The sequence below is a fragment of the Oncorhynchus mykiss genome, chromosome 2 (genome assembly GCF_013265735.2).
Source record: "Oncorhynchus mykiss isolate Arlee chromosome 2, USDA_OmykA_1.1, whole genome shotgun sequence".
Lineage (NCBI taxonomy): Eukaryota > Metazoa > Chordata > Actinopteri > Salmoniformes > Salmonidae > Oncorhynchus > Oncorhynchus mykiss.
The window spans coordinates 103,032,597-103,160,179 of NC_048566.1; the positions used below are offsets into that span (position 1 = coordinate 103,032,597).

General features: G+C 46.5%; 3 protein-coding genes across 5 annotated transcripts; 2 read left to right on the forward strand and 1 right to left on the reverse strand.

Moving 5' to 3' along the window:
- The first annotated feature begins 37,136 nt into the window (after positions 1-37,136).
- skor1b (SKI family transcriptional corepressor 1b) lies at positions 37,137-50,687 on the forward strand. 2 transcript variants are annotated; one of them, XM_021618547.2, is made up of 7 exons: positions 37,137-37,457; positions 38,378-40,223; positions 40,514-40,592; positions 40,680-40,787; positions 41,326-41,400; positions 42,748-42,822; positions 48,999-50,687. In XM_021618547.2, the coding sequence occupies exons 2-7, from the start codon at positions 38,388-38,390 to the stop codon at positions 49,094-49,096; spliced, it is 2,271 nt and encodes a 756-aa protein (XP_021474222.2). In that variant the 5' UTR covers positions 37,137-37,457; positions 38,378-38,387; the 3' UTR covers positions 49,097-50,687. The 2 variants fall into 2 exon arrangements, with proteins under 2 accessions (XP_021474222.2, XP_036817246.1); XM_036961351.1 differs by having other exon boundaries at positions 49,002-50,687.
- Positions 50,688-54,762: 4,075 nt separating this feature from the next.
- Positions 54,763-92,439, forward strand: pias1b (protein inhibitor of activated STAT, 1b). The gene is made up of 13 exons (XM_036961353.1): positions 54,763-54,863; positions 57,563-57,980; positions 58,203-58,287; positions 59,775-59,822; positions 60,387-60,477; positions 65,632-65,766; positions 75,836-75,941; positions 76,085-76,158; positions 76,334-76,494; positions 76,679-76,809; positions 85,937-86,123; positions 86,268-86,445; positions 88,785-92,439. Exons 1-13 carry the CDS (start codon positions 54,840-54,842, stop codon positions 89,112-89,114), a joined length of 1,968 nt encoding a protein of 655 aa, XP_036817248.1. The 5' UTR covers positions 54,763-54,839; the 3' UTR covers positions 89,115-92,439.
- A 9,304-nt stretch (positions 92,440-101,743) lies between these two features.
- Positions 101,744-109,141, reverse strand: LOC110501401 (annexin A2-A). Of its 2 annotated transcripts, none has more exons than XM_036961364.1 (13): positions 109,014-109,141; positions 107,965-108,022; positions 107,668-107,761; positions 106,797-106,891; positions 106,492-106,605; positions 106,158-106,248; positions 105,890-105,969; positions 105,218-105,277; positions 104,882-104,975; positions 103,083-103,178; positions 102,869-102,927; positions 102,430-102,552; positions 101,744-102,102 (listed from the first exon to the last, which is right to left on the reverse strand). In XM_036961364.1, the coding sequence occupies exons 2-13, from the start codon at positions 108,010-108,012 to the stop codon at positions 102,043-102,045; spliced, it is 1,014 nt and encodes a 337-aa protein (XP_036817259.1). In that variant the 5' UTR covers positions 108,013-108,022; positions 109,014-109,141; the 3' UTR covers positions 101,744-102,042. The 2 variants fall into 2 exon arrangements, with proteins under 2 accessions (XP_036817259.1, XP_036817264.1); XM_036961369.1 differs by having other exon boundaries at positions 109,018-109,103.
- Between the last annotated feature and the right edge of the window lie 18,442 nt (positions 109,142-127,583).

Here is a 127,583-nt window from a genome sequence, read left to right on the forward strand (position 1 = left end):
ATGGAACCAGGCTCTGTAGTGAATCCTCTAGCCTCTAGCCGCTGTGATACAGCCTGGAATGGAACCAGGGTCTGTAGTGACTCCTCTAGCTGCTGTTATATAGCCTGGAATGGAACCAGGGTCTGTAGTGACTCCTCTAACCTCTAGCCGCTGTGATACAGCCTGGAATGGTACCAGGGTCTGTTGTGACGCCTCTAGCCGCTGTGATACAGCCTGGAATGGAACCAGGGTCTGTAGTGACGCCTCTAGCCGCTGTGATACAGCCTGGAATGGTACCAGGGTCTGTAGTGACGCCTCTAGCCGCTGTGATACAGCCTGGAATGGAACCAGGGTCTGTAGTGACTCCTCTAGCCGCTGTGATACAGCCTGGAATGGAACCAGGGTCTGTAGTGACTCCTCTAGCCGCTGTGATACAGCCTGGAATGGAACCAGGGTCTGTAGTGACTCCTCTAAACTCTAGCCGCTGTGTTACAGCCTGGAATGGAACCAGGGTCTGTAGTGACTCCTCTAGCCTCTAGCCGCTGTGATACAGCCTGGAATGGAACCAGGGTCTGTAGTGACTCCTCTAGCCGCTGTGATACAGCCTGGAATGGAACCAGGGTCTGTAGTGACTCCTCTAGCCGCTGAGATACAGCCTGGAATGGAACCAGGGTCTGTAGTGACGCCTTTAGCCTCTAGCCTCTGTGATACAGCCTGGAATGGAACCAGGGTCTGTTGTGACTGCTCTAGCCGCTGTGATACAGCCTGGAATGGAACCAGGGTCTGTAGTGACTCCTCTAAACTCTAGCCGCTGTGTTACAGCCTGGAATGGAACCAGGGTCTGTAGTGACTCCTCTAGCCTCTAGCCGCTGTGATACAGCCTGGAATGGAACCAGGGTCTGTAGTGACTCCTCTAGCCGCTGTGATACTTCCTGGATTGGAACAAGGGTCTGTAGTGACTCCTCTAGCCGCTGTTATACAGCCTGGAATGGAACCAGGCTCTGTAGTGACTCCTCTAGCCTCTACCCGCTGTGATACAGCCTGGAATGGTACCAGGGTCTGTAGTGACGCCTCTAGCCGCTGTGATACAGCCTGGAATGGGACCAGGGTCTGTAGTGACTCCTCTAGCCGCTGTGATACAGCCTGGAATGGAACCAGGGTCTGTAGTGACTCCTCTAAACTCTAGACGCTGTGTTACAGCCTGGAATGGAACCAGGGTCTGTAGTGACGCCTCTAGCCGCTGTGATACAGCCTGGAATGGAACCAGGGTCTGTAGTGACTCCTCTAGCCTCTAGTCGCTGTGATACATCCTGGATTGGAACCAGGGTCTGTAGTGACGCCTCTAGCCGCTGTGATACAGCCTGGAATGGAACCAGGGTCTGTAGTGACGCCTCTAGCCGCTGTGATACAGCCTGGAATGGAACCAGGGTCTGTAGTGACTCCTCTAGCCGCTGGGATACAGCCTAGAATGGAACCAGGGTCTGTAGTGACTCCTCTAGCCTCTGTGATACAGCCTGGAGTGGAACCAGGGTCTGTAGTGACGCCTCTAGCCTCTGTGATACAGCCTGGAATGGAATCAGGGTCTGTAGTGACTCCTCTAGCCGCTGTGATACAGCCTGGAATGGAACCAGGGTATGTTGTGACTCCTCTAGCCTCTAGCCTCTGTGATTCAGCCTGGAATGGAACCAGGCTCTGTAGTGAATCCTCTAGCCTCTAGCCGCTGTGATACAGCCTGGAATGGAACCAGGGTCTGTAGTGACTCCTCTAAACTCTAGCCACTGTGATACAGCCTGGAATGGTACCAGGGTCTGTAGTGACGCCTCTAGCCGCTGTGATACAGCTTGGAATGGTACCAGGGTCTGTAGTGACGCCTCTAGCCGCTGTGATACAGCCTGGAATGGAACCAGGGTCTGTTGTGACTGCTCTAGCCGCTGTGATACAGCCTGGAATGGAACCAAGGTCTGTAGTGACGCCTCTAGCCTCTGTGATACAGCCTGGAATGGAATAAGGGTCTGTAGTGACTCCTCTAGCCGCTGTGATACTGCCTGGAATGGAACCAGGGTCTGTAGTGACTCCTCTAAACTCTAGCCGCTGTGTTACAGCCTGGAATGGAACCAGGGTCTGTAGTGACTCCTCTAGCCTCTAGCCGCTGTGATACAGCCTGGAATGGAACCAGGGTCTGTAGTGACTCCTCTAGCCGCTGTGATACTTCCTGGATTGGAACCAGGGTCTGTAGTGACTCCTCTAGCCGCTGTTATACAGCCTGGAATGGAACCAGGCTCTGTAGTGACTCCTCTAGCCGCTGTGATACAGCCTGGAATGGTACCAGGGTCTGTAGTGACGCCTCTAGCCGCTGTGATACAGCCTGGAATGGAACCAGGGGCTTTAGTGACGCCTCTAGCCGCTGTGATACAGCCTGGAATGGAACCAGGGTCTGTAGTGACTCCTCTAGCCGCTGAGATACAGCCTAGAATGGAACCAGGGTCTGTAGTGACTCCTCTAGCCTCTGTGATACAGCCTGGAATGGAACCAGGTCTGTAGTGACTCCTCTAGCCGCTGTGATACAGCCTGGAATGGATCCAAGGTCTGTAGTGACACCTCTAGCCTCTGTGATACAGCCTGGAATGGAATCAGGGTCTGTAGTGACTCCTCTAGCCGCTGTGATACAGCCTGGAATGGAACCGGGGTCTGTAGTGACTCCTGTAGCCTCTAGCCGCTGTGATACAGCCTGGAATGGAACCAGGGTCTGTAGTGACTCCTCTAAACTCTAGCCGCTGTGATACAGCCCGGAATGGAACCAGGGTCTGTAGTGACTCCTCTAGCCTCTAGCCGCTGTGATACAGCCTGGAATGGAACCAGGGTCTGTAGTGACTCCTCTAGCTGCTGTTATATAGCCTGGAATGGAACCAGGGTCTGTAGTGACTCCTCTAACCTCTAGCCGCTGTGATACAGCCTGGAATGGTACCAGGGTCTGTAGTGACGCCTCTAGCCGCTGTGATACAGCCTGGAATGGAACCAGGGTCTGTAGTGACGCCTCTAGCCGCTGTGATACAGCCTGGAATGGTACCAGGGTCTGTAGTGACGCCTCTAGCCGCTGTGATACAGCCTGGAATGGAACCAGGGTCTGTAGTGACTCCTCTAGCCGCTGTGATACAGCCTGGAATGGAACCAGGGTCTGTAGTGACTCCTCTAGCCGCTGTGATACAGCCTGGAATGGAACCAGGGTCTGTAGTGACTCCTCTAAACTCTAGCCGCTGTGTTACAGCCTGGAATGGAACCAGGGTCTGTAGTGACTCCTCTAGCCTCTAGCCGCTGTGATACAGCCTGGAATGGAACCAGGGTCTGTAGTGACTCCTCTAGCCGCTGTGATACAGCCTGGAATGGAACCAGGGTCTGTAGTGACTCCTCTAGCCGCTGAGATACATTCTGGAATGGAACCAGGGTCTGTAGTGACGCCTTTAGCCTCTAGCCGCTGTGATACAGCCTGGAATGGAACCAGGGTCTGTTGTGACTGCTCTAGCCGCTGTGATACAGCCTGGAATGGAACCAGGGTATGTTGTGACTCCTCTAGCCTCTAGCCTCTGTGATTCAGCCTGGAATGGAACCAGGGTCTGTAGTGACTCCTCTAGCCTCTAGCCGCTGTGATACAGCCTGGAATGGAACCAGGGTCTGTAGTGACTCCTCTAGCCGCTGTGATACTTCCTGGATTGGAACAAGGGTCTGTAGTGACTCCTCTAGCCGCTGTTATACAGCCTGGAATGGAACCAGGCTCTGTAGTGACTCCTCTAGCCTCTACCCGCTGTGATACAGCCTGGAATGGTACCAGGGTCTGTAGTGACGCCTCTAGCCGCTGTGATACAGCCTGGAATGGGACCAGGGTCTGTAGTGACTCCTCTAGCCGCTGTGATACAGCCTGGAATGGAACCAGGGTCTGTAGTGACTCCTCTAAACTCTAGCCGCTGTGTTACAGCCTGGAATGGAACCAGGGTCTGTAGTGACTCCTCTAGCCTCTAGCCGCTGTGATACAGCCTGGAATGGAACCAGGGTCTGTAGTGACTCATCTAACCGCTGTGATACAGCCTGGAATGGAACCAGGGTCTGTAGTGACTCCTCTAGCCTCTAGTCGCTGTGATACATCCTGGATTGGAACCAGGGTCTGTAGTGACTCCTCTAGCCGCTGTTATACAGCCTGGAATGGAACCAGGCTCTGTAGTGACTCCTCTAATCTCTAGCCGCTGTGATACAGCCTGGAATGGAACCAGGGTCTGTAGTGACGCCTCTAGCCGCTGTGATACAGCCTGGAATGGAACCAGGGTCTGTAGTGACTCCTCTAGCCTCTGTGATACAGCCTGGAGTGGAACCAGGGTCTGTAGTGACTGCTCTAGCCGCTGTGATACAGCCTGGAATGGAACCAAGGTCTGTAGTGACGCCTCTAGCCTCTGTGATACAGCCTGGAATGGAATCAGGGTCTGTAGTGACTCCTCTAGCCGCTGTGATACAGCCTGGAATGGAACCAGGGTATGTTGTGACTCCTCTAGCCTCTAGCCTCTGTGATTCAGCCTGGAATGGAACCAGGCTCTGTAGTGAATCCTCTAGCCTCTAGCCGCTGTGATACAGCCTGGAATGGAACCAGGGTCTGTAGTGACTCTAACCTCTAGCCACTGTGATACAGCCTGGAATGGTACCAGGGTCTGTAGTGACGCCTCTAGCCACTGTGATACAGCCTGGAATGGTACCAGGGTCTGTAGTGACGCCTCTAGCCGCTGTGATACAGCCTGGAATGGAACCAGGGTCTGTTGTGACTGCTCTAGCCGCTGTGATACAGCCTGGAATGGAACCAAGGTCTGTAGTGACGCCTCTAGCCTCTGTGATACAGCCTGGAATGGAATAAGGGTCTGTAGTGACTCCTCTAGCCGCTGTGATACTGCCTGGAATGGAACCAGGGTCTGTAGTGACTCCTCTAAACTCTAGCCGCTGTGTTACAGCCTGGAATGGAACCAGGGTCTGTAGTGACTCCTCTAGCCTCTAGCCGCTGTGATACAGCCTGGAATGGAACCAGGGTCTGTAGTGACTCCTCTAGCCGCTGTGATACTTCCTGGATTGGAACCAGGGTCTGTAGTGACTCCTCTAGCCGCTGTTATACAGCCTGGAATGGAACCAGGCTCTGTAGTGACTCCTCTAGCCTCTAGCCGCTGTGATACAGCCTGGAATGGTACCAGGGTCTGTAGTGACGCCTCTAGCCGCTGTGATACAGCCTGGAATGGAACCAGGGTCTTTAGTGACGCCTCTAGCCGCTGTGATATAGCCTGGAATGGAACCAGGGTCTGTAGTGACTCCTCTAGCCGCTGAGATACAGCCTAGAATGGAACCAGGGTCTGTAGTGACTCCTCTAGCCTCTGTGATACAGCCTGGAATGGAACCAGGTCTGTAGTGACTCCTCTAGCCGCTGTGATACAGCCTGGAATGGAACCAAGGTCTGTAGTGACACCTCTAGCCTCTGTGATACAGCCTGGAATGGAATCAGGGTCTGTAGTGACTCCTCTAGCCGCTGTGATACAGCCTGGAATGGAGCCGGGGTCTGTAGTGACTCCTGTAGCCTCTAGCCGCTGTGATACAGCCTGGAATGGAACCAGGGTCTGTAGTGACTCCTCTAAACTCTAGCCGCTGTGATACAGCCCGGAATGGAACCAGGGTCTGTAGTGACTCCTCTAGCCTCTAGCCGCTGTGATACAGCCTGGAATGGAACCAGGGTCTGTAGTGACTCCTCTAACCACTGTGATACAGCCTGGAATGGAACCAGGGTCTGTAGTGACTCCTCTAGCCGCTGTGATACAGCCTTGAATGGAACCAGGGTCTGTAGTGACTCCTCTAGCCTCTAGCCGCTGTGATACAGCCTGGAATGGAATCAGGGTCTGTAGTGACTCCTCTAGCCTCTAGCCTCTGTGATACAGCCTGGAATGGAACCAGGGTCTGTAGTGACTCCTCTAGCTTCTAGCCTCTGTGATAGAGCCTGGAATGGAACCAGGGTCTGTAGTGACTCCTCTAGCCTCTGTGATACAGCCTGGAATGGAACCAGGGTCTGTAGTGACGCCTCTAACCTCTGTGATACAGCCTGGAATGGAACCAGGGTATGTAGTGACTCCTTTAGCCTCTGTGATACAGCCTGGAATGGAACCAGGGTCTGTAGTGACGCCTCTAGCCTCATTGATACAGCCTGGAATGGAACCAGGGTCTGTAGTGACGCCTCTAGCCTCTAAATTCTGTGATACAGCCTGGAATGGAACCAGGGTCTGTAGTGACTCCTCTAGCCTCTAGCCGCTGTGATACAGCCTGGAATGGAACCAGAGTCTGTAGTGACTCCTCTAGCCGCTGTGATACAGCCTGGAATGGAACCAGGGTCTGTAGTGACTCTGTAGCCGCTGTGATACAGCCTGGAATGGAACCAGGGTCTGTAGTGACTCCTCTAGCCGCTGTGATACAGCCTGGAATGGAACCAGGGTCTGTAGTGACTCTGTAGCCGCTGTGATACAGCCTGGAATGGAACCAGGGTCTGTAGTGACTCCTCTAGCCGCTGTGATACAGCCTGGAATGGAACCAGGGTCTGTAGTGACTCCTCTAGCCGCTGTGATACAGCCTGGAATGGAACCAGGCTCTGTAGTGACTCCTCTAGCCTCTAGCCGCTGTGATACAGCCTGGAATGGGAACCAGGGTCTGTAGTGACGCCTCTAGCCGCTGTGATACAGCCTGGAATGGAACCAGGGTCTGTAGTGACTCCTCTAGCCGCTGTGATACAGCCTGGAATGGAACCAGGGTCTGTAGTGACTCCTCTAGCCGCTGAGATACAGCCTGGAATGGAACCAGGGTCTGTAGTGACGCCTTTAGCCTCTAGCCTCTGTGATACAGCCTGGAATGGAACCAGGGTCTGTAGTGACTGCTCTAGCCGCTGTGATACAGCCTGGAATGGAACCAAGGTCTGTAGTGACGCCTCTAGACTCTGTGATACAGCCTGGAATGGAATCAGGGTCTGTAGTGACTCCTCTAGCCGCTGTGAGAAAGCCTGGAATGGAACCAGGGTCTGTAGTGACGCCTCTAGCCGCTGTGATACAGCCTGGAATGGAACCAGGGTCTGTAGTGACTCCTCTAGCCTCTGTGATACAGCCTGGAGTGGAACCAGGGTCTGTAGTGACTGCTCTAGCCGCTGTGATACAGCCTGGAATGGAACCAAGGTCTGTAGTGACGCCTCTAGCCTCTGTGATACAGCCTGGAATGGAATCAGGGTCTGTAGTGACTCCTCTAGCCGCTGTGATACAGCCTGGAATGGAACCAGGGTATGTTGTGACTCCTCTAGCCTCTAGCCTGTGTGATTCAGCCTGGAATGGAACCAGGCTCTGTAGTGAATCCTCTAGCCTCTAGCCGCTGTGATACAGCCTGGAATGGAACCAGGGTCTGTAGTGACTCAAACCTCTAGCCACTGTGATACAGCCTGGAATGGTACCAGGGTCTGTAGTGACGCCTCTAGCCGCTGTGATACAGCCTGGAATGGTACCAGGGTCTGTAGTGACGCCTCTAGCCGCTGTGATACAGCCTGGAATGGAACCAGGGTCTGTTGTGACTGCTCTAGCCGCTGTGATACAGCCTGGAATGGAACCAAGGTCTGTAGTGACGCCTCTAGCCTCTGTGATACAGCCTGGAATGGAATAAGGGTCTGTAGTGACTCCTCTAGCCGCTGTGATACTGCCTGGAATGGAACCAGGGTCTGTAGTGACTCCTCTAAACTCTAGCAGCTGTGTTACAGCCTGGAATGGAACCAGGGTCTGTAGTGACTCCTCTAGCCTCTAGCCGCTGTGATACAGCCTGGAATGGAACCAGGGTCTGTAGTGACTCCTCTAGCCGCTGTGATACTTCCTGGATTGGAACCAGGGTCTGTAGTGACTCCTCTAGCCGCTGTTATACAGCCTGGAATGGAACCAGGCTCTGTAGTGACTCCTCTAGCCGCTGTGATACAGCCTGGAATGGTACCAGGGTCTGTAGTGACGCCTCTAGCCGCTGTGATACAGCCTGGAATGGAACCAGGGTCTTTAGTGACGCCTCTAGCCGCTGTGATATAGCCTGGAATGGAACCAGGGTCTGTAGTGACTCCTCTAGCCGCTGAGATACAGCCTAGAATGGAACCAGGGTCTGTAGTGACTCCTCTAGCCTCTGTGATACAGCCTGGAATGGAACCAGGTCTGTAGTGACTCCTCTAGCCGCTGTGATACAGCCTGGAATGGAACCAAGGTCTGTAGTGACACCTCTAGCCTCTGTGATACAGCCTGGAATGGAATCAGGGTCTGTAGTGACTCCTCTAGCCGCTGTGATACAGCCTGGAATGGAACCGGGGTCTGTAGTGACTCCTGTAGCCTCTAGCCGCTGTGATACAGCCTGGAATGGAACCAGGGTCTGTAGTGACTCCTCTAAACTCTAGCCGCTGTGATACAGCCCGGAATGGAACCAGGGTCTGTAGTGACTCCTCTAGCCTCTAGCCGCTGTGATACAGCCTGGAATGGAACCAGGGTCTGTAGTGACTCCTCTAACCACTGTGATACAGCCTGGAATGGAACCAGGGTCTGTAGTGACTCCTCTAGCCGCTGTGATACAGCCTTGAATGGAACCAGGGTCTGTAGTGACTCCTCTAGCCTCTAGCCGCTGTGATACAGCCTGGAATGGAATCAGGGTCTGTAGTGACTCCTCTAGCCTCTAGCCTCTGTGATACAGCCTGGAATGGAACCAGGGTCTGTAGTGACTCCTCTAGCTTCTAGCCTCTGTGATAGAGCCTGGAATGGAACCAGGGTCTGTAGTGACTCCTCTAGCCTCTGTGATACAGCCTGGAATGGAACCAGGGTCTGTAGTGACGCCTCTAACCTCTGTGATACAGCCTGGAATGGAACCAGGGTATGTAGTGACTCCTTTAGCCTCTGTGATACAGCCTGGAATGGAACCAGGGTCTGTAGTGACGCCTCTAGCCTCATTGATACAGCCTGGAATGGAACCAGGGTCTGTAGTGACGCCTCTAGCCTCTAAATTCTGTGATACAGCCTGGAATGGAACCAGGGTCTGTAGTGACTCCTCTAGCCTCTAGCCGCTGTGATACAGCCTGGAATGGAACCAGAGTCTGTAGTGACTCCTCTAGCCGCTGTGATACAGCCTGGAATGGAACCAGGGTCTGTAGTGACTCTGTAGCCGCTGTGATACAGCCTGGAATGGAACCAGGGTCTGTAGTGACTCCTCTAGCCGCTGTGATACAGCCTGGAATGGAACCAGGGTCTGTAGTGACTCCTCTAGCCGCTGTGATACAGCCTGGAATGGAACCAGGCTCTGTAGTGACTCCTCTAGCCTCTAGCCGCTGTGATACAGCCTGGAATGGAACCAGGGTCTGTAGTGACTCCTCTAGCCGTTGTGATACAGCCTGGAATGGAACAAGGCTCTGTAGTGACTCCTCTAGCCTCTAGCCGCTGTGATACAGCCTGGAATGGAACCAGGGTCTGTAGTGACGCCTCTAGCCGCTGTGATACAGCCTGGAATGGAACCAGGGTCTGTAGTGACTCCTCTAGCTGCTGTGATACAGCCTGGAATGGAACTAGGGTCTGTAGTGACTCCTCTAGCCGCTGAGATACAGCCTGGAATGGAACCAGGGTCTGTAGTGACGCCTTTAGCCTCTAGCCTCTGTGATACAGCCTGGAATGGAACCAGGGTCTGTAGTGACTGCTCTAGCCGCTGTTATACAGCCTGGAATGGAACCAAGGTCTGTAGTGACGCCTCTAGACTCTGTGATACAGCCTGGAATGGAATCAGGGTCTGTAGTGACTCCTCTAGCCGCTGTGAGAAAGCCTGGAATGGAACCGGGGTCTGTAGTTACTCCTCTAGCCTCTAGCCGCTGTGATACAGCCTGGAATGGAACCAGGGTCTGTAGTGACTCCTCTAGCCTCTAGCCGCTGTGATACAGCCTGGAATGGAACCAGGGTTTGTAGTGACTCCTCTAACCGCTGTGATACAGCCTGGAATGGAACCAGGGTCTGTAGTGACTCCTCTAGCCTCTAGCCGCTGTGATACAGCCTGGAATGGAACCATGGTCTGTAGTGACGCCTCTATGATACAGCCTGGAATGGAACCAGGGTCTGTAGTGACTCCTCTAGCCTCTAGCCACTGTGATATAGCCTGGAATGGAACCAGGGTCTGTAGTGAATCCTCTATTCTCTAGCCGCTGTGATACAGCCTGGAATGGAACCAGGGTCTGTAGTGACTCCTCTATTCTCTAGCCGCTGTGATACAGCCTGGAATGGATTCAGGGTCTAGCCGCTGTGATACAGCCTGAAATCGAACCAGGGTCTGTAGTGACTCCTCTAGCCTTTAGCCTCTTTGATACAGCCTGGAATGGAACCAAGGTCTGTAGTGACGCCTCTAGACTCTGTGATACAGCCTGGAATGGAATCAGGGTCTGTAGTGACTCCTCTAGCCGCTGTGATACAGCCTGGAATGGAACCGGGGTCTGTAGTGACTCCTCTAGCCTCTAGCCGCTGTGATACAGCCTGGAATGGAACCAGGGTCTGTAGTGACTCCTCTAAACTCTAGCCGCTGTGATACAGCCTGGAATGGAACCAGGGTCTGTAGTGACCCCTCTAGCCTCTAGCCGCTGTGATACAGCCTGGAATGGAACCAGGGTTTGTAGTGACTCCTCTAACCGCTGTGATACAGCCTGGAATGGAACCAGGGTCTGTAGTGACTCCTCTAGCCTCTAGCCGCTGTGATACAGCCTGGAATGGAACCATGGTCTGTAGTGACGCCTCTATGATACAGCCTGGAATGGAACCAGGGTCTGTAGTGACTCCTCTAGCCTCTAGCCACTGTGATATAGCCTGGAATGGAACCAGGGTCTGTAGTGAATCCTCTATTCTCTAGCCGCTGTGATACAGCCTGGAATGGAATCAGGGTCTGTAGTGACTCCTCTATTCTCTAGCCGCTGTGATTCAGCCCGGAATGGATTCAGGGTCTAGCCGCTGTGATACAGCCTGGAATCGAACCAGGGTCTGTAGTGACTCCTCTAGCCTTTAGCCTCTTTGATACAGCCTGGAATGGAACCAAGGTCTGTAGTGACGCCTCTAGACTCTGTGATACAGCCTGGAATGGAATCAGGGTCTGTAGTGACTCCTCTAGCCGCTGTGATACAGCCTGGAATGGAACCAGGGTCTGTAGTGACTCCTCTAAACTCTAGCCGCTGTGATACAGCCTGGAATGGAACCAGGGTCTGTAGTGACTCCTCTAGCCTCTAGCCGCTGTGATACAGCCTGGAATGGAACAAGAGTTTCTAGTGACTCCTCTAACCGCTGTGATACAGCCTGGAATGGAACCAGGGTCTGTAGTGAATCCTCTAGCCTCTAGCCGCTGTGATACAGCCTGGAATGGAACCATGGTCTGTAGTGACGCCTCTATGATACAGCCTGGAATGGAACCAGGGTCTGTAGTGACTCCTCTAGCCTCTAGCCACTGTGATATAGCCTGGAATGGAACCAGGGTCTGTAGTGACTCCTCTATTCTCTAGCCGCTGTGATACAGCCTGGAATGGAACCAGGGTCTGTAGTGACTCCTCTATTCTCTAGCCGCTGTGATACAGCCTGGAATGGAACCAGGGTCTGTAGTGACTCCTCTATTCTCTAGCCGCTGTGATACAGCCTGGAATGGAATCAGGGTCTAGCCGCTGTGATACAGCCTGGAATCGAACCAGGGTCTGTAGTGACTCCTCTAGCCTTTAGCCTCTGTTATACAGCCTGGAATGGAACCAGGGTCTGTAGTGACGCCTCTAGCCTCTAGCCGCTGTGATACAGCCTGGAATGGAACCAGGGTCTGTAGTGACGCCTCTAGCCTCTGTGATACAGCCTGGAATGGAACCAAGGTCTGTAGTGACGCCTCTAGCCGCTGTGATACAGCCTGGAATGGAACCAGGCTCTGTAGTGACTCCTCTACCCTCTAGCCGCTGTGATACAGCCTGGAATGGTACCAGGGTCTGTAGTGACGTCTCTAGCCGCTGTGATACAGCCTGGAATGGAACCAGTGTCTGTAGTGACTCCTCTAGCCGCTGTGATACAGCCTGGAATGGAACCAGGGTCTGTAGTGACTCCTCTAACCGCTGTGATTTACACCGGAATGGAATCAGGGTCTGTAGTGACTCCTCTAGCCGCTGTGATACAGCCTGGAATGGAATCAGGGTCTGTAGTGACTCCTCTAGCCTCTAGCCTCTGTTATACAGCCTGGAATGGAACCAGGGTCTGTAGTGACTCCTCTAGCTTCTAGCCTCTGTGAAGAGCCTGGAATGGAACCAGCGTCTGTAGTGACTCCTCAAGCCTCTGTGATACAGCCAGAAATGGAACCAGGGTCTGTAGTGACGCCTTTAGCCTCTAGCCTCTGTGATACAGTCTGGAATGGAACCAGGGTCTGTAGTGACTGCTCTAGCCGCTGTGATACAGCCTGGAATGGAACCAAGGTCTGTAGTGACGCCTCTAGCCTCTGTGATACAGCCTGGAATGGAATCAGGGTCTGTAGTGACTGCTCTAGCCGCTGTGATACAGCCTGGAATGGAACCAGGGTCTGTAGTGACTCCTCTAAACTCTAGCCGCTGTGATACAGCCTGGAATGGAACCAGGGTCTGTAGTGACCCCTCTAGCCTCTAGCCGCTGTGATACAGCCTGGAATGGAACCAGGGTTTGTAGTGACTCCTCTAACCGCTGTGATACAGCCTGGAATGGAACCAGGGTCTGTAGTGACTCCTCTAGCCTCTAGCCGCTGTGATACAGCCTGGAATGGAACCATGGTCTGTAGTGACGCCTCTATGATACAGCCTGGAATGGAACCAGGGTCTGTAGTGACTCCTCTAGCCTCTAGCCACTGTGATATAGCCTGGAATGGAACCAGGGTCTGTAGTGAATCCTCTATTCTCTAGCCGCTGTGATACAGCCTGGAATGGAATCAGGGTCTGTAGTGACTCCTCTATTCTCTAGCCGCTGTGATTCAGCCCGGAATGGATTCAGGGTCTAGCCGCTGTGATACAGCCTGGAATCGAACCAGGGTCTGTAGTGACTCCTCTAGCCTTTAGCCTCTTTGATACAGCCTGGAATGGAACCAAGGTCTGTAGTGACGCCTCTAGACTCTGTGATACAGCCTGGAATGGAATCAGGGTCTGTAGTGACTCCTCTAGCCGCTGTGATACAGCCTGCAATGGAACCAGGGTCTGTAGTGACTCCTCTAAACTCTAGCCGCTGTGATACAGCCTGGAATGGAACCAGGGTCTGTAGTGACTCCTCTAGCCTCTAGCCGCTGTGATACAGCCTGGAATGGAACAAGAGTTTCTAGTGACTCCTCTAACCGCTGTGATACAGCCTGGAATGGAACCAGGGTCTGTAGTGAATCCTCTAGCCTCTAGCCGCTGTGATACAGCCTGGAATGGAACCATGGTCTGTAGTGACGCCTCTATGATACAGCCTGGAATGGAACCAGGGTCTGTAGTGACTCCTCTAGCCTCTAGCCACTGTGATATAGCCTGGAATGGAACCAGGGTCTGTAGTGACTCCTCTATTCTCTAGCCGCTGTGATACAGCCTGGAATGGAACCAGGGTCTGTAGTGACTCCTCTATTCTCTAGCCGCTGTGATACAGCCTGGAATGGAACCAGGGTCTGTAGTGACTCCTCTATTCTCTAGCCGCTGTGATACAGCCTGGAATGGAATCAGGGTCTAGCCGCTGTGATACAGCCTGGAATCGAACCAGGGTCTGTAGTGACTCCTCTAGCCTTTAGCCTCTGTTATACAGCCTGGAATGGAACCAGGGTCTGTAGTGACGCCTCTAGCCTCTAGCCGCTGTGATACAGCCTGGAATGGAACCAGGGTCTGTAGTGACGCCTCTAGCCTCTGTGATACAGCCTGGAATGGAACCAAGGTCTGTAGTGACGCCTCTAGCCGCTGTGATACAGCCTGGAATGGAACCAGGCTCTGTAGTGACTCCTCTACCCTCTAGCCGCTGTGATACAGCCTGGAATGGTACCAGGGTCTGTAGTGACGTCTCTAGCCGCTGTGATACAGCCTGGAATGGAACCAGTGTCTGTAGTGACTCCTCTAGCCGCTGTGATACAGCCTGGAATGGAACCAGGGTCTGTAGTGACTCCTCTAACCGCTGTGATTTACACCGGAATGGAATCAGGGTCTGTAGTGACTCCTCTAGCCGCTGTGATACAGCCTGGAATGGAATCAGGGTCTGTAGTGACTCCTCTAGCCTCTAGCCTCTGTTATACAGCCTGGAATGGAACCAGGGTCTGTAGTGACTCCTCTAGCTTCTAGCCTCTGTGAAGAGCCTGGAATGGAACCAGCGTCTGTAGTGACTCCTCAAGCCTCTGTGATACAGCCAGAAATGGAACCAGGGTCTGTAGTGACGCCTTTAGCCTCTAGCCTCTGTGATACAGTCTGGAATGGAACCAGGGTCTGTAGTGACTGCTCTAGCCGCTGTGATACAGCCTGGAATGGAACCAAGGTCTGTAGTGACGCCTCTAGCCTCTGTGATACAGCCTGGAATGGAATCAGGGTCTGTAGTGACTGCTCTAGCCGCTGTGATACAGCCTGGAATGGAACCAGGGTCTGTAGTGACTCCTCTAAACTCTAGCCGCTGTGATACAGCCTGGAATGGAACCAGGGTCTGTAGTGACTCCTCTAGCCTCTAGCCGCTGTGATACAGCCTGGAATGGAACCAGGGTCTGTAGTGACTCCTCTAGCCTCTAGCCGCTGTGATACAGCCTGGAATGGAACCAGGGTCTGTAGTGACTCCTCTAGCCGTTGTGATACAGCCTGGAATGGAACAAGGCTCTGTAGTGACTCCTCTAGCCTCTAGCCGCTGTGATACAGCCTGGAATGGAACCAGGGTCTGTAGTGACGCCTCTAGGCGCTGTGATACAGCCTGGAATGGAACCAGGGTCTGTAGTGACTCCTCTAGCCGCTGTGATACAGCCTGGAATGGAACCAGGGTCTGTAGTGACTCCTCTAGCCGCTGAGATACAGCCTGGAATGGAACCAGGGTCTGTAGTGACGCCTTTAGCCTCTAGCCTCTGTGATACAGCCTGGAATGGAACCAGGGTCTGTAGTGACTGCTCTAGCCGCTGTGATACAGCCTGGAATGGAACCAAGGTCTGTAGTGACGCCTCTAGACTCTGTGATACAGCCTGGAATGGAATCAGGGTCTGTAGTGACTCCTCTAGCCGCTGTGAGAAAGCCTGGAATGGAACCGGGGTCTGTAGTTACTCCTCTAGCCTCTAGCCGCTGTGATACAGCCTGGAATGGAACCAGGGTCTGTAGTGACTCCTCTAGCCTCTAGCCGCTGTGATACAGCCTGGAATGGAACCAGGGTTTGTAGTGACTCCTCTAACCGCTGTGATACAGCCTGGAATGGAACCAGGGTCTGTAGTGACTCCTCTAGCCTCTAGCCGCTGTGATACAGCCTGGAATGGAACCATGGTCTGTAGTGACGCCTCTATGATACAGCCTGGAATGGAACCAGGGTCTGTAGTGACTCCTCTAGCCTCTAGCCACTGTGATATAGCCTGGAATGGAACCAGGGTCTGTAGTGAATCCTCTATTCTCTAGCCGCTGTGATACAGCCTGGAATGGAACCAGGGTCTGTAGTGACTCCTCTATTCTCTAGCCGCTGTGATACAGCCTGGAATGGATTCAGGGTCTAGCCGCTGTGATACAGCCTGGAATCGAACCAGGGTCTGTAGTGACTCCTCTAGCCTTTAGCCTCTGTTATACAGCCTGGAATGGAACCAGGGTCTGTAGTGACGCCTCTAGCCTCTAGCCGCTGTGATACAGCCTGGAATGGAACCAGGGTCTGTAGTGACGCCTCTAGCCTCTGTGATACAGCCTGGAATGGAACCAAGGTCTGTAGTGACGCCTCTAGCCGCTGTGATACAGCCTGGAATGGAACCAGGCTCTGTAGTGACTCCTCTACCCTCTAGCCGCTGTGATACAGCCTGGAATGGTACCAGGGTCTGTAGTGACGTCTCTAGCCGCTGTGATACAGCCTGGAATGGAACCAGTGTCTGTAGTGACTCCTCTAGCCGCTGTGATACAGCCTGGAATGGAACCAGGGTCTGTAGTGACTCCTCTAACCGCTGTGATTTACACCGGAATGGAATCAGGCTCTGTAGTGACTCCTCTAGCCGCTGTGATACAGCCTGGAATGGAATCAGGGTCTGTAGTGACTCCTCTAGCCTCTAGCCTCTGTTATACAGCCTGGAATGGAACCAGGGTCTGTAGTGACTCCTCTAGCTTCTAGCCTCTGTGAAGAGCCTGGAATGGAACCAGCGTCTGTAGTGACTCCTCAAGCCTCTGTGATACAGCCAGAAATGGAAACAGGGTCTGTAGTGACGCCTTTAGCCTCTAGCCTCTGTGATACAGTCTGGAATGGAACCAGGGTCTGTAGTGACTGCTCTAGCCGCTGTGATACAGCCTGGAATGGAACCAAGGTCTGTAGTGACGCCTCTAGCCTCTGTGATACAGCCTGGAATGGAATCAGGGTCTGTAGTGACTGCTCTAGCCGCTGTGATACAGCCTGGAATGGAACCAGGGTCTGTAGTGACTCCTCTAAACTCTAGCCGCTGTGATACAGCCTGGAATGGAACCAGGGTCTGTAGTGACTCCTCTAGCCTCTAGCCGCTGTGATACAGCCTGGAATGGAATCAGGGTCTATAGTGACACCTCTAGCCGCTGTGATACAGCCTGGAATGGAACCAGGGTCTGTAGTGACTCCTCTAGCCTCTAGCAGCTGTCATACAGCCTGGAATGCAACCAGGGTCTGTAGTGACGCCTCTAACCTCTGTGAAACAGCCTGGAATGGAACCAGGGTCTGTAGTGACTCCTCTAACCTCTAGCCGCTGTGATACAGCCTGGAATGGAACCAGAGTCTGTAGTGACTCCTCTAGCCGCTGTGATACAGCCTGGAATGGAACCAGGGTCTGTAGTGACTCTGTAGCCGCTGTGATACAGCCTGGAATGGAACCAGGGTCTGTAGTGACTCCTCTAGCCGCTGTGATACAGCCTGGAATGGAACCAGGGTCTGTAGTGACTCCTCTAGCCGCTGTGATACAGCCTGGAATGGAACCAGGCTCTGTAGTGACTCCTCTAGCCTCTAGCCGCTGTGATACAGCCTGGAATGGAACCAGGGTCTGTAGTGACTCCTCTAGCCGTTGTGATACAGCCTGGAATGGAACAAGGCTCTGTAGTGACTCCTCTAGCCTCTAGCCGCTGTGATACAGCCTGGAATGGAACCAGGGTCTGTAGTGACGCCTCTAGCCGCTGTGATACAGCCTGGAATGGAACCAGGGTCTGTAGTGACTCCTCTAGCCGCTGTGATACAGCCTGGAATGGAACCAGGGTCTGTAGTGACTCCTCTAGCCGCTGAGATACAGCCTGGAATGGAACCAGGGTCTGTAGTGACGCCTTTAGCCTCTAGCCTCTGTGATACAGCCTGGAATGGAACCAGGGTCTGTAGTGACTGCTCTAGCCGCTGTGATACAGCCTGGAATGGAACCAAGGTCTGTAGTGACGCCTCTAGACTCTGTGATACAGCCTGGAATGGAATCAGGGTCTGTAGTGACTCCTCTAGCCGCTGTGAGAAAGCCTGGAATGGAACCGGGGTCTGTAGTGACTCCTCTAGCCTCTAGCCGCTGTGATACAGCCTGGAATGGAACCAGGGTCTGTAGTGACTCCTCTAGCCTCTAGCCGCTGTGATACAGCCTGGAATGGAACCAGGGTCTGTAGTGACTCCTCTAGCCGTTGTGATACAGCCTGGAATGGAACAAGGCTCTGTAGTGACTCCTCTAGCCTCTAGCCGCTGTGATACAGCCTGGAATGGAACCAGGGTCTGTAGTGACGCCTCTAGCCGCTGTGATACAGCCTGGAATGGAACCAGGGTCTGTAGTGACTCCTCTAGCCGCTGTGATACAGCCTGGAATGGAACCAGGGTCTGTAGTGACTCCTCTAGCCGCTGAGATACAGCCTGGAATGGAACCAGGGTCTGTAGTGACGCCTTTAGCCTCTAGCCTCTGTGATACAGCCTGGAATGGAACCAGGGTCTGTAGTGACTGCTCTAGCCGCTGTGATACAGCCTGGAATGGAACCAAGGTCTGTAGTGACGCCTCTAGACTCTGTGATACAGCCTGGAATGGAATCAGGGTCTGTAGTGACTCCTCTAGCCGCTGTGAGAAAGCCTGGAATGGAACCGGGGTCTGTAGTTACTCCTCTAGCCTCTAGCCGCTGTGATACAGCCTGGAATGGAACCAGGGTCTGTAGTGACTCCTCTAGCCTCTAGCCGCTGTGATACAGCCTGGAATGGAACCAGGGTTTGTAGTGACTCCTCTAACCGCTGTGATACAGCCTGGAATGGAACCAGGGTTTGTAGTGACTCCTCTAGCCTCTAGCCGCTGTGATACAGCCTGGAATGGAACCATGGTCTGTAGTGACGCCTCTATGATACAGCCTGGAATGGAACCAGGGTCTGTAGTGACTCCTCTAGCCTCTAGCCACTGTGATATAGCCTGGAATGGAACCAGGGTCTGTAGTGAATCCTCTATTCTCTAGCCGCTGTGATACAGCCTGGAATGGAACCAGGGTCTGTAGTGACTCCTCTATTCTCTAGCCGCTGTGATACAGCCTGGAATGGATTCAGGGTCTAGCCGCTGTGATACAGCCTGAAATCGAACCAGGGTCTGTAGTGACTCCTCTAGCCTTTAGCCTCTTTGATACAGCCTGGAATGGAACCAAGGTCTGTAGTGACGCCTCTAGACTCTGTGATACAGCCTGGAATGGAATCAGGGTCTGTAGTGACTCCTCTAGCCGCTGTGATACAGCCTGGAATGGAACCGGGGTCTGTAGTGACTCCTCTAGCCTCTAGCCGCTGTGATACAGCCTGGAATGGAACCAGGGTCTGTAGTGACTCCTCTAAACTCTAGCCGCTGTGATACAGCCTGGAATGGAACCAGGGTCTGTAGTGACCCCTCTAGCCTCTAGCCGCTGTGATACAGCCTGGAATGGAACCAGGGTTTGTAGTGACTCCTCTAACCGCTGTGATACAGCCTGGAATGGAACCAGGGTCTGTAGTGACTCCTCTAGCCTCTAGCCGCTGTGATACAGCCTGGAATGGAACCATGGTCTGTAGTGACGCCTCTATGATACAGCCTGGAATGGAACCAGGGTCTGTAGTGACTCCTCTAGCCTCTAGCCACTGTGATATAGCCTGGAATGGAACCAGGGTCTGTAGTGAATCCTCTATTCTCTAGCCGCTGTGATACAGCCTGGAATGGAATCAGGGTCTGTAGTGACTCCTCTATTCTCTAGCCGCTGTGATACAGCCTGGAATGGATTCAGGGTCTAGCCGCTGTGATACAGCCTGGAATCGAACCAGGGTCTGTAGTGACTCCTCTAGCCTTTAGCCTCTTTGATACAGCCTGGAATGGAACCAAGGTCTGTAGTGACGCCTCTAGACTCTGTGATACAGCCTGGAATGGAATCAGGGTCTGTAGTGACTCCTCTAGCCGCTGTGATACAGCCTGGAATGGAACCAGGGTCTGTAGTGACTCCTCTAAACTCTAGCCGCTGTGATACAGCCTGGAATGGAACCAGGGTCTGTAGTGACTCCTCTAGCCTCTAGCCGCTGTGATACAGCCTGGAATGGAACAAGAGTTTCTAGTGACTCCTCTAACCGCTGTGATACAGCCTGGAATGGAACCAGGGTCTGTAGTGAATCCTCTAGCCTCTAGCCGCTGTGATACAGCCTGGAATGGAACCATGGTCTGTAGTGACGCCTCTATGATACAGCCTGGAATGGAACCAGGGTCTGTAGTGACTCCTCTAGCCTCTAGCCACTGTGATATAGCCTGGAATGGAACCAGGGTCTGTAGTGACTCCTCTATTCTCTAGCCGCTGTGATACAGCCTGGAATGGAACCAGGGTCTGTAGTGACTCCTCTATTCTCTAGCCGCTGTGATACAGCCTGGAATGGAACCAGGGTCTGTAGTGACTCCTCTATTCTCTAGCCGCTGTGATACAGCCTGGAATGGAATCAGGGTCTAGCCGCTGTGATACAGCCTGGAATCGAACCAGGGTCTGTAGTGACTCCTCTAGCCTTTAGCCTCTGTTATACAGCCTGGAATGGAACCAGGGTCTGTAGTGACGCCTCTAGCCTCTAGCCGCTGTGATACAGCCTGGAATGGAACCAGGGTCTGTAGTGACGCCTCTAGCCTCTGTGATACAGCCTGGAATGGAACCAGGGTCTGTAGTGACTCCTCTAGCCTCTAGCCGCTGTGATACAGCCTGGAATGGAACCATGGTCTGTAGTGACGCCTCTATGATACAGCCTGGAATGGAACCAGGGTCTGTAGTGACTCCTCTAGCCTCTAGCCACTGTGATATAGCCTGGAATGGAACCAGGGTCTGTAGTGAATCCTCTATTCTCTAGCCGCTGTGATACAGCCTGGAATGGAACCAGGGTCTGTAGTGACTCCTCTATTCTCTAGCCGCTGTGATACAGCCTGGAATGGATTCAGGGTCTAGCCGCTGTGATACAGCCTGAAATCGAACCAGGGTCTGTAGTGACTCCTCTAGCCTTTAGCCTCTTTGATACAGCCTGGAATGGAACCAAGGTCTGTAGTGACGCCTCTAGACTCTGTGATACAGCCTGGAATGGAATCAGGGTCTGTAGTGACTCCTCTAGCCGCTGTGATACAGCCTGGAATGGAACCGGGGTCTGTAGTGACTCCTCTAGCCTCTAGCCGCTGTGATACAGCCTGGAATGGAACCAGGGTCTGTAGTGACTCCTCTAAACTCTAGCCGCTGTGATACAGCCTGGAATGGAACCAGGGTCTGTAGTGACCCCTCTAGCCTCTAGCCGCTGTGATACAGCCTGGAATGGAACCAGGGTTTGTAGTGACTCCTCTAACCGCTGTGATACAGCCTTGAATGGAACCAGGGTCTGTAGTGACTCCTCTAGCCTCTAGCCGCTGTGATACAGCCTGGAATGGAACCATGGTCTGTAGTGACGCCTCTATGATACAGCCTGGAATGGAACCAGGGTCTGTAGTGACTCCTCTAGCCTCTAGCCACTGTGATATAGCCTGGAATGGAACCAGGGTCTGTAGTGAATCCTCTATTCTCTAGCCGCTGTGATACAGCCTGGAATGGATTCAGGGTCTAGCCGCTGTGATACAGCCTGGAATCGAACCAGGGTCTGTAGTGACTCCTCTAGCCTTTAGCCTCTTTGATACAGCCTGGAATGGAACCAAGGTCTGTAGTGACGCCTCTAGACTCTGTGATACAGCCTGGAATGGAATCAGGGTCTGTAGTGACTCCTCTAGCCGCTGTGATACAGCCTGGAATGGAACCAGGGTCTGTAGTGACTCCTCTAAACTCTAGCCGCTGTGATACAGCCTGGAATGGAACCAGGGTCTGTAGTGACTCCTCTAGCCTCTAGCCGCTGTGATACAGCCTGGAATGGAACAAGAGTTTCTAGTGACTCCTCTAACCGCTGTGATACAGCCTGGAATGGAACCAGGGTCTGTAGTGAATCCTCTAGCCTCTAGCCGCTGTGATACAGCCTGGAATGGAACCATGGTCTGTAGTGACGCCTCTATGATACAGCCTGGAATGGAACCAGGGTCTGTAGTGACTCCTCTAGCCTCTAGCCACTGTGATATAGCCTGGAATGGAACCAGGGTCTGTAGTGACTCCTCTATTCTCTAGCCGCTGTGATACAGCCTGGAATGGAATCAGGGTCTAGCCGCTGTGATACAGCCTGGAATCGAACCAGGGTCTGTAGTGACTCCTCTAGCCTTTAGCCTCTGTTATACAGCCTGGAATGGAACCAGGGTCTGTAGTGACGCCTCTAGCCTCTAGCCGCTGTGATACAGCCTGGAATGGAACCAGGGTCTGTAGTGACGCCTCTAGCCTCTGTGATACAGCCTGGAATGGAACCAAGGTCTGTAGTGACGCCTCTAGCCGCTGTGATACAGCCTGGAATGGAACCAGGCTCTGTAGTGACTCCTCTACCCTCTAGCCGCTGTGATACAGCCTGGAATGGTACCAGGGTCTGTAGTGACGTCTCTAGCCGCTGTGATACAGCCTGGAATGGAACCAGTGTCTGTAGTGACTCCTCTAGCCGCTGTGATACAGCCTGGAATGGAACCAGGGTCTGTAGTGACTCCTCTAACCGCTGTGATTTACACCGGAATGGAATCAGGGTCTGTAGTGACTCCTCTAGCCGCTGTGATACAGCCTGGAATGGAATCAGGGTCTGTAGTGACTCCTCTAGCCTCTAGCCTCTGTTATACAGCCTGGAATGGAACCAGGGTCTGTAGTGACTCCTCTAGCTTCTAGCCTCTGTGAAGAGCCTGGAATGGAACCAGCGTCTGTAGTGACTCCTCAAGCCTCTGTGATACAGCCAGAAATGGAACCAGGGTCTGTAGTGACGCCTTTAGCCTCTAGCCTCTGTGATACAGTCTGGAATGGAACCAGGGTCTGTAGTGACTGCTCTAGCCGCTGTGATACAGCCTGGAATGGAACCAAGGTCTGTAGTGACGCCTCTAGCCTCTGTGATACAGCCTGGAATGGAATCAGGGTCTGTAGTGACTGCTCTAGCCGCTGTGATACAGCCTGGAATGGAACCAGGGTCTGTAGTGACTCCTCTAAACTCTAGCCGCTGTGATACAGCCTGGAATGGAACCAGGGTCTGTAGTGACTCCTCTAGCCTCTAGCCGCTGTGATACAGCCTGGAATGGAATCAGGGTCTATAGTGACACCTCTAGCCGCTGTGATACAGCCTGGAATGGAACCAGGGTCTGTAGTGACTCCTCTAGCCTCTAGCAGCTGTCATACAGCCTGGAATGCAACCAGGGTCTGTAGTGACGCCTCTAACCTCTGTGAAACAGCCTGGAATGGAACCAGGGTCTGTAGTGACTCCTCTAACCTCTAGCCGCTGTGATACAGCCTGGAATGGAACCAGAGTCTGTAGTGACTCCTCTAGCCGCTGTGATACAGCCTGGAATGGAACCAGGGTCTGTAGTGACTCTGTAGCCGCTGTGATACAGCCTGGAATGGAACCAGGGTCTGTAGTGACTCCTCTAGCCGCTGTGATACAGCCTGGAATGGAACCAGGGTCTGTAGTGACTCCTCTAGCCGCTGTGATACAGCCTGGAATGGAACCAGGCTCTGTAGTGACTCCTCTAGCCTCTAGCCGCTGTGATACAGCCTGGAATGGAACCAGGGTCTGTAGTGACTCCTCTAGCCGTTGTGATACAGCCTGGAATGGAACAAGGCTCTGTAGTGACTCCTCTAGCCTCTAGCCGCTGTGATACAGCCTGGAATGGAACCAGGGTCTGTAGTGACGCCTCTAGCCGCTGTGATACAGCCTGGAATGGAACCAGGGTCTGTAGTGACTCCTCTAGCCGCTGTGATACAGCCTGGAATGGAACCAGGGTCTGTAGTGACTCCTCTAGCCGCTGAGATACAGCCTGGAATGGAACCAGGGTCTGTAGTGACGCCTTTAGCCTCTAGCCTCTGTGATACAGCCTGGAATGGAACCAGGGTCTGTAGTGACTGCTCTAGCCGCTGTGATACAGCCTGGAATGGAACCAAGGTCTGTAGTGACGCCTCTAGACTCTGTGATACAGCCTGGAATGGAATCAGGGTCTGTAGTGACTCCTCTAGCCGCTGTGATACAGCCTGGAATGGAACCGGGGTCTGTAGTGACTCCTCTAGCCTCTAGCCGCTGTGATACAGCCTGGAATGGAACCAGGGTCTGTAGTGACTCCTCTAAACTCTAGCCGCTGTGATACAGCCTGGAATGGAACCAGGGTCTGTAGTGACCCCTCTAGCCTCTAGCCGCTGTGATACAGCCTGGAATGGAACCAGGGTTTGTAGTGACTCCTCTAACCGCTGTGATACAGCCTGGAATGGAACCAGGGTCTGTAGTGACTCCTCTAGCCTCTAGCCGCTGTGATACAGCCTGGAATGGAACCATGGTCTGTAGTGACGCCTCTATGATACAGCCTGGAATGGAACCAGGGTCTGTAGTGACTCCTCTAGCCTCTAGCCACTGTGATATAGCCTGGAATGGAACCAGGGTCTGTAGTGAATCCTCTATTCTCTAGCCGCTGTGATACAGCCTGGAATGGAATCAGGGTCTGTAGTGACTCCTCTATTCTCTAGCCGCTGTGATACAGCCTGGAATGGATTCAGGGTCTAGCCGCTGTGATACAGCCTGGAATCGAACCAGGGTCTGTAGTGACTCCTCTAGCCTTTAGCCTCTTTGATACAGCCTGGAATGGAACCAAGGTCTGTAGTGACGCCTCTAGACTCTGTGATACAGCCTGGAATGGAATCAGGGTCTGTAGTGACTCCTCTAGCCGCTGTGATACAGCCTGGAATGGAACCAGGGTCTGTAGTGACTCCTCTAAACTCTAGCCGCTGTGATACAGCCTGGAATGGAACCAGGGTCTGTAGTGACTCCTCTAGCCTCTAGCCGCTGTGATACAGCCTGGAATGGAACAAGAGTTTCTAGTGACTCCTCTAACCGCTGTGATACAGCCTGGAATGGAACCAGGGTCTGTAGTGAATCCTCTAGCCTCTAGCCGCTGTGATACAGCCTGGAATGGAACCATGGTCTGTAGTGACGCCTCTATGATACAGCCTGGAATGGAACCAGGGTCTGTAGTGACTCCTCTAGCCTCTAGCCACTGTGATATAGCCTGGAATGGAACCAGGGTCTGTAGTGACTCCTCTATTCTCTAGCCGCTGTGATACAGCCTGGAATGGAACCAGGGTCTGTAGTGACTCCTCTATTCTCTAGCCGCTGTGATACAGCCTGGAATGGAACCAGGGTCTGTAGTGACTCCTCTATTCTCTAGCCGCTGTGATACAGCCTGGAATGGAATCAGGGTCTAGCCGCTGTGATACAGCCTGGAATCGAACCAGGGTCTGTAGTGACTCCTCTAGCCTTTAGCCTCTGTTATACAGCCTGGAATGGAACCAGGGTCTGTAGTGACGCCTCTAGCCTCTAGCCGCTGTGATACAGCCTGGAATGGAACCAGGGTCTGTAGTGACGCCTCTAGCCTCTGTGATACAGCCTGGAATGGAACCAAGGTCTGTAGTGACGCCTCTAGCCGCTGTGATACAGCCTGGAATGGAACCAGGCTCTGTAGTGACTCCTCTAGCCGCTGTGATACAGCCTGGAATGGTACCAGGGTCTGTAGTGACGTCTCTAGCCGCTGTGATACAGCCTGGAATGGAACCAGTGTCTGTAGTGACTCCTCTAGCCGCTGTGATACAGCCTGGAATGGAACCAGGGTCTGTAGTGACTCCTCTAACCGCTGTGATTTACACCGGAATGGAATCAGGGTCTGTAGTGACTCCTCTAGCCGCTGTGATACAGCCTGGAATGGAATCAGGGTCTGTAGTGACTCCTCTAGCCTCTAGCCTCTGTTATACAGCCTGGAATGGAACCAGGGTCTGTAGTGACTCCTCTAGCTTCTAGCCTCTGTGAAGAGCCTGGAATGGAACCAGCGTCTGTAGTGACTCCTCAAGCCTCTGTGATACAGCCAGAAATGGAACCAGGGTCTGTAGTGACGCCTTTAGCCTTTAGCCTCTAGCCTCTGTGATACAGTCTGGAATGGAACCAGGGTCTGTAGTGACTGCTCTAGCCGCTGTGATACAGCCTGGAATGGAACCAAGGTCTGTAGTGACGCCTCTAGCCTCTGTGATACAGCCTGGAATGGAATCAGGGTCTGTAGTGACTCCTCTAAACTCTAGCCGCTGTGATACAGCCTGGAATGGAACCAGGGTCTGTAGTGACTCCTCTAGCCTCTAGCCGCTGTGATACAGCCTGGAATGGAATCAGGGTCTATAGTGACACCTCTAGCCGCTGTGATACAGCCTGGAATGGAACCAGGGTCTGTAGTGACTCCTCTAGCCTCTAGCAGCTGTCATACAGCCTGGAATGCAACCAGGGTCTGTAGTGACGCCTCTAACCTCTGTGAAACAGCCTGGAATGGAACCAGGGTCTGTAGTGACTCCTCTAACCTCTAGCCGCTGTGATACAGCTTGGAATGGAACCAGGGTCTGTAGTGACTCCTCTAGCCTCTGTGATACAGCCTGGAATGGAATCAGGGTCTGTAGTCACTCCTCTAGCCGCTGTGATACAGCCTGGAAAGGAACCAGGGTCTGTAGTGACGCCTCTAGCCACTGTGATACAGCCTGGAATGGAACCAGGGTCTGTAGTGACTCGTCTATTATCTAGCCGCTGTGATACAGCCTGGAATGGAACCAGGGTCGGTAGTGACTCCTCTAGCCTCTGTGATACAGCCTGGAATGGAACTAGGGTCTGTAGTGACTCCTCTAGCCTCTAGCCGGTGTGATACAGCCTGGAATGGAACCAGGGTCTGTAGTGACTCCTCTAACCGCTGTGATTTACACCGGAATGGAACCAGGGTCTGTAGTGACTCCTCTAGCCTCTGTGATACAACCTGGAATGGAACCAGGGTCTGTAGTGACTCTGTAGCCGCTGTGATACAGCCTGGAATGGAACCAGGGTCTGTAGTGACTCCTCTAGCCGCTGTGATACAGCCTGGAATGGAACCAGGGTCTGTAGTGACTCCTCTAGCCGCTGTGATACAGCCTGGAATGGAACCAGGCTCTGTAGTGACTCCTCTAGCCTCTAGCCGCTGTGATACAGCCTGGAATGGAACCAGGGTCTGTAGTGACTCCTCTAGCCGTTGTGATACAGCCTGGAATGGAACAAGGCTCTGTAGTGACTCCTCTAGCCTCTAGCCGCTGTGATACAGCCTGGAATGGAACCAGGGTCTGTAGTGACGCCTCTAGCCGCTGTGATACAGCCTGGAATGGAACCAGGGTCTGTAGTGACTCCTCTAGCCGCTGTGATACAGCCTGGAATGGAACCAGGGTCTGTAGTGACTCCTCTAGCCGCTGAGATACAGCCTGGAATGGAACCAGGGTCTGTAGTGACGCCTTTAGCCTCTAGCCTCTGTGATACAGCCTGGAATGGAACCAGGGTCTGTAGTGACTGCTCTAGCCGCTGTGATACAGCCTGGAATGGAACCAAGGTCTGTAGTGACGCCTCTAGACTCTGTGATACAGCCTGGAATGGAATCAGGGTCTGTAGTGACTCCTCTAGCCGCTGTGATACAGCCTGGAATGGAACCGGGGTCTGTAGTGACTCCTCTAGCCTCTAGCCGCTGTGATACAGCCTGGAATGGAACCAGGGTCTGTAGTGACTCCTCTAAACTCTAGCCGCTGTGATACAGCCTGGAATGGAACCAGGGTCTGTAGTGACCCCTCTAGCCTCTAGCCGCTGTGATACAGCCTGGAATGGAACCAGGGTTTGTAGTGACTCCTCTAACCGCTGTGATACAGCCTGGAATGGAACCAGGGTCTGTAGTGACTCCTCTAGCCTCTAGCCGCTGTGATACAGCCTGGAATGGAACCATGGTCTGTAGTGACGCCTCTATGATACAGCCTGGAATGGAACCAGGGTCTGTAGTGACTCCTCTAGCCTCTAGCCACTGTGATATAGCCTGGAATGGAACCAGGGTCTGTAGTGAATCCTCTATTCTCTAGCCGCTGTGATACAGCCTGGAATGGAATCAGGGTCTGTAGTGACTCCTCTATTCTCTAGCCGCTGTGATACAGCCTGGAATGGATTCAGGGTCTAGCCGCTGTGATACAGCCTGGAATCGAACCAGGGTCTGTAGTGACTCCTCTAGCCTTTAGCCTCTTTGATACAGCCTGGAATGGAACCAAGGTCTGTAGTGACGCCTCTAGACTCTGTGATACAGCCTGGAATGGAATCAGGGTCTGTAGTGACTCCTCTAGCCGCTGTGATACAGCCTGGAATGGAACCAGGGTCTGTAGTGACTCCTCTAAACTCTAGCCGCTGTGATACAGCCTGGAATGGAACCAGGGTCTGTAGTGACTCCTCTAGCCTCTAGCCGCTGTGATACAGCCTGGAATGGAACAAGAGTTTCTAGTGACTCCTCTAACCGCTGTGATACAGCCTGGAATGGAACCAGGGTCTGTAGTGAATCCTCTAGCCTCTAGCCGCTGTGATACAGCCTGGAATGGAACCATGGTCTGTAGTGACGCCTCTATGATACAGCCTGGAATGGAACCAGGGTCTGTAGTGACTCCTCTAGCCTCTAGCCACTGTGATATAGCCTGGAATGGAACCAGGGTCTGTAGTGACTCCTCTATTCTCTAGCCGCTGTGATACAGCCTGGAATGGAACCAGGGTCTGTAGTGACTCCTCTATTCTCTAGCCGCTGTGATACAGCCTGGAATGGAACCAGGGTCTGTAGTGACTCCTCTATTCTCTAGCCGCTGTGATACAGCCTGGAATGGAATCAGGGTCTAGCCGCTGTGATACAGCCTGGAATCGAACCAGGGTCTGTAGTGACTCCTCTAGCCTTTAGCCTCTGTTATACAGCCTGGAATGGAACCAGGGTCTGTAGTGACGCCTCTAGCCTCTAGCCGCTGTGATACAGCCTGGAATGGAACCAGGGTCTGTAGTGACGCCTCTAGCCTCTGTGATACAGCCTGGAATGGAACCAAGGTCTGTAGTGACGCCTCTAGCCGCTGTGATACAGCCTGGAATGGAACCAGGCTCTGTAGTGACTCCTCTAGCCGCTGTGATACAGCCTGGAATGGTACCAGGGTCTGTAGTGACGTCTCTAGCCGCTGTGATACAGCCTGGAATGGAACCAGTGTCTGTAGTGACTCCTCTAGCCGCTGTGATACAGCCTGGAATGGAACCAGGGTCTGTAGTGACTCCTCTAACCGCTGTGATTTACACCGGAATGGAATCAGGGTCTGTAGTGACTCCTCTAGCCGCTGTGATACAGCCTGGAATGGAATCAGGGTCTGTAGTGACTCCTCTAGCCTCTAGCCTCTGTTATACAGCCTGGAATGGAACCAGGGTCTGTAGTGACTCCTCTAGCTTCTAGCCTCTGTGAAGAGCCTGGAATGGAACCAGCGTCTGTAGTGACTCCTCAAGCCTCTGTGATACAGCCAGAAATGGAACCAGGGTCTGTAGTGACGCCTTTAGCCTTTAGCCTCTAGCCTCTGTGATACAGTCTGGAATGGAACCAGGGTCTGTAGTGACTGCTCTAGCCGCTGTGATACAGCCTGGAATGGAACCAAGGTCTGTAGTGACGCCTCTAGCCTCTGTGATACAGCCTGGAATGGAATCAGGGTCTGTAGTGACTCCTCTAAACTCTAGCCGCTGTGATACAGCCTGGAATGGAACCAGGGTCTGTAGTGACTCCTCTAGCCTCTAGCCGCTGTGATACAGCCTGGAATGGAATCAGGGTCTATAGTGACACCTCTAGCCGCTGTGATACAGCCTGGAATGGAACCAGGGTCTGTAGTGACTCCTCTAGCCTCTAGCAGCTGTCATACAGCCTGGAATGCAACCAGGGTCTGTAGTGACGCCTCTAACCTCTGTGAAACAGCCTGGAATGGAACCAGGGTCTGTAGTGACTCCTCTAACCTCTAGCCGCTGTGATACAGCTTGGAATGGAACCAGGGTCTGTAGTGACTCCTCTAGCCTCTGTGATACAGCCTGGAATGGAATCAGGGTCTGTAGTCACTCCTCTAGCCGCTGTGATACAGCCTGGAAAGGAACCAGGGTCTGTAGTGACGCCTCTAGCCACTGTGATACAGCCTGGAATGGAACCAGGGTCTGTAGTGACTCGTCTATTATCTAGCCGCTGTGATACAGCCTGGAATGGAACCAGGGTCGGTAGTGACTCCTCTAGCCTCTGTGATACAGCCTGGAATGGAACTAGGGTCTGTAGTGACTCCTCTAGCCTCTAGCCGGTGTGATACAGCCTGGAATGGAACCAGGGTCTGTAGTGACTCCTCTAACCGCTGTGATTTACACCGGAATGGAACCAGGGTCTGTAGTGACTCCTCTAGCCTCTGTGATACAACCTGGAATGGAACCAGGGTCTGTAGTGACGCCTTTAGCCTCTAGCCTCTGTGATAGAGCCTGGAATTGAACCAGCGTCTGTAGTGACTCCTCAAGCCTCTGTGATACAGCCTGAAATGGAACCAGGGTCTGCAGTGACTCCTCTAGCCGCTGTGATACAGCCTGGAATGGAACTGGGGTCTGTAGTGACTTCTCTAGCCTCTAGCCGCTGTGATACAGCCTGGAATGGAATCAGGGTCTGTAGTGACTCCTCTAGCCTCTAGCCTCTGTGATACAGCCTGGAATGGAACCAGGGTCTGTAGTGACTCCTCTAGCCTCTAGCCACTGTAAAACAGCCTGGAATGGAACCAGGGTCTGTAGTGACTCCTCTGTTCTCTAGCCGCTGTGATACAGCCTGGAATGGAACCAGGGTCTGTAGTGACTCCTCTAGCCTCTGTGATACAGCCTGGAATGGAACCAGGGTCTGTAGTGACTCCTCTAGCCTCTAGTCGCTGTGATACAGCCTGGAATGGAACCAGGGTCTATTGTGACTCCTCTAACCTCTAGCCGCTGTGATACAGCCTGCAATGGAACCAGGGTCTATAGTGACTCCTCTAACCTCTAGCCGCTGTGATACAGCCTGGAATGGAACCAGGGTCTGTAGTGAATCCTCTAGCCTCTAGCCGCTGTGATACAGCCTGGAATGGAACCAGGGTCTGTAGTGACACCTCTAGCCTCTGTGATACAGCCTGGAATGGAACCAGGGTCTGTAGTGACTCCTCTAACCTCTAGCCGCTGTGATACAGCCTGGAATGGAACCAGGGTCTGTAGTGACTCCTCTAGCCTCTGTGATACAGCCTGGAATGGAATCAGGGTCTGTAGTCACTCCTCTAGCCGCTGTGATACAGCCTGGAATGGAACCAGGGTCTGTAGTGACTCCTCTAGCCTCTAGCCACTGTGATACAGCCTGGAATGGAACCAAGGTCTGTAGTGACTCCTCTAGCCTCTAGCCGATGTGATACAGCCTGGAATGGAATCAAGGTCTAGCCGCTGTGATACAGGCTGGAATGGAACCAGGGTCTGTAGTGACTCCTCTAGCCTTTAGCCTCTGTGATACAGCCTGGAATGGAACTAGGGTCTGTAGTGACTCCTCTAGCCTCTGTGATACAGCCTGGAATGGAACCAAGGTCTGTAGTGACGCCTCTAGCCTCTGTGATACAGCCTGGTATGGAATCAGGGTCTGTAGTGACTCCTCTAAACTCTAGCCTCTGTGATACAGCCTGGAATGGAACCAGGGTCTGTAGTGACTGCTCTAGCCTCTGTGATACAGCCTGGAATGGAACCAAGGTCTGTAGTGACGCCTCTAGCCTCTGTGAAACAGCCTGGAATGGAATCAGGGTCTGTAGTGACTCCTCTAGCCGCTGTGATACAGCCTGGAATGGAACCGGGGTCTGTAGTGACTTCTCTAGCCTCTAGCCGCTGTGATACAGCCTGGAATGGAACCAGGGTCTGTAGTGACTCCTCTAAACTCTAGCCGCTGTGATACAGCCTGGAATGGAAGCAGGGTCTGTAGTGACTCCTCTAGCCTCTAATCGCTGTGATACAGCCTGGAAGGGAACCAGGGTCTGTAGTGACTCCTCTAACCTCTAGCCGCTGTGATACAGCCTGGAATGGAACCAGGGTCTGTAGTGACTCCTCTAAACGCTGTGATGCAGCCTGGAATGGAACCAGGGTCTGCAGTGACTCCTCTAGCCTCTAGCCGCTGTGATATAGCCTGGAATGGAACCAGGGTCTGTAGTGACGCCTCTAGCCTCTGTGATACAGCCTGGAATGGAACCAGGGTCTGTAGTGACTCCTCTAGCCTCTGTGATACAGCCTGGAATGGAATCAGGGTCTGTAGTCACTCCTCTAGCCGCTGTGATACAGCCTGGAATGGAACCAGGGTCTCAAGTGACTCCTCTAGCCTCTAGCCACTGTGATACAGCCTGGAATGGAACCAGGGTCTGTAGTGACTCCTCTATTCTCTAGCCGCTGTGATACAGCCTGGAATGGAACCAGGGTCTGTAGTGACTCCTCTAGCCTCTGTGATACAGCCTGGAATGGAACTAGGGTCTGTAGTGACTCCTCTAGCCGCTGTGATACAGCCTGGAATGGAACCAGGGTCTGTAGTGACTCCTCTAGCCTCTAGCCGCTGTGATACAGGCTGGAATGGAATCAGGGTCTAGCCGCTGTGATACAGCCTGGAATGGAACCAGGGTCTGTAGTGACTCCTCTAGCCTTTAGCCTCTGTGATACAGCCGGGAATGGAACTAGGGTCTGTAGTGACTCCTCTAGCCGCTGTGATACAGCCTGGAATGGAACCAGGGTCTGTAGTGACGCCTCTAGCCTCTGTGATACAGCCTGGAATGGAATCAGGGTCTGTAGTGACTCCTCTAGCCGCCGTGATACAGCCTGGTATGGACCCAGGGTCTGTAGTGACTCCTCTAGCCGTTGTGATACAGCCTGGAATGGAACCAGGGTCTGTAGTGACTCCTCTAGCCGCTGTAATGCAGCCTGAAATGGAACCAGGGTCTGTAGTGACTCCTCTAGCCGCTGTGATACAGCCTGAAATGGAACCAGGGTCTGTAGTGACTCCTCTAGCCGCTGTCATACAGCCTGAAATGGAACCAGGGTCTGTAGTGACTCCTCTAGCCGCTGTCATACAGCCTAGAATGGAACCAGGGTAGGGTAGAGGCTCCTCTAGCCTCTAGGCTCTAGCCACTAGGCACTAGGCTCTCGCCTCTAGCCACTAGCCTCTAGCTTATAGCTTCTAGCCTCTAGTCTCTCGCCTCTAGGCACTAGGCTCTCGCCTCTCGCCTCTCGCCTCTCTCCACTAGCCTCTAGCTTCTAGCCTCTAGTCTCTAGGCACTAGGCTCTCGGCTCTCGCCTCTCGCCTCTCACCTCTAGCCACTAGCCTCTAGCTTATAGCTTGTAGGGTAGAGGCTCCTCTAGCCTCTCGCCTCTCGCCACTAGCCTCTAGCTTATAGCTTATAGCTTATAGCCTCTAGCCTCTAGCCTCTAGGCACTAGGCTCTCGCCTCTCGCCTCTCACCTCTAGCCACTAGCCTCTAGCTTATACCTTCTAGCTTCTAGCCTCTAGACTCTCGCCTCTAGCCTCTAGGCACTAGGCTCTTGCCTCTCGCCTCTCGCCTCTAGCCACTAGCCTCTAGCTTATAGCTTCTAGCCTCTCGCCTCCTACCTCTAGCCACTATTCTCTAGCTTATAGCTTCTAGCCTCTAGCCTCTCGCCTCTAGCCTCTAGGCACTAGGCTCTCGCCTCTCGTCTCTCGCCGCTCGTCTCTCGCCTCTAGCCACTAGCCTCTAGCCACTTGAGAGCCTGAAGAGAAGATACACTTTTAAAACAGCTTTTCTTTCTCAGAACCAGAGGGTACATTGTGGTGTGCATGTGCGTGTGTGTATGTGCGTGTGTGAATTGCAAGAAATTAGCTTTAAAACTGCAAAATGTTATCTCCACTCAGTGTCATAACTTCCCCTAACCTGCTGTGTCATAACTTCCCCTAACCTGCTGTGTCATAACATCCCCTAACCTGCTGTGTCATAACATCCCCTAACCTGCTGTGTCATAACTTCTCTTAACCTGCTGTGTCATAACTTCCCTTAACCTGCTGTGTCATAACTTCCCTTAACCTGCTGTGTCATAACATCCCCTAACCTGCTGTGGCATAAATTATGTTCTGCACGTGGATCCAGGAGAAGACTGTTATAACATATAACATTATAACATTTTAAATAAATATGTTGTTATTTTACAGTAACACAAAAATTCTGAAACACCTGAGGTTTTTCCTGATTTATTAATTAATTCTAAATATGTATTCCTAAAGCGAATATTGGTAGCCTAAGGTTTAACATTTCACAAATAGTGAGGAATGATTATGGATAAATAAATGTAATTAATGCTAATGCCATTGAAGCCAGCTTTAAGAAATGGGTCAGCATTTCATGGTTCTTATGGGCTTAATGAATATTGATGTAATTGATATGTACTATTATTAAATTGGCGGTTTAATAACATACATTGGTTAACCTTTTTTTCTCACCGCTTTCATTGTACTAAAGAGGAGAAGCATCTCTTCCAACGTGGAGGTAGGCTATTAGGCTACAATCCCTATTGACCTGAGGCGCATGCAGCCGACGACCTGACAATGCAATTTCTCCTCCATTCAGGCGGTGTGACGCCTCGCTCTGACAGATGGGACCACCACTGACTGACAAAACGGTACAACTCAATGTGTTATTAGTCACAGGCAGCCCTCTGCTTGTCTAGCAAAGGATAACTTCCGTTAGCTTTTTATCGATTTAACAGCACGAGAACATTTTGCATGATATTCTTATATGGTTATTATTTTTCAGGTTTAAAAGGGTTTAGGAGTTTATTATTTGTGTTTTTTTCCTTCTATTCTCTAAAGCAGCAATCAGCACTTGAAACAATAACAAAGCGCATCCCCGCCCATGTTTCGGTAAAAATATGAGAGATGGGGCTGGAGAAATGTAACCACTCTCAAATGCATAGACAGAGCCCTGGATTCAGGGACACATTGAGTTGTACCGTTTTGTCAGTCAGTGGTGGTCCCATCTGTCAGAGCGACATCCATGATGTCAACGTTAGTTTGAACCATATTTTGAGGTTATATACTGTTTGTTTGCATTTACTTTGTTTTTCAAAGTAAATTGACTTTGTTTACATGACCGTTGAACTCATGAGTTATATTCTTCAACAATCTATGGGTACATATTATTAATTTGTTTACAAAAAAATGGATGTAGCAACTGCGGATTGACCCTTTAATATGCATTCTACTTATTTGTGTAGCCTATCACCAGTTTAGACGTTGGGAACATGTAGCATTTGGTGCCATTTTACAAGACATCAAGATTGTGTTCATTTTAATCACAATTTCATGAACATTTAAATTATTTTATTTGACAATTTTATACTATTATCATTAAGACTATTGATTCACACTTTTTCGATGTCAAATTGTGCACGTAAATATTTTAAAAACGTAATCCGTTCCAACAATACAGGTGTTCCGGTGCAGTTGATTCTCTAGGTTACATATGGACCAAGTTAATATCAGACATATAGCTTCAAAACAAAGAGATTGTCCTGATTTAAACTGTCAAAACGTGCTGTTTCAGAACATGCAGCTGTGCTAAACTACAGCTAAACTTAAACACCCAGTTCTTCCTGATCCTACAAGATAATGGCTGACAGTACGGAATCCACCTTGCTAATCATTTAGAGAGATAAATCCTTACAGAACAAAATTGTAATTATTATCGGAAGGGAGGAGGAAAGTATCATTCTCGTGAAAGTCAATATGGACCGGTGGGTGCACGGTGACCTATCCGGTTACACACCTGCATCAACATTACAGAGGACCCGGGCTAACGGCATTCCGCGGTGACCTATCCGGTTACACACCTGCATCAACGTTACAGAGGACCCGGGCTAACGGCATTCCGCGGTGACCTATCCGGTTACACACCTGCATCAACATTCCGGTTACACAACTGCATCAACATTACAGGGGACTGCTTTGGTCAACGAAAACGTTTAGGCTACAATGGATTGTCAATGTTTAGAGGCAAACCATCCTTCACTTTACACCTTATTTTTTTTACACCTTACTAAAGCAACATGCTTCTTTAACCAATCTGTATTAAGTTTGTCTGTAAATCGTTTAACGTTATGGGGGGGGGGGGGGGGGGGGGGTGTTATATGTTGCTTATAACATTTGATAGCTGCCTAATGATTGAACGGCCTTTAAAACAGCCGGATCATTGTCAAAACGCATAGCTCTCTGGAGGCGGTGGCTGCTGGGCTGTGGGAGTCCGTGGGAACTCAACATATGGCCTGTACCCAGTGGCCTGTACCCCGTACCCCATCTTGTGAATCTACATTCAATATCAATGTGTCTTCGCTGCCAGTCCACTTTACCACATGCCAAATCCCTGTACACATGTCATTTCAATAACAATGCATGTTTTATTTAGGTGAATGATGTATTGCATAGCTGCAGCAACAGCTAGAGGCTGGTTGTGTTGTCGTCATTATCACCACCCTGATTGGGTAAAGCGCTTTCAGAAAACACTATGCTTGTTACAACATCTTGTAGCATGTCAAACATTCTGTTTCAGCGTAGCCTAGTGGTTAGAGCATTGGACTAGTGGCCGGAAAGTTGCAAGATCGAATCCCCGAGCTGACATGATAAAAGTCTGTCGTTCTGCCCCTGAACAAGGCAGTTAACCGTTCATTGAAAATAAGAATTTGTTCTTAACTGACTTGTCTAGTTAAATAAAATAAAATACTGGTTAGAACACCTTGTAGCATGTCAGAGACCGTTGATAATGTATACATAAAATATATGAATAAGCTAAACATGGACTCTGTCTATAGGTCTATGGATGTGAATCGGCCTATTTGAGAAAATCTACAAATTGGAATAGGATATATTAAATGGCAGAGGTCTTATTTATAAACTCATTTTTTTTTGATATCAAATATTTCAAGAACTTTTCAGTTTAGTTGATTTATTTATTTTGATAATGATAATAAATACATTTTAAATGCACATTTTATATGATTTTTTTTATATTGCCTTTTAATTTCTCATCACGAGACTGCGGGAGAGAAACGTCTGTGATTGATCGCAGCATAAAGAGTTTTAAATAATTAAAGGACCCAAATAGGACAGTCATTAGCTAACACATACACTTTCCATGGACTGTTGCTTAAAAATATTACACAGTTGCCTCCTGTTAATAACGAATTTCATATGTGAAGCGAGGGGATATGAGACAATCAATCATAGGTACCACTAACCTTGAAATAATATTGGAAGCCATCAAGTCAGTTATTATCATTGTTCAAACCCTGTATGTCTTTATTGTCTCTTTCTCCTAACATTTTATGGAAAAGGTTTCAGGGCCGAATGTAATTGTACTCAGGCCGATAACAGCACCGGTAGTTTTGATCGCGAAGGCAAACGGTTAATGTAAAGATGCTGGCACTAAGTGGGAGTGCCTTGCCATTATTTCAGCTGTCACTTGATCTGCGTCGCGGGCGTCGCGGGAAATGTCTTTGTAGTGGAGGTGGCTGCTCCGATCTACCTCGTGGACACTGTCTTTACACACCGCACACACACACACGCACACACACCGCACGCACACACACACAGAGCGAGTCTGTCTCGAGTGAGCGCAGTCAGAGGCAGGTACATCATTATTGGAGAAACCTTCCAGTAGAATTCAATGTATTGCTCAAACAACGGGAATATACCGAGTGAATGTTGCTCTTCGTGTAATTAGACTACCACAGTGTATAGCTGTTTTGTTGTCCCTGGCACAAAGGAGTGTTTGTTTTTCCACTGTCCAAAAAGGTAAGCTTCGCTGTAAGGAAGGATTAACGTGTTTTATCCGTTTTACCATGTTGTGTCATTGAAAATCACATTATTTCCTAATGCATTGGGGTACATTCAGAACCATACATTTAATTTCATACAACAATCAATCTATTGACGCAATCAGGAATATTAATCTGCGTGCTCATTGATGGCCTTTTGTAAAATTAGTATCAATTGCATTATATATTTCATGCAGAATTAAAAGTGAATCTTACATGTCACTTCATCGAAAAAATAAACTAATATTTTCTTGAAACATCTTAATTGTATCTCTTTTCAGTGACTGTTTTTTTCTGAACCTTGGTAATTACAAAGAAATGTGCTCACAGGTTCTATCCTCTTGGTTTAAAGCTTCTTGGCATTGCTAAATGTGTTTTCTCCTTTTGCTCTGTACCGTGTTAGCCTCTTAGCTGTCCCTGCTAAGCTATATTCATATATCTCTGGGCCCGGCTAAATTCAGCTCTCATCGGTTAATGACTTGTGCAGGCGGTTACTTGTGCATGACTTGTGCAGGCGGTTATATCCCCCAAAAAAATTACATCCGGAGGAACTACAAAACCTTTCTCGTGAAATTGTTATTATTTTGCCTATTGCATTTAAGTATAGAAGCATTTTTTCTAACCTGTTTATTATTAGTATGAACTAATTAGGTCTATTTGGTCATTATTATGATAAGGGATAGTGTTAATGTTAAAATCATTATTATTAATAATAATAATATTTGTATTATTTTCTGTTGTTTTAGGCTATTGTTATAACAATACTGTTGATGTTTTTTAATCTGGAAAGAGGATTGTTTATTAACTAGCGTTCATTGGTTAAAAAAAGGGGGGAAACGAAAATAATCAACAAACATTTGAATTATCATGATAATAACTGTTTTTTGTCTTCTGCAGACTTCCAGTAATGGAGTGTAATCCTCCTCAGTTACCTGCGACACGGGACTCCAGCTGCTCTCCACCGAGCTCCAAACAGGACCTCCCAACATTCAACCCCAACATGAAACCCAACCAGGTCAGCGAGACCGCCCTGTATGGAATACCCATAGTCTGTCTGGTGCTGGACGGTCAGGAGAGACTGTGCCTGGCGCAGATCTCCAACACTCTGCTGAAGAACTACAGCTATAACGAGATCCACAACCGGCGCGTGGCTCTGGGCATCACCTGCGTGCAGTGCACCCCGGTCCAGCTGGAGATTCTGAGGCGTGCGGGCGCCATGCCCATCTCCTCGAGGCGCTGTGGGATGATCACAAAGCGCGAAGCAGAGAGGCTTTGTAAATCGTTTATCGGAGCCCACAACCCTCCAAAACTACCGGAGAATTTCGCGTTTGATGTTTCCCACGAGTGCACGTGGGGGAGCCGTGGTAACTTTATACCAGCCAGGTACAACAGCTCCCGAGCCAAGTGCATCAAGTGCTCCTTCTGCAATATGTATTTTTCTCCCAATAAGTTCATATTCCACTCTCACCGAACATCAGAATCCAAGTATACCCAGCCAGACGCTGCTAACTTTAACTCCTGGAGGAGACACCTCAAACTGACCGACAAGGGCTCGCCTGATGATTTAGCTCATGCGTGGGAGGACGTCAAAGCCATGTTCAACGGGGGCAGCCGGAAGAGGACGCTGCCCATGCACCGCCACGGGCCCGAACGTTCCTCTCCGTTAAAACCTCACCAAGGACCTTCCAACCTGCCCCGGAGAGACTCACCGGAGATCCCCCCTAAAATCCTCCGCTGCGAGGACAACCGGGGAGGCATGGGGAGTATAGCGAGCATCACGCGCAGCTATCCCATTATCCCGGTGCCCAGCAAAAGCTACGGGATGCTGCAGAACGTGAAGATCCCTCCACCTCTCTTCCCACACCCATACGGGTTTCCGGCCTTCGGGTTGTGTCAGAAGAAGGATGACAGTGGTGTGATGGGGGAGCCGAATAAAGCCCACCTCTCTGGCGTCTTCTCCTGGCCGAGCACCAAGGACAGCGCCTACCACTCTTTCCCCATGTTCTGGCCTACTGCAGACGGCCTGCCCATACCGTCCTTCCCCCACCCCCAACCACAACACCAGGCCCAGCCACAGCACCAGGCCCAGCCCAAACAGCCATCGGAGGTCCTGTGCGCCAGACAGAGTGAGCAGGACGCATCCGAGCAGAGTGACAGAAATAGCAACACTCCAAAGGACAGTGTGGGGGATAGTGAGCGGTGCTCCAGCACTCAGTCCACCCGGAATGAGGATGACAAGTCCGGGGATGAGGCGAGGTCAATGGACGGTAAAATGCCCGTTCTACCCCGGAAGATTAGCTATGTCTCCGCATTCAGACCCGTCATCAAAGACGCGGAGAGTATAGCCAAACTATACGGTAACCGGGTGAAGTACAACAGGGCTCGAGCTGGGTATCTGACACCTGATTTCCTAAGCGAGAGCTCGAGCTACAGGTCCTTATCGCCAGGCAGCGTGGAGAGCGTTGGCGAGACAGATGTGGACGTGGAGACCAATAAGTCACAGGAGGATGAGGAGTCACTTCCGCACTCCATTGAGGACTGCAGGAGCCCCTCTGTCCCTGTTCTAAGCCTGTCGCGCGGTGCAGGTTCACCAAACGGTCTTGAATCCATACCTGAGTCAGAGCAGGCCGCTGTGGTCGAGTCACAGAGAATGAACCTACCTATACAGGTGGTGCTGTCTTCAAATAGAGATAGACAGGGCATACAGCTGCCGGTCTGCAATAAGACCACGTCTTTTGATGAAGTGAGTGATTGATATGGTCCGTCTCATTCTATTAGATGGCTATTTACATACTAAGGAATATACTATTTAATTGTGATCAATTCATTGATTCATTAAAAATTCATCATCCTCTTGTTTTTACACACATATTGGGCTTATTTTTTCACTTGTATGCGCATGTTTGTTTTGTTTGTGTGAATTGCAGAGAATAAAAGGCCGTTCAAATACACTGTCCAATAGGAGAATGTGTTCCCAATGTCACAGAGCGTTATTGTATGCAAATGACCAATTATCCTGTCTGATTTATCTAGGTGTGTTCACCGGACAGGAGCAGTCCATATGCTTTTGGTTCAGCAACGAATTACCAGACAGACAATGTGAAATCGAAAGGTTGGATGTTGTTCTGTTAATATATTTTTTAAAAATAATAAAATAGATGTTGTGAAAAGGAATGACACTTATTTGTTGTTTATTCAGATGACTGTGCCAGTAGAGAGGAGCCATCTTCGACAGTGAAGGAGGTTGAAACGAAGTCGTATAAGGGCCAAAGTCGGGAGGAGGGCCCGAGAGAAGCACTGAACGAGGGTACGTTTAAGCGCTACACTTGTCAGTTGATAATACGATAATTTTACATTTTCTGTCAGAACTTTAAATATACAAGTATTTAAGCCTATATTTTATTGCCTATTTGTATCTTTTTTTTGTACTGTTATAAATGTTGTCTCTGTGTGCATTCAGGCGAGGAAGCTACACACAATGTTAGCATAATCTCAGACAAACATAGAACACTGGCTAAATATAAGACCATTAAATAACAATTATAATTAATATTAATATTATTATTAATAATACATGTTGGTCTATTTAGTTTAAATATGTTATTGTTTATTATATACTTTCTTTAATAATTGGATTGATCCCTACAGAATAGGTTAGAAGAATTAGAACAGCTTCCCCCGAGGCCATTTACCAAATCGCTTAACATGAATCGTTTAACATAAATTAGTCTATACCATTTAACCTACAACATTTACTCTATACCATTTAGTCTAAACCCCGAAGCAATTTTCAAACCCGTATTAATATTCTATTTTTAACACGTTGTTTCGTTCCTTTTCTACAGACGAATTGCAGAAACAACTCATGGAGCAAGTGGAGCTAAGGAAGAAATTGGAACGAGAATTCCAACATTTAAAAGGTATAATTCAGCAGGCATGTTTCCATTGATCCAGGTTTATTCGACGCTGGCTGGCTGCTGGCTGGCTGGACAAAAGCAATGTCGCAAACAAAATATCTAATTGCGACATGTGTAATGGAAACGGCAGATATAGGAGACATTTTATAAAAATCAACAACATTTTTATCCGTTCGACGGTTTATTTCTCTTTTTGTCGAACTAACTTTATATCATACAAATGATGGCGGAAACGGTGTTTTCGGATAAATGATGATTGCCGAATACGGAGTGAATGGGCTCTAGATCTGTGGCGATACGTTAGACACATGACCATTATTAGAATGTGGCAAATATTAGTCAACTATTGCATTCTATCCATGCTGACTTTCACGGGCTACCTGAGACATGAAACAGATAGGTCAACACAGTCTCACAATCAATTCGTGCATATATGTGCAAACTGCATTTCAGCAAATTGGGCTGGATAGGTGGGAGGGCAAACAGGCTGTCGCCAATTTATTAATGCGCAATTTGCCTAACTAGGTAATGGAAACACTTCAACCACTAAATTTTTATTCGACATTGTATGGCTTTTGCGAAAAGGTTGTATCTTTTTGTGACGTCATTGCGCCCGCCCCGTTTTTATTGACACAATGTAGTTAAATGGTTGTAAATGCATCCTAGCAGGCAAATGTCGCATCTATTTTCAATGCGAACTTTCTAAATGTCGACAAAAAAATAAATCACTGGGCAAGTTAATGGAAACATAGCTATTGTGATCAAATGTCACAGGTTTATAGTTTTTTGATTCCAACGGGTTAGAGAGAGTTTCTCTTAATGTCATGCTTGTCGTGATCAGCATCTTGAACGCTGAACAAAAACAGTTCGAGTAGGTTTTGCACTGCGTTATATTTGACATGCTGCGTTCACATGCTAGTCGGATCTAGGAAACTCTGACATTTTGACTTGCTATCTGGTTGTAGTTATATACGTACCGTGTTCAACTAGTTAGCAAGTCGGACATTTCTGAGTTTCCTTTTTTTTACGACTAGCATGTGAACGCGGCATTAGTACATGCTAATTTTGTATTGCATGGTTCGATTATAATTGATGTTGCTGTCAAACGCATATGGCTGCAATGGTAATTTAGCTATTTATCACGTCTAAGGGCTGTATCCAGGCACTCGGCGTTGTGTCGTGCTAAGGGGGGGGGGGGGGGGGGGGGGGGGGGGGTAATTTAGGAAGCTAGATTCCATTTTGCCCGAGTAGGATGCCAGAGTGTATAGGCTGGCATATTAAAAGAATAGCCAAGTAGGCTACTTTTTTGGCTATACTAAAGATGACTAAGCTATTGTAATTTCTCCCCAGATAATTTCAATCATCAGATGAAAAGGGAGCTGTCCTACAGGGAGGAGATGGTTCAGCAGCTTCATATTGTGAGAGGTGAGAACATACCAAACATTCACACGGAGCCATACTGGTATAAAACAACTTTGTTAGTAAAGTGGGACCATTAAACAACATCAACAAGTGTTGATGTAAAAAGGGTTATATGAATACATATAATTGGTTGATTGATCAAATGTAATTGTTTGCTAAATAAATAAATTGATGAATAATCTATCCTCTAATTGTATCTCGATAAACTCAGAACATATGGAGGTGGGGCATAAAAGTATTTAGTCAGCCACCAATTGTGCAAGTTCTCCCACTTAAGAAGATGAGAGAGGCCTGTCATTTTCATCATAGGTGCACTTCAACTATGACAGACAAAATGAGAAAAAAAAATCCAGAAAATCACATTGTAGGATTTTTATGAATTTATTTGCAAATTATGGTGGAAAACTTTTGTTATTGACCAAATACTTATTTATCTCAATACTTTGTTATATACCCTTTGTTGGCAATGACAGAGGTCAAACGTTTTCTGTAAGTCTTCACAAGGTTTTCACACAATGTTGTCACACACTGTTTCACATGGACTTTCAACTCCCTCCAAAGATTTTCTATGGGGTTGAGATCTGGAGACTGGCTAGGCCACTCCAGGACCTTGAAATGCTTCTTACGAAGCCACTCCTTTTTTTGCCCGGGTGGAGTTTTGGGATCATTGTCATGCTGAAAGACCCAGCCACGTTTCATCTTCAATGCCCTTGCTGATGGAAGGAGGTTTTCACTCAAAATCTCACGATACATGGCCCCATTCATTCTTTCCTTTACACGGATCAGTCGTCTTGGTCCCTTTGCAGAAAAACAGCCCCAAAGCATGATGTTTCCACCCCATGCTTCACAGTAGGTATGGTGTTCTTTGGATGCAACTCAGCATTCTTTGTCTTCCAAACACGACGAGTTGAGTTTTTACCAAAAAGTTATATTTTGGTTTCATCAGACCATATGACATTCTCCCCACGGGGTGAGATCTTGCGTGGAGCCCCAGATCGAGGGAGATTATCAATGGTCTTGTATGTCTTCCATTTCCTAATAATTACTCCCACAGTTGATTTCTTCAAACCAAGTTGCTTACCTATTGCAGATTCAGTCTTCCCAGCCTGGTGCAGGTCTATAATTTTGTTTCTGGTGTCTTTTGACAGCTCTTTGGTCTTGGCCATAGTGGAGTTTGGAGTGTGACTGTTTGAGGTTGTGGACAGGTGTCTTTTTATACTGATAACAAGTTCAAACAGGTGCCATTAATACAGGTAATGAGTGTAGGACAAGGGAGCCTCTTAAAGAAGAAGTTACAGGTCTGTGAGAGCCAGAAATCTTGCTTATTTGTGGGTGACCAAATACTTATTTTCCACCATAATTTGCAAATCAATTCATTAAAAATCCTACAATGTGATTTTCTGGATAATTTTTTCTCATTTTGTCTGTCATAGTTGAAGTGTACCTATGATGAAAATTACAGGCCTCTCTCATCTTTATAAGTGGGAGAATTTGCACAATTGGTGGCTGACTAAATACTTTTTTTGCCCCACTGTATGTGGCCATAACTGTAAATTTACATCACTAAAAGAGTGATGTAAATCAGGGGTTCCCCAACCTCTCCTCGTGCACTCCCAGCAATTCAATACATTTGGTCTATTCCACAGCTACCCTACCTGATTCCACTTGTCAACTAATCATCAAACCCTTGACTAGGCGAATCACGTGAGTTAGTTCAGGGCTAAAACAACATGGTGAACTGTCCCCAAAGTTTGAAAGCCACTGATGTAAATCCTAGCTCTTAATATATTCTTCTGTCCCTTACATATAGACACATTATGCAGTGAGCTGGAGCGAGAGAAAAAGGCTTGCTATGCTATTCAACACAAGTTGAAAGGTAACTGATATGAAGCTTGTAGGAATATGCTAATAAATAAATATGCAGTGCATTCGGAAAGTATTCAGACCCTTTGCTATGAGACATGATAATTGATCTCAGGTGCATCCTGTTTCCATTGATCATCCATGAGATGTTTCTACAACTTGATTGGAGTCTAATTGTAGTAAATTCAATTGATTGGACATGATTTGGAAAGCCAAAAACCTGTCTATATAAGGTCACATAGTCTACAGTGTTGACAGTGTATGTCTCAGCAAATGCTAAGCCATGAGGTCGACGCAATTGTCCGTAGAGCTCTGAGACAGAGAAGTTTTATTGTCCATGGCACAAGGTGCACCTGTGTAATGATCATGCTGTTTAATCAGCTTCTTAATGTGCTATACCTGTCAGGTGGTTGGATAATCTTGGCAAAGGAAAAATGCTCACTAACAGATGTGAACACATTTGTGCAAAAAAAATTGAGAGAAATCAGCTTTTTGTGCATATTGAACATTTCTGGGATCTTTTGTTTCAGCTCATGAAACACGAGAACAACGCTTTACATGTTGTGTTATTATTTTTGTTCAGTGTGTATATATACAATACCAGTCAAAAGTTTGGACACACCTACTCATTCAAGCGTTTTTCTTTATTTGGACTATTTTCTACATTGTAGAATAATATTGAAGACATCAAAACTATGAAATTGCACATACGGAATCATGAAATAACCAAAAAAGTGTTAAACAAATCAAAATATATTTTATATTTGAGATTCTTCAAAGTAGCCACCCTTTGCCTTGATGACAGCTTTGCACACTCTTGGTATTCTCTCAACCAGCTCATGAGGTAATCACCTGGAATGCATTTAAATTAACAGGTGTGCCTATACAGAAGGTAGCCCTGTGGTAAAAGACCAAGTCCATATTATGACAAGAAGAGCTCAAAATAAGCAAAGAGAAATGACAGTCCATCATTACTTTAAGAAAGTCAGGTCAGTCAATCCGGAACATTTCAAGAACTTTAAAAGTTTCTTCAAGTGCAGTTTTAAAGACTATCAAGCGCTACGAGGAGACTGGCTCTCATGAGGACAGGATAGGAAGACACAGAGTTAACTCTGCTGCAGAGGATAAGTTCAGATTACAGGCCAAATAAATGCTTCTCACAGCTCAAGTAACAGACACATCTCAACGTCAACTTTTCAGAGGAGACTGCTTGAATCAGGCCTTCATGGTCGAATTTCTGCAAAGAAACCACTACTAAAGGACACCAATGAGAAGAAGGGACTTGCTTGGGACAAGAAACACGAGCAATGGACATTAGACCGGTGGAAATCTGTCCTTGGTTCTGATGAGTCCAAATTTGAGATTTTTGGTTCCAACCGCCGTGTCTTCGTGAGATGCAGAGCAGTTGAATGGATGATCTCCGCATGTGTGGTTCCCACCGTGAAGCATGGAGGAGGTGGTGTGATGGTTTGGGGGTGCTTTGCTGGTGACACTGTCAGTGATTTATTTAGAATTCAAGGCACACTTAACCAGCATGGCTACCACAGCATTCTGCAGCGATACTCCATCCCATCTGGTTTGTGCTTAGTGGGACTATCATTTGTTTTTCAACAGGACAATGACCAAACACACCTCCAGGCTGTTTAAGGGCTATTTGACCAATAAGAGTGATGGAGTGCTGCATCAGATGACCTGACCTCCACAATTACCTGACCTCAACCCAATTGAGATGGTTTGGGATGAGTTGGACCGCAGAGTGAAGGAAAAGCATATGTGAGAACTACTTCAAGACTGTTGGAAAAGCATTCCAGGTGAAGCTGGTTGAGAGAATGCCAAGAGTGTGCAAAGCTGTCATCAAGGCAAAGGGTGGCTATAAAATATATTTAGACTTGTTCAACCCTTTTTTGTGTTATTTCATAGTTTTGATGTCTTCACTATTATTCTACAATTTAGAAAATAGTAAAAAATTAAGAAAAACCCTTGAATGAGTAGGTGTGTCCAAATTTTTGACTGGTGCTATATATATATATATATATATATATATATATATATATATATATATATATATATATATATATATATATATATATATATATATATATATATATATATATATATATATACTGAACAAAAATGATAACGCAACATGTGAAGACATCTAACCCTTTAGCCACAGCAAAACTGCCTGTTCATAGGTAAACATTCCGAACTAGGTGTGTCCTTTTGAATGAAATCTGCAGTTTATATAAAATATAAAAAAATATATCTAAAAAAACATCTTTACCTCAGTTTTCATACACAAGGGACACACATAGGAATGTGAACCTGTGAACAGACAGTCTTGCTGTGGCTAAAGGGTTTGTATTCTTCAGACATGCAATGCATTCACACCTCTTGACCTTACCACATTTTGTGATGTTACATCCTTATTCTGAAATAGATTCAATTACATGTGTTCCTTGTCAATCGACACCCCATAATGACAACACGAAAACAGGTTTTTATTTCTTGGACATTTATAAAAAAAAATTAAAAAACGGAAGTACCTTATTTACATAAGTATTCAGACTCTTTGCTATGAGATTCGAAATTGAGCTCATGTGCATCCTGTTTCCATTGATAATTCATGAGATGTTTCTACAACTTGATTGGAGTCCACCTGTGGTAAATTCAATTGTTTGGACACGATTTTGAAAGGCACACACCTGTCTATATAAGATCACACAGTTGACAGTGCATGTCAGAGAAAACACCAAGCCATGAGGTCCGTAGAGCTCATAGACAGCATTGTGTCGAGGCACAGATTTGGGGAAGCGAACCAAAAAATGTCTGCAGCATTGAAGGTCCCCAAAAACACACGGGCCTCCATCATTCTTAAATGGATGAAGTTTGGAACCACCAAGACTCTTCCTAGAGCTGGCTGCCCAGACAACCTGAGAAATCGGGGGAGAAGGGCCTTGGTCAGGGAAGTTACCAACATCCCAAATGGTCACTCTGACAGAGCTCCAGAGTTCCTCTGTGGAGCTGGGAGAACCTTCCAGAAGGACAACCATCTCTGCAGCACTCCACCAATCAGGCCTTTTATGATAGAGTGGCCAGACGGAAGCCACTCCTCAGTAAAAGGCACATGACAGCCTGCTTTGAGTTTGCCAAATGGCACCTAAAGGACTCTCAGACCATGAGAAACAAGATTCTCTGGTCTGATGAAACCAAGATTCAACTCTTTGGCCTGAATGCCAAGCATCACGTCTGGAGGAAATCTGGCACCATCCCTACGGTGAAGCATAGTGGTGGCAGCATCATGCTGTGGGGATGTTTTTCAGCAGCAGGGACTGGGAGACTAGTGAGGATCAAGGGAAAGATGACCGGAGCAAAGTACAGAGAGATCATTGATGAAAACCTGCTCCAGAGTGCTCAGAACTCTCAGACTGGGGTGAAGGTTCACCTTCCAACAGGATAATGACCCTAAGCACACAGCCAAGACAACGCAGGAGTGGGTTTGGGACAAGTCTCTGAATGTCCTTGAGTGGCCCAGCCAGAGCCCGGACTTGAACCCGATCTAACATCTCTGGAGAGACCTGAAAATAGCTGTGCAGCGACGCTCCCCACCTGACAGAGCTTGAGAAGATCTGCGGAGAAGAATGGGAGAAACTCCCCAAATACAGGTGTGCCAAGCTTGTAGCATCATACCCAAGAAGACTCGAGGCTGTAATCGCTGCCAACGGTGCTTCAATAAAGTACTGAGTAAAGGGTCTGAATACTAATGGAAATGTGATATTTCTTCTTTTTTTATTATTTTTTTTATTTATTTTATAAATTAGCAAACATTTCAAAAAAACAGTTTTTACTTTGTCATTATGGGGTATTGTGTGTAGATTAATGAGGGGGAACAAACTATTGAATCTATTTTAGAATAAGGCTGTAACGTAACAAAATGTGTAAAGAGTCAAGGGGTCTGAATACTTCCCGAAGGCTCCTGTCCATAAACATGCAGTCTGTTAATGAAGTTGTATTACATTTTAGAGCATGGCCTTGATTCAAGTTGACCCACAACTGCCTTTAACCACTTTTGAATTCAAATAGGTTTGTCAAGTTACATTTACTGAGGAAAAAGAGAATGAACTTAAATGCGTTTTGAAAACACATCAACAGAAAGTAATTGTGCATTGTGAGGACCACACACACACACACACACACACACACACACACACACACACACACACACACACACACACACACACACACACACACACACACACACACACACACACACACATCTAGTGGATCTATTTAGTGTCTATTCCCTTTCTTCCCAGAAGCTCACGACGCGCTACACCAATTCTCCTGTAAGATGCTGACTCCTCGTCACTGCACTGGAACCTGCTCCTTCAAACCTCCTCTTCTACCACCCTAGTCCCTTCCCACAGTCCACCGTGGAGCCCCATCCGTTTGGAAAGCAGGACTACTACCACCCTAGTCCCTTCCCACAGTCCACCGTGGAGCCCCATCAGTCTGGAAAGCAGGACTACTACCACCCTAAGTCCCTTCCCACAGTCCACTGTAGAGCCCCATCAGTCTGGAAAGCAGGACTACTACCACCCTAGTCCCTTCCCACAGTCCACTGTAGAGCCCCATCAGTCTGGAAAGCAGGACTACTACCACCCTAGTCCCTTCCCACAGTCCACTGTGGAGCCCCATCAGTCTGGAAAGCAGGACTACTACCACCCTAGTCCCTTCCCACAGTCCACCGTGGAGCCCCATCAGTCTGGAAATCAGGACTACTACCACCCTGAAGACTAGGCGTACAGTATCCAAAATTCTAGGCAGGGTCTGAGTTAGGATAGACAATTTAACACGAGAGAGACAGGGTCTGAGTTAGGGTAGACAATTTAACACGAGAGACAGGGTCTGAGTTAGGGTAGACAATTTAACACGAGAGACAGGGTCTGAGTTAGGGTAGACAATTTAACACGAGAGACGGGGTCTGAGTTAGGGTAGACAATTTAACACGAGAGAGGCAGGGTCTGAGTTAGGAAAGACAATTTAACACGAGAGACAGGGTCTGAGTTAGGGTAGACAATTTAACACGAGAGACAGGGTCTGAGTTAGGGTAGACAATTTAACACGAGAGAGGCAGGGTCTGAGTTAGGGTAGACAATTTAACACGAGAGAGGCAGGGTCTGAGTTAGGGTAGACAATTTAACACGAGAGAGGCAGGGTCTGAGTTAGGGTAGACAATTTAACACGAGATACAGGGTCTGAGTTAGGGTAGGCAATTTAACACGAGAGAGGCAGGGTCTGAGTTAGGGTAGACAATTTAACACAAGAGAGGCAGGGTAGGAGTTAGGGTAGACTATTCCCAGTAACTTTCCAAAAGTTTTTCCAGAAATCCTGGTTGGAAGATTCCTAGAATCAGAAAGGAATAAGCAGGAAACCCAGGATTTCTGGGAAAGCTGGACATTTTGGGAAAGCTACCGGAATTTTGCAAACCTTGTCTGAGAAATGATGTGATCAGCATTTGAGATCATAATACATTATATTATATGGACATGGAGAACCGGATCCTAGGTCAGCACTGTTTTACTCTGAGAGGCTTTAGGAATCCGACACCTGGCCTCTATCAAATGAACACATCATTGTACCAGAGCAATGCCTTGGCGTGAAGGAAACCTAGAGCCGTCATTAGCCACTGCATAAAAAAACCCTGAGCCGTCATTAGCCACTGCATAAAAAAACCTAGAGCCGTCATTAGCCACTGCATTTAATGATATTAATTGTAACATATGAGAGAGTGTGTCTTCAGACTCTGTGTATAATTTATATAAAGTTATAAAGTACAACATGAAAAATATTATATGTTTAAATGAAAATATGACCATAACTTTTATAAATCATTAATATACAGTGCCAGTCAACAGTTTGGACACACCTACTTCTTCAAAGGTTTTTCTTTATTTTTATATTTTCTACATTGTAGAATAATAGTGAAGACATCAAAACTATGAAATAACACATGGAATCATGTAGTAACCAAAAAAGTGTTAACAAATCTAAATATATTTTATATTTGAGATTCTTCAAAGTAGCCTCCCTTTGCCTTGATGACAGCTTTGCACACTCTTGGCATTCTCAACAAGTTTCATGAGGTAGTCACCTGGAAGGCATTTCAGTAAACAGGTGTGCCTTGTTAAAAGTTAATTTGTGTAATTTATTTCCTTCTGAATGCATTTGAGCCAACAAGTTGTGTTGTGACAAGGTAGGGGTGGTATACAGAAGATAGCCCTGTTTGGTAAAAGACCAAGTCCATATTATGGCAAGAACAGCTCAAATAAGTGAAGAGAAACGACAGTCCATCATTACTTTAAGAAATTCAGGTCAGTCAGTCCGTAAAATGTCAAAACATGTGAAAGTTTCTTCAAGTGCAGTTGCAAAAACCATCAAGGGCTATGATGAAACTGGCTCTCATGAGAACAGGAAAGGAAGACTCAGAGTTAACTCTGCTGCAGAGGATAAGTTCATTAGAGTTAACAACACCTCAGATTGCAGCCCAAATAAATGCTTCACAGAGTTCAAGTAACAGACACATCTCAACAGCAACTGTTCAGAGGAGACAGCTTGAATCAGGCCTTCATGGTCGAATTGCTGCAAAGAAACCACTACTAAAGGACCCCAATAATAAGAAGAGACTTGCTTGGGCCAAGAAACACGAGCAATGGACATTAGACCGGTGGAAATATGTCCTTGGTTCTGATGAGTCCAAATTTGAGATTTTTGTTTCGAACCGCCGTGTTTTTGTGAGATGCAGAGCAGTTGAATGGATGATCTCTGCATGTGTGTTTCCCACCGTGAAGCATGGAGGAGGAGGTGTGATGGTTTGGGGGTACTTTGCTGTTGACACTGTCAGTGATTTATTTAGAATTCAAGGGACACTTAACCAGCATGGCTACCACAGCATTCTGCAGCAATACTCCATCCCATCTGGTTTGCGCTTAGTGGGACTATCATTTGTTTTTCAACAGGACAATGACCCAACACACCTCCAGGCTGTGTAAGGGCTATTTGACCAAGAAGGAGAGTGATGGAGTGCTGCATCAGATGACCTGACCTCCACAATAACCCGACCTCAACCCAATTGAGATGGTTTGGGATGAATTGGACCGCAGAGTGAGCCGACAAGTGCTCAGCATATATGGGATATACTCCTTCTAGACTGTCGGAAAAGCATTCCAGGTGAAGCTGGTTGAGAGAATGCCAAGAGTGTGCAAATCTGTCATCAAGGCAAAGGGTGGCTACATTGAAGAATCTCTAATGTAAAATAAATGTTGATTTGTTTAACACGTTTTGGTTAATACATGATTCCATATGTGTTATGTCATAGTTTTGATGTCTTCACTATTATTCTACAATGTAGAAAGTAGTAAAAAAAAATAAAGAAAATCCCTTGAAGAAGTAGGTGTTTCCAAACTTTTGACTGGTTCTGTATATATTTGGTGGCAAAAGTGCATTGAATAATATGTGTCCTGTGATAGTTTTGTTATTTCAATGTTGCTATTTAAGTGCTATAATCTTAATGTAAGTAGTTTGTTTGATTTCATTTCTCAATGTTGTCAACTAATTACCATTGTTCGCTCTCTGCTAATCAGCAACTTTGTATATGTAATTCACTTTAAAGTAGCACCCTAAATTATTTATATGTGTATTAAAATCTGTGGTTTGGGATTCATTTGTTGCTATTTTTGTAAAACAATAACATTGCACAACATCATAGACAAAGCCTACTGATGAGAATTACTCTAATGCACTGGTAATAGTGGGTATATAGAATGTCATAGTGGTGGCAGACTGTTAATAGTGGGGCTATAGCTTGTCGTAGTGGTGACAGACTGTTAATAGTGGGTATATAGAATGTCATAGTGGTGACAGACTGTTAATAGTGGGTATATAGAATGTCATAGTGGTGACAGACTGTTAATAGTGGGTATATAGAATGTCATAGTGGTGACAGACTGTTAATAGTGGGTATATAGAATGTCATAGTGGTGACAGACTGTTAATAGTGGGGCTATAGCTTGTCGTAGTGGTGACAGACTGTTAATAGTGGGTATATAGAATGTCATAGTGGTGACAGACTGTTAATAGTGGGTATATAGAATGTCATAGTGGTGACAGACTGTTAATAGTGGGTATATAGCTTGTCATAGTGGTGGCAGAATGTTAATAGTGGGTATATAGAATGTCATAGTGGTGACAGACTGTTAATAGTGGGTATATAGAATGTCATAGTGGTGACAGACTGTTAATAGTGGGTATATAGAATGTCATAGTGGTGACAGACTGTTAATAGTGGGTATATAGAATGTCATAGTGGTGACAGACTGTTAATAGTGGGTATATAAAATGTCATAGTGGTGACAGACTGTTAATAGTGGGTATATAGAATGTCATAGTGGTGACAGACTGTTAATAGTGGGTATATAGAATGTCATAGTGGTGACAAACTGTTAATAGTGGGGCTATAGCTTGTCATAGTGGTGGCAGAATGTTAATAGTGGGTATATAGAATGTCATAGTGGTGACAGACTGTTAATAGTGGGTATATAGAATGTCATAGTGGTGACAGACTGTTAATAGTGGGTATATAGAATGTCATAGTGGTGACAGACTGTTAATAGTGGGTATATAGAATGTCATAGTGGTGACAGACTGTTAATAGAGGGGCTATAGCTTGTCATAGTGGTTTTTATTTTATTTATTTTTTATTTCACCTTTATTTAACCAGGTAGGCTAGTTGAGAACAGGTTCTCATTTTCAACTGTGACCTGGCCAAGATAAAGCAAAGCAGTGCGACACATACAACAACACAGAGTTACACATGGAGTAAAACAAACATACAGTCAATAATACAGTTGAAGAAAGTCTATATACAGTGTGTGCAAATGAGGTAAGATAAGGGAGGCAATAAATAGGCCATGGTGGCGAAGTAATTACAATGTAGCAATTAAACACTAGATGGTAGATGTGCAGAAGATGAATGTGCAAGTAGAGATACTGGGGTGCAAAGGAGCAAGATAAATAAATAAATACAGTATGGGGATGAGGTAGTTGGATGGGCTATTTACAGATGGGCTATGTACAGGTGCAGTGATCTGTGAGCTGCTCTGACAGCTGGTCCTTAAAGCTAGTGAGGGAGGCAAGAGTCTCCAGCTTCAGTGATTTCTGCAGTTTGTTCCAGTCATTGGCAGCAGAGAACTGGAAGGAAAGGCAGCCAAAGGAGGAATTGGCTTTGGGGGTGACCAGTGAGATACACCTGCTGGAGCGCGTGCTACGGGTGGGTACTGCTATGGTGACCAGTGAGCTGAGATAAGGCGGGGCTTTACCTAGCAAAGGCTTGTAGATTACCTGGAGCAAGTGGGTTGGGCAACGAGTATGAAGCGAGGGCCAGCCAACGAGAGAGTACAGGTCGCAGTGATGGGTAGTACATGGGGCATTGGTGACAAACGGATGGCACTGTGATAGACTGCATCCAATTTATTGAGTAGAGTGTTGGAGGCTATTTTGTAAATGACATCGCCGAAGTCGAGGATCGATAGTAGGGTCAGTTTTACGAAGGTATGTTTGATTCTAGATTTAATTTTGGATTGGAGATGTTTAATGTGAGTCTGGAAGGAGAGTTTACAGTCTAACCAGACACCTAGGTATTGATAGTTGTCCACATATTCTAAGTCATAGTGATGCTGGATGGGCGGGCGGGTGCGGGCAGCGACAAAGCCTACTGATGAGAATTACTCTAATGCACTGGTAATAGCGGGGCTATAGCTTGTCATAGTGGTGGCAGACTGTTAATAGTGGGTATATAGACAGACAGATATAGACAGACTGGTGATTTTATCCTCAAATGTAACTTTTTACACACTTGTAACCTAATGCGTTTCTTCATCATTTGAAATTAAGTCGCAAATATTGTATAATGGTTGTAAGGGATGTATTTAAATATAAAGTCAATGGATTTATGTAGTGCGAGATTGCCATCTACAGGTCAATTGTGAGAGCAATTTAAATAGTAGAGTCAAGGTATCAAAACAACTATTGAGATTCACTCTGCGGACTAGTCTGCCTCCTAGTCTCCTCGCTTTCACGCCTGCGCTCAGAGTTACAAGATGGCGGAGAGTGCGGAACTGAAGGTAAAGCGTAGGCCAAAATTACATTTGACAAAAAAAGGCTGTATTTTGTTTTTAAGTAATACCCGTGGGTTACATGTAGTTGGAATCTTCTTTATTTGATGTATTTACTTTATTAGCCATTGGTTATGTTTTTCATTTTTGTAGAAAACTCAGTGGAAGTCGTAGGTAGCATTGTTATTGTTAGCTAGCTACGATTGAGTCTTGCCTGCCTCGCAGCTTGATGCTAGCGAATTACAGTAGTAAACTAGCTAGCTAACTAGTTGTTGTGTGGTTAGCTTACCAATTTCGCCAGTTAATATTTCATATAAATGTGTAATACATTGCCAGAACCTTGTTATACCAGCCAGAACTGCATATGTTTTTCCCGCCAGTCAGCATTTTCCAACCAAACCAAGGAGCCATTGCTCGGCCCCAATGTAAGGTTAGCTAATAAGCTAGCTCTGTAGCATTGGTCCTGGACCAGACGGCCTTAAAGCATGTGTAGTTAGCTGATAACAGTTGAACGTGTCGACTTTTTAAGCAGTTTTGATAATCAGCTGATTTAGAATGACGATAGTGACGTCAAAGATTGGTCACTACAGGTGGGTGGTGGTTACCGTAGCTATGGCTACCACGGTTAGCCGTAGCTAACTGGAGTGGCTACCACGGTTAGCCGTAACTAGCTAACTGGTGTAGCTACCACGGTTAGCCGTATCTAGCTAACTGGTGTAGCTACCACGGTTAGCCGTAGCTAACTGGAGTGGCTATCACGGTTAGCCGTAGCTAACTGCAGTGGCTACCACGGTTAGCCGTAACTAGCTAACTGGTGTAGCTACCACGGTTAGCCGTATCTAGCTAACTGGTGTAGCTACCACGGTTAGCCGTAGCTAACTGGAGTGGCTATCACGGTTAGCCGTAGCTAACTGGAGTGGCTACCACGGTTAGCCGTAGCTAACTGGAGTGGCTATCACGGTTAGCCGTAGCTAACTGGAGTGGCTATCACGGTTAGCCGTAGCTAACTGGAGTGGCTATCACGGTTAGCCGTGAAATATGAATTACGGAGTGACAATGGCAGAACTATTAGTAGGCCAGTCAATGTGTGATCAGAAGCACTCTCCATGCTTTTGCCTGTACAGTGAAACCAAATAACACAGAAGCGTCTGTACACCTGTAATGATTTGGTGTTTGTGAGTGATACTTTTTTCAAATTTGATTTAGCCTTTTATTTAACACGGATGCCGGTCAACACCAACCTATTTTAATGTAAAGCTATATACTTTGTAGGCTACCGCAGCACTTATTTTTCCATGTATTCACTTCACTTCCATGTCATTTAGAACATAATATTAGCATTCCTGAAACATTATTTTGTTGAAGTACAATTTGATCTCTGAGAAATTAAACTCATTGATTGCACCCAAATTGGCCATTTTAATTTATAGGATTCATATAATCTTCAATAAATATAGTACATAACATCTGATTTTGGACCATAATTCTTCCTAACAATGAGTAAGACATGAGGAATCAAATAAAATTATCAATAGCCACCCACAGACCCCGGCACACCCCAACCCAACCAACCAGTAGACAGTATCAGTTTTCCATGACTGACAGGCAGGTAGCCTAGTGGTAGGAGCGTTGGGCCAGTAACTGAAAGGTTGCTAGATCAAATCTGTCCTTCTGCCCCTGAACCAGGCAGTTACCCGGTAGGCTGTCATAGTAAATAAGAATTTGTTCTTAATGTTCTTAACTGACTATCCTAGTTAAATAAACTGTATTATGGAACTGTTGCTAAGAGTATTGCTCCTTCATCCTCTGTAATGTAATTCCCTTTGAGTCTGGTGATGATTTTCTTCCCCTGTTCAGAGAAATTGGCCATTTATTTCATTCTTTATGGGTAAATGACTGTGAAAGTACCATGTTTTGCCAACTACATGCCTCTGTTCCTGTTACTGTGGCAACCACACCTTTTTATCAATTTTAATGTTCTCTTTGCAACTTTGGGTAGAATAGCTCATGATAACAATAACTTGGATGTTAATTACTATATTTAATGAAGATTATCCTATAAATGAAGATGGCCAATTTGAGTGCAAATTGTCTCTCTGGAATGCTAATCTGTTTCTAACTACATAAAGGATTTCAGAACAATCTGAGATGGTCGGTGTCAAATCTCTTTCCGGTTGCTTTTTGAGTGAATGCTATTTTGTCTAGTGAAGGCTAGGTTCCGGTTGTAATTTGTGTAGAAGAGAGACCCTTGCCCTCAGATCACCACCGAATAAATCTATCCATGAAGCATCTTAGTGTAGGAGTGCTGCTTGAGACAAGACTGTAGACTCCTATGGTGTCTAGAGCCTGCCAGCCTAGAGACAAGACCATAGACTCCTGTGGTGTCTAGAGCCTGCCAGCCTTGAGACAAGACTGTAGACTCCTATGGTGTCTAGAGCCTGCCAGCCTAGAGACAAGACTGTAGACTCCTATGGTGTCTAGAGCCTGCCAGCCTAGCTGTCGCTGGTGAAATAAAACATACTTGCCACCACAACATAATTGACTATTTCAGAAGTTGTAAAATACCTGTTGATTGTCCCTTTACTCACACAAGTTGTGTTCCCCAAAATGTAGCTTTGCAGTGAGACAAAGCCAGAGTGTAATGCCAGCATGTTCTGTTGATCTGTCCTAATCCTGCAATAATACTTATCATTTCCTTCCTCCCAAAGCAAATGGTGATGAGCCTTCGTGTTTCAGAGCTACAAGTGTTACTAGGCTACGCAGGACGCAACAAACACGGCCGCAAACACGAACTGTTGACCAAAGCCCTGCACCTCCTTAAGGCCGGCTGCAGCCCCGCTGTCCAGATGAAGGTGAAGGAGCTGTACAGACGCCGCTTCCCCACCAAGATGGTGTCTCCGGTGGACATGGCCCTGCCCAGTGTCCACTCCACCCTGTCTGGAGGCCTCACGTCACTGGGGTTTGACAGCCACGGGTCCCCCTCGCCCCTCTCCCTGCTTGGGCCCAAACACGAGCTGGGCCTGCCCCACCTGCCCTCCTCCCTTCACCCCGTACACCCTGACGTCAAGCTGCAGAGACTGCCCTTTTATGACATGCTGGATGAGCTCATCAAACCCACCAGCCTGGGTGAGTAGTCTGGTGCATGTCTGTCTGTTAGGCCATCATTGGGTCGGCTTCTCATGTGATAGAATTCAACAGTGTGCAGGTATCTTTCTTTAATCAATTTACCGTTTGTACTCTGCACCTGCAATTAAGTGGATGGACTAAATGTGCTTCCATGTCATTGTCTGTCTTGGTATGGTGAGTTGGCTGAGTCTTCATCCTCTCTCTGTGTGCTTTTGTCCCCAGCCTCAGACAACAGTCAGCGGTTTCAGGAGACGTGTTATGCCTTTGCACTGACACCTCAGCAGGTCCAGCAGATCAGCAGCTCCATGTAAGACTGGGGGAGGGGAATATGGGGGAGGGGGTGATTAGAGGATGGGTGAGGGGTGATTTATTTTATTTATTTAACTAGGCATGTCAGTTAAGAACAAATTCTTATTTTCAATGACGGCCTAGGAACAGTGGGTTAACTGCCTTGTTCAGGGGCAGAACGACAGATTTTTACCTTGTCAGCTCGGGATTCTATCTAGAAACCTTTGAGTTACTAGTCCAACGCTCTAACCACTAGGCTACCTGCTGGTTACTGGTCCAACGCTCTAACCACTAGGCTACCTGCTGGTTACTGGTCCAACGCTCTAACCACTAGGCTACCTGCTGGTTACTGGTCCAACGCTCTAACCACTAGGCTACCTGCCGTTAGAGGATGTGGGGTTGTTAGAGGATGGGGAGGGGGGGGTTAGAGGATGGTTAGGGGGGGTTAGAGGATGGGGAGGGGGGGTTAGAGAATGGGGGAGAGGGTTGTTAGAGGATGGGGATGGGGGTGGTTTGGGGATGGCGGAGGGGGGTGGTTAGGGGATGGGGGGAGGTTAGAGGATAGGGGGTTAGGGGATGGGGGAGGGGTTAGGGGATGGGGGGGAGGTTAGAGGATGGGGGAGAGTTAGAGGATTGGGGGGGTTAGAGGATGGGGGGCTTAGAGGATGGGGACATGAAGGAGAGTGGAAGGGATTAGGGGAAGGTGAGGAGAGAATAGGAGAGGGGACGGGAGGGGAGGAAAGGGAAAGAGAGTTGAGTGGAAGGGGGGGGGTGCGGGAGGAGAGATAATAGGAGAGTGGAGGGTGGTGGGGAGAATAGGGGAGTGGAAGGGGGAGGGGAGTGGAGAATAGTTTGAGGATTGGGGAGGGGGGGTTAGAGGATAGGGGACAGGAAGGAGAGGGGAGGAGTGGGGACCGGGAGGAAAGGGAAAGAGAGTTGAGGGGGGGGCGGGAGGAGAGAGAATAGGAGGGGGGAAGGGAGTGGCGGGGAGAATGGGGGAGGGGGAGAGAATAAGAGAGTGGGGGAGGGGGAAAGGAGAACTAAGGACTGACCGCTGTACATGATGCCCCTATCTAAAGCAATAAAACACACAGAACCACAGAGCGTGTCTGTCTTTACAGTATCTCCCTCAGATAAGGATGTGACTGGTTTCAATTCATACTCGCACTAGGAGTTATTCTCCTTATGAAAAATAACATAGACATGGAAGAAATACAGTTTATAAACTACAAGTCGATTGGATAATGCATGTTCTATTTGGAAGTCATGTTTATTTTTCTCACTTTGCTGGACTTCTCACCTAACTCTACCTGTCTGTCTGTCTGTCTGTCTGGCTCTGCCTGTCTGTCTCTGCCTGTCTGTCTCTGTCTGTCTGTCTCTGTCTGTCTGTCTCTGTCTGCTTGTCTGTCTCTGTCTGTCTGTCTGCCTGTCTGTCTCTGTCTGTCTCTGCCTGTCTGTCTGTCTCTCTGCCTGCCTGTCTGTCTGTCTGTCTGTCTCTGTCTACAGGGATATCTCTGGGACCAAGTGTGACTTTGCGGTCCAGGTTCAGTTAAGGTAAGGCTCCTTTGGTGTTCTAGCCTGTTCTTTATTTCACCTCTGTTCACTGTAGGGCTCGTGTTCACAGTAGGCCTCGTGTTCACAGTAGGCCTCGTGTTCACAGTAGACCTCGTGTTCACAGTAGACCTCGTGTTCACTGTAGGACTCGTGTTCACTGTAGGACTCGTGTTCACTGTAGGACTCGTGTTCACAGTAGGACTCGTGTTCACAGTAGGACTCGTGTTCACAGTAGGACTCGTGTTCACAGTAGGACTCGTGTTCACAGTAGGACTCGTGTTCACTGTAGGACTCGTGTTCACTGTAGGACTCGTGTTCACTGTAGGACTCGTGTTCACTGTAGCACTCGTGTTCACTGTAGGACTCGTGTTCACAGTAGGACTCGTGTTCACTAAGTAAAATTGAGACATGCCTGCACTAATAAGCGGCTTCATGAGATGACTGACTACTGACTGACTACTGACTGACTACTGTGTATTCCTGGGTCTGTCATCTGAATTGGTTATGGGATGTGTCATATTGTTCTGTTCTATTAGTTATTGATCTCTGTATTTTCTGTCCCAGGTTTTGTTTATCAGAGACGAGTTGTACCCAGGAGGATCATTTCCCGTCCAACCTGTGTGTTAAAGTCAACAGCAAGCCCTGCAACCTCCCGGTGAGTCTGTCTGACAGCCAACCGCTAAGTACTACTCATTAAGCCGGTGTTTCCTATCCTGGTCCTGGGGACCTAAAGGGCTGCGCGTTGTTGGGTTTGATTTCACTCATCAGCTCCTCATCAAGCCGTTAGTTGAATCAACCCTTTAGGTTCCCTAGGACCAGGATAGGAAACGCTGCATTAAGAAATACTCTAGGAAAATGTACTAATATAATATACAGGGCATGTGGAAAGTTTTCAGACCTCTTCAATTTTTCCACATTTTATTACGTTACGGCCTTATTTCCCCCCCCCTCATACTTTTTAGAATAAGGCTGTAACTAGAGGTCTACCAACTATGATTTTTCAACGCCCACACCGATTATTGGAGGACCAAAAAAGACGATGCCGATTGGGTGATTGTTCCTGTCTCTGTGTTTGTTTGCACCAGATAGGCTGTTTAGGTTTTTTCACGGTTATTGTTTTTGTATACTGTTCGTGTTTTCATCTTTATTAAAGATGTATACAAGTAACCACGCTGCATTTTGGTCCGCCTCTCCTTCAACTCAAGAAAACCGTTACACTAGGACCATGCCTCAGGACTACCTGACATGATGACTCCTTGCTGTCCCCAGTCCACCTGGTCATGCTGCTGCTCCAGTTTCAACTGTTCTGCCTGCGGCTATGTAACCCTGACCTGTTCAGCGGACATTCTACTTTGTCCCGGACTTGCTGTTTTCGACTCTCTCTCTACCGCACCTGCTGTCTCTACCTCTGAATGATCGGCTATGAAAAGCCAACTGACACTACTGAGGTGCGGACCTATTGCACCCTCTACAACCATGAGCCAGAAGATGACTGGCCACCCCTCAGAGCCTGGTTCCTGCCTTTCTAGGGAGTTTTTCCTAGCCACCGTGCTTCTACATCTGCATTGCTTGCTGTTTGGGGTTTTAGGCTGGGTTTCTGTACAGCACTTTGAGATATCAGCTGATGTAAAAAGGGCTTTATAAATACATTTGATTGATTGATTAATCGGCCAATTTTTATTTGATTTATTTGTAATAACGACAATTACAACAATACTGAATGAACACTTATTTTAAAACCTGAACCTATAGGGGAGGGTCTGGGTGGGCATCTGTCCGCGGTGGCGGCTCTGGCGCTGGACGTGGACCCCACTCCATGACAGTTTTAATCCCCCTCCTAAACGTCCCTAAATAGGTTACCCACCACAATGATAACATGGGACAGAGGGACAGCTCGGGACAGAGGTAACTCGGGACAGATGGGTAGCTCAGCCCTGAGAGGAAGCTCAGCACTGAGAAGAAGCTCAGCACTGAGAGGAAGCTCAGGCAGGTGGTTGGATCCGGCAGATCCTGGCTGGCTGGCGGTTCTGGAAGATCCTGGCTGACTGGCGGATCCGGAAGATCCTGGCTGACTGGCGGATCCGGAAGATCCTGGCTGACTGGCGGATCTGGAAGAGTCTGGTCGACTGGCAGATCTAGAAGAGTCTGGTCGACTGGCAGATCTAGAAGAGTCTGGTCGACTGGCAGATCTAGAAGAGTCTGGTCGTCTGGCAGATCTGGAAGAGTCTGGTCGTCTGGCAGATCTGGAAGAGTCTGGTCGACTGGCAGATCTGGAAGAGTCTGGTCGACTGGCAGATCTGGAAGAGTCTGGTCGACTGGCAGATCTGGAAGAGTCTGGTCGACTGGCAGATCTGGAAGAGTCTGGTCGACTGGCAGATCTGGAAGAGTCTGGTCGACTGGGTCGACTGGCAGATCTGGGAGAGTCTGGTCGACTGGCAGATCTAGAAGAGTCTGGTCGACTGGCAGATCTGGAAGAGTCTGGTCGACTGGCAGATCTGGGAGAGTCTGGTCGACTGGCAGATCTGGGAGAGTCTGGTCGACTGGCAGATCTGGGAGAGTCTGGTCGACTGGCAGATCTGGGAGAGTCTGGTCGACTGGCAGCTCTGGCTGCTCCATGCTGACTGGCTGCTCCATGATGACTGGCAGCTCTGGCTGCTCCATGCTGACTGGCTGCTCCATGCTGACTGGCAGCTCTGGCTGCTCCATGCTGACTGGCTGCTCTGGCTGCTCCATGCTGACTGGCTGCTCCATGCTGACTGGCTGCTCCATGCTGACTGGCTGCTCCATGCTGACTGGCGGCCCTGGCTGCTCCATGCTGACTGGCGGCCCTGGCTGCTCCATGCTGACTGGCGGCCCTGGCTGCTCCATGCTGACTGGCGGCCCTGGCTGCTCCATGCTGACTGGCGGCCCTGGCTGCTCCATGCTAACTGGCAGCTCTGGCGGCTCCTTGCAGACTGGCAGCTCTGGCGGCTCCTTGCAGACTGGCAGCTTTGGCGGCATCCTGCAGACAGGCAGCTCTGGCGGCTCCTTGCAGACTGGCAGCTCCTTGCAGACTGGCAGCTCTATGCAGACTGGCAGCTCCTTGCAGACTGGCAGCTCCTTGCAGACTGGCAGCTCTATGCTAACTGGCAGCTCTATGCTAACTGGCAGCTCTATGCTAACTGGCAGCTCTATGCTAACTGGCAGCTCTATGCTAACTGGCAGCTCTATGCTAACTGGCAGCTCTATGCTAACTGGCAGCTCTATGCTAACTGGCAGTTCTGAACAGGCGGGAGACTCCGGCAACGCTGTAGAGGCAGAAAGCTCTGACAGCGCTAAACCGGCGGGAGACTCCAACAGCGCTGAAGAGGAGGAAGGCTCTGGCAGCGCTGAACAGGTGAGAGACTCCGACAGCGCTGGAGAGGAGGAAGGCTCCGACAGCGCTAAACAGGCGAGGCGCACTGTAGGCCTGATGCGTGGTGCTGGCACTGGTGGTACTGGGCCGAGGACACGCACAGGAAGCCTGGTGCGGGGAGCTGCTACCGGAGGGCTGGGGTGTGGAGGTGGTACTGGAAAAACCGGACCGTGCAGGCGCACTGGAGCTCTTGAGCACCGAGCCTGCCCAACCTTACCTGGTTGAATGCTCACGGTCGCCCTGCCAGTGCGGCGAGGTGGAATAGCCCGCACTGGACTATGCAGGCGAACCGGAGAAACCGAGCGCAAGGCTGGTGCCATGTAAACCGGCCCAAGGAGACGCACTGGGGACCAGCTGCGTAGAGCCGGCTTCATGGCATTAGGCTCGACGCTCAATCTAGCCCGGCCGACACGCGGAGCTGGAATATACCGCACCGGGCTATGCACCCGCACTGGAGACACCGTGCGCACCACTGCATAACACGGTGCCTGTCCGGTCTCTCTAGCCCCCCGGTAAGCACAGGGAGTCTGCCCAGGTCTCCTACCTGGCGTAGCCATACTCCCTGTTAGCCCCCCCCCAAGAAATTTTTGGGGCTGCTTCTCAGGCTTCCATCCGCTACGTCGTGCTGCCTCCTCATATCTGCGCCTCTCCGCTTTCGCCGCCTCCAGTTCTTCTTTGGGGCGGCGATATTCTCCTGGCTGAGCCCAGGGTCCTCTTCCTTCTAATTCGTCCTCCCATGTCCATACCTCCTCTTTGGGCTGCTCCTTTGGGCGGCTACACTCCCCTGGTTTAGCCCAGGGTCCTCTCCCGTCGAGGATTTCCTCCCATGTCCAGAAATCCTTATCGCGCATCTCCTCGCGCTGCTCCTGCCTGTTGACACGCTGCTTGGTCCTTTTGTGTTGGGTGATTCTGTAACGGTTTTCTATATGTGAAGGAGAGTCGGACCAAAATGCAGCGTGTCGATTGCGATTCATGTTTAATGAAAAAACGTAAAACACGAATCAGTACAAAAACAATAAACGTAACGAAAACCTAAACAGTCTATCTGGTGAAAACACATAGACAGGAACAATCACCCACAAACACACAGTGAAACCCAGGCTACCTAAATATGGTTCCCAATCAGAGACAATGACGAACACCTGCCTCTGACTGAGAACCATATCAGGCTGAACATAGAAATAGACAAACAAGACATGAAACATAGAATGCCCACTCAGATCACACCCTGACCAATCAAAACATAGAAAATACAAAGTAAACTATGGTCAGGGCGTGACACTATACCATTTGTATTTCATTAACCTTTGACTATTGGATGTTCTTATAGGCACTTTAGTATTGCCAGTGTAACACTAGCTTCCGTCTCTCTCCTCGCTCCTCCCTGGGCTCGAACAAGCAACACAACAGCCACCATCGAAGCAGCGTTAACCATGCAGAGCAAGGGAAACTACCACTCCAAGGCTCAGAGCGAGTGACGTTTGAAATGCTATTAGCGCGCGCTAACTAGCTAGCCATTTCACTTCGGTTACACCAGCCTCATCTCGGGAGTTGATAGGCTTGAAGTCATAAACAGCGCAATGCTTGACGCACGACGAAGATCTGCTGGCAAAACGCGCGGAAGTGCTGTTTGAATGAATGTTTACGCGCCTGCTTCTGCCTACCACCGCTCAGTCAGATACTTAGATACTTCTATGCTTGTATGCTCAGTAAGATTATATGCAACGCAGGACACGCGAGATAATATCTAGTAATATCATCAACCATGTGTAGTTAACTAGTGATTATGATTGATTGTTTTATATAAGATAAGTTTAATGCTAGCAACTTACCTTGGCTTACTGCATTCGCGTAACAGGCAGTCTCCTTGTGGGGTGCAACGAGAGAGAGGCAGGTCGTTATTGCGTTGGACTAGTTAACTGTAAGGTTGCAAGATTGGATCCCCCGAGCTGACAAGGTGAAAACCTGTCGTTCTGCCCCTGAACAAGGCAGTTAACCCACCCACTAGGCCGTCATTGAAAATAAGAATGTTCTTAACTGACTTGCCAAGTTAAATAAAGATTAAATAAAGGTGTAAAAAATAAATAAAAAAATGGTGTCCAAAAATACAGATTTCTGATTGTTATGAAAACTTGAAATTGGCCCTAATTAATCGGCCATTCCGATTAATCGGTCAACCTCTAGCTGTAACGTAACAAAATGTGGGACAAGTCAATGGGTCTGAATACTTTCTGAATGCTCTGTATAATATCACTGTTATAACTACAGACGCTGTTATCCAAAGGGTTTTACAGTACGTACATTTTTTTTGCATGTTTGTGATCCCTTCGCGGGAATTGAACCCACAACCTTGGAGTTGCTTGCGTCAACTTAAACCAACTGACGTTGACCCTGTTGTCTCTTCTTCCTCCTCAGGGCTACCTTCCTCCAACCAAAAACGGAGTGGAACCCAAACGGCCGAGTCGCCCCATCAACATCACGTCACTGGTCAGACTGTCCACCACAGTACCCAACACTATCGTGGTGTCGTGGACCTCAGAGATAGGCAGGGTAAGGAATCTATCATGGTGTCATGGACCTCAGAGATAGTGGTGTCATGGACCTCAGAGATAGGCAGGGTAAGGAATCTAATCGTGGTGTCATGGACCTCAGAGATAGGCAGGGTAAGGAATCTATCATGGTGTCATGGACCTCAGAGATAGTGGTGTCATGGACCTCAGAGATAGGCAGGGTAAGGAATCTAATCGTGGTGTCATGGACCTCAGAGATAGGCAGGGTAAGAAATCTATCATGGTGTCATGGACATCAGAGATAGTGGTGTCATGGACCTCAGAGATAGGCAGGGTAAGGAATCTAATCGTGGTGTCATGGACCTCAGAGATAGGCAGGGTAAGGAATCTATCGTGGTGTCATGGACCTCAGAGATAGGCAGGGTAAGGAATCTAATCGTGGTGTCATGGACCTCAGAGATAGGCAGGGTAAGGAATCTAATCGTGGTGTCATGGACCTCAGAGATAGGCAGGGTAAGGAATCTAATCGTGGTGTCATGGACCTCAGAGATAGGCAGGGTAAGGAATCTAATCGTGGTGTCATGGACCTCAGAGATAGGCAGGGTAAGGAATCTATCGTGGTGTCATGGACCTCAGAGATAGGCAGGGTATAAGGAATCTATCGTGGTGTCATGGACCTCAGAGATAGGCAGGGTATAAGGAATCTATCGTGGTGTCATGGATGGACAGGGTAATGAATGGAGGGTGATGTCATGGACATGCAGGGTAATGAATGGAGGGTGATGTCATGGATATGCAGGGTAATGAATGGAGGGTGATGTCATGGATATGCAGGGTAATGAATGGGGGGTGATGTCATGGACATGCAGGGTAATGAATGGGGGGTGATGTAATAGATAGGGGTGAGGGTGATGTAATGGAGGGTGATGTAATAGATTGACAGGGTAATGAAGGTTTTTTTGTAAAGTTCCCATAATTTTGGCTCCCTGAAGATGACTGGCTGATTGACTGACTGTTGAAGGAGAGCTGTGGCATGAGGACATGATAGGTTGTGTCGTAGGTATTTGCCACTGTGAAGGAGAGCTGTGGCATGAGAACATGATAGGTTGTGTTTTAGGTATTTGCCACTGTGAAGGAGAGCTGTGGCATGAGAACATGATAGGTTGTGTTGTAGGTATTTGCCACTGTGAAGGAGAGCTGTGGCATGAGAACATGATAGGTTGTGTTGTAGGTATTTGCCACTGTGAAGGAGAGCTGTGGCATGAGAACATGATAGGTTGTGTTGTAGGTATTTGCCACTGTGAAGGAGAGCTGTGGCATGAGAACATGATAGGTTGTGTTGTAGGTATTTGCCACTGTGAAGGAGAGCTGTGGCATGAGAACATGATAGGTTGTGTTGTAGGTATTTGCCACTGTGAAGGAGAGCTGTGGCATGAGAACATGATAGGTTGTGTTGTAGGTATTTGCCACTGTGAAGGAGAGCTGTGGCATGAGAACATGATAGGTTGTGTTGTAGGTATTTGCCACTGTGAAGGAGAGCTGTGGCATGAGAACATGATAGGTTGTGTTGTAGGTATTTGCCACTGTGAAGGAGAGCTGTGGCATGAGAACATGATAGGTTGTGTTGTAGGTATTTGCCACTGTGAATCCAAAGGCACATTTCCTGATTGCATGGATAAAAAATGTTCCATTTTATCCTATTAACCCTTCTACTACCAATATATTTTATGACCATGGAATACCAACTGTTAATTTGCAAAATATATATATATATATAAACAGTCTAGCTTTTTTCAATCCACATTAGTACTAAAACGCTGATTTACCATAATTCGATTTTTAGTATCATTTTGTTTTTAGAATTTTTAAGTAACTATAAATGATCATATTTCTGAAATAAAACCATCTGCCGTTTAAAAGGGTTGAACACCAAACTGTGAAATATACTTAGTGCTTTCAGAAAGTATTCATGACTTTTGTTGTTACAGCCTGAATTCAAAATCGCTTTTTGATCGTTTTTTTTCTCTGTCATCTACACACAATACCCTATAATGACAAACGTGTTTTTAGAGCATTTTGCAAATTTATTGAATTTACAAACATATCTAATTTACGTAAGTATTCACACCCCTGAGTCAGTACTTTGTAGAAGCACCTTTGGCAGGGATTACAGCTTTGAGTCATCTTGGGTATGTCTGTATCAGCTCTGATTCGTCTTGGGTATGTCTGGATCAGCTATGAGTCCTTTTGGGTATGTCTGGATCAGCTATGAGTCGTCTTGGGTATGTCTGTATCAGCTCTGAGTCCTCTTGGGTATGTCTGGATCAGCTATGAGTCCTTTTGGGTATGTCTGGATCAGCTATGAGTCGTCTTGGGTATGTCTGTATCAGCTTTGAGTCATCTTGGGTATGTCTGTATCATCGTTGAGTCCTTTTGGGTATGTCTGTATCAGCTCTGAGTCGTCTTGGGTATGTCTGTATCAGCTTTGAGTCATCTTGGGTATGTCTGTATCATCGTTGAGTCATCTTGGGTATGTCTATCAGCTCTGAGTCGTCTTGGGTATGTCTGTATCAGCTCTGAGTCGTCTTGGGTATGTCTGTATCAGCTCTGAGTCGTCTTGGGTATGTCTGTATCAGCTTTGAGTCGTCTTGGGTATGTCTGTATCAGCTCTGAGTCGTCTTGGGTATGTCTGTATCAGCTTTGAGTCGTCTTGGGTATGTCTGTATCAGCTCTGAGTCGTCTTGGGTATGTCTGTATCAGCTCTGAGTCGTCTTGGGTATGTCTGTATCAGCTCTGAGTCGTCTTGGGTATGTCTGTATCAGCTCTGAGTCGTCTTGGGTATATCTGTATCAGCTTTGCACATCTGGATTTGGGGATTTTCTTCCATTATTTCTTGCAGATTTTTTCAAGGTCTGTTAAGTCAGTGGTGGTGAACAGCAATCTTAGCCTTTCCACAGATTTCCAATGGGATTCAAGTCTGTGCTTTCGCTAGGCCACTCAAGGACTTTCCCATTCTTGTTTGAAGCCATTCCAGCATTGCTTTGGGTGTATGCTTGGGGTCATTGTCCTGTTGGAACGTAAATCTTCGCCCCCCAGTCTAAGGTTGTTTGCACTCTGAAGCAGGTTCTCATCAAGAATTTGCTTCTGTCTCTAATCATTGTTCCCTCTATCCTTACCAGTCTCCCAGTCCCCGCTGCTGAAAAGCATCCCCATAGCATGATGCTGCCACCACCATGCTTCACAGTAGCGAGGGTGTTAGACGAGTGATGCCTGGTTTCCTCCAGACGTAGCTCTTTGCATTCAGGCCAAAGAGTTCAATTGAATGTCTCATCAGATCACAATCATTTGCCTTGTGCTGTGAGACTTTCACCTGCCTTTTTGTAAATTCCAGGTGTGCTGTCATGTGCCTTTTTCTCGGGAGTGGCTTCCGTCTGGCCATTCTCCCATAATGCCCAGATTGGTGAAATGCTGTAGAGACTGTTGTCCTTCTGGCAGGTTCTCCCATCTCAGCCAAGGGAATCTGGAGTTCTGTCAGAGTGGTCATTGGGTTCTCGGTCACCTCCCTGACCGAGGCCCTTCTTGCCCCGTTGCCCAGTTTGGTCAGACGACCAGCTCTAGGCAAGAGTCTGGGTAGTTCCATATTTGTTCTATTTCCCTATGATGAAGAGACCACGGTGCTCTTGGAAGCTTTCAACACTCTAGGAATAGTTTTATACCCTTTCCCAGATATATGCCTCATCATAATTCTATCTCGGAGCTGCATGGACAGTTCCTTGGACTTCATGGTATATACTGTAGTTTGTGCTCTGACATGCGCTGTCAACTCTGGGACTTTATATAGACAGGTGTGTTTCTTTCTAAATAATGTCCAAACAATTGACTTGGCCACAGGTGGACTTCAATCAAGTTGTAGTGACATCTCTAGGATGATCAAAGGAAATTGGATGCACCTGAGCTCAATTTGGAGTGTCACAGCAAAGGGGTGTGACTACTTACAGTACCAGTCAAGTTTGGACGCACCTACTCATTCCAGTGTTTTTCTTTATTTTTACTATTTTCTACATTGTAGAATAATACTGATGACATCAAAACTATGAAATAACACATATGGAAACATGTAGTAACCAAATAAGTGTTGAACAAATCAAAATGTATTTTATATTTGAGATTCTTCAAAGTAGCCTCCCTTTGCCTTGATGACATCTTTGCACACACTTGGTATTCTCTCAACCAGCTTCGCCTGGAATGCGTTTGGAGTTCCCACATATACTGAGCACTTGTTGGCTGTTTTTCCTTCACTCTGCGGTCCAACTCATCCTTAACCATCTCAATTGGGTTGAGGTCGGGTGATTGTGGAGGCCAGGTCATCTGATGCAGTACTCCATCACTCTCCTTCTTGGTCAAATAGCCCTTACACAGCCTGGAGGTGTGTTGGGTCATTGTCCTGTTGAAAAACAAATGATAAGTGTAAACCAGATGGGATGGCGTATCGCTGCAGAATGCTGTGGTTGCCATGCTGGTTAAGTGTGCCTTTAATTCTAATTCCACCGGTCTAATGTCCATTGCTCGTGTTTCTTGGCCCAAGCAAGTCTCTTCTTTTTATTGGTGTCCTTTACTAGTGGTTTCTTTGCAGCAATTCGACCATGAAGGTCTGATTCAAGCAGTCTCCTCTGAACAGTTGATGTTGAGATGTGTCTGTTACTTGAACCCTGTGAAGCATTTATTTGGGCTGTAATTTCTGACACTGGTAGCTCTAATGAACTTATCCTCTGCAGCAGAGGTAACTCTGGGTCTTTCTTTCCTGTGGCGGTCCTCATGAGAGCCAGTTTCATCACAGCGCTTGATGGTTTTTGCGTCTGCACTTAAAGAAACTTTAAAAGTTCTTGAAATGTTCCATATTGACTGACCTTCATGTCTTAAAGTAATGATGGACTGTCGTTTCTCTTTGCTTATTTGAGCAGTTCTTGCCATAATATGTACTTGGTCTTTTACCAAATAGGGCGATGTTCTGTATACCACCCTTACCTTATCACAGTACAACTGATTGGCTCAAATGCATTCAGAAGGAAAGAAATTCCACAAATTGACTTTTAAAAAGGCACACCTGTTAATTAGAATGCATTCCAGGTGACTACCTCGTGAAGCTGGTTGAGAAAATGCCAAGCGTGTGCAAAGCGGTCATCCAGGCAAGGGTGGCTTTTGAAGAATCTCAAATATACAATATATTTTGATTTGTTTACACTTTTTTGGTTACTACATGATTCCATATGTGTTATTTCATAGTTTTTAACGTCTTCATCAACTATTCTACAATGTAGAAAATAGTAAAAATAAAGAAAAACCCTGAGTAGGTGTGTCCAAACTGTGGACTGGTACTGTAAATGAGTAAATGTACTGTAAATTAGATTTCATTTAACATTTTCTATACTTTTGAAAACATTTCTAAAAACATGTTTTCACTTTGTTTTTATGGGCTATTGTGTGTAGATGGGTAAGACCTTATTTTTCTTTTTTTTAAGTCTGTTTATAATTCAGGCTATAACACAACAAAATGTGGAATAAGTTAGTGTGAATACTTTCTGTAATTTTATTGACAGTGTTTCATCCATTGATCCTGAAAGACAATGACCAAACGTATGGCTTAGTGTTTTTTATTCACGCCACAGCATTATCATGGCTGCTAGTGAAACAATGACCAAAGGTATGGCTTAGTTTTCTTTATTCACGCCACAGCATTATCATGGCTGCTAGTGAAACAATGACCAAAGGTATGGCTTAGTTTTCTTTATTCACGCCACAGCATTATCATGGCTGCTAATGAAACAATGACCAAAGGTATGGCTTAGTTTTCTTTATTCACGCCACAGCATTATCATGGCTGCTAATGAAACAATGACCAAAGGTATGGCTTAGTTTTCTTTATTCACGCCACAGCATTATCATGGCTGCTAGTGAAACAATGACCAAAGGTATGGCTTAGTTTTCTTTATTCACGCCACAGCATTATCATGGCTGCTAGTGAAACAATGACCAAAGGTATGGCTTAGTTTTCTTTATTCACGCCACAGCATTATCATGGCTGCTAATTAAACAATGACCAAACGTATGGCTTAGTTTTCTTTATTCACACCACAGCATTATCATGGCTGCTAGTGAAACAATGACCAAAGGTATGGCTTAGTTTTCTTTATTCAAGCCACAGCATTATCATGGCTGCTAATGAAACAATGACCAAAGGTATGGCTTAGTTTTCTTTATTCACACCACAGCATTATCATGGCTGCTAGTGAAACAATGACCAAAGGTATGGCTTAGTTTTCTTTATTCAAGCCACAGCATTATCATGGCTGCTAATGAAACAATGACCAAAGGTATGGCTTAGTTTTCTTTATTCAAGCCACAGCATTATCATGGCTGCTAGTGAAACAATGACCAAAGGTATGGCTTAGTTTTCTTTATTCACACCACAGCATTATCATGGCTGCTAGTGAAACAATGACCAAAGGTATGGCTTAGTTTTCTTTATTCACGCTACAGCATTATCATGGCTGCTAGTGAAACAATGACCAAATGTATGGCTTAGTTTTCTTTATTCACACCACAGCATTATCATGGCTGCTAGTGAAACAATGACCAAAGGTATGGCTTAGTTTTCTTTATTCACGCCACAGCATTATCATGGCTGCTAGTGAAACAATGACCAAATGTATGGCTTAGTTTTCTTTATTCACACCACAGCATTATCATGGCTGCTAGTGAAACAATGACCAAAGGTATGGCTTAGTTTTCTTTATTCAAGCCACAGCATCATCATGGCTGCTAGTGAAACAATGACCAAACGTATGGCTTAGTTTTCTTTATTCAAGCCACAGCATTATCATGGCTGCTAGTGAAACAATGACCAAAGGTATGGCTTAGTTTTCTTTATTCAAGCCACAGCATTATCATGGCTGCTAATGAAACAATGACCAAACGTATGGCTTAGTTTTCTTTATTCACGCCACAGCATTATCATGGCTGCTAGTGAAACAATGACCAAACATATGGCTTAGTTTTCTTTATTCACACCACAGCATTATCATGGCTGCTAGTGAAACAATGGGAGTGGGAGGGCCTATGGCAGGATGCTTCTACTCACAGTGGGGAATTGTGATGTCATTATGGGGTATTGTGATGTCATTATGGGGTATTGTGATGTCATTATGGGGTATTGTGTGCAGATTGATGAGGGAAATAAACAATTTAATATATTTTTGAATAAGGCTGTAACATAACAAAATGTGGAAAAAGTCAAAGGGTCTGAATACTTTCTGAATGCGCTGTATATCTAAATGGAAAATTATACAAATCTAAAAGTAACTTCTATTGCCAATATGTAAAACATTGCATCCTGCAGGTAGAAAATATCCTGATATTAAAAAATAAATATCCTATAAATCAGAGTGGCTACGCATGGCCAGTCTGCAATGAACATGAAACATTGTATCAACTATTAACTTGGTCTGGGCCAAAACTAGTGCTCATACATTATTGTATATATTTGCCACTGCTCAAGTAAAAATATCTTGGTCGACCAACAACCTTTCAATCAAACAATGGTCCAGTCAACTAAATGGGGTCAGTCCTAATGTGGGGTGGATCTGAGTTCTATATGGGGTTAGTGCTAATATGGGGTGGATCTGAGTTCTATATGGGGTCAGTGCTAATGTGGGGTGGATCTGAGTTCTATATGGGGTCAGTGCTAATGTGGGGTGGATCTGAGTTCTATATGGGGTCAGTCCTAATGTGGGGTGGATCTGAGTTCTATATGGGGTTAGTGCTAATGTGGGGTGGATCTGAGTTCTATATGGGGTCAGTCTTAATGTGGGGTGGATCTGAGTTCTATATGGGGTCAGTACTAATGTGGGGTGGATCTGAGTTCTATATGGGGTCAGTGCTAATGTGGGGTGGATCTGAGTTCTATATGGGGTCAGTCTTAATGTGGGGTGGATCTGAGTTCTATATGGGGTCAGTCCTAATGTGGGGTGGATCTGAGTTCTATATGGGGTCAGTCTTAATGTGGGGTGGATCTGAGTTCTATATGAGGTCAGTCTTAATGTGGGGTGGATCTGAGTTCTATATGGGGTCAGTGCTAATGTGGGGTGGATCTGAGTTATATATGGGGTCAGTGCTAATGTGGGGTGGATCTGAGTTCTATATGGGGTCAGTGCTAATGTGGGGTGGATCTGAGTTCTATATGGGGTCAGTCTTAATGTGGGGTGGATCTGAGTTCTATATGGGGTCAGTCTTAATGTGGGGTGGATCTGAGTTCTATATGGGGTCAGTGCTAATGTGGGGTGGATCTGAGTTATATATGGGGTCAGTGCTAATGTGGGGTGGATCTGAGTTATATATGGGGTCAGTGCTAATGTGGGGTGGATCTGAGTTCTATATGGGGTCAGTGCTAATGTGGGGTGGATCTGAGTTCTATATGGGGTCAGTCTTAATGTGGGGTGGATCTGAGTTCTATATGGGGTCAGTGCTAATGTGGGGTGGATCTGAGTTCTATATGGGGTCAGTGCTAATGTGGGGTGGATCTGAGTTCTATATGGGGTCAGTGCTAATGTGGGGTGGATCTGAGTTCTATATGGGGTCAGTGCTAATGTGGGGTGGATCTGAGTTCTATATGGGGTCAGTGCTAATGTGGGGTGGATCTGAGTTTTATATGGGGTCAGTGCTAATGTGGGGTGGATCTGAGTTCTATATGGGGTCAGTGCTAATGTGGGGTGGATCTGAGTTCTATATGGGGTCAGTCCTAATGTGGGGTGGATCTGAGTTCTATATGGGGTCAGTGCTAATGTGGGGTGGATCTGAGTTCTATATGGGGTCAGTCCTAATGTGGGGTGGATTTGAGTTCTATATGGGGTCAGTGCTAATGTGGGGTGGATCTGAGTTCTATATGGGGTCAGTGCCAATGTGGGGTGGATCTGAGTTCTATATGGGGTCAGTGCCAATGTGGGGTGGATCTGAGTTCTATATGGGGTCAGTCCTAATGTGGGGTGGATCTGAGTTCTATATGGGGTCAGTCCTAATGTGGGGTGGATCTGAGTTCTATATGGGGTCAGTCCTAATGTGGGGTGGATCTGAGTTCTATATGGGGTCAGTGCTAATGTGGGGTGGATCTGAGTTCTATATGTGGTCAGTCTTAATGTGGGGTGGATCTGAGTTCTATATGGAGTCAGTCTTAATGTGGGGTGGATCTGAGTTCTATATGGGGTCAGTGCTAATGTGGGGTGGATCTGAGTTCTATATGGGGTCAGTGCTAATGTGGGGTGGATCTGAGTTCTATATGGGGTCAGTGCTAATGTGGGGTGGATCTGAGTTCTATATGGGGTCAGTGCTAATGTGGGGTGGATCTGAGTTCTATATGGGGTCAGTGCTAATGTGGGGTGGATCTGAGTTCTATATGGGGTCAGTGCTAATGTGGGGTGGATCTGAGTTCTATATGGGGTCAGTGCTAATGTGGGGTGGATCTGAGTTCTATATGGGGTCAGTGCTAATGTGGGGTGGATCTGAGTTCTATATGGGGTCAGTGTTAATGTGGGGTGGATCTGAGTTCTATATGGGGTCAGTGCTAATGTGGGGTGGATCTGAGTTCTATATGGGGTCAGTGCTAATGTGGGGTGGATCTGAGTTCTATATGGGGTCAGTGCTAATGTGGGGTGGATCTGAGTTCTATATTTTAGTTGAATCAAATATTTATACCATTGGCAGAGTTTGTATACCATTTGCCAATTTTTGATATGTAGAAAAATGAGGTGATTTTTGTATAGTCATACGATACGTGGTATAGAAAAGTACAATCTTGTGTGAGTTCATCTCTGCAGATGATCTATCAGATCAAAATACAGGTTTTTACCAGGGGGGTATATTTTGGCATTGTCTGGTAGAACTATATTCAAACCAGCCATTTTGGCGGGTGGTCAAGAGTATTTGGGAGCATTTATTTTTTTCTCAATTCAATGCCCAAAATGACCCCAGTCAGTAGTATGAAGGGTAAATCATGGTTTTCATGTATGGTGTTGAGTCATCATGGTTCGTTGTGACCCTCCTGTTGTCTCCTCTCTCAGAGTTTCTCCATGGCAGTCTACCTGGTCAGACAGCAGACATCCACAACCCTGCTACAGAGACTACGAGCCAAAGGCATCCGCAACCCAGACCACTCCAGAGCTCTCAGTAGGTGGCTCTCTGATATTAGATGGTGCTGCATGGTCCCATAAACCAAGTGAGATTGTGACAGTGATATTGTGTTGTCTCTCTCTACAGTCAGAGAAGTTAACAGCTGACAGTGATTTTGTGTTGTCTCTCTCTCTCCACAGTCAAAGAGAAGTTAACAGCAGACCCTGACAGTGAGATTGCGACCACCAGTCTACGAGTCTCTCTACTCTGTCCGGTACGTACACTCATTTACGTTTGAGTAATTTAGCAGACGTTCTTAATCAGAATCGATCAATCAGTGATCAACTTGGGTAAAAGTAGGTAGATTAGGTAAAACAACCACATCACAATCAGAAGTTCTGCTACAAACAGCACAATACTCATCCTTCCGTTTCCTGTTTCCTGTCTAGCTGGGGAAGATGCGTCTGATGATCCCGTGCAGAGCGCTGACGTGTTCCCACCTCCAGTGTTTCGACGCTACGCTTTACATCCAGATGAATGAGAAGAAACCCACGTGGGTGTGTCCTGTCTGTGATCAGAAGGCCCCCTACCAACACCTCATCATCGACGGGTTCGTTCTGCTTCACCTCTCTGGGGATGCTACACGTTGTATTGCATTGCAGTACAGTATCACACACTATTTCTGAACCCCCGTGTGTGTGTGTGTGTGTGTGTGTGTGTGTGTGTGTGTGTGTGTGTGTGTGTGTGTGTGTGTGTGTGTGTGTGTGTGTGTCTGCCTGTCTGTCTCTCTGCAGGTTGTTCATGGAGATCCTGAACAGCTGTGAGGACTGTGATGAGATCCAGTTTAAAGAGGACGGGAACTGGTATCCCATGAGGTCGAAGAAGGAGGTCACAGAGGTATCTGCTTCATTCAACGGGGAGGACGGTAGGTGGTGATTCCTACCGATAAATCCACTATAATTGAGAATTTCAACAAGCATTTCTCTACGGCTGGCCAAGCTTTCCTCCTGGCTACCCCAACCCCGGTCAACAGCACTGCACCCCCCGCAGCTACTTGCCCAAGCCTCCCAGCTTCTCCTTCACCCAAATCCAGATAGCAGATGTTCTGAAAGAGCTGCAAAACCTGGACCCCTGCAAATCATCTGGGCTTGACATTCTGGACCCTCTTTCTAAAATTGTCCCCCGCCGTTGTTGCAACCACTATTACCAGCCTGTTCAACCTCTCTTTCGTATCGTCTGAGATCCCCAAAGATTGGAAAGCTGCCGCGGACATCCCCCTCTTCAAAGGGGGAGACACTCTAGACCCAAACTGTTACAGACCTATATTCATCCTGCCCTGCCTTTCTAAGGTCTTCGAAAGCCAAGTTAACAAACAGATCACTGACCATTTCGAATCCCACCGTACCTTCTCCACTATACAATCTGGTTTCAGAGCTGGTCATGGGTGCACCTCAGCCATGCTCAAGGTTCTAAACGATATCATAACCGCCATCGATAAGAGACAGTACTGTGCAGCCGTCTTCATCGACCTGGCCAGGGCTTTCGACTCTCTCAATCACCTTATTCTTATCGGCAGACTCAACAGCCTTGCCTTGTCTTTTACCTGTCAAACACCTCGGGGCGACAGGGATCCTTTAACATCCACAGAGACCGAAAATTAATATCAGCTCATGTAGCTGGTATATGCTTATAGTCTCTGTTAGTCAGGTATGTCCCGTCTGTCTGGTATACCGTCATCAATAAAATACATTACTGTGTAGCAGTATTCATCGACCTGGCCAAGGCTTGCGACTCCATCAATCACCACATTCTTATCGGCAGTCTCAACAGCCTTGGTTTCTCAAATGACTGCCTCGCCTGATTCACCAACTACTTCTCTGATGAAGTTCAGTGTGTCAAATCGGAGGGCCTGTTGTCCGGGCCTCTGGCAGTCTCTATGAGCGTGCCACAGGGTTAAATTCTCGGGCTCTGTATATATCAATGATGTCGCTCTTGCTGCTGGTGATTCTCTGATCCACCTCTACGCAGACGACACAATTTTCTGTATACTTCTGGTCCTTCTTTGGACACTGTGTTAACTAACCTCCAAACGAGCTTCAATGCCATACAACTCTCCTTCTGTGGCCTCCAACAGCTTTTAAATGCAAGTAAAACTAAATGCATCGTCTTCAACCGATCGCTACCAGCACCTGCCCAGCAACATCACTACTCTGGACGGTTCTGACTTAGAATATGTGGACAACTACAAATACCTAGGTGTCTGGTTAGACTGTAAACTCTCCTTCCAGACTCACATTAAGCATCTCCAATCCAAAATTAAATCTAGAATCAGCTTCCTATTTCGCAAACAAAGCCTCCTTCACTCATGCTGCCAAACATACCCTCGTAAAACTGACCATCCTACCGATCCTTGACTTCGGCGATGTAATTTACAAAATAGCCTCCAACACTCTACTCAAAGCCCCATATACTACCCACCACTGCAACCTGTATGTTCTCGTTAGCTGGCCCTCACTACAAATCCGTCGCCAAACCCACTGGCTCCAGGTCATCTATAAATCTTTGCTAGGTAAAGCTCCGCCTTATCTCAGCTCACTGGTCACCATAGCAACACCCACCCGTACCACGCGCTCCAGCAGGTATATCCTACTGGTCATCCCCAAAGCCAACACCTCCTTTGGCTGCCTTTCCTTCCCGTTCTCTGCTTCCAGTGACTGGAACGAATTGCAAAAATTGCTCACTTTAAACATCAGCTATCTGAACAGCGAACCTATCGCTGAAGCTGTACATAGTCCATCGGTAAATAGCCCATCCAACTACCTACCTCATCCCCATACTATTTTTATTTACTTTTCTGCTCTTTTGCACACCAGTATCTCTAGTTGCACATCATCATCTGCTCATCTATCACTCCAGTGTTAATCTGCTAAATTGTAATTACTTCACTACTACGGCCTATTGCCTTACCTCCTTACTGCATTTGCACACACTGCATACAGATTTTTCTATTGTGTTATTGACTGTACGTTTGTTTATTCCATGTGTAACTCTGTGTTGTTTGTGTCACACTGCTTTGCTTTATCTTGGCCAGGTCGCAGTTATAAATGAGAACTTGTTCTCAACTAGCCTACCTGGTTAAATAAAGGTGTTCTCAACTGGCCTACCTGGTTAAATAAAGGTGTTCTCAACTAGCCTACCTGGTTAAATAAAGGTGTTCTCAACTAACCTACCTGGTTAAATAAAGGTGTTCTCAACTGGCCTACCTGGTTAAATAAAGGTGTTCTCAACTGGCCTACCTGGTTAAATAAAGGTGTTCTCAACTAGCCTACCTGGTTAAATAAAGGTGTTCTCAACTAGCCTACCTGGTTAAATAAAGGTGTTCTCAACTGGCCTACCTGGTTAAATAAAGGTGTTCTCAACTAGCCTACCTGGTTAAATAAAGGTGTTCTCAACTGGCCTACCTGGTTAAATAAAGGTGTTCTCAACTGGCCTACCTGGTTAAATAAAGGTGTTCTCAACTGGCCTACCTGGTTAAATAAAGGTGTTCTCAACTAGCCTACCTGGTTAAATAAAGGTGTTCTCAACTAGCCTACCTGGTTAAATAAAGGTGTTCTCAACTAGCCTACCTGGTTAAATAAAGGTGTTCTCAACTAGCCTACCTGGTTAAATAAAGGTGTTCTCAACTAGCCTACCTGGTTAAATAAAGGTGTTCTCAACTGGCCTACCTGGTTAAATAAAGGTGTTCTCAACTAGCCTACCTGGTTAAATAAAGGTGTTCTCAACTGGCCTACCTGGTTAAATAAAGGTGTTCTCAACTGGCCTACCTGGTTAAATAAAGGTGTTCTCAACTAGCCTACCTGGTTAAATAAAGGTGTTCTCAACTAGCCTAACCTGGTTAAATAAAGGTGTTCTCAACTGGCCTACCTGGTTAAATAAAGGTGTTCTCAACTGGCCTACCTGGTTAAATAAAGGTGTTCTCAACTAGCCTACCTGGTTAAATAAAGGTGTTCTCAACTGGCCTACCTGGTTAAATAAAGGTGTTCTCAACTGGCCTCCCTGGTTAAATAAAGGTGTTCTCAACTAGCCTACCTGGTTAAATAAAGGTGAAATAAAAATAAATAAAATGGTACATTTATTGCTATTCTTTAATGTTGGAGTTGCCGATACTGCTGGGCATATTGTTTATAGTATGTAGCATTGTGCCCGTTGCCATAGATGTCATTGTTGTATTGATTAACATAGTTTATGTGACATTAAAAAATAATAATAATAATTGACAGAGTGAAAAGAAGGAAGCCTGTACAGAATACAAATATTCCAAAAAATGTGGCAAAGCATTTCACTTTATGACCGAATACAAAGTGTTATGTTTGGGGCAAATCCTATACAACACATTACTGAGTACCACTCTACAATACAACACTTTACTGAGTACCACTCTCCAATACAACACATTACTGAGTACCACTCACCAATCCAATACAACACATTACTGAGTACCACTCTCCAATCCAATACAACACATTACTGTGTACCACTCTCCAATACAACACATTACTGAGTACCATTCTCCAATACAACACATTACTGAGTACCAGTCTACAATACAACACATTACTGAGTACCAGTCTACAATACAACACATTACTGAGTACCACTCTCCAATACAACACATGACTCAGTACCAAATGTCAAATTCAAAATGTCTAATTTATTTATATAGCCCTTCGTACATCAGCTAATATCTCAAAATGCTGTACAGAAACCCAGCCTAAAACCCCAAACAGCAAGCAATGCAGGTGTAGAAGCACGGAGGCTAGGAAAAACTCCCTAGAAAGGCCAAAACCTAGGAAGAAACCTAGAGAGGAACCAGGCTATGTGGGATGGCCAGTCCTCTTATGGCTGTGCCGGGTGGAGATTATAACAGAACATGGCCAAGATGTTCAAATGTTCATAAATGACCAGCATGATCAAATAATAATAATCACAGGCAGTTGAAACTGGAGCAGCAGCATTGCCAGGTGGACTGGGGACAGCAAGGAGTCATCATGTCAGGTAGTCCTGAGGCATGGTCCTACTCTCTCCAATACAACACATTACTGAGTACCACTCTCCAATACAACACATTACTGAGTACCACTCTCCAATACAACACATTACTGAGTACCACTCTCCAATACAACACATTACTGAGTACCACTCTCCAATACAACACATTACTGAGTACCACTCTCCAATACAACACATTACTGAGTACCACTCTCCAATACAACACATTACTGAGTACCGCTATCCAATACAACACATTACTGAGTACCACTCTCCAATACAACACATTACTGAGTACCACTCACCAATCCAATACAACACATTACTGAGTACCACTCTCCAATCCAATACAACACATTACTGTGTACCACTCTCCAATACAACACATTACTGAGTACCACTCTCCAATACAACACATTACTGAGTACCACTCTCCAATACAACACATTACTGAGTACCACTCTCCAATACAACACATTACTGAGTACCACTCACCAATACAACACATTACTGAGTACCACTCTCCAATACAACACATTACTGAGTACCACTCTCCAATACAACACATTACTGAGTACCACTCACCAATACAACACATTACTGAGTACCACTCTCCAATCCAATACATTACTGAGTACCACTCTCCAATACAACACATTACTGAGTACCACTCTCCAATACAACACATTACTGAGTACCACTCTCCAATCCAATACATTACTGAGTACCACTCTCCAATACAACACATTACTGAGTACCACTCTCCAATACAACACATTACTGAGTACCACTCACCAATACAACTCATTACTGAGTACCACTCTCCAATACAACACCTTTCTGAGTACCACTCTCCAATACAACACATTACTGAGTACCACTCTCCAATACAACACATTACTGAGTACCACTCTCCAATCCAATACAACACATTACTGAGTACCACTCTCCAATACAACACATTACTGAGTACCACTCTCTAATACAACACATTACTGAGTACCACTCTCCAATACAACACATTACTAAGTACCACTCTCCAATACAACACTTTACTGAGTACCACTCTCCAATACAACACATTACTGAGTACCACTCTCCAATCCAATACAACACATTACTGAGTACCACTCTCCAATCCAATACAACACATTACTGAGTACCACTCTCCAATACAACACATTACTGAGTACCACTCTCCAATACAACACATTACTGAGTACCACTCTCCAATACAACACATTACTGAGTACCACTCTCCAATACAACACATTACTGAGTACCACTCTCCAATACAACACATTACTGAGTACCGCTATCCAATACAACACATTACTGAGTACCACTCTCCAATACAACACATTACTGAGTACCACTCACCAATCCAATACAACACATTACTGAGTACCACTCTCCAATCCAATACAACACATTACTGTGTACCACTCTCCAATACAACACATTACTGAGTACCACTCTCCAATACAACACATTACTGAGTACCACTCTCCAATACAACACATTACTGAGTACCACTCACCAATACAACACATTACTGAGTACCACTCTCCAATACAACACATTACTGAGTACCACTCTCCAATACAACACATTACTGAGTACCACTCACCAATACAACACATTACTGAGTACCACTCTCCAATCCAATACATTACTGAGTACCACTCTCCAATACAACACATTACTGAGTACCACTCTCCAATACAACACATTACTGAGTACCACTCTCCAATCCAATACATTACTGAGTACCACTCTCCAATACAACACATTACTGAGTACCACTCACCAATACAACTCATTACTGAGTACCACTCTCCAATACAACACCTTTCTGAGTACCACTCTCCAATACAACACATTACTGAGTACCACTCTCCAATACAACACATTACTGAGTACCACTCTCCAATCCAATACAACACATTACTGAGTACCACTCTCCAATACAACACATTACTGAGTACCACTCTCTAATACAACACATTACTGAGTACCACTCTCCAATACAACACATTACTAAGTACCACTCTCCAATACAACACTTTACTGAGTACCACTCTCCAATACAACACATTACTGAGTACCACTCTCCAATACAACACATTACTGAGTACCACTCTCCAATCCAATACAACACATTACTGAGTACCACTCTCCAATACAACACATTACTGAGTACCACTCTCTAATACAACACATTACTGAGTACCACTCTCCAATACAACACATTACTAAGTACCACTCTCCAATACAACACTTTACTGAGTACCACTCTCCAATACAACACATTACTGAGTACCACTCTCCAATACAACACATTACTGAGTACCACTCTCCAATACAACACATTACTAAGTACCACTCTCCAATACAACACTTTACTGAGTACCACTCTCCAATACAACACATTACTGAGTACCACTCTCCAATACAACACATTACTAAGTACCACTCTCCAATACAACACTTTACTGAGTACCACTCTCCAATACAACACATTACTGAGTACCACTCTCCAATACAACACATTACTGAGTACCACTCTCCAACACAACACATTACTGAGTACCACTCTCCAATACAACACATTACTGAGTACCACTCTCCAATACAACACATTACTGAGTACCACTCTCCAATACAACACATTACTGAGTACCACTCTCCAATACAACACATTACTGAGTACCACTCTCCAATACAACACATTACTGAGTACCACTCTCCAATACAACACATTACTGAGTACCGCTATCCAATACAACACATTACTGAGTACCACTCTCCAATACAACACATTACTGAGTACCACTCACCAATCCAATACAACACATTACTGAGTACCACTCTCCAATCCAATACAACACATTACTGTGTACCACTCTCCAATACAACACATTACTGAGTACCACTCTCCAATACAACACATTACTGAGTACCACTCTCCAATACAACACATTACTGAGTACCACTCTCCAATACAACACATTACTGAGTACCACTCTCCAATACAACACATTACTGAGTACCACTCTCCAATCCAATACATTACTGAGTACCACTCTCCAATACAACACATTACTGAGTACCACTCACCAATACAACTCATTACTGAGTACCACTCTCCAATACAACACCTTTCTGAGTACCACTCTCCAATACAACACATTACTGAGTACCACTCTCCAATACAACACATTACTGAGTACCACTCTCCAATCCAATACAACACATTACTGAGTACCACTCTCCAATACAACACATTACTGAGTACCACTCTCTAATACAACACATTACTGAGTACCACTCTCCAATACAACACATTACTAAGTACCACTCTCCAATACAACACTTTACTGAGTACCACTCTCCAATACAACACATTACTGAGTACCACTCTCCAATACAACACATTACTGAGTACCACTCTCCAATCCAATACAACACATTACTGAGTACCACTCTCCAATACAACACATTACTGAGTACCACTCTCTAATACAACACATTACTGAGTACCACTCTCCAATACAACACATTACTAAGTACCACTCTCCAATACAACACTTTACTGAGTACCACTCTCCAATACAACACATTACTGAGTACCACTCTCCAATACAACACATTACTGAGTACCACTCTCTAATACAACACATTACTGGGTACCACTCTCCAATACAACACATTACTAAGTACCACTCTCCAATACAACACTTTACTGAGTACCACTCTCCAATACAACACATTACTGAGTACCACTCTCCAATACAACACATTACTGAGTACCACTCTCTAATACAACACATTACTGAGTACCACTCTCCAATACAACACATTACTAAGTACCACTCTCCAATACAACACTTTACTGAGTACCACTCTCCAATACAACACATTACTGAGTACCACTCTCCAATACAACACATTACTGAGTACCACTCTCCAATACAACACATTACTGAGTACCACTCTTCAATACAACACATTACTGAGTACCACTCTCTAATACAACACATTACTGAGTACCACTCTCCATATGTTCAAGCACAGTTATGGCTGCATCATGTTATGGGTATGCTTGTCATCAGCAGGGACTAGGGAGTTTTCTATGTTAAAAATAAATGGAATGGAGCTAAGCACAAGAAAAATCCTAGAGGAAAACCTGGTTCAGTCTGCTTTCCTACAGACACTGGGAGACTAATTCACCATTCAGCTGGACAATAACCTAAAACACAAGGCCAAATATACACTGGAGTTGTTTACCATGATGACATTGAATGTTGCTGGCCTAGTTACTGTTTTGACTTAAATCTGCATGAAAATCTATGTCAAGACATAACAATGGCTGTCTAGAAATTAGCAACAACCAACTTGACAGAGCTTCAATAATTGTTCAATTGAATAATGTGCAAATATTGTACAATCCAGGTGTGGAAAACTCAGAGACTTTGATTTACAGCTGGGAGTGTTTCTCTCTTAGAGACGTACCCAGAAACACTCACAGCTGTGATCACTCTAAGAGACTCACCCAGAAACACTCACAGCTGTGATCACTCTAAGAGACTTACCCAGAAACACTCACAGCTGTAAATTGGTAGGTTTCCAAACTGCATTCCTTCCATCTATAGCATTTCTTAATGTTACTCAGTTCATTTGGCTTTGATGCCTCATGATTAAGTATTGCTCTGTTCAAGTAGACTGTGATTTTGCTGTGGCCTGATAGGGGTGTCAGTGACTGAGAAACGCTCTGAGAGACTCTGTGTTGAGGTCAGTGATAAAGTAGTCTACAGTACTACTGCCAAGAGATGAGCTGTAGGTGTACCTACCATAGGAGTCCCCTCGAAGCCTACCATTGACTATGTACATACCTCTCCCTGTCTCTGTCTTTCTCTCTGTCTCTCTCTGTCCCTGTCTTTCTCTCTGTCTGTCTCGTGTCTCTCTGTCTCTGTCTCTCTCTCTCTCTCTTTCTGCTATAGACTCGTGTCGGACAGTAGAATCAGAGCACCACAGGAACAGCTCATCCCACAGCAGTACCAATAAGGTGGTGGTGATTGATCTGACTCTAGATAGCTCTTCGGATGACGATCTGGATGATGAGCCTCCTCTCAAGAGGGCCTGTCCCTCCTCCTCGCTGTCCCCTGCCTCGCCGCCTGTCAGCAAGGGGTATGTCCAATCACAAAATCCTACAAATACAATCTGTCCACTGTCTGTTTTGGGGCGACTGGACACCAGCCGGACTGTTCTGTTTTCTTGTCTCTCTTATGTCGGCCTTTTACACCCTGTTCTGACCTGGTGTTCTCCCCACAGCGTGTTGAACCTCCACAGCCAGGCGTCTCCGGTGGCCAGAGCTCCCAGCATGCCTCCTGTTGAGACCAGCTATATCCCCCCTCCACCCCCCCTCATACAGGACTACAGCCACTACTACCACACCCCCAATGACCTGGACCTCAACTTCTTCTCATTCCTCCAGGGAGACAACCATCAGGTAATGACTTCACAGGAGACAACCATCAGGTAATGACTTCACAGAATAGAATCATCAGGTAATGGCTACACAGAATAGAACCATCAGGTAATGACTTCACAGGAGACAACCATCAGGTAATGACTTCACAGAATAGAACCATCAGGTAATGACTTCACAGAATAGAATCATCAGGTAATGACTACACAGAATAGAACCATCAGGTAATGACTTCACAGAATAGAATCATCAGGTAATGACTACACAGAATAGAATCATCAGGTAATGACTATAACAGAATGGAACCATCAGGTAATGACTTCACAGAATATAATCATCAGGTAATGACTACACAGAATAGAATCATCAGGTAATGACTATAACAGAATGGAACCATCAGGTAATGACTTCACAGAATAGAATCATCAGGTAATGGCTACACAGAATAGAACCATCAGGTAATGACTTCACAGAATGGAATCATCAGGTAATGACTACACAGAATAGAACCATCAGGTAATGACTTCACAGAATGGAATCATCAGGTAATGACTACACAGAATAGAATCATCAGGTAATGACTACACAGAATAGAACCATCAGGTAATGACTACACAGAATAGAACCATTGGGTAATGACTACACAGAATAGAACCATCAGGTAATGACTTCACAGAATAGAACCATCAGGTAATGACTTCACAGGATTGACCTGATGATGATGAATATGACCTGGCAACTCCTCTTTCTCTGTCTCTCTGTCTCTCTCTCTCTCTCTCTCTGTCTCTGTAGCATTACAACATGGTGGTGACCCTCCCTCCTCTCTCTCTCTCTCTCTCTGTCTCTGTAGCATTACAACATGGTGGTGACCCTCCCTCCTCTCTCTCTCTCTCTCTCTCTCTCTCTCTCTCTCTCTCTCTCTCTCTGTCTCTGTAGCATTACAACATGGTGGTGACCCTCCCTCCTCTCTCTCTCTCTCTCTCTCTCTCTCTGTAGCATTACAACATGGTAGTGACCCACCCTCCTCTCTCTCTGTCTCTGTAGCATTACAACATGGTGGTGACCCTCCCTCCTCTCTCTCTCTGTCTCTGTAGCATTACAACATGGTGGTGACCCTCCCTCCCTCCTCTCTCTCTCTCTCTCTCTCTGTAGCATTACAACATGGTGGTGACCCTCCCTCCCTCCTCTCTCTCTCTCTCTCTGTCTCTGTAGCATTACAACATGGTGGTGACCCTCCCTCCTCTCTCTCTCTGTCTCTGTAGCATTACAACATGGTGGTGACCCTCCCTCCCTCCTCTCTCTCTCTCTCTCTCTCTCTCTCTCTCTCTCTGTAGCATTACAACATGGTGGTGACCCTCCCTCCTCTCTCTCTCTCTCTCTCTCTCTCTGTAGCATTACAACATGGTGGTGACCCTCCCTCCTCTCTCTCTCTCTCTCTCTCTCTCTCTCTCTCTCTGTAGCATTACAACATGGTAGTGACCCACCCTCCTCTCTCTCTGTCTCTGTAGCATTACAACATGGTGGTGACCCTCCCTCCTCTCTCTCGCTCTCTCTCTCTCTCTGTAGCATTACAACATGGTGGTGACCCTCCCTCCTTTCTCTCTGTAGCATTACAACATGGTGGTGACCCTCCCTCCTCTCTCTCTCTCTGTAGCATTACAACATGGTGGTGACCCTCCCTCCCCTCTCTCTCTCTGTAGCATTACAACATGGTGGTGACCCTCCCTCCTCTCTCTCTCTCTCTCTCTCTCTCTCTCTCTCTCTCTCTCTCTCTCTCTCTCTGTAGCATTACAACATGGTAGTGACCCTCCCTCCTCTCTCTCTCTCTCTCTCTCTCTCTCTCTCTCTGTAGCATTACAACATGGTAGTGACCCACCCTCCTCTCTCTCTGTCTCTGTAGCATTACAACATGGTGGTGACCCTCCCTCCTCTCTCTCGCTCTCTCTCTCTCTCTCTCTCTCTGTAGCATTACAACATGGTAGTGACCCACCCTCCTCTCTCTCTGTCTCTGTAGCATTACAACATGGTGGTGATCCTCTCTCTCTCGCTCTCTCTCTCTCTCTCTCTCTCTCTGTAGCATTACAACATGGTGGTGACCCCCTCTCTCTCTCTCTCTCTCTCTCTCTCTCTCTCTCTCTCTCTCTCTCTCTCTGTAGCATTACAACATGGTGGTGACCCTCCCTCCTCTCTCTCTCTCTCTCTCTCTCTCTCTCTCTCTCTCTGTAGCATTACAACATGGTGGTGACCCTCCCTCCTCTCTCTCTCTGTAGCATTACAACATGGTGGTGACCCTCCCTCCTCTCTCTCTCTGTAGCATTACAACATGGTGGTGACCCTCCCTCCTCTCTCTCTCTCTGTAGCATTACAACATGGTGATGGCAGCGGCGGCCTCTGCCTCAGAAGACCATGACCTTCTCCTCAACCGCTTCCTGCCGTATAGCTCCTCCCAGATGTTTCTGGACCAACCAGGGACCCCCGGGGGCGGGAGCAGCGCCCTGCCAGCAGCCAATGGGGGCAGCAACAGCGGGAGCAGCTCCAGTCTTGTTTCATCTAATAGTTTAAGAGAGAGGGATGTAGAGAGGGATGGAGAGCGGGATAGAGATGGAGACCGGGACAGCCAGTCGAGCAGGTCTGATGCAGCGGCAGCGGTCATATATGGCTCCATACCAGACGTGATCTCGTTAGACTGAAGGGAGGCGGGGGATCGTCCACACAGAACGGAAAAACAACTTGAGGGAGGAAATAGAAACGGAAGGGGACAAATAAATAATAAATAAAAAGTAGGAGAAAACAATGCTATGTACAGAGAGGAAAATTATATTTTCAATTTGACTTATTATATATAAGCTCCTGACGATGACGATGATGATGATGAGTAACTTCAGTTGATATTTTTCTGTGGATACTGAAGATTTTTTCACGGCCTCTTCCTTCACGTGCCCCTGACCCCCCCCTGACCTTTTGTACTTCGTTCCTACTGTTTTATTTCAATATTCCACGTCAACGGCATTATTTTTGTCTCAAAACATGTTTGGACTTGTGCTTCGGAGCGAGAAGAGGAATCTGTCCGTGTGCTTCGGAGCGAGAAGAGGGATCTGTCCGTGTGCTTCGGAGCGAGAAGAGGGATCTGTCCGTGTGCTTCGGAGCGAGAAGAGGGATCTGTCCGTGTGCTTCGGAGCGAGAAGAGGGATCTGTCCGTGTGCTTCGGAGCGAGAAGAGGGATCTGTCCGTGTGCTTCGGAGCGAGAAGAGGGATCTGTCCGTGTGCTTCGGAGCGAGAAGAGAGATCTGTCCGTTTGTTTCCTCATCACTGTAGAGTTATTTTTCCTTTTTTTTTAAACGTTCATTCTTACTGTGGTCAATAATATTGTATTTAATTATTTTCAAGGTATTATTTATTAATATGCTTTCAAGTTCTGTTGGATCCATGTGTGCTGTGTAAAAAGCATTCCCTATGCTCCATGTTGTTGATGTCACTAGGATCACACAGGCTAGCCTGGCTGCTGTCTGTCTGTTGTCGTGGAATGGTAGCACTGACAGACTGGTACCCAGGCTGGTTATAGATCCACTACTGTGGTTTCTCTGGTTGGTGTGCTCCCTCTCTCATCTCTTTCATTTAGCTGAGGAAACTTTACTGCAGCGTCCTTCCTTAGTTGTTTTCACATTAAAGAAATATTATTAAAATAGTATTGAAATTGGCATCATAGTTACACACAGCAAATTTTCATTATGGGGGGGGGGGGGGGGACAAAATGATTTCAATCCAGTGTATTACTACGGCACCTTGATAAATGTAAGCACTTCTATTTTCATGCGGGGTGTATCTTTGACTCACTTTTTCACCGAGTCATCCAAGGAAAACAAAACCCCAAGTATATTGAAGTTGCATTTGGAACAGAGAACAAACTGCATGGCTTTTCATGCCTGCTATCTCTGTCAGTCTCTCCTCGCTCTCCTCTCACTCACCAGAGTCCAGTAGCTCTATAATGTGTGGTCTGATTTAGAGTGGTCAGTGTGACTGTGCTAGAGTTCCTGTTGAATGCCTGACAGAGACGGTCTGTGACAGCAGCATCACGCACCGCATCCACACTAAAGGGCCGACCCGAACGGTACTGTGATGACTTGGGGGTTTTCTTTGGCTCTTTCCAGAACTTTTGTGGATGTGGAACCAGGCCAGCCCAGTACAGCTTGGCTCAGTTAGGCCCTATAGTGTGGAATGGGCCATAGTGGTTTTGATACCATTATCCTGTCCTTCGTTCTATAAGCCTTCTGTTTCCTTCCTGTGTACACAGTTAGTATTATTTATTATTTCCTCTCTTAGTTTTGGTTGATTCATGAATATGCATTGCTATTGTCCTATGATATTTCTTTAGTAATTCTATGATTCATGAATATGCATTGCTATTGTCCTATGATATTTCTTTAGTAATTATACGATTCATGCTATTTAAGAGGTCATTGTCGCTTGATCTGCATCATTGTAACAAACCAATTCTGTTTTAGTTTTTTTTTTTTCCTTCTGTCTGTTGTGCTATTGAATGATGTCAATATCACAACAGAGGCCTGGAGCATTTTGATGGTCTCTGGGCTCTACTGTGTTGTTTGATAATTGTATGAATTAAACCGATAGATACAGCAAGACGACAGACAAGTAATGGTATGCTCTGGCCTCTGCAAGAAGTAGAGCTAGTCAATAAATCACTGTGTACGAGGGGTTGAATCGAGGTGCTTTTTCAGAAGTAATTTATGTTCCTTTTCTTGAATGCAGCCTGTTCAGATGATGGTGTCGCCATGACCTTACGCTTTGCTGACCTTTACTGTTTTGAATGAAATACGAGCTTGGCGATGCCTGGATTAGAGTTTTCAGATATTTTAATAGGTTAAGTGAATGGCATCAAAACAGGACCCTTAACCTAAATGTCAAGATGGTAAGGAGCCCCTAAATGTGATATTTAGAGAGTTAAATCGCTCTGGGTCTGTTAAGGCAGTGCACGGCAGGTGGGTGCTGCTGGCTCATTGTAAACAACTACAAATATATAACTAGCCATCCTTGTTCTGTGACAACCATCCATAGCTGAGATTAGCAGAAGATACACAGCTATCTAGCACGGCTAAACGCAATAAATGTCTTGTTAACTAACTAGTTAAATCAAATCTTTGGCTGAAAGATCCCAGATTGCCCCCAAAAGATGGCTAGTAACATAGGCGAGACCGCTATTTTCTAGCTCGCCAGCTAGTGGCCAGGTCCCCGGTGTCCGATACGGAGCCTGAAGTCACGGCTCCTGCATAGCAACCTAGCCCGGTTGCATAAAACCCCCTATGTTTAATGTACCCCTTATATTTTCCCTGAAAGTTTCCTTCACTTTAAGTTAGTTGCACAAATCTTTTTTAAGGTGAATTTACCCCTTAAATTAAGTGGAAAAAAAGTTTCAGGTTGGCCATGAGGTCTCTTAACTGCTTCATTCAATATGGATAGCAATGTAAACAGCATTTTGTGGAGGTGAATGTTGCTTTCCTCTGGCCTGGTTCAGAAGGGAAACATCCACCAGCCAGCTAGATGGGTACTTAACTGAACAATGGAAGGATCTAGAATGGGACATTTTTACGGTGTGGTGCCTTTTGGACCTCATCGCTTTTGGGGGGGAAATTATATTTTATTTTAGTATTCTTTCTAAAAAAAATGAATATTGGTTAAAACTCGGGCACTTTTTTTAAGGTGCATTTTCTAACCGGTTAGGTGCATAATCCTAACAGGGTGGAACATAACAAGGTGGACATTTGGAGCCCAAATCAGCCATAGCTCTGTGAGTGAGCAAGATTGAGCTAGCATAATGGTGAACCCTTGGAACAGGATTCTCTATCAAACATATTTTAACGTTTTGGAATGTGGTTAATTTTCTCCTTTATTTTAGCCTAGCAGGGTGGACATCATCGACAAATAGATACAACTAAGGGTTTATATTTATGTACCTTTTTAAACCATTGTTTTCCCACCGAATAAATGATGATACTTCCTGAATGTGGTGTCGTTTTAGAGAGGGGGGTTTTCTTAAATGGAGAATTACAAAAAACTAACAGGGCGGAAAGTGATATCAGGGACACAGAACATTTTTGATAAAATAAAAACAATCATCATGAAAAAATGTAACTTTTGATGAGATCATTTTAACTAGGGGTGTGTTCGTAAATTCAATCTGGAGTGCCAGAGTGCGCTCTGGGCGTACGTAAATTCAATATAAAATGTATTTATATAGCCCTTCGTACATCAGCTGATGTCTCAAAGTGCTGTACAGAAACCCAGCCTAAAACCCCAAACAGCAAGCAATGCAGGTGTAGAAGCACGGTGGCTAGGAAAAACTCCCTAGAAAGGCCAAAACGAAGCAATTCAGAGTGTTGTCAGATTGTCTTTTCTAAACTCAGAGAGTTTCGGAGCGTTCAGACCACACTGGACGCTCTGTCCAGGGACTAGGGTTGATCTGAGCGTTCAGACCACACTCTGTCCAGGGACTAGGGTTGATCCGAGCGTTCAGACCACACTCTGTCCAGGGACTAGGGTTGATCTGAGCGTTCAGACCACACTGGTCGCTCTGTCCAGGGACTAGGGTTGATCTGAGCGTTCAGACCACACTCTGTCCAGGGACTAGGGTTGATCTGAGCGTTCAGACCACACTGGACGCTCTGTCCAGGGACTAGGGTTGATCTGAGCGTTCAGACCACACTCTGTCCAGGGACTAGGGTTGATCTGAGCGTTCAGACCACACTGGACGCTCTGTCCAGGGACTAGGGTTGATCTGAGCGTTCAGACCACACTGGTCGCTCTGTCCAGGGACTAGGGTTGATCTGAGCGTTCAGACCACACTCTGTCCAGGGACTAGGGTTGATCTGAGCGTTCAGACCACACTGGTCGCTCTGTCCAGGGACTAGGGTTGTTCCGAGCGTTCAGACCACACTCTGTCCAGGGACTAGGGTTGTTCCGAGCGTTCAGACCACACTCTGTCCAGGGACTAGGGTTGTTCCGAGTGTTCAGACCACACTGGTCGCTCTGTCCAGGGACTAGGGTTGATCCGAGCGTTCAGACCACACTGGTCGCTCTGTCCAGGGACTAGGGTTGATCTGAGCGTTCAGACCACACTCTGTCCAGGGACTAGGGTTGATCTGAGCGTTCAGACCACACTGGTCGCTCTGTCCAGGGACTAGGGTTGATCTGAGCGTTCAGACCACACTCTGTCCAGGGACTAGGGTTGATCTGAGCGTTCAGACCACACTGGTCGCTCTGTCCAGGGACTAGGGTTGTTCCGAGCGTTCAGACCACACTCTGTCCAGGGACTAGGGTTGTTCCGAGTGTTCAGACCACACTGGTCGCTCTGTCCAGGGACTAGGGTTGATCCGAGCGTTCAGACCACACTGGTCGCTCTGTCCAGGGACTAGTGTTGATCCGAGCGTTCAGACCACACTCTGTCCAGGGACTAGGGTTGTTCCGAGCGTTCAGACCACACTCTGTCCAGGGACTAGGGTTGTTCCGAGTGTTCAGACCACACTGGTCGCTCTGTCCAGGGACTAGGGTTGATCCGAGCGTTCAGACCACACTGGTCGCTCTGTCCAGGGACTAGTGTTGATCCGAGCGTTCAGACCACACTCTGTCCAGGGACTAGGGTTGTTCCGAGCGTTCAGACCACACTCTGTCCAGGGACTAGGGTTGTTCCGAGCGTTCAGACCACACTGGACGCTCTGTCCAGGGACTAGGGTTGTTCCGAGTGTTCAGACCACACTGGTCGTTCTGTCCAGGGACTAGGATTGTTCCGAGCGTTCAGACCACACTGGTCGCTCTGTCCAGGGACTAGGGTTGTTCCGAGCGTTCAGACCACACTCTGTCCAGGGACTAGGGTTGATCTGAGTGTTCAGACCACACTGGACACTCTGTCCAGGGACTAGGGTTGTTCCGAGTGTTCAGACCACACTGGTCGTTCTGTCCAGGGACTAGGATTGTTCCGAGCGTTCAGACCACACTGGTCGCTCTGTCCAGGGACTAGGGTTGATCCGAGCGTTCAGACTACACTGGATGCTCTGTCCAGGGACTAGGGTTGATCTGAGCGTTCAGACCACGCTCTGTCCAGGGACTAGGGTTGATCTGAGTGTTCAGACCACACTGGACACTCTGTCCAGGGACTAGGGTTGATCCGAGCGTTCAGACCACACTGGTCGCTCTGTCCAGGGACTAGGGTTGTTCCGAGCGTTCAGACCACACTGTCCAGGGACTAGGGTTGATCTGAGCGTTCAGACCACACTGGTCGCTCTGTCCAGGGACTAGGGTTGATCCGAGCGTTCAGACCACACTGGACGCTCTGTCCAGGGACTAGGGTTGATCCGAGCGTTCAGACCACACTGGACGCTCTGTCCAGGGACTAGGGTTGATCCGAGTGTTCAGACCACACTGGTCGCTCTGTCCAGGGACTAGGGTTGATCCAAGCGTTCAGACCACACTGGACGCTCTGTCCAGGGACTAGGTTTGATCCGAGTGTTCAGACCACACTGGACGCTCTGTCCTGGGACTAGGGTTGATCCGAGCGTTCAGACCACACTGGACGCTCTGTCCAGGGACTAGGGTTGATCCGAGCGTTCTGACCTCAGCTGCAGTCAAGCACCCAAGATAACGTTGGCTTGCTGGCTAGCTACTTCCAGACACAAATGAGAGAACACCCCACTTTGACCATTCTGTACAGCACTTTGATACATCAGCTGATGTAAGAAGGGCTTTATAAATACATTTGATTTGATTTTACTCTCCCTAACAGAGCTGTTTACGCTGTTTACATGTTATCCATAGCGTTGGTGACTAACTGTGTTGCTGGCAACAATTTAATTACGCATTTTTGCCAACGTTTACAGACACCGGCCATATTCAACGGGTGTCGAGGGTTTGTAAATGGACCGGTTATTGTGCACTCTGGCACACAGACGAGGGCTCTGAAATCGGAGTAGATAGCCAGAGTGAACGCACCCCTAGGAATATAAAATTATGACGTGGAAGTTAATACCCGGGTCATGGCAAGAACGTATACATCCATTGGGAAAATATTTTTTTCAATTAATACAATTCTCTTTTAAGGTCCATATTTTTGTGTTTTTAAGGTAAAGGACACCTGATCCTATATTTAAAGCCTTTTGGAATGCACATTTTTTACACTAAAATAACAAGTGACATTTCCAGGGGACAGAAATGGCACAGCATTGTAGGAATGACACAGCTGGTAAGTTAGCTACTCTGTAAATTAGCTACTCACCAAATGAGCTACTCTGTAAGTTAGCTACTCACCAAATGAGCTACTCTGTAAATTAGCTACTCAGCAAGTTAGCTACTCTGTAAATGAGCTACTCAGCAAATTAGCTCCTCTGTAAATTAGCTACTCTGTAAATTAGCTACTCAGCAAGTTAGCTACTCTGTAAATTAGCTACTCAGCAAGTTAGCTACTCTGTAAATTAGCTACTCAGCAAGTTAGCTACTCTGTAAATTAGCTACTCTGTAAATTAGCTACTCAGCAAGTTAGCTACTCTGTAAATTAGCTACTCAGCAAGTTAGCTACTCAGCAAGTTAGCTACTCTGTAAATTAGCTACTCAGCAAGTTAGGTACTCTGTAAATTAGCTACTCAGCAAGTTAGCTACTCTGTAAATTAGCTACTCAGCAAATTAGCTACTCTGTAAATTAGCTACTCTAAGTTAGCTACTCTGTAAGTTAGCTACTCTGTAAGTTAGCTTGCCTTGCTAGAAAGTAAAAGAAACGAGATGAGAAAAGTAACTACAGGAAAATGGTTTATCTTCTGAAGCTATTTGGTTATCTTGATAGAAATTATAAAATGTTGCTTTCTCACAAAATAAATGCGATCTCTTTGACGGGCTATCTCCATGGTAACCAGGTAGTCAATCTTTATGCCATACATGCCACTGTAAAAACCCTTAAGTATGCCCTTACCTAAGGAAATATTTGAGCGGCTCTATGCAACACTCCCCTAACCCGGACGACGCTGGGCTATTGTACGCCGCCCAATGGGACTCCCGATCATGGCCAGTTGTAATACAGCCCGGGTTCGAACCCGGGTCTGTAGTGATTTCTCTAGCACTGCAAATTGGACTCCAAAACACTTGATAATCTGCAAATTTCAAGATGTCTTGCCCATGTCAAGGCCCCCAGTACCAGAGGCAGCAAAGCAACACCCGCAGCAAACCATTATCAAACCTCTCCATCTTTGATTGTAGGGAGGCTGTTCTTTTCTTTGAATGCTTAATTTGGTCGTCAGTAAATTAACACAGCGGAGATCTGTATTGCCAAATAACTCTCATTTTGTTTCATTGGTCCAGAGAACATTTTCCCCAGGATTTAAGCTTGTTTAGGTTTTTGAGAAGTTCAAATCAGGCTTTCTTGTCTCCTTCAGCAGTGGGGTCTTCCTATGTTTACCAATGACCAAATGTAGTGTTGAAAGAAAGGACTAGCTCCACAATGAGATAGGGTGCAAGCCAGGCAGCAATCTGTTAGCCAGCCTGCCAGTTTAGTGGAGTCTGCCACTAGCACAGTCAGTGTAGTCAGCTCAGCTTTCCCATTGAGACCGTGTCTGTGCCTCGACCTTGGTTGGGCAAAACTAAACATGGCGGTGTTCGCCTTAGCAATCTCACTAGGATAAAGACCTCATCTATTCCTGCCATTATTGAAAGAGATCGTGATACCTCACATCTCAAAATAGGGCTACTTAATATTAGATCCCTCACTTCCAAGGCAGTTATAGTCAGTGAACTAATCACGGATCATAATCTTGATGTGATTGGCCTGATTGAAACATGGTTTAAGCCTGATGAATTTACTGTGTTAAATGAGGCCTCACCTCCTGGTTACACTAGTGACCATATCCCGCAAAGGCGGAAGTGTTGCTAACATTTACGATAGCAAATGTCAATTTACAAAAAAAACATATTTCGTCATTTTAGCTTCTAGTCATGAAATCTATGCAGCCAATCAAATCATTAACTTATAGCTACTGTTTACAGGACGTACTTTGGTGCGAAAGGTGCAAATCCCAGAACAATAGCAGAGGACTTTGTGAAGATGCTGGAGGAAACAGGTATACATTTATCTATATCCACAGTAAAACGAGTCCTATATCGACATAACCTGAAAGGCCACTCAGCAAGGAAGAAGCCACTGCTCCAAAACCACCATTAAAAAGCCAGACTACGGTTTGCAACTGCACATGGGGACAAAGATCGTACTTTTTGGAGAAATGTCCTCTGCTCTGATGAAACAAAAATAGAACTGTTTGGCCATAATGACCATCGTTATGTTTGGAGGAAAAAGGGGGAGGCTTGCAAGCCGAAGAACACCATCCCAACTGTGAAGCACGGGGGTGGCAGCATGATGTTGTGGGGGTGCTTTGCTGCAGGAGGGACTGGTGCACTTCACAAAATAGATGGCATCATGAGGGATCTGGACATATTGAAGCAACATCTCAAGACATCAGTCAGGAAGTTAAAACTTGGTCGCAAATGGGTCTTCCAAATGGACAATGACCCCAAGCATACTTCCAAAGTTGTGGCAAAATGGCTTAAGAACAATAAAGTCAAGGTATTGGAGTGGCCATCACAAAACCCTGACCTCAATCCTATAGAAAATTTGTGGGCAGAACTGAAAAAGCATGTGCGAGCAAGGAGGCCTACAACTTGACTCAGTTACACCAGCTGTCAGGAGGAATGCACCAAAATTCACCCAACTTATTGCAGGAAGCTTGTGGAAGACTACCCAAAACATTTGATGTGTACTACATCATGAAGTGAAGTGTGTGATGTGTACTACATCGTGAAGTGTGTGATGTGTACTACATTGTGAAGTGTGTGATGTGTACTACATCATGAAGTGAGGTGTGTGATGTGTACTACATCATGAAGTGTGTGATGTGTACTACATCGTGAAGTGTGTGATGTGTACTACATCGTGAAGTGTGTGATGTGTACTACATCGTGAAGTGTGTGATGTGTACTACATCATGAAGTGAGGTGTGTGATGTGTACTACATCATGAAGTGTGTGATGTGTACTACATTGTGAAGTGTGTGATGTGTACTACATCGTGAAGTGAGGTGTGTGATGTGTACTACATCATGAAGTGTGTGATGTGTACTACATCATGAAGTGTGTGATGTGTACTACATCGTGAAGTGTGTGATGTGTACTACATCGTGAAGTGTGTGATGTGTACTACATCATGAAGTGAGGTGTGTGATGTGTACTACATCGTGAAGTGTGTGATGTGTACTACATCATGAAGTGAGGTGTGTGATGTGTACTACATCGTGAAGTGTGTGATGTGTACTACATCATGAAGTGTGTGATGTGTACTACATCGTGAAGTGTGTGATGTGTACTACATCATGAAGTGAGGTGTGTGATGTGTACTACATCATGAAGTGAGGTGTGTGATGTGTACTACATCGTGAAGTGTGTGATGTGTACTACATCATGAAGTGAGGTGTGTGATGTGTACTACATCGTGAAGTGTGTGATGTGTACTACATCATGAAGTGAGGTGTGTGATGTGTACTACATTGTGAAGTGTGTGATGTGTACTACATCATGAAGTGAGGTGTGTGATGTGTACTACATCATGAAGTGAGGTGTGTGATGTGTACTACATCATGAAGTGAGGTGTGTGATGTGTACTACACCATGAGGTGAAGTGTGTGATGTGTACTACATCGTGAAGTGTGTGATGTGTACTACATCGTGAAGTGTGTGATGTGTACTACATCGTGAAGTGAGGTGTGTGATGTGTACTACATCGTGAAGTGTGTGATGTGTACTACATCGTGAAGTGTGTGATGTGTACTACATCGTGAAGTGAGGTGTGTGATGTGTACTACATCGTGAAGTGTGTGATGTGTACTACATCGTGAAGTGAGGTGTGTGATGTGTACTACATCATGAAGTGTGTGATGTGTACTACATCGTGAAGTGTGTGATGTGTACTACATCATGAAGTGAGGTGTGTGATGTGTACTACATCATGAAGTGAGGTGTGTGATGTGTACTACATCATGAGGTGAAGTGTGTGATGTGTACTACATCGTGAAGTGTGTGATGTGTACTACATCGTGAAGTGTGTGATGTGTACTACATCGTGAAGTGAGGTGTGTGATGTGTACTACATCGTGAAGTGTGTGATGTGTACTACATCGTGAAGTGTGTGATGTGTACTACATCGTGAAGTGAGGTGTGTGATGTGTACTACATCGTGAAGTGTGTGATGTGTACTACATCGTGAAGTGAGGTGTGTGATGTGTACTACATCGTGAAGTGTGTGATGTGTACTACATCATGAAGTGAGGTGTGTGATGTGTACTACATCGTGAAGTGTGTGATGTGTACTACATCGTGAAGTGTGTGATGTGTACTACATCGTGAAGTGTGTGATGTGTACTACATCATGAAGTGAGGTGTGTGATGTGTACTACATCATGAAGTGAGGTGTGTGATGTGTACTACATCGTGAAGGTTGTGATGTGTACTACATCATGAAGTGAGGTGTGTGATGTGTACTACATCGTGAAGTGTGTGATGTGTACTACATCATGAAGTGAGGTGTGTGATGTGTACTACATTGTGAAGTGTGTGATGTGTACTACATCATGAAGTGAGGTGTGTGATGTGTACTACATCATGAAGTGAGGTGTGTGATGTGTACTACATCATGAAGTGAGGTGTGTGATGTGTACTACACCATGAGGTGAAGTGTGTGATGTGTACTACATCGTGAAGTGTGTGATGTGTACTACATCGTGAAGTGTGTGATGTGTACTACATCGTGAAGTGAGGTGTGTGATGTGTACTACATCGTGAAGTGTGTGATGTGTACTACATCGTGAAGTGTGTGATGTGTACTACATCGTGAAGTGAGGTGTGTGATGTGTACTACATCGTGAAGTGTGTGATGTGTACTACATCGTGAAGTGAGGTGTGTGATGTGTACTACATCATGAAGTGTGTGATGTGTACTACATCGTGAAGTGTGTGATGTGTACTACATCATGAAGTGAGGTGTGTGATGTGTACTACATCATGAAGTGAGGTGTGTGATGTGTACTACATCATGAGGTGAAGTGTGTGATGTGTACTACATCGTGAAGTGTGTGATGTGTACTACATCGTGAAGTGTGTGATGTGTACTACATCGTGAAGTGAGGTGTGTGATGTGTACTACATCGTGAAGTGTGTGATGTGTACTACATCGTGAAGTGTGTGATGTGTACTACATCGTGAAGTGAGGTGTGTGATGTGTACTACATCGTGAAGTGTGTGATGTGTACTACATCGTGAAGTGAGGTGTGTGATGTGTACTACATCGTGAAGTGTGTGATGTGTACTACATCGTGAAGTGAGGTGTGTACTACATCATGAAGTGAAGTGTGTGATGTGTACTACATCATGAAGGGAAGTGTGTGATGTGTACTACATCATGAAGTGTGTGATGTGTACTACATCGTGAAGTGTGTGATGTGTACTACACCGTGAAGTGAGGTGTGTGATGTGTACTACATCGTGAAGTGTGTGAACTACATCAAGTGAAGTGTGTGATGTGTACTACATCATGAAGGGAAGTGTGATGTGTACTACATCATGAAGGGAAGTGTGATGTGTACTACATCATGAAGGGAAGTGTGATGTGTACTACATCATGAAGGGAAGTGTGATGTGTACTACATCATGAAGGGAAGTGTGATGTGTACTACATCATGAAGGGAAGTGTGTGAACTACATCATGAAGGGAAGTGTGTGATGTGTACTACATGAATTGAGGTGTGTGATGTGTAATACATCATGAACGGAACATTTGTTCTACAATGTTCACGTTTAGAGCTTTGATTTCCAGTAAATGTGTTGTACATTATTCCATCTGAATATAGAATATTAATTATGGAGTCAACATCTCGTCGCCGTTAACCTTCCCTCCTTTTATAAATTGGAGAATAACTAACGAAAAATGTAATTTTATTCAAAAGATAAGTGGATGAAAGCATGTCAGTTTCAGACCAGAGAAGAGGAGTAGCTACTGAACTTCCTCTACCACCCTCTAGTGGTCACCTATAGTAACTGAATATGATTACAAGCTGACTTTTTCCTTGCCCCTTGGAAAAATGAGTCACGATGTGATATTGAAAATTACTTGGTAGAGCATGACGCTTGCAATGCCAGGGTTTCGGGTTCGAGTCGCATGGGGAGAACCAGTACGAAACTACTGTCAGTCGCTCTGGATAAAAGAGTCTTTTAAAATTACAAAAATGTGTGAAGAACACTTTGCCAAAGTAACTTTATTACCAGTTAGGTTTGTTACAGGAAAACAGTGGGTTCAATATCTTCATCTAATGAAATACTTCAGTAGAATGATGCTATTAATATCCAGATGATAACGTCCAATAGTATGAGTAAACCTCTTAATGTAGGAAGTTGTAGTTCAGTGGCTACCAAACTAATGCCTGGACATTGTAGTCCAGTGGGGGTTGTAGTCTAGTAAGCAACCTTCCCAGCAGTGGACATAACGACCAGTATGCCGAAGGCTTGTAGGTAATGAAGTCCAGATGATGTTTAGTCGTCTCCTCCACACAGAGACAGCATGGCCTTCTGGTAATCCCCCTTAGTGTGCTCCTGGAGAGGAGAGAGATACAGGGTCAGGTTAGGGACTGGCGGGGGGGGCATCAGGATTAAAGGCCTAACAGACATGCGGAAAATCAATGGCACTTTCTCAAAACCCATTGGAGGAGAAGGTCAGAGGGGAGAGACCTCTGGCTTTTCTCCTCCAATGGGTTTGTAGAAGGAGAAAGAGGACGTGAGGTGTATGCAACTGAGATCTTCCCATAGAGATATGAGGAGGTGGTAGAGTAGGGTGGTGTTACTGACAGATTGTCTGGAATAGAGACTGTTAGTGTGGGGAGGTGCTAGGGTGTAGAGGTATATTATTGTAGCGTTACTCACAGAGATGGTCTGGAACAGAGACTTGCCGGTCTGACTCTTGAACTCGGTTCTGATCTTCATGAGGTCGACTTCACAACGAGACACCATGATCCTCGTCACCACCTTCTCCTTCGCACTTTTACCCTGCAGATTAGAAATATACTGATTATCAACCTGCAGATTCTAAATATACATCATATTATCACCACCTTCTCCATAGCCCCTTTACTCTGCACAGAGGAGAGACAGTAAACAGGCTAGTAGTAGGAGTACCAGTACTCTGCACAGTACACAGGCTAGTAGTAGGAGTACCAGTACTCTGCACTGTAAACAATCTGAATGTCTCAACACTACATGGTGTAAACTGACTGCAGTATTCCTTGTACTGTTTACATCTTTTGCAAGTCCCCCAAATTAAAACTAGTCAAAGAACCAGGAATTTATACGTTTATTCATTTACCTTCATGGCCTCTGCAAGTCTGCTGGCGAAGTACAGAGGTTTGTTCTCAAAACACTCAACTGTAACAGAGAGACAGAGGAACTCAGAAGCTGCTCATTAGTAAGGAACTCCTCACCTGGCTGTCCAGGTCTTAATTGAAAGGGAAACTAAACCCGTAGACACTCGGCATTCCGTAGAATGAGTTTGACCACCTTGGTTTAAAGTAATGACTTACCGAGTGTCAGGAAGGACTTCTCCAGGTCTCCTTTCACCTCCTTCCTGATGCTCTCCTGCATGTCATAGGGACTGTAGCTCTTATACCTGTCAAACACTGGAGCAGACAACACACATTCAGACTGTCTTTTACCTGTCAAACACCTCGGGGCGACAGGGATCCTTTAACATCCACAGAGACCGAACATTAATTCAGCTCATGTAGCTGGTATATGCTTATAGTCTCTGTTAGTCAGGTATGTCCCTTTCTGCAGGTGTCAGGCATGTCCCGTCTGTCTGGTATACCGTCATCAATAAAATACATTGCTGTGTAGCAGTCTTCATCGACCTGGCCAAGGCTTGCGACTCTATCAATCACCACATCGGCAGTCTCAACAGCCTTGGTTTCTCAAATGACTGCCTCGCCTGGTTCACCAACTACTTCTCTGATAGAGTTCAGTGTGTCAAAGGGCCTGTTGTCCGGGCCTCTGGCAGTCTATGGGGGTGCCACAAAGTTCAATTCTCGGGCTGACTCTTCTCTATGTATATAAATAATCTCAACGATGTCGCTCTTGCTGCTGCTGATTCTCTGATCCACCTCTACACAGACAACACCATTCATACATCTGGCTCTTCTTTGGACACCGTTAACTAACCTCCAAACGAGCTTCAATGCCATACAACACTCCATCCGTGGCCTCCAACTGCTCTTAAACACTAGTAAAGCCAAATGCATGCTTTTCAACCGTTCGCTACCCGCCCGCCCGACGAGCATCACTACCCTGGACGGTTCTGACCTAAAATATGTGGACAACTACAAATACCTAGGTGTCTGGTTAGACTGTAAACTCTCCTTCCAAACTCACATTAAGCATCTCCAATCCAAAATTAAAATTGGCTTCCTATTTCGCAACAAAGCATCCTTCACTCACGCCACCAAACATACCCTCGTAAAACTGACTATCCTACCGATCCTTGACTTCGGCGATGTCATTTACAAAATAGCTTCCAATACTCTACTCAGCAAATTGGATGCAGTCTATCAGTGCCATCCATTTAGTCACCAAAGCCCCATATACTTACTACCCACCACGGACCTGTATGCTCTCGTCGGCTGGCCCTCGCTACATATTCGTCACCAGACCCACTGGCTCCAGGTCATCTATAAGTCTCTGCTAGGTAAAGCTCCGCCTTATCTCAGCTCACGATAACACCCACCCAGAGCACGCGCTCCAGCAGGTATATCTCACTGGTCATCCCCAAAGCCAACACCTCCTTCGGCTGCCTTTCCTTCCAGTTCTCTGCTGCCAGTGACTGGAATGAATTGCAAAAATCGCTGAAGCTAGAGACTTACATCTCCCTCACTGACTTTAAACATCAGCTATCTGAACAACGAACCGATCGCTGCAGCTGTACATAGTACATCTGTAAATAGCCCATCCAACTACCTACCTCAACCCCATATTGTTTTTGTTTACTTTTCTGCTCTTTTGCACACCAGTATCACTACTTGTACATTATCATCTGCTCATCTATCACTCCAGTGTTAATCTGCTAAATTGTGATTACTTCGCTATTTTAGTGCCTTACCTCCTCACGCCATTTGCACACACTGTATATAGACTTTTTCTATTGTGTTATTGGCTGTACGCTTGTTTATTCCATGTGTAACTCTGTTGTTGTTTGTGTCGCACTGCTTTGCTTTATCTTGGCCAGGTCGCAGTTATAAATGAGAACTTGTTCAACTGGCCTACCTGGTTAAACAAAGGTGAAATAAAATAAATACTAAATTAATATGTGGTCTGTTAGTCTGTCAGGTACCTTTCTGCAGGTGGGGAACACTCCTCTCTGACATGATGGAGATCCAGGTGGCCACATCGGTTCCTTTCCTCTTCACTCCAGCATCATACAGGGCCTGAATACCATATTACACATTACTAGAACCTTAAACATACAGGCCCTGAATAACATATTATATAACACATATCTATTTCATGGCCTTAAACATACAGGGCCTGTATGGTATCACTAGACACCATCATAAAACTCTATTGTAGTGAACCTTACTCAGCTTTCAAACTGCGATTATTCATGTATAGATCTGGTTGATGTATCCATGGTGACAGATTACTAGACAGGACAATATATTGTTCTTACTCTGGCATCTTCATCGATCTTCTCATAGTCCACCACACTGGAGGGTTCTGCCCTCTTGGCCTGTCAACAGATAAGATTAGAACAGGATCAAAGATCAACTCAATAACAGACTAATTACTGCAGTCGTACCTGCACCAGGGATAGTTGGGGTTAGTTCGGGTCAGGGATGGGGTTAGTCCGGGTCAGGGATGGGGTTAGTCCGGGTCAGGGATGGAATTCAAGGTTTTTATCCACCGGCCCAGTCAACTAATTTGTTCTAGACCTGGTCCAAAACCTGTGTCATGTGACATTGTAAAAGACAGTTTCTCTAGCCAGCAGGTTACTCCAGCACATTTTCTACTCCTGGTCTAAAAAGTACTAGCCTCAGGCTATCTTAGTTTTCATCCCATGTTAGGGTCGTACCTGCACCAGGGCTACTTAGGGTCGTACCTGCACCAGGGCTACTTAGGGCCGTACCTGCACCAGGGCTACTTAGGGCCGTACCTGCACCAGGGCTACTTAGGGCCGTACCTGCACCAGGGCTACTTAGGGCCGTACCTGCACCAGGGCTACTTAGGGCCGTACCTGCACCAGGGCTACTTAGGGCCGTACCTGCACCAGGGCTACTTAGGGCCGTACCTGCACCAGGGCTACTTAGGGCCGTACCTGCACCAGGGCTACTTAGGGCCGTACCTGCACCAGGGCCAGCAGCAGCTTGGCGAAGTCTCCCGAGGTGTCTCCAGCCACATCCTTCTCCAGATCCTTCTTGAACACTGAGGAGATCGATCAGAGACATTCATACTACAAATGACAACATGATACATCCAGCCACAAGCCTAAAACTCCGTGGTCTAATGATGTAATGTTGTACTAGGTAGATAGACCTCCTGCTGACGGCAGCTTTTAGACACAGAAAGAGAATTTTAACATCTTATAAATTTAGCTCTGTGGATTCACTCACATTCCTTGTAGACCGTCTTAATCTCAGCCAGTTCTGAGGAGCTGCGAGAACAGACAATCTCTATCAGCACCTCCTCGTCCGTTCCTAGACCCTGCAGATACACAGGCGTGTTGCATTACCATAACATTGTACTATAAGGTTAGGATTATATTGTAAATGTCGGGTTAATCTCCAGTGACCTTTAACCCTCCTAACTGCACTGTAGACATACCACCAGGAGAAGGCAGTAGAGACCACTACACAGCTATCAGATTATAATAGAGTTAGTTACTGTAGACATACTACCAGGAGAGGGCAGTAGAGGTTTGGTTGATTGAAAGACACTGCCCAGTACCTTAATGGATCCTTTGATCTCGGAGGCATCATACTGAGTTGTACTCTTCATCAGACCTAAGATCACAGTCTCCAACGACCCAGATAGAGCCCCCTTCAGGGCAGTCACCAGATCCTACAGGAGAGAAACACAGAGCATGTTACTTAGATACAGGCCACGTTACAGTCAGAGTAACATAACAGATGCGACAACCCTCACAGGTGTCATGACAGTTCGCGTGACATAAGATCATCAGTGAAGGGTCATCTTATTGATTGAGCCAGTTGACCCTAGTTTATCTGATTGGTTGAGTTGTCCTCCTGTACCTTCTTGGCTCTCCTCTCATAAGCGAAAGCGATCTCTCTCCTCTGGCTGTAGGTCCTCTTGGTCAGAACATTGATGATGGTCGCTTCATCCACACCTGAGGTGACATCCCAGATAAACATAACATTCAGGAATAAGTGGACATTGTTCTATGTAACTAGACATTGTTCAATGAATTAAACTGATCAGTAAATCTGAATGACGAGGAACTCTTTAGTGGTTAGGCATTAATGATAGTGAACTGGCTATCCATTATACCAGTCTGGAGAGGGATGACTGGTAACTGGTTGTATCTGCCAGTCTAGCGGGAACTAGCTTGTCTGGATGCAACTCTGTCTGCCACTAGCTGGTATGAGGCTGCTGCTACTACTACTACTGAGGAATTGCCTTGGGAACAGTCCCAGTTCAGACAGGAAGCTGACTCACAAATACCACAGACTGTTGCCACATGGATACCTTTTACCCAGCCAGAGCCTAGCCCAGCCAGAGCCTAGCCCAGCCCATCCAGGGCCTAACCCAGCCAGAGCCTAACGCAGCCCATCCAGGGCCTAACGCAGCCCATCCAGGGCCTAACCCAGCCCATCCAGAGCCTAACCCAGCCAGAGCCTAACCCAGCCAGAGCCTAACCCAGCCAGAGCCTAACCCAGCCAGAGCCTAACCCAGCCAGAGCCTAACCCAGCCAGAGCCTAACCCAGCCAGAGCCTAACCCAGCCAGAGCCTAACCCAGCCCAGAGCCTAACCCAGCCCAGAGCCTAACCCAGCCCAGAGCCTAACCCAGCCCAGAGCCTAACCCAGCCCAGAGCCTAACCCAGCTTCTAGCCCAGGCAGAACAAAGACGTATTATTCTTCAACTTATATGTATGTCCCTCTTACCCTTCGTCTTGATAGCAGTCTCTATTCTGGCAGCATCTTTGTCTGGATCGAAGTCAATCGCAGGAACAACAGTTGGGTATTTGGACTCACAGGACTGTAATATATAATAGTTTATATTAATATAGTTTAATATTAGGGACAACAGTCAAGTATTTGGGCTCACAGAAGATTCAGAAAACAATAGAGTATTGGTCACTGTACAGTAGTGGAATACTAGTACAAATAGCAGTAGTAGCAGGAGGAGTACTGTAGTTTAATTTTCTACTGGAGTTTAACACCAACATTAATACTACTTACCCCCACATTAAGAGACAGTTGTCCTAGAAACTCAGATACCAGCGCCATGTTGACTGTCCTGTAGAGGGGGGGAGGGGGTGAGAAGTGTTTTAGAGACAGTTCTCCTGCTGAGAACCGTGTAGTTCAATGTCCTGATCACCGTCACTGGGAGTTGGGTAACTCAGACCATCCAGAGATCGTATTGGTTCTCAGGTGATGATTACATTCTTCTAACTGCAGCGTCTCTCTGAACTAATCATCTCTGTCGATATCTAAGAGGCACCAAGTCCTCTGTTTATCAAAATGACTAACTAGATATAATAGTTGACAGACTGTTACATGTGCAGCCTAGACACACCCTGATGAAACACTAGTTAGCACAGAGAACTAACCTTTACTACAACAACCTAAACGCTAATGACTTCTACACCCCAACTACTACATCTTAACCCCTACTTCCACACCCTAACCCCTATACCCTAACCCCTACTACCACACCCTAACCCCTACATCCTAACCCCTACTTCCACACCCTACACCCTAACCCCTACTTCCACACCCTACACCCTAACCCCTACACCCTAACCCCTACACCCTAACCCCTAACACCCCACCCTAACCCTTACTACCCCACCCTAACCCCTACACCCTAACCCTTACTACCACACCCTAACCCCTACACCCTAACCCTTACTACCACACCCTAACCCTTACTACCACACCCTAACCCATTTGGCAGACAACCAGCAGACACACCCTGGAGCTAGCAGCAGAGCCCTCTGTCTCAGAGAGGTAGTGCAGCTGAATCACTGCCTTCTCAGGACTGTTTATACAGAGGAAAGACTGCATTCTGAACATGCATATATTCTACTGGACATGAAGATAATAGAAACCGATACAAAACAATGCATGACAACACTGTGAATCTAACTTGGGTTTTAGTCCCCTACAAGCAAAAAAAAAAATCACAGAGCTAGTTTTGGGATGATAGAAATCCTTCCAAGAGCTAGATGAAGCCAATTGTTCGATACATTTATAGTAATGAATGTAAAAAGGAATTGTCAGTTTACCTGCCTGTGCTGAAGAGAGCTGTGGTGCTGTAGAATAGTCCTGGCTATGTGGCCTGGAATGGGTGTGGTGCTTAAATACCACAGGGAGGTTCTACATGTAGCTGTAGAACCTATAATACCGCTCTCTCCTTAGTCTCCACCCCTGAGTCAGACCCACAACACAAACACATTTGTACTAGAGATATACACATCTTAAGGTAGAACAGACAGCATTTTAACTACTTTATATGAAACAGACTAATCATAATATCAGTCAAAAATAGCAAATTCCCAGTTTATGTTACAAAATCAACTTTATAGGAAGTAAAAAAAAAAGAAGTTATATTTCACTCAAAAATAGAGTAAGGCATTGCTGGTAGAATAGATGGATGCAGTTCAATGCATGATTAATATAATTCACCAATACATTTCTTAGCAGTCCAAATATTGCTGTTAGGTTGTAAATCACAGCTGGCCTGGTACAATTTGCTGCCTCCATTCGGGATGCACTGTTTAAATTAACTCAATATTTTGGACAAAAACGGACCAAAGTAACGAAGGCTGGGAATGTCAATACAATTAAACTAACAAGGGAAATGATCGCAAGTCATCCATACCATGGCTGACAGGCTAGTTTATGTATTTATTTAGCAAGCTGAAAGCACGGAGCCTAACGTTAACGAGCTAACCGCTGGGAGGATGTCATTGGACGACTGGATCAGTGTCCGCCTTTCCGTCCATATCGGTTTCCGGTGGCTACAACTACAGATGCAGGTGCCATTTGGTTAGCAAACTAGCTATGTTGATCTTGAATATATGTCTTAGTTGTTAATTAAATGTATTTTGTATCGATTAAATGAGAGGGCAGACAAGTCCCCATTCAGATGTCAAAACGTGGGTTAGCACCGATGAGATATATAAACACGGTATTACCGACGTTATGTATTGGCCTTTGAGAGGCGTTGAACCCACCGGTCCTCAGCACTCCCTAGTAGGAGCAGTCCTCATATTAATGAATGGAATTCCAGTTCAAGTTATTGTTTCAAGGACCAAATCACATGTATTTCATTATTTTCTTGTTGTAGTGGGCTCAGTAACATTAGTACTCTACAAAAAACTACTTTCATTTAAAAGTATGTATTAACGTGTCTAATAGAATAAAGGTGTCAAAAACACAGTCCAGTTCAAAGTGAATGATGGCAGGCCCTACTGTCTGGAAACACACAGTCCAGTTCAAAGTGAATGATGGCAGGCCCTACTGTCTGGAAACACACAGTCCAGTTCATAATGAATGATGGCAGGCCCTACTGTCTGGAAACACACAGTCCAGTTCAAAGTGAATGATGGCAGGCCCTACTGTCTGGAAACACACAGTCCAGTTCATAGTGAATGATGGCAGGCCCTACTGTCTGGAAACAGTCCAGTTCAAAGTGAATGATGGCAGGCCCTACTGTCTGGAAACAGTCCAGTTCAAAGTGAATGATGGCAGGCCCTACTGTCTGGAAACAGTCCAGTTCAAAGTGAATGATGGCAGGCCCTACTGTCTGGAAACAGTCCAGTTCAAAGTGAATGATGGCAGGCCCTACTGTCTGGAAACAGTCCAGTTCAAAGTGAATGATGGCAGGCCCTACTGTCTGGAAACAGTCCTGTTCAAAGTGAATGATGGCAGGCCCTACTGTCTGGAGACAGTCCAGTTCAAAGTGAATGATGGCAGGCCCTACTGTCTGGAAACAGTCCAGTTCAAAGTGAATGATGGAAGGCCCTACTGTCTGGAAACAGTCCAGTTCAAAGTGAATGATGGCAGGCCCTACTGTCTGGAAACAGTCCAGTTCAAAGTGAATGATGGCAGGCCCTACTGTCTGGAAACAGTCCAGTTCAAAGTGAATGATGGCAGGCCCTACTGTCTGAAAACAGTCCAGTTCAAAGTGAATGATGGCAGGCTCTACTGTCAAATCAAATGAAATCAAATTTTATTTGTCACATACACATGGTTAGCAGATGTTAATGCGAGTGTAGCGAAATGCTTGTGCTTCTAGTTCCGACAATGCAGTAATAACCAACAAGTAATCTAACAATTCCAAAACTACTGTCTTATACACAGTGTAAGGGGATAAAGACATAAGGATATATGAATGAGTGATGGTACAGAGCAGCATAGGCAGGATACAGTAGATGGTATCGAGTACAGTATATACATGAGGTGAGTATGTGAACAAAGTGGCATAGTTAAAGTGGCTAGTGATACATGTATTACATAAGGATGCAGTCGATGATATAGAGTACAGTATATACGTATGCATATGAGATGAATAATGTAGGGTAAGTAACATTATATAAGGTAGCACTGTCTACTGTCTGGAGACAGTCCAGTTCAAAGTGAATGATGGCAGGCCCTACTGTCTGGAAACAGTCCAGTTCAAAGTGAATGATGGCAGGCCCTACTGTCTGGAAACAGTCCAGTTCAAAGTGAATGATGGCAGGCTCTACTGTCTGGAAACAGTCCAGTTCAAAGTGAATGATGAAAGGCCCTACTGTCTGGAGACAGGTTAGGGCTGGGGGGTAGAGGGGGTTAAGACTAGGGCTGAGAGGTGGAGGGGTTAGGGCTGAGTGGTGGAGGGGGTTAGGGCTGAGAGATGGAGGGGGTTAGGGCTGAGAGGTCGAGGGGGTAAGGACTGAGAGATGGAAGGGGTTAGGGCTGAGAGGTGGAGGGGGTTAGGGCTGAGAGGCAGAGGGGGTTAGGGCTGAGAGGTGGAGGGGGTTAGGACTAGGGCTGAGAGGTGGAGGGGGTTAGGACTTGGTGATAAGGGAATGTATATGTTTAAAGTAATGACTAAAGAATTCCACCCTGAAACGTAATTAATTGTGTGAAATGTATTAGGATTATTAAACTATAATCCAATAATATATGTTAATATTTCCACAGCTACTTATAAATATTAATATTCCTACACATACTTATCAATATGAATATTTCTACACCTACTTATTAATATTAATATTTCTACAGCTACTTATCAATATGAATATTTCTACAGCTACTTATCAATATGAATATTTCTACAGCTACTTATTAATATGAATATTTCTATAGCTACTTATTAATATGAATATTTCTACAGCTACTTATTAATATTTCTACAGCTACTTATTAATATTTCTACAGCTACTTATTAATATTTCTACAGCTACTTATCAAGATTTCTACAGCTACTTATCAATATGAATATTTCTACAGTTAATATTAATATTTCTACAGCTACTTATCAATATTAATATATCTACACCTACTTATCAATATTAATATTTATACAGCTACTTATCAATATTAATATTTATACAGCTACTTATTATATGAATATTTCTTTAGCTAGTTATTTTCTCTGTTGTCCCGGTTGTGTTGGTTGTGCTCTGGACAAAACACAGAGGTTAGAGTTAGGGTTGGAGATATTTTCTATTTGATTAGGATCCCCATTATCTGTTGCAAAAGCAGCAGCTACTCTTCCTGGGGTCCACACCAAACATGAAACATGACATAATACAGAACATTCACAGACAAGAACAGCTCAAAGACAGAACTAAATAAATAAAAAAATGGCGCGCATAGCCTACATATCAATACATACACACAGACTATCTAGGTCCAATAGGGGAGAGGCGTTGTGCCGTGATGTTTTGCTTTGTCTGTTTTTTGAAACCAGGTTTGCTGTTTATTTGAGCAATATGAGATCTCGTACAACGCTGTGTACTACTCCCTTTACAGAACAGCGCAAACTGGCTCTATAACCAGAATAGAAAGAGGAGTGGGAGGCCCCGGTGCCCAACTGAGCCAGACGACACGTACATTAGAGTGTCTAGTTTGAGAAACAGACGCCTCACAAATCCTCAACTGGCAGCTTCATTAAATAGTACCCGCAAAACACCAGTCTCAACTTCTTCAACAGTGAAGAGGCGACTCCGGGATGCTGGCCTGGAAGGCAGAGTTGCAAAGAAAAAGCCATATCTCAGACTGGCCAATAAAAATAAAAGATTAAGATGGGCAAATGAACAGAAAGAAAAACAAGGACATTTCTAAGTGACCCCACATTTTTTAACGATAGTGCATGTTTTTTCAACATCAGGTTATGGTCAATAATATCAAAGGCTGCACTGAAATCTAACAGTACAGCTCCCGCAATCTTCTTATTATCAATTTCTTCCAACCAATCATCAGTCATTTGTGTCAGTGCAGTACATGTTGAGCGCCCTTCTCTATAAGCATGCTGAAAGTCTGCTGTTCATTTGTTTGCAGGGAAATAGCATTGTATTTGGTCAACACACTTTTTCCCAACAGTTTGATAGGTCTGCTGTTAGAACCAGTAAAGGCCGCTTTACCACTCTTGGGTAGCGGAATGACTTTGGCTTCCCTCCAGGCCTGAGGACAAAGACTTCCCTCTAGGCTCAGATAAAAGATATGACAGATAGGAGTGGCTATAGAGTCAACTACCATCCTCAGTAGCTTTCCTTCTTGTCAATGCCAGGAGGTTTATTGATCGATTATTGACCGATAACAGTAATTGTTCCACCTCTACAACACTAACTTTACAAAATTCAAACTTACAATTATTTTCTTTCATAATTAGTTTTTTTATGCAGGAATATGAGGCTCACTGATCGTTGTTTGCATTTCCTGCCTAAGTTTGCCCACTTTGCCAATTAAATAATCATCAAAATCATTGGTAACATCAAATGGTTTTGTGATGAATAAGCCATCTGTCTCGATGAAAGATGGAGTGGAATTTGTCTGTCTGCCCATAATTTAATTTAAGGTTTTTTATATCATAATCTGCACATCTATCACTCCAGTATTAATGCTAAATTGTAATTATTTTCACCTCTATGGCCTATTTATTACCTTCCTCCCTGCTCTTCTACATTTCCACACACTGTACATAGATTTTTCTATAGTGTTATTGACTGTGCGTTTGTTTGTGTGTAACTCTGTGTTGTTGTTTGTGTCACACTAGTTTGCTTTATCTTGGCCAGGTCGCAGAGAGAACATGCTTCCTACAAGGCTCTCCCCGCCCTCCCTTTGGCAAATCAGATCACGCCTCCATTCTGCTCCTCCCCCCTATAGGCAGAAACTTAAACAGGAAGCCCCCATGATAAGGAGTGTTAAAACGTTGATCTGACCAATCGAAATCTTCAAGATGTTTTCATCACGCAGACTTGGAAATATTCCAGGTCGCCTCTGGGAATAGTGTCAACATATACACTGACTGTGTGACTGGGTTCGTCAGGAAGTACATAGAGGATGTTGTTCCCACTGTGACGATTACAACTTATCCCAACCAGAAACTGTGGATAGATGGCACCATTTAACCACAGCAAGATAACTGGGGACATGGACGAGAACAAATAGTCTAGCCATGCCCTCCGTAAAGCAATCAAACACACTCCTTCCGGCCCAGACGGCATCCCAAGCCGTGTCCTCAGAACATGTGCAGACCAGCTGGCTGGAGTGTTTTATGGACATATTCAATCTCTCCTTATCGCAGTCTGTTGTTCCCACTTGCTTCAAAATGTCAACCATTGTTCTTGTACCAAAGCAAGCGAAGGTAACGGAACGAAAAGACTATCGCAACGTGGCACTCACTCCTGTCATCATGAAGTACTTTGAGAGGCTAGTTAAGGATCATATCACCTCCACCTTACCGAACAGATCCACAGACGATGCAATCACCATTGCACTGCACACTGCTGAATCCCACCTGGACAAGAGGAATACCTGTGTAAGAATGCTGTTCATTAACAACCCTGGGTCTGAACCCCTCCCTGTGCAACTGGGTCCTAGACCTTCTGGCTGCCGACCCCAGGTGGGGAAGGTAGGTAACAACACCGCCAACGCGGGGGTGCTCAGCCCGTTCCTGTATTCCCTATTCACCCATGACTGCGTGGCCACTCAGGTCTCAAACTCAATCAACAAGTTTGCTGACGACACAACAGTGGTAGGCCTGATTACCAACAACGACGTGACAGCCTACAGGGAGGAGGTGAGAGCCCTGGCAGAGTAGCAGCAGGACAGTAACCTCTCCCTCAATGTTAACAAAACAAAGGAGCTGGTCGTGGACTACATGAGATAGCAGAGAGAGCACGCCCCCATCCACATTAACAGGGAGCGGGTCAAAAGCATGGTGAAGAAGGCGCAAAAGCAGGCTGAAGAAATTTGGCTTGGCCCCTAAGACCCTCACAAACTTTTACAGATGCATCATCGAGGGCATCCTGTCGGGCTGTATTACCGCCTGGGACGGCAATTGCAAATATGTGCAGTCAGCCCAAAGTATCTATCAATTTTGCTTTGGGGTTTTGCACTTTTTAAATATTAATATTCTCGACATAGCTCATGCCCTACAGGACATCTACCGCACCCGGTGTCACAGGAAGGCCATCAGACTGATAAATAGTCACCTCTAGTATTTAATGCTGTTCCAGGACCCAGTTGCACAGGGCTCAGACCCAGGGCCTCTAGCTTAATGATGAGTTTGGAGGGTACTATGGTGTTGAATGCTGAGCTATAGTCAATGAACAACATTCGTACATAGGTATTCCTCTTTCCAGATGGGATAGGGCAGTGTGCAGTCATGATGGCGATTGCATTGTCTGTGGATCTTTTGGGGCGGTAAGCAAATTGAAGTGGGTCTAAGGTGACAGGTAAGGTAGAGGTGATATGATCCTTGACTAGCCTCTCAAAGCACATAATGATGACAGACATGAGTGCAACGGGGCGATAGTCCTTTAGTTCAGTTACCTTTGCTTTCTTGGTTACAGGAACAATGACATGTACTCATATTCCATCAATAATATGTCATCAAATAAAATCACAGTTTATTTGGCGTTTGCACAGGTTACAGTGGAGTATATACAGGGATATGACATGGCACAGGTTACAGGGGAGTATATACAGGGATATGACATGGCACAGGTTACAGTGGAGTATATACAGGGATATGTCATGGCACAGATTACAGGGGAGTATATACAGGGATATGACATGGCACAGATTACAGGGGAGTATATACAGGGATATGTCATGGCACAGATTACAGGGGAGTATATACAGGGATATGACATGGCACAGATTACAGGGGAGTATATACAGGGATATGACATGGCACAGATTACAGGGGAGTATATACAGGGATATGACATGGCATTGTAACCTGTACTATTGAACTAACAGTGTGTAACACCCCCCCGCAGACTCCTCCCTCACGTCCCACTACTAGCTCCGGATCGGCTACACCAGATAATGTGATTTAACTAAAGATAGTTGGTATCCATTACTGGGAGTTACAGGAGAGGTACTGTTTGGCGAAGCACAAAGCATTTTCAACCAACCATAGTGATACTGTCTTTTTGTCCTTGATTCGTGGGGAAACAGGAGTCTCATAAAATGTCTGTGTCCAGTTGCAGGGGGGTCAGTTTTAAATTATTAAATTAATTATTGAAATAAATACTTGTTTTCTAAATTCAAACGGACCCACTGCTGAGGATAGGAAACAGGCCTGTTGATTGGATGAGAGGAGGAGAGGAGACAGGCCTGTTGATTGGATGAGAGGAGGATAGGAAACAGGCCTGTTGATTGGATGAGAGGAGGAGAGGAGACAGGCCTGTTGATTGGATGAGAGGAGGAGAGGAAACAGGCCTGTTGATTGGATGAGAGGAGGAGAGGAGACAGGCCTGTTGATTGGATGAGAGGAGGATAGGAAACAGGCCTGTTGATTGGATGAGAGGAGGATAGGAAACAGGCCTGTTGATTGGATGAGAGGAGGATAGGAAACAGGCCTGTTGATTGGATGAGAGGAGGATAGGAAACAGGCCTGTTGATTGGATGAGAGGAGGATAGGAAACAGGCCTGTTGATTGGATGAGAGGAGGATAGGAAACAGGCCTGTTGATTGGATGAGAGGAGGATAGGAAACAGGCCTGTTGATTGGATGAGAGGAGGATAGGAAACAGGCCTGTTGATTGGATGAGAGGAGGAGAGGAAACAGGCCTGTTGATTGGATGAGAGGAGGAGAGGAGACAGGCTTGTTGATTGGATGAGAGGAGGAGAGGAGACAGGCTTGTTGATTGGATGAGAGGAGGAGAGGAGACAGGCTTGTTGATTGGATGAGAGGAGGAAGGGAGACAGGCCTGTTGATTGGATGAGAGGAGGAAGGGAGACAGGCCTGTTGATTGGATGAGAGGAGGAAGGGAGACAGACCTGTTGATTGGATGAGAGGAGGAGAGGAAACAGGCCTGTTGATTGGATGAGAGGAGGAGAGGAGACAGGCTTGTTGATTGGATGAGAGGAGGAAGGGAGACAGGCCTGTTGATTGGATGAGAGGAGGAGAGGAGACAGGCTTGTTGATTGGATGAGAGGAGGAAGGGAGACAGACCTGTTGATTGGATGATTCTTCTGTTCTGCCTGTGCATGTTTAATCATCGTCACACTCCCTCTGAAAGGCTCTGTTACAGGAGACTGCAGAAGCAGAGCTGCTCATTGGATGATACTTCTGCATGTACATGTCCATCTGAATTGCACTTAGTTTCATCACAGCCTGTCAGCACTGAGGGTCCTGTGTGAATGGAGGTTCAGGCCAGAGCATGTTGCTGTCAGCCTGTTTCTGTTGGTTTAACAGCAGGTTTAACAGCAGGTTACACAATGTAACAGTCTGCTGCTCCATCTCCTCACTAGATCTGTCACCTAGAGATTTCATAACATACTGCTCCTCCACATTCCTCCGTCTCTCTCTGCTGTAAAACCGTGTTCTCAGTGAGAGCACGACATTCAGCGTGGGAATGTGGGTTCAAAGGTATCTCATTCACCTCATTGTCTTCTTGATGAACTGTGTGTATATCCTGTCTATTTGGAGAGGCAGGTAGCTTAGTGGTTAGAGAGGCAGGTAGCCTAGTGGGTAGAGAGGCAGGTAGTCTAGTGGTTAGAGAGGCAGGTAGCCTAGTGGTTAGAGAGGCAGGTAGCCTAGTGGTTAGAGAGGCAGGTAGCCTAGTGGTTAGAGAGGCAGGTAGCCTAGTGGTTAGAGAGGCAGGTAGCCTAGTGGTTAGAGAGGCAGGTAGCCTAGTGGTTAGAGCGGCAGGTAGCCTAGTGGTTAGAGAGGCAGGTAGCCTAGTGGTTAGAGCAGGTAGCCTAGTGGTTAGAGAGGCAGGTAGCCTAGTGGTTAGAGAGGCAGGTAGCCTAGTGGTTAGAGAGGCAGGTAGCCTAGTGGTTAGAGAGGCAGGTAGCCTAGTGGTTAGAGAGGCAGGTAGCCTAGTGGGTAGAGAGGCAGGTAGCCTAGTGGTTAGAGAGGCAGGTAGCCTAGTGGTTAGAGCGGCAGGTAGCCTAGTGGTTAGAGCGGCAGTAGCCTAGTGGTTAGAGCGGCAGGTAGCCTAGTGGTTAGAGGCGGCAGGTAGCCTAGTGGTTAGAGAGGCAGGTAGCCTAGTGGGTAGAGAGGCAGGTAGCCTAGTGGTTAGAGAGGCAGGTAGCCTAGTGGTTAGAGCGGCAGGTAGCCTAGTGGTTAGAGCGGCAGTAGCCTAGTGGTTAGAGCGGCAGGTAGCCTAGTGGTTAGAGGAGGCAGGTAGCCTAGTGGTTAGAGCAGGTAGGTAGCCTAGTGGTTAGAGAGGCAGGTAGCCTAGTGGTTAGAGAGTCAGGTAGCTTAGTGGTTAGAGAGGCAGGTAGCTTAGTGGTTAGAGAGGCAGGTAGGCTAGTGGTTAGAGAGGCAGGTAGCTTAGTGGTTAGAGAGGCAGTACCACTCTCCAATACAGTCTTTAACCCCTCACCTCCCACCCTGCAGCGTGGACTAGTCTTTAACCCCTCACCTCCCGCCCTGCAGCGTGGACTAGTCTTTATCCCCTCACCTCCCACCCTGCAGCGTGGACTAGTCTTTAACCCCTCACCTCCCACCCTGCAGCGTGTACTAGTCTTTAACCCCTCACCTCCCACCCTGCAGCGTGGACTAGTCTTTAACCCCTCACCTCCCACCCTGCAGCGTGTACTAGTCTTTATCCCCTCACCTCCCACCCTGCAGCGTGGACTAGTCTTTAACCCCTCACCTCCCACCCTGCAGCATGGACTAGTCTTTAACCCCTCACCTCCCACCCTGCAGCGTGGACTAGTCTTTAACCCCTCACCTCCCACCCTGCAGCGTGTACTAGTCTTTATCCCCTCACCTCCCACCCTGCAGCGTGGACTAGTCTTTAACCCCTCACCTCCCACCCTGCAGCATGGACTAGTCTTTAACCCCTCACCTCCCACCCTGCAGCGTGGACTAGTCTTTAACCCCTCACCTCCTGCCCTGCAGCATGGACTAGTCTTTAACCCCTCACCTCCCACCCTGCAGCATGGACTAGTCTTTAACCCCTCACCTCCCACCCTGCAGCATGGACTAGTCTTTATCCCCTCACCTACTGCCCTGCAGCATGGACTAGTCTTTAACCCCTCACCTCCCACCCTGCAGCATGGACTAGTCTTTATCCCCTCACCTCCCACCCTGCAGCATGGACTAGTCTTTAACCCCTCACCTCCCACCCTGCAGCGTGGACTAGTCTTTAACCCCTCACCTCCCGCCCTGCAGCAACGTGGACTAGTCTTTAACCCCTCACCTCCCGCCCTGCAGCAACGTGGACTAGTCTTTAACCCCTCACCTCCCGCCCTGCAGCATGGACTAGTCTTTAACCCCTCACCTCCCGCCCTGCAGCAACGTGGACTAGTCTTTAACCCCTCACCTCCCACCCTGCAGCATGGACTAGTCTTTAACCCCTCACCTCCCGCCCTGCAGCAACGTGGACTAGTCTTTAACCCCTCACCTCCCACCCTGCAGCATGGACTAGTCTTTAACCCCTCACCTCCCACCCTGCAGCATGGACTAGTCTTTATCCCCTCACCTACTGCCCTGCAGCATGGACTAGTCTTTAACCCCTCACCTCCCACCCTGCAGCATGGACTAGTCTTTATCCCCTCACCTCCCACCCTGCAGCGTGGACTAGTCTTTATCCCCTCACCTCCCGCCCTGCAGCAACGTGGACTAGTCTTTAACCCCTCACCTCCCACCCTGCAGCATGGACTAGTCTTTAACCCCTCACCTCCCGCCCTGCAGCAACGTGGACTAGTCTTTAACCCCTCACCTCCCGCCCTGCAGCAACGTGGACTAGTCTTTAACCCCTCACCTCCCGCCCTGCAGCATGGACTAGTCTTTAACCCCTCACCTCCCGCCCTGCAGCAACGTGGACTAGTCTTTAACCCCTCACCTCCCACCCTGCAGCATGGACTAGTCTTTAACCCCTCACCTCCCGCCCTGCAGCAACGTGGACAAGGTACAGATCCAAACTAGTGATGGGAGAATGCAGTTACAGTAATAGTTAGTCGCAATGTTATTTTTGGAGGATATTATATAGATACTTTGACACAAAGCATCAATTTGTGTTTTAAAAAAAGTAGTGTTCGCTACAGCTAGTCTGGTAAATCGCTGGTTTGGTAAAACTCTAGTTTGGTAAAACTCTGGTTTGGTAAAATTCTGGTTTGGTAAAACTCTGGTATGTTTCATCCTATAGCCTGTTCTCCATCTTCTTTTTAAACAGTGAGCCAACGTGTTTTCAGCACTTTGATTTCCCTGACTGATCGAAACTTGTTTTCTCGTGGCTCTCTCCTCGTCTCTCTGCAGCAGACATATAGTGACAAATATGTTTGGAACATCAAATCGCAATAAAATCACAGTATCAAATTGCATCACAGTATCAAATGTAAGAATTGCAATACATTATCGTATCGGGCACCTAAGTATCGTGATCATTTCGTATCGTGAGGTACCTGGCAAATCCCAGCCCTAATCCGAACATCAATCAGGCTGACAGTGGTGCGATGGCTGTTGGTTGGTTGTCGTCTGTGGTTTATAGTTTAAAATAATAAAATGCCTTTTAGCAGATGCTGACATTTGAAGTATGGGTGGCCCCTTTGGAGTTGTAAGCCACCGATGTTAACAAAGTGTTACTAAGGTGTCAAAGATGGCAGTTATATTGTATAGTTTCATGCTAAATTATAGAGTTGAGATGAAACTGGCCGTCCATGGCGGGGCATCATGGAATAATGGAACAGGTAGTGTGTTTGTCTAAAGGTTAGTGTTGCCTAGGAAGTCAGTCCACACCCTTCCCCTCCCCCTCTTCCCCTCCCCTCCCACACAGTAACAGCAACAGTAGGAGTCAGTTAGCCAACGTAAACACAGTTCATCAACACCATGTTCTCTACTGTGAGACAGAGCCCCTCCCATGATTATAGCTCTTCCAGTGCCTTACGAAAGTATTCATACCCATTAACTTATTCCACATTTTGTTACATCCTGAATTCAAAATGGATGACATTAGTTTTTTCCTCAGCTATCTACACACAATACCCCATAATCAACAAGGGAAAATATGTTCTAAGAAATGTTTGCACATTTATTGAAAATTAAATACAGAAATATTTAATTTTCATACGTTTTCACACCCCTGGGTCAATACTTTGCAGAAGCACCTTTGGCAGTGATTGGCAGTGCGTCTTTCTGGGTACGTCTCTAAGAGCTTTCCACACCTGGTATGTGCAAATAATTCTTCAAGCTCTGTCAAATTGGTTGTTGGTCATTACTATACATTTTCAGGTCTTGCAATAGATTTTCAAGCTGATTTAAGTCAAAAGTGTAACATATGTGGTATGATTTTCAAGTAAATTTCAGTTAAAACTGCAACTCAGGAACATCAACCACTATGATGCAGCAACCACTATGGAGCGTGGTACTCAGTAATGTGTTGTATTAGAGAGTGGTACTCAGTAATGTGTTGTATTGGAGAGTGGTACTCAGTAATGTGTTGTATAGAAGAGTGGTACACAGTAATGTGTTGTATTGGAGAGTGGTACTGAGTCGTGTGTTTTATTGGAGAGTGGTACACAGTAATATGTTATATTGGAGAGTGGTACTCAGTAATATGTTGTATTGGAGAGTGGTACTCAGTAAAGTTTGTAGTGGAGAGTGGTACTCAGTAATGTGTTGTATTGGAGAGTGGTACTCAGTAATGTGCTGTATTGGAGAGTGGTACTCAGTAATGTGTTGTATTGGAGAGTGGTACTCAGTAATGTGTTGTATAGAAGAGTGGTACACAGTAATATGTTATATTGGAGAGTGGTACTCAGTAATATGTTGTATTGGAAAGTGGTACTCAGTAATGTGTTGTATTCTACAGATGCAGAATCGAGAGCATCCTGTCGGGCTGTATCACCGCCTGGTACGGCAACTGCTCCGCCCACAACCGTAAGGCTCTCCAGAGGGTAGTGAGGTCTGCACAACGCATCACCGGGGGCAAACTACCTGCCCTCCAGGACACCTACACCACCCGATGTCACAGGAAGGCCATAAAGATCATCAAGGACAACAACCACCCGAGCCACTGCCTGTTCACCCCGCTATCATCCTGAAGGCGAGGTCAGTACAGGTGCATCAAAGCTGGGACCGAGAGACTGAAAAACAGCTTCTATCTCAAGGCCATCAGACTGTTTAACATTGAGTGGCTGCTGCCAACACACTGACACGGACTCAACTCCAGCCACTTTAATAATGGGAATTGATGGGAAATTATGTAAATATATCACTAGCCACTTTAAACAATGCTACCTAATATAATGTTTACATACCCTACATTATTCATCTCATATGTATACGTATATACTGTACTCGGGTTGTGCCGTGGCGGAGGTCTTTGTGGGCTATACTCAGCCTTGTCTCAGGATGGTAAGTTGGTGGTTGAAGATATCCCTCTAGTGGTGTGGGGGCTGTGCTTTGGCAAAGTGGGTGGGGTTATATCCTTCCTGTTTGGCCCTGTCCGGGGGTGTCCTCGGAGTGGGCCACAGTGTCTCCTGACCCCTCCTGTCTCAGCCTCCAGTATTTATGCTGCAGTAGTTTATGTGTCGGGGGGCTAGGGTCAGTTTGTTATATCTGGAGTACTTCTCCTGTCCTATTTGGTGTCCTGTGTGAATCTAAGTGTGCGTTCTCTAATTCTCTCCTTCTCTCTTTCTCTCTCTCGGAGGACCTGAGCCCTAGGACCATGCCCCAGGACTACCTGACATAATGACTCCTTGCTGTCCCCAGTCCACCTGGCCGTGCTGCTGCTCCAGTTTCAACTGTTCTGCCTTAATATTATTCGACCATGCTGGTCATTTATGAACATTTGAACATCTTGGCCATGTTCTGTTATAATCTCCACCCGGCACATTTTTGATTTGATTTACTCAGGAATGTGTTTTATTGGAGAGTGTGACTCAGTAATGTGCTGTATTGGATTTACCCCAAACATAACACTTTGAATTCAGGACAAAAAGTGAATTGCATTGCCACATATTTTGTGCCTTGTTGCAAACAGGATGCATGTTTTATTTCATTTTTTAAATGTAACCTTTGTTTATCTAGGCAAGTCAGTTAAGAGAAAATTCTTATAACAACGACGGCCTTCCAAAAGGCAAAAGGCCTCCTGCCGGGAAGGGGGCTGGGATAAACAAGTTAAGTAAATTAAATACAAATATAGGATAAAACACACATCACAACAAGAGAGACACCACAACACTACATAAAGAGAGACCTAAGACAACAACATAGCATGGCAGCAACACAACATGACAACATAGCATGGCAGCAACACAACATGACAACACAGCATGGCAGCAACACAACATGACAACTACATAGTAGCAAAACAACATGGCAGCAGCACAAAACATGGTACAAACATTATTGGGCACATACAACAGCACAAAGGGCAAGAAGGTAGAGACAACAATACATCACGCAAAGCAGCCACAACTGTCAGCAAGAGTGTCCATGATTGAGTCTTTGAATGAAGAGCTTGAGATCAAACTCCCATTTGAGTGTTTGTTGCAGGTCGTTCCAGTCGCTAGCTGCAGCGAACTGAAAAGACGAGCTTCCCAGGGATGTGTGTGCTTTGGGGACCTTTAATAGAATGTGACTGGCAGAACGGGTGTTGTATGTGGAGGATGAGGGCTGCAGTAGATATCTCAGATAGGGGGGAGTGAGGCCTAAGAGGGTTTTATAAATAAGCATCAACCAGTGGGTCTTGCGACGGGTATACAGAGATGACCAGTTTACAGAGGAGTATAGAGTGCAGTGATGTGTCCTATAAGGAGCATTGGTGGCAAATCTGATGAACGAATGGTAAATAACGTCTAGCCGCTCGAGAGCACCCTTACCTGCCGATCTATAAATTACGTCTCCGTAATCTAGCATGGGTAGGATGGTCATCTGAGTCAGGGTTAGTTTGGCAGCTGGGGTGAAAGAGAAGCGATTACGATAGAGGAAACCAAGTCTAGATTTAACTTTAGCCTGCAGCTTTGATATGTGCTGAGAGAAGGACAGTGTACCATCGAGCCATACTCCCAAGTACTTGTGTGAGGTGACTACCTCAAACTCTCAACCCTCAGAGGTAGTAATCACACCTGTGGGGAGAGGGGCATTCTTCTTACCAAACCACATGACCTTTGTTTTGGAGGTGTTCAGAACAAGGTTAAGGGCAGAGAAAGCTTGTTGGACACTAAGAAAGCTTTGTTGTAGAGCGTTTAACACAAAATCCGGGGAGGGGCTAGCTGAGTATAAGACTGTATCATCTGCCTATAAATGGATGAGAGAGCTTCCTACTGCCTGAGCTATGCTGTTGATGTGAGAAGAGCGTGGGGCCTAGGATCGAGCCTTGGGGTACACCCTTGGTGACATGCAGTGGCTGAGACAGCAAATGTTCCCTACATTATACACTGCACTCTTTGAGAGAGGTAGTTACCAAACCAGGCCAAAGACCCCTCAGAGAGACACCAATACTCATTAGCCGACCCACAAGAATGGAATGGTCTACCGTATCAAAAGCTTTGGCCAAGTCAATACAAATAGCAGCACAACATTGCTTAGAATCAAAGGGCAATGGTGACATCATTGAAGAGTTTTGGAATATTTTTTACAGGCTTCCTTCTTTTCCATGTCATTTAGATTAGTATTGTGGAGTCACTACAATGTTGTTGATCCATCCTCAGTTTTCTCCTATCACAGCCATTCAACTCTGTAACTGTTTTAAAGTCTCCATTGGCCTCATGGTGAAATCCTTGAACTGTTTCCTTCCTCTCTGGAAACAGAGTTAGGAAGGGCGCATGTATCCTTTTAGTGCCTGGGTGTATTGATACACCATCTAAAGTGTAATTAATAACGTCACCATGCTCAAAGGGATATTCAATGTCTGCTTTTTTTTAAACCTATCAACCAATAGGTGCCCTTCTTTACAAGGCAGTGGAAAAGCTTCCTGGTCTTTGTGGTTGAATCTGTTTGAAATTCACTGCTCGACTGAGGGACATTACAGATAATTGTATGTGTGGGGTACAGAGATGAGGTAGACGTTCAAAAATCAGGTTAAACACTATTATTGCACACAGAGTGAGTCCATGCAACTTATTGTGTGAATTGTTAAGCACATGTTTACTCCTGAACTTATTTAGGCTTGCCATAACAAAGGGGTTGAATACTCATTTACTCAAGACATTTCAGATTTTCTTTCATTCATTTATTCATTTGTAAACATTTTGGAAAACATAATTCCATTTTTACATTATGGGGTATTGTGTGTAGTCCAGTGACACAACATCTCAATTTAATCCATGTTAAATTCAGGCTGTAACACAACAAAATGTGGAAAAAAGTCAAGGGTGTGAATACTTCCTGAAGGCACTGTATATTAATATGTAAACAACTGGTTAGATTGAGAATAGTCTTATGGGTGAGAATATTATCAAGTGCTTGTTAAGTTGTGAACGAGAGACCGATGAAATCAAATCAAATTGTATTTGTCACAAGTGCCAAATACAACAACCGTGAAATAATTACTTACAAGCCCTTAACCAACAATGCATTTAAGAAAAATAAGACTTAATAAAATATTTACTAAATAAACTAAAGTTAAAAAAACAAAGAGCAACAATAAAATAACAATAACGAGGCTATATACAGGGTGTTACAGTACCGATTCAATGTGGAGGCTATATACAGGGTGTTACAGTACCGATTCAATGTGGAGGCTATATACAGGGTGTTACAGTACCGATTCAATGTGGAGGCTATATACAGGGTGTTACAGTACCGATTCAATGTGGAGGCTATATACAGGGTGTTACGGTACCGATTCAATGTGGAGGCTATATACAGGGTGTTACAGTACCGATTCAATGTGGAGGCTATATACAGGGTGTTACAGTACCGATTCAATGTGGAGGCTATATACAGGGTGTTACGGTACTGATTCAATGTGGAGGCTATATACAGGGTATTACGGTACCGATTCAATGTGGAGGCTATATACAGGGTGTTACGGTACCGATTCAATGTGGAGGCTATATACAGGGTGTTACGGTACCGATTCAATGTGGAGGCTATATACAGGGTGTTACGGTACCGATTCAATGTGGAGGCTATATACAGGGTGTTACGGTACCGATTCAATGTGGAGGCTATATACAGGGTATTACGGTACCGATTCAATGTGGAGGCTATATACAGGGTGTTACAGTACCGATTCAATGTGGAGGCTATATACAGGGTATTACGGTACCGATTCAATGTGGAGGCTATATACAGGGTGTTACGGTACCGATTCAATGTGGAGGCTATATACAGGGTATTACGGTACCGATTCAATGTGGAGGCTATATACAGGGTGTTACGGTACCGATTCAATGTGGAGGCTATATACAGGGTGTTACGGTACCGATTCAATGTGGAGGCTATATACAGGGTGTTACGGTACCGATTCAATGTGGAGGCTATATACAGGGTATTACGGTACAGAGTCAATGTGGAGGCTATATACAGGGTATTACGGTACAGAGTCAATGTGGAGGCTATATACAGGGTATTACGGTACCGAGTCAATGAGCGGGGGTACAGGTTAGTCGAGGTAATTGAGGTAATATGTACATGTAGGTAGGGGGGAGTCAATGCAAATAGTCTGGGTAGCCATTTGATTAGCTGTTCAGGAGTCTTATGGCTAGAAGCTGTTAAGGAACCATTTGGACCTAGACTTGGCGCTCCGGTCCCACTTGCCGTGTGATAGCAGAGAGATCAGTCTATGACTAAGGTGGCTGGAGTCTTTGGCAATTTTTAGGGCCTTCCTCTGACACGGCCTGGTACTTACTCACATCGGCTACGGAGAGCGTGATCGCACAGTATATAGTCTCGCTATTGTTATTTTACTGCTCCTCTTTAATTACTTGTTACTTTTATTTCTTATTCAACTGCATTGTTGGTTAGGGGCTCGTAAGTAAGCATTTCACGTGTCTAATAAAATTGTATTTGTTTTGACTTATTGATGAAGCCGGCGACTGATTTGGTATACTCCTCAATGCCACATATTTCAGTCTGTGCTGGCAAAACTGTCCTGTAGCTTAGCATCAGCGTCATCTGACCACTTCCGCATTGAGCGAGTCACTGGTACTTCCTGCTTTAGGTTTTGCTTGTATGCAGGAATCAGGAGTATAGAATTATGGTCAGATTTGCCAAATGGAAGGTGA

Bases quoted from the DNA above. Each gene is read 5' to 3' on its own strand.
- skor1b (XM_021618547.2), top strand. From the start codon at position 38,388: ATGGAGTGTAATCCTCCTCAGTTACCTGCGACACGGGACTCCAGCTGC. The intron at 40,224-40,513 runs GTGAGTGATTGA...TGATTTATCTAG, and splicing joins AGACCACGTCTTTTGATGAA to GTGTGTTCACCGGACAGGAG. The intron at 42,823-48,998 runs GTGAGAACATAC...CTTTCTTCCCAG, and splicing joins GCAGCTTCATATTGTGAGAG to AAGCTCACGACGCGCTACAC.
- pias1b (XM_036961353.1), top strand. From the start codon at position 54,840: ATGGCGGAGAGTGCGGAACTGAAG. The intron at 76,159-76,333 runs GTACGTACACTC...TTTCCTGTCTAG, and splicing joins GAGTCTCTCTACTCTGTCCG to CTGGGGAAGATGCGTCTGAT. The intron at 86,124-86,267 runs GTATGTCCAATC...TTCTCCCCACAG, and splicing joins TCGCCGCCTGTCAGCAAGGG to CGTGTTGAACCTCCACAGCC.
- LOC110501401 (XM_036961364.1), bottom strand. From the start codon at position 108,012: ATGGCGCTGGTATCTGAGTTTCTAGGACAACTGTCTCTTAATGTGGGG. The intron at 107,762-107,964 runs GTAAGTAGTATT...TATATATTACAG, and splicing joins AACTGTCTCTTAATGTGGGG to TCCTGTGAGTCCAAATACCC. The intron at 104,976-105,217 runs GTAAGAACAATA...TATGGTATTCAG, and splicing joins AGATCGATGAAGATGCCAGA to GCCCTGTATGATGCTGGAGT.